This window comes from Chiloscyllium plagiosum, unplaced genomic scaffold (assembly GCF_037043375.1).
Source record: "Chiloscyllium plagiosum isolate Xiang-an unplaced genomic scaffold, Cpla_swu_hap1 HiC_scaffold_3, whole genome shotgun sequence".
In the NCBI taxonomy this organism is placed as follows: Eukaryota; Metazoa; Chordata; class Chondrichthyes; order Orectolobiformes; family Hemiscylliidae; genus Chiloscyllium; species Chiloscyllium plagiosum.
In genome coordinates, this window is record NW_028270141.1 from 93,983,548 (window position 1) to 94,106,739 (window position 123,192).

General features: G+C 39.6%; 1 protein-coding gene across 2 annotated transcripts; it reads right to left on the minus strand.

Annotated features, from left to right (window-relative positions):
• Nucleotides 1-4,555: 4,555 nt before the first annotated feature.
• On the minus strand, nucleotides 4,556-115,359 carry fbxl4 (F-box and leucine-rich repeat protein 4). Of its 2 annotated transcripts, XM_087981537.1 has the most exons (9): nucleotides 115,225-115,359; nucleotides 107,591-108,184; nucleotides 98,827-99,154; nucleotides 39,356-39,600; nucleotides 36,967-37,180; nucleotides 22,104-22,175; nucleotides 18,317-18,629; nucleotides 8,863-8,910; nucleotides 4,556-6,820 (listed from the first exon to the last, which is right to left on the minus strand). In XM_087981537.1, exons 2-9 carry the CDS (start codon nucleotides 108,091-108,093, stop codon nucleotides 6,801-6,803), a joined length of 1,743 nt encoding a protein of 580 aa, XP_087837663.1. In that variant the 5' UTR covers nucleotides 108,094-108,184; nucleotides 115,225-115,359; the 3' UTR covers nucleotides 4,556-6,800. The 2 variants fall into 2 exon arrangements, with proteins under 2 accessions (XP_087837663.1, XP_043541414.1); XM_043685479.2 differs by having other exon boundaries at nucleotides 4,556-8,910.
• Nucleotides 115,360-123,192: the final 7,833 nt, after the last annotated feature.

A 123,192-nucleotide genomic window follows, 5' to 3' on the forward strand; every position in this document is an offset into this window, starting at 1 on the left:
TTGAGGAAAAAAATCAATTAACACAGGATATACAAAAGGCCAAGAAGTTACTACTCATTCCTTAAATTGAGGTTTTAAGAGAGCAAAGTGGAAGAGCTAATATGAAAACAAAGTGTGCTGCAAACACCCAGCAGACCTGGCAACATCTGGGGAGAGAAAGAAAAATGGAGTTAATGGATTGAATTTAATGCCCACCACCATGGACAAACTTGGTGGTGAGGGGCATTTAATTGAGCAGGTAGTTGCAGTACCAGCAGCATCCACCAGCCCTGGGTAGCGTTCCATACATCTGAACTGCTGCCAGTAGTTAAACGTCACAACAGAGAGGGCAGAATAAGCATACCCATATTCAATCACATTATACCCATTCTACGTTTCAGCAGCAAACAACTCAACTTGGTCCCTCTTGATTGTGCCATTGCCTTTCAAGAGCAGATCTCTTAGTCTCAATCCTTACCTATTTTCTGTAGCATGACAACTGATATTGTTTTAAGATCTTATTCAATTCTCTTTTGATAGCCCCAGTTAAATTTACTTTCATCATAAACTCTTAACAATACATTTCAAAATGCCTTTCCATTTACTGTACAAGACTCACCTCAAGTTGCCTTTAGTTCATTTGCTTTCACCTTATATCAGTGTCCACTGGCTTGTGACCCTTTCTGTCAAAGATTTTCCTTTTTCCCTTTCACGCAATCTGGTCGCTTATTTTTTTGAACACCTCTACCAAAGTTCCTCTCATCCTTTTCTTCAAAGACAATTCCAGATTCTCCAAATTTTTCACATAAATGAAGTCCCTCATCCCAGGAATCTGGTAAATTCTTTCTGAATACTAAAGACTTCATGTCTTTCCTGAAGTCTGGTGCCCAGAATTGCCCTCCAGTTGAGGATAAACCAGTTACTTATAAAAGCACACTATGTTTTTCTTACTTGTGTACTCTATATCCCTGTTTACAGAGCCCAGGAGTCTAATATTTCCTACCTACTCATACAATCTGCCCTACCCATTTTTTACATTCCTGCAATCACTTCAGAATTACATCCTTCAACGTTGCATTGCCTCTTTGCTCTTCCTGTTAAACTGTATTACAATTCTCTGCACAAATGTTCATCAACCACATATTAACACATTTAATCATCCTATATCCTCCTGGTGTGTATCACAATCCTCTTTGTAGTTCACAAAGCTTCCAAATTTTGTGTCATCTGCGAATTTTGAATTTGTTCCTTATACACACACATTTATGTCATTCATCTAGATCAAGGAGTCACATGGGGAACTTCATTACGTACCTACCCAAACCCATTACATAGCACTTTATCAAATGCCATGTGGAAGTCACTGTGCGCCACATTATCTTTATCAACCCTGTTACCTCATCAAGACTCTCAATCAAATTAGTTAAATATACTTTGTTTTTAACAAATTGGCTTTCTCTATTTGATTCTCACATGACGAAATATCCATCAATTGTGTCCTGAGTTATTGCTTTCCCATCATTGAGATAAATAGACTGGACTATAGTTGATAAGATGATCATTCACTCTTTTTGATCAAAGGTATGAACTTACAATTCTCCAATCCTTTGCAAACATCCCAATATCTACAAAGCAAAGTTCCAGCCTCCACAATTTCTTCCCTTACTTCCGTTAGTAACCTTGGATACATTTCCTCTGGCTTCCATTGGTTTTGATGACTTATCAATTTTAATTTCAGCTAGCCTTTCTAACACCCTATTGTTTTTAGCCCATATCATCAACTACTTCCACTATAATTATGATTTTAGTACCATTTTCTTTCTTAGTAAAGACATAAAATATGCACTTTATGCCTCAACCATGTTCTTTTCCGCCATGCATATTTCTTTTTCAATTCTTAATCAGCCTACCTCTCCCTTTTCTACACTTTGTCATTGATATGCCTGAAAAGAAAGTTAGATTCCCTTTGATATTAGCTACTGGGCATTTTTCAGTCTTGTTGCCTCTCTAATTTTCATTTTATATCTGCACTCTGAATTTCCTATATTCAGCATCGTTCGTACTCATTTTCAAACTGATATCTCTCATGTGTGTGTTATCACTGCTCCATCATCCAGGGAGCTCTGGAACTGATTGTCTATCTTTCAATCTCAAGGAAATGCACCTTGACTGTACCTTAGCTCTATCTAAAAACAATCTGTTGTTCAATGTTTGATTCTAATGACTTGGATCAGACCTCTTCGCACACTACTGAAATTGCTCTTCCACCAATCAAGTATTTTTAATTTAGATTGGCTCTTGTCACTTCTAACCTAAACGTTATGATACTATGGCCAGCACTATTACATAAATGTTCCCACTTGTTACTGATCCATTTTAACCAGCTCATTCCCAGAACCAGATTCTGTAATGCTATTTCCTCACTGAGCCAGAATATATTAATCATAAACATTTTCCCAGGCATCCTTGAAAAACTCTTGCCTCTCTGCCCTTTATATATTACCATTCCAATGTATTTTATGACATTAAGATCTCAATATTTTTGGACCAAATGTTTGCATGCCACCACCAACTAAAGACAAATAGTTTTAGGGTATAAAATACAGTTAACACATCTGTGCTGGAGTTTGATTGTTTCATTTTCCCCAACAGGAAATTGTATGAAATAAAAACAGAAAATTCTAGAAATACTCAGTTTGTCTGGCTCTTCACAAATGTGAAGAGAAACACATTTCACTTTTCAGCTCAATAACCTTTCACCAGGTCAGTTTCAATAACAGAAAGCATAAGCTCTCTTCACAAACACTGTCTGATCTGCTGAGCATTTCCAGCTTTTAGATTTCCATCATCCACAGTATTTCACTATTATAATAGTGTGCTGTACCTGACTGAAGATGCATACAGACTAAGCTGTAGAAAATTTTAAAGTGTCAATGTTCCTGACTTTTTTTCTCTAAGAAACACCAGGGTAGAAAATCTCTTGCTTTGGGTCTTTGCCACTTTTATGAAGTTGTAGACTTTCCCCCAAAAGAGGCTTGGAATTGGAAGCAGAACATGGCTCTTAGTTAAATTAGGAAGAGGCATTTCTGACTTCTTTTGTCTGGAGCTATGGTTAGGATGCACCTCAGAAGTTGGTTGAAGGGCTTGGCAGGGTAAGGTAACATGCTAACGGCTCCCACTGCCTCACCCACCCCATCTCCAAGTTATGCTTAAAATATTAACATAAACATTTCCAATGGATCTGCATATCTTCTAGTTGTTATTGCTCGATAAAGATGATAGTATCAGAAACCAGAGCAGGAACAAAGGCCAGCCAGAGGAAAATCAATGCAGGAAAGCACAAGTGTTTGACTTTGGACAGGGAAAAAAGATAAGTGTGGACATGGACACAGTATACTATGGATGTACTGATCCTTCCCAGTGCTGAGGCAGAAAAAATATCCTTAATGTTTCAGAATGAGAACAGAAATAGATATGTTTTCATAACATTAAAAATATATTTTAGCAAGCTAAGAAAGAGACCAGTTGATCCAATGGACTGTCTGACCAATTTTAGTGCCCAGCTTCCCATTTTACTGCCATAATACCTTGAACCGAGTTATGATTCCACTTTTGAGGCAGTGAGGTCACTGTTTGACCAGCCTTTGGAGACAGGCTGAGACGTGGTAAAATAGCTGCAGAGGGCACCAAAGGAAGCCCAATGTGTTCACACTTTCAGAAAAATATCACCCAAGGTGGGAACACAACCCAATAGGAGGAGGTTGGCCAATTCATCGGGCTGTTAACGGCAACTCTACAAGCCTCAGTTTCAATGAGGAGCTTCATGAGGAGTGGATTCTTTTTCAAAGGTTCTGCGGTCGTACAGCAGTTTAGATGTTGCCTGAGGGTTCTCCCCTCTCAGTATCAAGGCCAGTCTGCCGGGCACCTGAACATCTATTTTCCACTTATTAACCCTTCATGGGCACTTCAAGCGAAAGTGCACTGTCCTCTTTGCAGCTTCCACAGAGGCTCACCAGAATGTTGGCACTGCCAAGAGTGCAAGGCTGCCGGCCATCTGACTGTACTGGCAGCTCAAAGGGGTGGACCACTGTCCTTAATTAATGTCTTGCTGGCATCCCCTTAAAGTATTGGCAGCCTCTGCCAGCAAAATTGCCCCTACGGTCTCTCCATCCATCTGTGCAGGCTCAGGAATTGCTTTGGTCCCGACATTGGGAGCCAAGGTATGCCAGTATGTTTGAAATTTATTTGCGTTGACAGCAGAGAATTAACTGCAGTATTGTATGCCTATAATTTTAAACCTACTTTAAAGCTTCCGATCATGGCAGTTGTCAACTTCTGAATGAGTCCTTTGTCATTCATTCAGAAGTAAACAATCTTGGTAACTATTTTTCCAATATCTATCTGCCATTATTGATCAAAGTACCTCCATTTAATGAGGTACACTGACTGCATTTAATATCAGGCAGCATGAAGCTTCACAATCAAGGTCACAATTAGTAATTACAACTGCAAAGCAGTGAGTGGAAAAGTGTGAAGCTTCACCCCTGGAATAATAAATAGCACCCATATAATTAGATTATAGCATTGAAAAATTTTATTAACACAAGAAATGTTTATAAAAATAATTACTTTTCAAAGCATCAAACACAAGCATTCTTTTACGTCAAAAATTAGAGGGATGGTTCTACATTATCTCAAGCCTTCAAAAATACAATTCATCAAAACCAGATTTGTTAACATGTGGCACAAGTTATTGTGTCAAAAAATCAATTGTCTGTTGCTACAAAATGCATACACTCATGTAATGTAATCTAATGTAAACTAAAATTCAAGAAAACATTGCACTTTAATTTTAGAAATGCTTAAAAATGCAGCTTTTGTGACAACTCATCTTCCTTTTTTTCATTTTTCTCCACTTTTATGAATTGTTTCTCTAGCTGGGAGGGTAAGAAAACTTTTGTATGATTTCCAACAACCCTGTAACTTTGTGGCTCATCCAACCAAAGGCAGATGGTCAGGTCGTTGAGATGGACAGCCAGCAGGTTTTCTGTTGAAAAGCACCCCACGGCCCTGTTAACATGTGTTACACTGACTTTCCTGCAGAGTGTCAGTCACCTTGCGAAAGTTTAGATTACAACACCATGAAGAAAATGTCTTAATTTCATCATTTATTACCAAGTTGTGCTGGTGAATCAGAACATTAACGAGGAACTGCCCAAAGTTTTGGAATTCTGACAACAAATAAAACCCTACAATGTCTAAATCTGCAGTACATTTGAAGTCTTCTGTTAATTTTTAATCTTTTTGCAGTTTTGACTTCTTTGCAATCTGAACATGAAACCCCTATGCTCAAACAGTCTAGGAGATACCTCTCACTATATCCCCTTCAATCTCCCAAATTCCCAACAGATTTACTTCCTTTCAGTTAATTAGGAAAAGCTAATTTGTCAACTTCAAACCTTCAGATCCGGAGCTCATTGACCATTGCTGTACATAAGCAGGCACCACAAAATACAAACACCATACATGTATTTGACAAAATTTATCTTCTCTCTTGCTTTCATGTGAATCACTTCACTGGTTCATACATAAAGCTGAACAAACAACAAAAATGTGAAGTCAAAGAGACAACTCTAGAGTAGTTTACTGTCTGTTATTTGACAAAAAAAAGAATCTAAATGACAGCATTTAAGGTCAACATTAAGATTCTCTAATTATGAATGTAAAGTTTTTTTTAAACAGGATCCAATGAAGTGCTAGAATTAAAAATGATTTATCTTACAGACTTTTACCTTACAAATTTTAAAAAGAGCTTTCTCCAAAATATTTCTTTAATGCAGCAGTGATTTCCAAGGTTGGACAAAGGAATAATATTTTCATAACATCTCTTTCTACCAATACATTAGAAAACGTGTTCATTTCAATGTCATAGGGTGCTTAAGCATTTGTAGGATTAAACTCAGCATCCTGATTATTATAGATTCTTTATTTTGTCACCTACACACTGTAAACTTTGCACATGAGGGTTGGGGGAGGGGGACTTATTGATCTGAGAAAACAAATAAATTAATGCTAATTATTTGTTTCAAATCCAACAGTAGAAACTTGTTTTTTACTTTTGTTAATGCAAAATGAAGGTCTGGCAAAGTCCTAGCTGTCAACAACACATACTGCCTTGGCTTAGAGAATAGACTTAGTCCAATATTTTGCACAAACGAAACAGATTTCCAAAATAAATTGTTTAACATTCAAATAACTTTACAAAGTATTTCAAATCATACTTTATGCAAAATGGATGCAGAAGACTCTTGTTTAAATATCCATATCCTTCATTTCCATTGACAGCATGGTTAGTACAGACAGATGCATATTATTTTGGTAACAAAGCATGGATCTTCTACAATTCTTCATTCCTATTATTTTTTAAAAGCAAGTTATAATCATTTTGGTGGCAATATCTTATTAGCATTGTGAACAAATATTTACTCATTAATAGTACAGGAAGGTTTTTCACAGTTCAATGTTTTTAATCATTATATACATATTTGAACCTGCTTTGAGAGTTTAAGGTCAAGCAATTTAAAAATATTGTATAAATCCCAACATTTACTTTTATCACTACTTTTAAAGCCATTATAACGTGACTTTGGTGAGTCATCTAAATACCAATACACTTTTATTTTGAATTTCTCAGAAATCAATTTCAGTTTATTTCTTCATAAACCTGCTGTTGCATGATTGCAGTCTTAATTCACTTGTGTGAGCACTTTCAGACACTAAGTACACAGGAACAATATTATCATTCACAGTGACAACAGATGTCAGACTAGAAGAAGCCTACCTGAAAAAAAAACAACAGGGATTGTAAACAGAAAGGTTATCATGAGCTGATCTGAAATTGGATTATTATTTTCTTTTCATTCAGAGGTATCCTTGAATTTGAGGATTCTATGCAAATTTAGAAGATTTACACAGAAGAAAGTTGACCGAACATATATTATAAAATATTTAAAGTTTATCTAATTTATTGTGCAAATAAGCACATATTCAATGAAAACCTGTTTTTTTAAACTAAATATACATTCATGTAAATCTGATAAATAATCCCTAATCTAAGCTTGAATAAAAACAGCACATGCTTTAAAATGCAGCCAGCAGCATCTGTGGAAACAGAAACTCGTTTTCATGACCTTTCATTATTGATCTGAAACGCAACTCTGTTTCTCTCTCCACAAAATGATGCTTGACTTTCTAAGTAATTCAAGCACTTTTCTGCTTTTAGTTCAGATTTCCAGCATCCACAGTAAATGGCTCCTGACTTAACCTTTCTTTTAAAATCCATATTAGTCTTGTTTTAACAAGTGCTAGTATAACTATAATTTTGTATAGCAGTCAGATTCGAAGAACTCTTATCTACTGCAAAGCATATTTTCACTAATCATCAAAATGAAATGTAGGAAATCAAAATAGAAACATTTTAAATAGTACATTTCAGCTTGCTTTAAGGTCATATCTTTAACTTAAACGCCTTGTAGTTTAATCCTACATTGTGTTTTACACCTACATTAAAGATAAAGAACATTAAACTTAATTACATTGAAGTACTAACAAAGAAAACTGTATCATGCATAAATTTATTTTCTAACAACATTCCATCTCACCACATAGCTTTTTGTACAAGGATATGTGAATTACTGTGACAGTAACATGAGAAACATCAAAATTCTAAAACTTTCTTCAAAAATAGGTTAAAAGTCAGACCATACCAATTTAATGCTCAAGTACACATTCCAGAGGAGAAAAAAGGGAAAGCTTCAAAGACACTCTTAAGGGAAGTGTGGCAGCATTGACCTTCATGACGGGGAGGGCTACAAATCACTCTGTAAGGAGATAACCTGTCCGTCAAGCCACGTCAGGCTTCAAGTTCCAAGACTTTAATGACAAGGCAGAATGGCAGCAGAGAACGGAGCAAATCGAAACAAGTCCTGCACTCTGGATCTTACTGCCCCTCGGACGTCCTGTCCCATGAGCCCAAAGATCCGTCAAAACCAGCCAGCTCAGTCACATACAGACCCATGGGAGAAACTCATGACCCTGAGTAGACTTCATCCTCAATTTGAGGGACAGTTGGTGATACATCAAATATTTCACCTTCAGCACAATAACGTGCAATGTGTTTTGTAGCAAGAATACAATTCTTTGATATACGCTGCTCAGTGAACAAAGTAAATATCAAAATGCAAAACAGAGTCTCAATTCAAGCTTCCAAACAATACACCTACTTCTGTCTAATCACCTTGATATCAGTTCTACTCTGAACCATTCCACTAAGTTGAGCTTCTGTAAACAGCGTGATATAATCTTGCACATTCAAAAATATATGTTTGGGAGAAAAAAATAGGTTTCTTAGTTATCTTTTAATTTTACTCATTTATTAAAGCAATTATCATAGGAACACAGTTAAGGATAATCTATTTACCTTGCATTACCTTGATGTACTTATTGACTTATTAGAAAGACACATGTTTGGCTCTTTGTAAACCTCTACTTTAACTCATTGTCATCATTAATTTAGTTCAGAGAGCCCAGATCAACTCTAAATGATTGCAATAATCACACCTTTTGGCACCTTCCCAGGACAAAGGACTCTGATGTAGGAATGGTGCCAAATAGTGAAGGAATTCAGCTTAAGATTCATTTTGTTAAACCCCAAAAACCAAAACAGGACTAGAGAGCTGATTAATCATTTGGGATACAGTAAGGTTGGTCACTGGGTGTAACTCTTCTTAATTGACACATTTGGGAAGTTGGCACTGAGCTCTTGAACCACCCGACTATCAATCTGAGAACAGAAGGAAATGTCTAGAAGACAGAGCTCCTTACAGAATTGAAGCAGCTTTCGTAAGGCCGCAGGGCTCACCATTCGTGTACCTATAGTAAAATAAAGAAAATAAGTCATATGTTAAATAATCAGGAATTACTTGATGTGCAAAAAAAAAGGCCAATCAGCAAGTGGAATCTGTAATAATATTGCTTCTGTAATATTGAAGGAAATACAAAGTTTGCTGAAGCTTTTAGTCTTGCCAAACTTATAGCAGAAAACCACTGGAATCCCGAGATGTACACTGACAATTGAAGGCATGTTTGCAGTAGCAGAAAAGCCCTGGTCAATTTCTCAATGTGGAAATTGAGGAATGTGAGCTGATTTGACTTCCATTTCAATTATCAAGTGGTGCATTATCCTTCATAATGCCTCTACCAGTCAGAGTCCACTTGTCAACCAATCAGCATTCTCCTCCAGTATAAATGTTGGTGTCCCACTTAAATTGGCATTCTTGAGCATTGTTCTGATGAGTGTAAGACAAAAAGACAGGAAACCAAGTAAGAAAGTACAATCTTCAGGTATAATTTGATTAGAAGCAGCAGATTAATTGGATCAGGGCATGAAGACATTTTGCAGCCCCCATTTAAAGTCTTTTTTTTTCTTATTTTTCTATTTCAACTGTAGATTCCAATGAGCATATTTATATGGGAACAACCTAACTAAACTGACTATAATTTAATGACACTATCCCAGCAGTGATACTGCAGCAGCAACTTCACTGGGTTAGGTGGAAAAAGTTGACAACAAGCAAATGCATATATAACTTCTTAGTGTATCACAGATATCAGTCAAGATTAGAGTGGTGCTGGAAACGCACAGCAGGTCAGGCAGCATCTGAGCAGGAAAACTGATATTTCGGGCAGCAGCCCTTCATCAGGGATCATTCCTGATGAAGGGCTCCTGCCCGAAACGTCGATTTTTCTGCTCCTCGGATGCTGCCTGAGCTGATGTGCATTTCCAATACCACTCTAATCTTGACTCTAATCTCGAGCATCTGCAGTCCTCACTTTCGCCTCTTATCAGAGATATCAGTTGATTTGGTCTTGGCAGAGAAGTAAAGAAACACAGAACGCTACTGACTGTAGTGTTCCTTCATAAGAAAAAGCAATCTACAAGTGAAATAGGAAAATAAGCATTAAACATATTGTTTTCAAATGAGGACTGCAGTCTGGCTTCATGCCCCAATCCAGATCTCCGGATGCTTATTCAGCAAAGCCCCATTGGAGGATGTGGGCAATGAAGGAAGGACAGAATCAGGTTGGTTATAATGCTCCTCACAATAAAGTTGTTCACACATGAAGAACAGGGAGAGGTAGTGAAGTGTGACTTTTACTGTGGAACTGAATGCCAGCAACAGATGATAGGAGGGAGAGGAATGATACGAAATCCATGAGAACTGCACACATTGCTTCTGTGTTTCCAACCAAAGAATCAAAGCATGTGTGCCAGCCCAAAACATTTTGTTTTAAAAGTTACTTTTGATTATAGGTTCAAAAACAGTGCTGGTTTAGTTGTTGTATTTGGTGGCACCTTAACAGTGTCTGCTTACAGGATGGCACATACCCAGATCTAAGATGCTTGCAGGATTTTTTTTGAAACTTCATTTAAAAAGAAGTGTCTGACAAATTTAAATTTGGCAGTATTTATTTTCAGTTTTCCAATTGAATAGATGTTTCCTCGTGAGTACATTTTCCCCATATCTACCATATTCTTCTGTCCTCTCTCGTTGCTATCTGGTTCCACTGATGCCTGGAGCCTTTCGGGGATGTTGCCCAAGTGGCTTATCTTCATGGTTATATCAACAGTCAACTCTGATCAACATGTTTTCCAGCGGGAGTCACTAGATAGTGACGAGGACCAGGAACAATCTTAACTTTCTCTTGTTTTAGTCCAGAGTTAGTAAGGACATATGTACAGCACCAAAGGTCAACTGATTTAAGAGAGACAAAGAATGGATCTAGAATTTTATGACTTGCAAACTCAGCATGACTAAGTGAGTTGCTTTTCTCACCCGATCACTCGGGGACCAAGTACACACTTACAACTGACATGTTCCACAATTGTTGAGCTCAGTTCAAATGAACCATAACACCAGGTGTGAGCACACTGGTTGATTATGAAGACCCCTGTCATCTTTCTGCAGAACAATATTTGCTTGACGTTCAGGTATGAAAGCTACACCAATCTTCAATTTCTCTGGGCAGGATAAGTAAATCGGTAAGATTCCTTGCTAACATGATGGCGGAGAAGCAGGACTCCTCAGCTGGAGCTCATCTGCTCTATCTGTTTCTGTTTTTCTCCTCTTTTCATGTTTTTTTTCCCTCCTTTCTTTTTACGTCCTGAGCTTGAGCCTCGAGCGAAGTCATCAAGGTCTCTCAGCCTCAGCATGGACTCCCGGCCTCGAGGTGAATGCAGAGCGGAGTCCTGACCTCGAGGTGAGTCCGGAGGTGAGGGCTGCTGTGGTCTGGAGGTGAGGGCTGGCTTGGCCTGGAGGTGAGGGCTGGCTTGGCCTGGAGGTAAGGGCTGGCCTGGCCTGGAGGTGAGGGAAAATGTGGACTGGAGGCGAGGATCAGCACAGACTGGGTTGGAAAGACTATTATTCTGAACTTTTTATTTCTTTGTTTTTCTAATTTATTCCTATGACTTTGTACTTTTGTACCTAAGGTGGACTGGCTTAGAAGGCCTATAAAGCTGGACATTCTATTTCTTTATTTTTCTAATTTTTCCCAAGAATTTGTACTGAGGAATCTGTACCTAGGTACCTTTCTACCTAGGATCGTATTGTAAGTGGCAACTTGTTTATTTTTCACTGCACTCATGAGAGTATATGTGACAATAAACCTAATTCTGATTCTAAAATTGTCAAACTGTATCACTTTGACTGCGAGAGTTTAGACAATGTTCTGACTGTATATCCAAGAAAAACAACAACATTTCTTTCCAATGCCAAATTTAACAAGGAATCACTTCTAAGAGTCTTTATTAAAATACAACATTAAGAAACAAGGTAACTCTAGTTACCTCAGAAATATTTTCAATTAGAAATTCACAAGATGTAGGTTAAATGTAGTTTCTTTGTAAAATACTGAATTGTAAACTGTGAAGATGGAAGAAATGCTGCACTAAAAGTTATAAAAATTAATTAGATAAGGATATCAGAAGTAAACTGATGCCAAGCTGGATTTTTTTTTCTTGTTTTCTATTTTATTGAAAAGTTACGCTGTTTGACAATTTTGGTAATGCTTGAATGCTCTAGATTATTGTTTAAAAGGAACATAAAAGGAGTAATGTTTACAAAGAACAGTAAAAGCCCAGATCACAAGTAAAATTGGGAACAAAATAGATGAAATAACTGCGGAAATAGTTACACGAATAGCTTTGACAGTCCAAAAGTTTGTAGGGGAAAGGTTAGCTGATGTATCAATCTTACAGATCCTGAGCCTCCAACAGGTGCTGCAAATCTTTTCAGAAGGTGATGTCATAGAGAGAAGAGGAAGAAGACAGAAGAGAAGGGTGAGGAAACCCCTTTGAAATTAATTGAAAAATAGATTTAATTTTCAGGGGAGAACTACAAATGGAGAAGTTTCTATTACGGAATATTTTGTAAACTTAATGACTTTTGATTAATGCCTTCTAAAATGTACAAATGAAAGGATTCAATATCATAAAATGAAAAAAAAAACATATTTCTTCACAATGAAACATGGAGTCTTAACAAGATGAATACAATGATCCAAGTGAAGACTGTGGAATCACCAGTAAGGATTGGACAATCTACATCAGCACATCACAAATAACCTTTCAGTTTCCCTACAATGAAATATGTACTTGTCTTTGGATACAGCATCAATATCTGTTGAATAGAATCTTGCATTTAGATTACTGACAAGATAGTGCACAAGATGAAGATGTTGGTCAACACATACAAAATGCAATGTTTTCAAATGATTTACTTTATAACTTTTCAAAATATGTGATCATTTTAGTTTGGCAGTTCCATGAAATTATGTTAAGCCTGAAATTTTGAATTAATTGCTTTTGCATCCTGATGTAAATAAATTCTTGGAATTTGTAAAATGGAAATAAAAACATTCTATTTGCAGCAAAATCAGAAATTCAAAGGCTCAAAAATTATTCACATATTTACCACTTGAAAGTAGTGCTATCTAGACTACATCGAATTTCCAGAGAAAGAAAGCACCCTGGCCACTACCCACGTGACCTCTGCAGTGTTCCTCACGAACATCATTGTAGAAAGCAACTTTGAAGCACCCGAGGCAAACAAATGTTACAGCCCACTTATTTTTATTCATCCATCGCCTCCGACAGTTTTCTAGAAATCTTTTCCAGGATTCCCTCTTTTGCCACATAGATATTGAAAGAAAGAGTTAAATACTAGAACTATAGACTTTTGTTGATCATATAAAAATATTTATAAAATCATTTCTTGGTTGAAAATGATCAACACAATTAAAATTTCACAAATTATTCATAATTTTGAACGATGAGTATGTAAGCAATTCAAATTATTTCCAGCTAATGTAGCTTAGAGTTTAAGCTTTTCATAAGGTTTGTAATCTGCTTTATTTTCAAAATTATGAGGGGACGGGAGAGTATTTGGAAGAAAGTGTTCCCACTTGAAAAAAGAATCAGGAATTAGAGTGCACAGATTGAAAGTGATTTGCAAAGGAAGCAAATGTGAGGTGAGAGAAAAAAAATGTCCACACTGTAAGTTGTTCATGTATGGAATGCACTGCCCAGAAGTGTGACGGAGTCAGAGTCAATTGAGACATTTAGGACAGTATTGGATGACGCTTAAAATAGAAGAAATGTGCAATGGTATGGCAAAAGGCACTTAGTTATGAAGCTCATTTAGAGAGCTAGTGTTAATTCAATGCAACTGATGCTCAGTGATTTGTTAATTTTGAAACTGGTAGCTTTTTGTTGACCAAAGATATGAAAGTGATATTAAGTATGAACATGAATGATGTGAGGAATTTATATGCTCATGCTGCATATGTTGTGAGCAGGGGGTACACACAATAGATCAGGTGGCTAGCCCACCATCTTCCCATTCAGCCTTCCTCCTTGCCCTATATCCCAGCACTCAGCTTTCTGGAGTCTCCTTACGACTTCTTTCTGCTGTCCTGGTGGCACCCACCATTGAATTCTCAGACTTACGGAATTTGTGGCCAGTTACAACGACTTGCAGCTCTCAATCTGGGGGCCTATTTGCACCAAAGGGCAGAAGTCACACTCTCAAACACTTTCGTCCACTCACAGCATGATACTTCTGCAGAGCATGCTTGCAAAGTGTGAGTCAGCTTCCAGTCATCTTTCCTTCCAAATCCAGCTCATGGCCTCAGGTTACAGTTCAGCCATGATTTTATTGAGTGGCAGAACAGACTCAAGGAGCATAATAGACTATGTCTGTTCCTGTACACTTTCACACAATTCATAATGCTCCACATGAACCTGCCCCCATATTCCTTAACTTAACTTGACTGACAAGTGCTTTTATCTCTCTGCTCATCATGCACTTGCATTCAAATATATCCACAGTATTTACATTAATTCCTTATTGTAGTAGCAACTTCTTCATTCTTACCATTCTTCGCGCATGTCTCTCCTGAATTGTGAAAGGGATTTATTGGTTACTATCTCATATTTATGGTCTAAGGATTTGATTTCCCCATTTGTGGAAACATTTCTACATCCATTTCATTAAAGCCCTGCAAAATATATGGATCTCAGACACTGATTTTCTGGATTTAGGTGTGTGGAAATCAAGGAAGTATACATTAAAAACTATATGGTTATTGTTGGAGATTTTGATGAGCACAAACTAAGAGAATCAGAACATTTCAAGTAGGAAAGACAATTAACTTGCTCCTAACTTCTACATTGTATTTAATTCAGTTTTCCAGAATATGTTTAGAACTAGCGCAGCAGGTCAGGCAGCATCCAAGGAACAGGAGAATCGACGTTTCGGGCATAAGCCCTTCCATTCCTGAAGAAGGGCTTATGCCCGAAACGTCGATTATCCTGTTCCTTGGATGCTGCCTGACCTGCTGCGCTTTTCCAACAACACATTTTCAGCTCTGATTTCCAGCATCTGCAGTCCTCACTTTCTCCTATGTTTAGAACTAACAGAGTAACTAATAATTCAGGGTTTAGTGAATACTTAATAATGAAGAATCAAGAAGAATCTTGCAAAGATTGATCACTGAATCACTGAATTTCATAAATTGCTTTAGATGGAAAGCTACAAACCCAAGTTTTAAATTTAAGAAAGTAAGCTTTGGACAGATGGAAAATAAATTAAGTGCAGCAAATTGGGCTTATGGTTTATGAATAAACTTAGAGGCAAGAGGTGGCAAGTTTCATATACCTTGTTCAATATGTAACCAATACATTCCCTAAAAGGCAACGTGAGCCATCTTGATAGTTAAAGGGCTAACTACAAAAAATGAGAAATAAAAAAAGTGTCAAGCTTTGAGAAAAGGTTTACAAAAATACATATTGGGAAATCCAGCAAATTAGAAGATCTATAAAAACCAAGAAAATAATACAAGGAACAAAATTGGAAATATGCAAAAAAAGGAGATTGCGAAGGATTTATAAGGAAGAGAATGGCAAAGAGGAAATTGAAAAGAACGGATGCAAGCAAAACTATAATGGATAATAAGGAGTGGTGGACTTGTTAAATGAGCACGCTGATTTGTGAAAAACCAAAGGAATTTCAATGCAGGTGTCCGCAAAACACTAAAGAACATTAACAATTATCAAAATAATGTGCTGAAATGTTGGTCTTTACCCCAACATAGTACTGCAGCTCAGATTTTTGTCGAATTTTTGCAATTGGTGTTGTAAGTCTCAATCCAGAGTTTATTCTCATTAGATGATACCTGCCAGAAACTCCATCCCTACATTATCCAGAATATAGTAGGATACCACTTGCCTTTCACCATAATGGGCTCCATTGGAGCTGCTCATTACTATTGGATTTGCTTTCTTCTGATAGTCTTAAGCGCTATTCCAATTGATGATAATGATGACAGCCCTCTCAACTGTATAATATTGCTGCTGCTTCTGTTATGCAGAATTCTTGCAATTTTATCCACGAGGGTCGGCACGGTGGCTCACAGCACCAGGGTCCCAGGTTCGATTCCAGCCTTGGGCAACTGTGTGTGTGGAGTTTCTCCCCGAATCTGCATGGGTTTCTTCCGGGTGCTCCGGTTTCCTCCCACAGTCCAAAGATGTGCCGGTCAGGTGAACTGGCCAGGCTAAATTGCCAATAGTGTTAGGTGCATTAGTCAGAGGGAAGTGGATCTGGGTGGGTTACTCTTCAGAGGGTCAGTGTGGACTGGTTGGGCCGAAGGGCCTGTTACCACACTGTAGGGAATTTAATCTAATCTTGTGCACCACTTTAGAAGGTAACTAAAAGTTTTAGAAGGCAACCAAAGGCACACCTAGAATAAAACATTTGCATGCTCTGCTTTCCTGATACCACATTACTAACAAATGCACAAAAACATTACACTACCTATGTGTACTATATGGAATTCAGGTATCAGGTTTGCATGCTCAAGGAACAACTCTATTAATCTTTTTCATTTATGGATCAGAATACACTTACAGTCATCTCGATTCACAAATAGCCACATATTACTAATGTCTAACGTATTGGACAACATTGCTCTAACCTTTATTGGTCAGAGTATTGAGTACAGGAGTTGGGAGGTCATGTTGCGGCTGTACAGGACATTGGTTAGGCCACCGCTGGAATACTGCGTGCAATTCTGGTCTCCTTCCTATCGGAAAGATGTTGTGGAACCTGAAAGGTTTCAGAAACGATTTACAAGGATATTGCCAGGTTTGGAGGATCTGAGCTATAGGGAGAGGCTGAATAGGCTGGGCTGTTTTGCCTGGAGTGTCGGAGGCTGAGGGGTGACCTTATAGAGGTTTACAAAATTATGAGGGGCATGGATAGGATAAATAGACAAAGTCTTTTCCCTGGGGTCGGGGAGTCCAGAACTAGAGGGCATAGGTTTAGGGTGAGAGGGGAAAGATATAAAAGAGACCTAAGGGGCAACTTTTTCACGCAGAGGGTGGTACGTATATGGAATGAGCTGCCAGAGGATGTGGTGGAGGCTGGTACAATTGCAACATTTAAGAGGCATTTGGATGGGTATATGAATAGGAAGGGTTTGGAGGGATATGGGCCAGGTGCTGGCAGGTGGGACTAGATTGGGCTGGGATATCTGGTCGGCATGGACAGGTTGGACCAAAGTGTCTGTTTCCGTGCTGTACATCTCTATGACTCTATGTGCTTAAGCTCTCTGACACACACCTCCACATTGTCTGAAATTTATTGATCTACAGTCAATTCATTATTTGTTTCTGTGGGCTACAGAATGAAACACTAAACAAGACTCAGTTTTATTCTTGGGACTGGGTTGATTTTGCTGGTTTTCTTTAAACTGAAGTTAAATTCAATCACAGCGGAATGGGGTACTTTTGAATGAATTGCTGCTTCAAATTATGACAAGGAAGTCAAGGAATACAAGGAATAGTAAGTTATCTTGCTACTGGATTGACTTTGATGAAGTTCAATAAAGCTTTGTACATGCAACAACACAGGTCAAGAAGTTAGCAGGCAAAATAGTTTAATGTTTAACATCTTAGTGTTTTTCACCCCTTTTTAGATGGAAGCCAGTTTTCTTGAATGGAGCATCTGTGAATATGCCTCATTTTTCTTATTTGGTGGAACTATGAATTATGCTGTGCGCTTCATAGGCTTTAAGTTAACAAGAAACAAAGGTTAGTCAGACTATTAGCAGTATCCACTCTGCCCTATTGGCACACAGCTGCTGCTTAGGGTGCTTGGAGGCAGGGGATTATCAGTTTTACTGATAACATTCATTTAATTAATAAGGGTATTTCCTTTAGTATAATAGGGATGGGGGAGAAGAGGATTATAACCATGAACTGCAATGCTTTAAAATAACATTGTAGTCTCTAAGCACAATTCAAAATGTCACAAACTGCAAAGAATACAAACCAGCTTAATTTTATTGTACAGAGATTAGGTATAAGATCAGGCTTAATGAATTCCTTGTTTCTTAATTCAGAGTACACAAAAATAGGCTGGAAGTTACTTTAGCAAAACAAACTTTCTTTCCAAAGTTGAAATCTCAGCTTTCCCTGGAAACCTGTTCACAGAATAAGAGTTTATCATCTGCCCAGATTCCATAGTGGAGTACACCTATTGGATGTTGAGTTTAGCACATAAACAAAGCACATTTACTGAAAAATTCCAGAAGTGTGACCATGAAACTATAAACTACAGATTACTGAGGAAGACATAGCTTGTAAATACTTTTTCTTTTGCTTTACAACCAAATGAATCTTACAAAGCATAAGTCTCATTCTATTAAACCATTTTCTTACCTAATATGTCCACATAGAACAGACGAGGGCAATTTTCAGCCAGCTCCTCGATATCTGTGTCACAAACAGATCTGTTGGCTGTCAAAAAGATCTTGCGCAAGTTGGGCAGTTTGCGAGCAAGCTTTATGAAGCATCCTGTGCTACTTTGTAACATTGGGCACCATCCGAGATCCAATTCTTCCAGGAGTCGGCAGCCCGATACTATAGCAGCTATGCCATTTTCTGTGATATTTTTACATCTCCACAAATCTAGGGATCGTAGCTTTTTACACTTAGCACCAATCACGCTAGCCACAACGTCATAGTCATCAACCTGGACAGCAGAAGGTCAACAATTAAAAATAATCCAAATCTCATCTCAATGATGTTCTTACAGAAAAAAATAAAGTTCTTCATTAAAAAAACAAGTTTGGAGATTTCTTCAAAGTGTATACACTAGAGAAGTAGTAAGCTCCAGTGAATCACATTGCAAACTGGAGGACAACTTCTCACCTTCCAACTAGGCATTTTACCAACCTTGTGGGCTCAATATTCAGTTCAACACATACAAATTGTGGACCCATTTCTTTCCTTTCTTTTAGCTTTATTTGTTAAATTCTCTGTCACTACGTCCTCTCTCCCCTTCCCCCACTCCACTGGGAGTGTCCGTCCTTTCAAGTCCGGCAGGAGACACACCATTGCTCTGCCATTCTCACAATCCGATCACTTAATCTGAACTAACAACACTCTTGGAGAAAATGAGGACTGCAGATGCAGGAGATCAGAGTCGAGAGTGTGGTTCTGGAAAAGCACAGCAGGTCAGGCAGCATCCAAGGACCAGGAGAATCAACATTTCAATCATAAGCCTTTAATCAGGAATGAAGCTTGTGAGCTGGGGGGGCTGATAGGTAAATGGAAGAGGGTTGGGTGGGGGCAGCTAAGAGTGCAATAGGTAGATGGAAGTGTTGGAGGTGGTGATAGGTCAGAGAGGAGGGTGGAGCGAATAGATGGGAAAGATGATGGATAGGTCAGGAGGGCGGTGTCAATTTGGAGGCTTGAGACTGGGATAAGGTGGGGGAGGGGAAATGAGGAAACTAGTGAAATCCACATTAATCCCATGTGGTTGCAGGGTCCTAAGGCAGAAGATGAGGTGCTTTTCCTCCAGGCGTCGGGCGGTTAGGGCTTGGCGATGGAGGATGCCCAGGACCTGCATGTCCTTGGAGGAGTGGGAGGGGGAGTTGAAGAGTTCAGCCATGGGGCGGTGGGGTTGGTTGGTGCAGGTGTCTCAGAGCCATTCTCTGAAAGGATCCGCAAATTGACGTCCTGTCTCCCCGATGCAGAGGAGAGCACATCGGGTGCAATGGATACAGTATATGACACAGAAACTGAGTTAAAAGTTTCAAGTCTAACATGACTCTTCTTTGAAACTCATAACAGACATTCACTTTTTCTCCCAAGTGAGAAACACATGAAGCATGTTAAGGAGGTATTAATCTCTCTCCACTGCCTTTTCTTTCACCTTCAAAAAGATAGAAGTTTCCATCATGCTATTGGCTATTTTGGTATGAAAGAATATCATTTTAGCTAATGTGTTATTGGACTTTTCAAATTATTTATAAAGGGGTTGTCCACAACATACAAATCTAATGCAATTCATTGCAAAGAAAATCTGCAGATCTACTTAAATTATTTGCACATACTTTTCTTAAACACATTTATCTTCTCACAATCAAATTATAAGATAGTTGAAAATCTTTGCTGTCTTCTACTGATCAAAAGAATCCTGCATGTCTCTTCTCAACAAACTGTAAATGACTTGATAACTGAGTTACATCACAAAAACCTCAGAATATTTAACCATTCTTAAAAAGCGCAGATACACATTAGTTGCATAAGTTGCAACTGTTTTCATAGTTATGGGAGTAATAGTTTACTAACCAATATATTTGAAATCAGACTGTGGAATACTAAAAACATTTTTTTTGCGTTTTCCTGAAATTCTTCTCTACTTGCTATTTAACAAGCTTGTTGAACATTTATTTTAAAAAACAGGTTAAAATCTCCATCAAACAGCAGAAACAGAAAGTTCAATCATGTTAAGTTCTCCCTACAAAACAATTTCAACATCAATGCCCTTTCATTTTATTCAAAGTGCTTATATTGATTTATTCACCAATGGTAGAGGTTAGTTTAATTCTTGTTGCAGGGATGAGGTAAGAATATCTTTTGTTTGAAAGAAAAACTCTTTAGTTCACAGCTCAAAAATCTAAACTTATTAGATGGCATTTTATTGAAAATTACAGTAAGGTGAATTGATGGTAGAATGCAAATCACATATTTTAGCCCAGGGAATTGCTGCTATTTCAAAATGCCTGAAAATAATATCTTACCCTAGTGAAAAGTAAAATAATTAAGTGTGAACTCATCAACCAGATAGTGTACACTTCTGATTTCATCCTGAGAGGATTTTAATCTCAAGGTCAACAATATTCACAGAATATGGCTGCAAGTACAGAATGTTCTGTTATTTTCGCCTCATGAGAAAAACCAAGATCATTCACCAACAACCATATTGCCTGAGCTAAGAGTCTTGCGTATTCCTAAAAGATCAGCAGGAACACATTAAATTTAATCCATAATATGGAGTCAAACCTTGTGAGAGCACACCCATCAAAACAAACCTTTCACTTGCTTTGGGTGAGTTCGACCATAGAAATTTAAAAAGCACAACTATGAAGAGAAGTGCATTTGTTAGAAGTATTGCTTTGCAAAATCTGTCATACAAAGTTTTGACGATAATTGTAAACACATTTCTACCAACTTTTAGGCCCGTTTTACAATCTTTTTCCCAAATACAACTGAAGTTTTTGAGCCTTGATATGTGTCTGAAAGCTAATTTTACATAATCACCATTGTTGAAAAGCTGATTGGGTTCAGTATAATACATTTCAAGAAACATCTTAATATGTTCTCACGGCAATACAGTGACTTGATTTATTAAAGTATAAATATATAAGTTTTGTTTAGAGAAGGAGTCACAAGATGGTACTAGTAGCAGAATAATAACAAAGTAAAGATATCTATAATTTTATAACTTTAAGTGTGAAAAGTAAAAACAATATTCACACTTACTTTTCACAATGATAAAAGATTTTTTCCTGTATCCTTTTCGAGAGATAGTTACTCCTATGTTTACAATTCAAATTATTGATAATGTACAAAGAAAAATATCAAATCCTTGTATGCAGATTGAGAAAAATCTAATGCTTAATAGCTGCAAATCTCTAGCAAGTTTCTGTCAGTTGTTATATCTATCTCTCATCTGCAAAGTTATGACTGACTTGTTAAAGTAAAAATCTTCCTATCTATTGCATATGATAGCTTTTCTTTGTATTTGGAGATTTTAGAATTTATTTGGTTCTAAAAATAATGGCAGATCAACTTTTTATTCAAACAGAAATTAAAAATCTAAATCTGGGAACAGGCAGCCTAAAAGTCTGCTCAATTAATTCAGTGGTGTTTTCTCATTAGGTATTAGACGAAAATGATAAATTATGAATTATTTAAGGCAAAAGTATAATTCATGACACTGTGCCCATACTAATGATTTCTTGAAAACTGCATTCTCTACAGGCAATTTTATTCCATAGTAAGTATTTGCCCAATTTTGTGTTTTTGATATACTTCCTTTTAAAAACATTATGAAATAATTTGGTATTTCAAAGACTTTATGCTATCAGTACTCTCAAATAAGACCATAGTTGACCTCAGAAGTAAATGATTAGTTCATGCAACTCCAAGTTCTTACCATGACACAGCTGCCAAGGCTGAGGTGCTGAAGTTCCAAGCAGAAGTTCAGAATGCTGAGCAGTGCTGTTTGCTGCCGTTATGGGACACATCAGAGGCAACGTGGATAGAGAAACAAAGGGAAAAGAGGTCAATTAGGCATTAAAGCCTGTCACTGCCTTTCTCAAAATACTGCTCTAAACTTAGGTTACATCTACCACAAATGCAGTTTAATGAGTCCCAAGGTATTCAGGCCATCGATTAGCTCATGGCCAAACAAATCATTACAGGCTCAAAATGCAGTTCCCTCTAGATGTGAATCTGCACAGATCGCAGTTACCAGGGGCTCTGTGCCTCTGAACACCTCTCCCTAAGGGAGGAATCTTGAAAATGCTGAGACCTTTTACTAACATGCAAGGCTGCTTGTGGCACCAGAATAGATCAGTGCTGTCCCAGAAATAAAGTGGCAACTGTGACATTCACAGATCAGACAACCTAAAGAAACTGTCAATAGCAAACCACCTAGAGTGGCAGAATCGAACAGTACTGACCACTGCCAACCAAAGGATTCCATAGTTAACTGGAATTTCTGCACACAAACCATATAGAGTAATGCATAGTATGAAAGTAATTATAAAGCTGCAAGTCAATTAAATAATGCTGATTACAGCAACAGAACACAGAGTTAGTCGCATCATTTCATCCTCTGTCCTGCACTGAGTTACACAAAACAGAATAAAATAAATGATACATAAATATATCATGTTGGTTGCTCAGCATCTAAATAAAGGATCGAGACTGGTAGCTGTCCAGAGCAATTGGTTAGATATTTAGCATATTAACATTCACGATAAATAAGAACAATGACTTGACAGTATTACTGCATATTATATGTTTCTAGCACAGAAATAGACCAATCAGCCCAGTAACTTCATACTGGAATTATGCTTCACATTAGCTTGTTTCACTCTTCTTCAGCTAACCCATCAACATATCTTTTTATTCCTTTACCTCTCATGCCCTTATTTTGTTTCCCTTGAAATGAATCGATGCCATTCACCTCAATAATCTTTTGTTTCTATGATATTTCCAGACCAGCAGGGATACTGAATTGGAGATGCAAAAGAAAATTGAAGACTGCAGAATAAATGAACCACTGGATCCTATTTACTTCTAAATTCTAAATCCAAGTTTTAGAACTTCTGCATCACTCAAAATGAGCCATAAATGAGTCACAGGCTGAAGAAATGCTGGTCATAAAATTAATCAGACATGTTGCTTTAGTAAAAACATAGCACAGATGTTACCTTATTTCTAGGTTATTGGAACATTTTGCTTGAAGTGTGTAATTCAGGGAAAAACACAGTAAGAAGCCCTCCCCAACATTTAAGGTAAAGTAAATTTTTAGTTTGTGAACATTGACATACACAACAATTAATGTAAAAAGTATCTCTCTCTTTCATCTTTCTCATTTTTTAAAAGCGTTCCAAGATATTTGCTCAAATGATCAGCTTCTACTCCACTGAAGCTGAAAGGTGTACACGCGCAGTCCTGGGTGGCTCCGCTTCTGGTTTTCCATCTATTCTCATGAGGAAATGCTCATGTCATGTTCACCAATTCTCCCCAGTTGGTTTGGTTGGGTTGGGTTGAGTTGGATTAGGTTAAGAAACTGACCAGATGTAGAGAATTTAAGCCACACAATTGCACCTCGTCACTCACTGGTACACCAAACCCCACTAAAAATACAGACTGGCATTGTCAGATTTCTGCAAAGGGTCAATAGTAACAAGGCAAATTCCAATAGCAAATTACAAAACAATAGGGATATTCACACAGAGAAAGACCATTACCACAATGATGACTAACACAGCCAGTAAGAGAAATAATGCTAGAAATTCCCACGGTTGATGAAAACACAAATTGCTACAAGATGGTCTCCTCAGAGGGTTGGTGGTTTTACACCTCAGTTTTACTGCACTCTACGTATAGTCTCCTTGGTTATTACAGTTATTTTTGCATTGATGTAAATTCAAAGTTGAGTCTATTCTAAGAATTCCACTGCATTCAATTTTCAATAGATGTGTCTAGCTTCAGGCCAGATAGTGCACAGTACTTTCTGTATTCACTTAAAATTTCATACACCATTCACACTCTCTTGGGTTCACACTGAACTCATTTATCTTCTTGTATCTCCTTAATAATAGGGAGGGACAGGGGAAAAGAGGATTGTTTTGATAATTTTCTTTTTCTGGCAGCAGAATAAACCAAAATCATTAGGATTTAATTTGGTTGTTCATCTCTTTCTTTTGGTGTCAGAGGCTGACTTGGATAAGCACATCACTGAATAGATAAAAACAACTCCCCTAATACTGAATACAGCTCTGGTTCCTTTTCCTGCTTTATTCAGTTAATCTGATGTAGATATCCTGCCACTTTATAAGGTATTCTCTTATGAAAAATCAAGCTACCAGAATTTGGGAAGATATGCCACAGTGTAAAATTACTGGGCAAAATAAAACAAATGAGTACATAAATCAAAGCTAGCTGCTGTGGAATAAAAAATGGAACAAGGTTTTATTTTGGAGTAGGCAATTCCAAGAGATAATGCAGCACAAGGAACTGCACACTCAAGTTTGCCATCTTATCTCATCAAATGGTTTTTGAAATAATAAAATGTATATCACCATGACAAAACTGAAAGAGTAGCTGCCTTATTCCACATATGCTGTTACACCATTTCAACATTATGATTGCCTTTCATCTCCCACTATAGCTTCCCTCTATTCCCCCTTTCTCACAAGACCTACTCATGACTTATTATTGACACTTATCTAACTCACACAGAATTTCAAAAAAATATTAACAGTAACAGAGTTCCACAAAGATATCATCACCCAGTCAATTAATTTGAACACTCCAAAATTTTATAAAAGCACACAGAAAAGGCTCCAAAAATCTACAAAATACAGATTAAACATACCAGTCATCTCTTATTAAATTAATCTTTAGCAAAACCACAAACTACAATTGAACCTAGTCCAATAATTCACTTAGAAAAATGCAAAATCTGAAGAAACTGTTATTGATCAGATTTGCCTCTACACTACCTTTTCCTCTTTGTTCATGTCTGTGCAATACAATTATTTTAGCACATTACAGTGCTGTTCTACCATCTTCTCTCCTCAACTGTCCTTCGTCTGCCCTTTGTGTCTCCTGCAAAGCAGCAATATCAATGCTGAAGTGCCTGAATTCATGTGCAACAAGGGATGATTGTTTTGCTTGTCATTGATGAGAGTTCATACATTCCAGATTCTGAGATTGAGCTTGACTTTGCTTTTCAGACAGTAGGTAGATGAGCCCACTGGAAATGGTTTTCTAGCCAGGTTGGTGACAGAACAGACTACTTTTAGGGCATCTTTTACCAACCTGGCTCAGATCAAGTTCTGGTCCATCTCTCCCAATACTACCTCTCATCTAAGGCTGACATCGATGAGGAGACTCAACGTAACATCTAATTTATGAGTGCCTTCTTTACACAACTAAAGATCTTCTCTGACAACTGGGACATCTATGCTGATACCAAGATCCTTGTGCATAAGGCAGTCATCCTACCAACTCTGCTGTAAGCTCCAAAACTTGGACTACATATACTTGCCACCTGGAGACCCTTGAGAAGTATCATCAAAACTATTTGAGACAAACTCTCCACATCAGCTGGGAGGACAGGCTTACTAGCATCAGCTTCCATGAGGCAGTCAATAGTAGCAATATTGAGGCCATGATCATCCAAAATCAATTCTGCTGGACTGGCCACGTGCTTAGGACGATTGAGTTCCAACTGCCAAAGCAAATCATCTTTACCCAGCTCAAGGAAGGCATGTAAATGTGAAGAGAGCAAAGGAAATGCTTCAATGACTTCCTGAAGGCTTCCCTTAAGAAATGCAATGTGGATTGCAACACATGGGAGACCCACATTCAGAACAAAATTGCTTAGAAGAAGCTGTATGAAAGGATGCAATTCTTTGGCAAAAGCAAGTCTGAAAAGGAACTACAGCAAGGAATACTAGAGATTTCCACCTCCTGCAAACACCCACCAAATGTGTGGTTGGAGATGGGGCTCTTGGATCTGACTGATCAGCCACAAGAGACCCACCCGTGACCAGTGACATTGAATTGCTTGGAGGACAATCACACGCATTAATGAGTGATTGCTGAAAACGAGTCCTGCACTGGATTCTAGCTTTTTTTTTTATAGTATTTGTTATTGTGTAGCTCAATAATCTTGAATTTTCAGTCTGAGTGGGGAGGTACACGATAAAATTGGGCCTGCTGTGTCAGAAGGAGAGTGGTCACGGGGGAGTCGAAGGCAGGCTGGTTAGAAGGTCTAGTTAGGTTCTCTGAGTCTTCGTCCCAGTAATTTTACAAGTTGTTAGGTTCATTGCCGACATCCATTGCACATCCCCACTTTCCTCTTCCCTCACCAGCCCTATAGGTGTCTCACACACTTCATGTAAAATCAATAGTAATCATGTCCCTACCTATTCCCTATGGTCCTCAAAGCTTCAACACAACCTCAGTCATCACTCACTCAGTAACTACCATGCTCAAAAGCCACATGGAAAAAAAAATCCTAAGGATCAAACAGAGTTCTGACACCTACATTCTTGATTGGGTAAAATAAACTTTCCCAATCAAAAAATTCAAAGCTTCTAAATTTCAAGTGATTAGCTTCTGCAAGGGTTTATTCAGATTCCTCATCAAAGACAGCTAATAATTTAATAGCTTCTTCACACCATTGACTGAATAATAAACTCAAAACACTCTGCTGAGATCACTGAAGATCTTGAAATTCAGCCACGTATTCAAAAAGACATAAGGATAGTCCATGGGGAATCAACAGCAAAGAGCTTTATTGAGACTGTTCTATCTGATGTTACTTTGTTTCTAACCTACAGCTGTTAATCAAAGTAGTCCATCAGAGCTTTACTTTAACTCTTATTGACACTTGAAGCTTAGGACATTGAAAAAGCTTCAGACCTTACTCAACAGAGCATTTCTGGGGACTTCATCAATTCAAGATTTCCACACTTCAGGTTAATATTCTTGCAACAGCCAAAATGGGGGTCTGTTTGAACTTCACACTGAGGTCAAATGTCCCTCCTGACTCTGCCTTTTCTTTCTATTTGATCCACACCCTGTCCCATTGCCCCGCAAGTAAAAACTTAATCTGTCAGAAATGGAGCAAAATGTCTGCAGCAAGGTCCCACTCACTCTTTTTAAATGTCAGTGGAGTTTACTCAGATCCATGTGAATCTGGCTATAATATGGAACACTCTCAGCTGTAACATCACAGAGGTGTTAGTAGTGCACAAGGAGGCCATCCAGTCCATCACACCTGCACCAGCTCGTTAAATGAGCGTCACCTTCCAGGGTCAATCTCTTACTTTTACCCCATATCCTTGTACATTATTTTTACCCAAACAATCAACCATCGAATGCCTCAATTGAAAATTTACATTGACCCCTTCTGACAATGAGGGGACATAAGGTAACATGGAAGTTGCATTTTCTCAAACTGTCTCGAGTTAACTCATTATATTAAAATTCAGTGTAGGAGTTAGAAGTACACTTTGCATGATTTTACATGTTTAAACATGCAAGTTAATTAAAATATTTCAAATTTTAGCTAGTTATATACAAGTATAAATATCCTTCTCTTGTTTAATTATATGGCTTTCTCATTGTTTTTATTCAATGGCCTTTTTTTTCTCTGTAACAAGTTACTAGACTGGAATCTATCCAAAAATTGCCAGGTAGGCCCTGTAAACAAAAAGAGGGATAACTCCAACCTGGCTATTTACAACCCCATCAGGCTATTCTCAATCATAGTAAAGTGATGGAAGGTGTCATCAACAGTGCTATCAAGCAGCACCTGCTCAGCAATAGTCTGCTCAGTGATGCTCTGTTTGGGTTTTGCCAGGACCAGTCAGCTCCTGAGCTCATTATAGCCTTGGTTCAAACATGGACAAAGAGTTGAATTCCAGAGGTCAGGTGAAAATGGCAGCCCTTGACATCAACGCCACATTCAACCTAGTGTGGCATTAAGGAGCCCTACTAAAACTGGAATCAAAAGATATCACAGGGCAAACTCTCTGCTGGTTGGAATCATACCTGACACATCGTAAGATAGTTTTCAGTTTTGGAGGTCAGTCATCTCAGCTTCAGGACATCTGAAGAAGTTCCTCAGGGCAGTGTTCTAGGATCAACCATCTTCAGCAGCTTCAACAATGGCCCTCCCTCTATCATAAGGTCAGATGTGGGGATGTTCACTGATAATTGCACAATGATCAGTACCATTCACAGCTCCTCAGGTACTGAAACAGTCCACATCCATATAGACAAGCATTTGGTGATATCCAAACTGGGCTGAGAAGTGGAAATAACATTTCCAACAAACAGATGTCAGGTAATGACCATTACCAATCAGAGACAATCTAACCACTGCCCCTCAACATCTAATGGTGTTAGTATCACCGAGTCTCCCATTGTCAACATCCTGGTTACTATTGACCAGAAACTCAAATGGATTCACCTTTTAATTGCAGGGGCTACAACAGCAGATCAGAGGCTAGGAATACGGCAGCAAGTAACTCACCTCCTGACTCCCCAAAGCATGCCCACCATCTACAAGGCACATGTCAGGAGTGTAATGGAACACTCCCCACTTGTCTAGATTGGTGCAGCTCCACAACACTCAAGAAGCTTGACAACATCCAGGACAAAGCAGTCCGCTTGATTGACACCACATCTACAAGCATCCACTCCCTCCACCTCCAGTGCTCAGTAGCAGTAGTGTGCACTATCTACAAGATGCTCTGCAGGAAACACAAAGGATCCGTAGACAGACCTTCCAAACCCACACCAACTTCCATCTAGAAGGACAAGAGCTGCAGATAGATGGGAATAACATCATCTGCAAAGTCTCCTCCAAACCACTCAATATCCTGACTTGGAAATATATCACCATTCCTTCACTGTCACTAGGCCAACATCCTGGAATTCCCTCCCTAAGGGCATTATGGTTCAATCTATAGCACATGAACTGCAGCAGTTCAAGAAGGCATCACCACCTTTTCAAGGACAATTAGGGATAGGCAATAAACGTTGGCCGACTAGCAATGCTCACGTCATCTGAGTGGCTCTTTAAACCTTCAGGAACACTGCTCCTTCAATTTAAACACTGAATGCATTACAAATTTCCTTTGTCACACCTTTGGAAGTATGCCTTCAGGGTTGAACCCCAGATTTCCAGACTTCCCTTCCCAAACCGCACTGTTGTTCCTCTTTTAAGCTGCTCTTGTAAACACACATTTTTCACCAAGCTTCTGGTTATCGTTCCTTGTATCCATCCATGTAACTCAAGGTTGACTGTTTTGACTGGATCTTTTAATGCAAATGGCCACAATTCATTCTTTTCTGAATAAACCTGATTTTTCTCTGCATTCCCATTTTTCTCTATATTTTTCCTTCAAACATCTGGCAGTTTGGGAAAACCCATAATGAAAAGGTATTAGAAAGGATTCTGAGGGATAGGATTTATGACCACCTGGAAGAGCATGGCTTGATTAAATGCAGTCAACACAGCTTTGTGAGGGGCAGGTCATGCCTCACAAACCTTATCGAGTTCTTTGAGGATGTGACTAGAAAAGTTGATGAGGGTCGAGCTGTGGATGAGGTGTATATGGACTTCAACAAGGCATTTGATTAAGGTTCCCCATGGTAGGCTTATTCAGAAGGTCAGGAGGAATGGGATACAGGGGAACTTAGCTGTCTGGATACAGAATTGGCTGGCCAACAGAAGACAGCGAGTGGTAGTAGATGGAAAATATTCTGCTTGGACGTCAGTGGTGAGTGGTGCTCCACAGGGCTCTGTCCTTGGGCCTCTACTGTTTGTAATTTTTATTAATGCCTTGGATGAGGGAATTGAAGGATGGGTCAGCAAGTTTGCAGACGACACAAAGGTTGGAGGTGTCGTTGACAGTATAGAGGGCTGTTATAGGCTGCAGCGGGACATTGACAGGATGCAGAGATGGGCTGAGAGGTGGCAGATGGTGTTCAACCTGGATAAATGCGAGGTGATGCATTTTGGAAGGTCGAATTTGAAAGCTGAGTACATGATTAAGGATAGGATTCTTGGCAGTCTGGAGGAACAGAGGGATCTTGGTGTGCAGGTACATAGATCCCTTAAAATGGCCACCCAAGTGGACAGGGTTGTTAAGAAAGCATATGGTGTTTTGGCTTTCCTTAACGGGGGGATTGAGTTTAAGAGTCGTGAGATCTTGTTGTAGCTCCATAAAAGCTTTGGTTATACCGCACTTGGAATACTGCGCCCAGTTCTGGTTGCCCTATTATAGGAAAGATGTGGATGCTTTGGAGAGGGTTCAGAGGAGGTTCACCAGGATCCAGCCTGGACTGGAGGGCTTATCTTATGAAGAGAGGTTGACTGAGCTCGGACTTCTTTCATTGGAGAAAAGGAGGAGGAAAGGGGACCTAATTGAGGTATAGAAGATAATGAAAGGCATAGATAGAGTCGATAGCCAGAGACTATTTCCCAGGGCAGAAATTGCTAACACGAGGGGTCATAGTTTTAAGCTGGTTGGAGGAAAGTACAGAGGGGATGTCAGAGGCGGGTTCTTTACACAGAGTTGTGAGAGCATGGAATGCGTTGCCAGCAGCAGTTGTGGAAGCAAAGTCACTGGGGACATTTAAGAGACTGCTGGACATGCATATGGTCACAGAAATTTAAGGATGCATACATGAGGATCAATGGTCGGCACAACATCGTGGGCTGAAGGGCCTGTTCTGTGCTGTACTGTTCTATGTTCTATGTTCTAAAACCATACATCCACCCCTGCAGAGGTTGGCTACCCCGTTTTTAATGGAAAACAAAAGCTGGCTTTCTCCTGCATGCCATTTTTGCCTGGAGATGGTAAGGCTTTGGAAGCCCATTAAAAACACGACAGATTTGAAAGTTCATGAAGAAAACGGAAAGCCTTGAAAAATGCCATTTCGTTCGTAAAATTGTCTGTGATAAGTTTACTGAGCAAAAAACTACCAAAAACAAATTGACAGCTGTCAGTGCACAACAATCCTTTAAAATATAAGAAAAACACATACATGACATGTGTATTTAAAACAAAGTAAATGCCAAGAGGTCACTTGAAGGCTTTAACGATTCTGAGAGCTATTATAACCAGTCGAGCTTCATTCTCATATTTTACCATGTCATCTAAATTTCACTATTCTTTTTCTTACTTATAATGATGCCTAGGTATCCATTAATTTCCATATAATAAGCACTGAATGTCAAATTCTTCAGTAACCCATTGCAGACCACCATGTAGTCAGTTTCTATTGTCAATCTCACTGTTCTCACAATACGCTTGAACACCATTAGAAGACACGAGATTCAAATGTCACAAACTCAATTAATACTTTCTGAACAGCTGATGAACAATAACAATGTGAAAATAATTTTTTTCACTTCATTTTTCACATATAATGGCAAAATATAGTATATTCAAGTTGCTAAAATACATAAAAATAAAAAATAGATGCAGTGGAGGGAACAAAATAATAATAGTATTCATCTGGTACTCATACATCAATTAACCTTTGCTCTTGTGGGTTTTGTTTTCATTGGTAAAGCACAGCTAAATTATCTATATAACTCTAACATCAATCATTGCATATAGAAGACTATAACATGCAACACTCATCCACTGTGAAGTAGATTATAGAAATATAGATTACTTAAACAGATAGTATCAGTTATCTCATATTCATCACCTGCCCCCTCAAATTCTTAACACTACATGTTCTGTCTCTTTATTTGCAAGCATGCTTTCAGCTACTTGGGGCCAAAACCCTCAATGGACAGCCTAATCCTCTGTCTTTCTTGATTTAAATCTATCCTTAAAACCTAGCATTTTGATCAAGCATTGTTTATCTTTTTTTTGACTAAACATCCATTTTTCCTTGCATCTCTGCCAAGTGCTTGGTAAAGTTTTGCAAGTGAAATGTGTTAAATTAATGCAAGTTCTTTTCTGCTTCATTCTTTGAATAGGAACGATGTCCACACACTTCTCTATGCTTGTCACTTTCGATTTTACAGAATACATACTTGGCACACAAAAGAAATGGTCCTCTATATCACTGCTGAAATGTAGTCTAATTTCATTCTCTTCAAAAACAGGATCGATGCTTGAACCTAGGTTGCATCGACTAACTTGCTGATATTTTCATAAAACTGGATCGCTTATCTTTCTTCAAGGCCTTTCGGGATAAGAGGATCAAGATGATTGCATAGTATGAATCTCTCTATCCACAGAATGAAGACTACTTTACCATTATCAATTATATAGTTCCTTCTTAAGATGGCAAAATTGTCTAACTAAAGGGAAGGAATAGTTGAAATGGAGTTTTAATATCAGCTGACAACATCTTGTTACCAAAAACATCAACAAGTGTAATGAGCAGTGCTCAAATTGATTGATGTAACATATTCTCATGTATCCCCTAAAGGATGGAAGACAGTATTTGAATCCAACTACAAGGTAGAATGATTCAGATGAAGTTTTAAAACTCTCACTGAAGAAAGATCTCTTCTGCAGAGAGTGTTAGTTGATAGTTATGTTAATGGAGCAACAACTCTGAGCTTACAAGACCAAGTTAGCACAATGGAATGCTGTGAAAATTAGTGTAATAAGCGAGGCTAGCACAGAAAAATGGCATTTGCAGGAAGGAATAAAAACAAAAAATGCTGGAAATATTCAGCGGAGAAATAAGTAGCTTTAACAGTTCAGGTCAAGGGAACTTTACTACACCTTTCTTCTGAAGAAAGGTTCTCTACCTAAACACTGGGTTGAATTTTCTCTCCTAAGTTGACAAAACAGTTTGGGTATAAAATACCCCGAACCTTTGGATTTTCATTCGGAGAGAGGGGGCAAACAGGAGCTGGTCCACCAATACCAGAATGAGTTCAAGAAGCCACAAAGGGTGTCAGGTGTCAAGGCAGGCTATTTTCATGTAGGCAATTGAATAAAGTGTGGTGAGAGGCATTGTGATAAATAAAAGTATTATGGAATATAACAAGGAATGCAAGCATACATTCAAAGATCCTTAGACAAATTGGAAAGGAGAAAGTAGAGTACCTAAAAATGGACTAGAATTTTCCTCCCATGGTGAGCAGGAAAACTCCTGGATGAGTGAGATTGGAAGTTAGGCTGGGAATCAATATTGGTTGTTTTCTTATACAATCCCTAGCTCTTGCTCCTATTCTCTGCCAGAACCTACTTGCCTCACATGATCCCTACCCATCCAGAGCCCCTATAGACCCCACACCGAACTTAGGAGCTCTTGCCTCCCTTCCCATGGACTACTTTTCCTCTACCTTCCACGCCAACTCATCTAATATCAACCACAGGTAAAACTCAGCAACCATGCTGAGATGAAATTTCAGAGTATTCATTTCAGAGTTTACTATATAAAATGTGCCATTCATAAAAAAATGCAATACATTTAAATTTCTTCAAGCATCTAATCCCAAGCAAGAATAAATATTTGTATTCATAAAGACATCTAATCCTTAAATAACCTCCTTGAACTTACAACGCCACTCTGGCCCTGCCAACTATAACTACAGGTTCTGGAAAGTATTAATAATGCTAATGATAGCACTTAGGGTCATGATATCAAATAGATGTTGAAACTACCAGAACATATTTATTTTCAGCTCTTACAGATCCAGATAGACATTTTTATTTCATTTTGTAGAGAGTTTGCCACTTAGATTACTTGACAGTTCCACGACCCACATGCAGCCCTGAGGAGCACTACAACCTCTCTAAAGATTTCTTATTTGTAAATTGCAAGATAAGGTACTTGCTTGCTGCAACAAAAATTAGATTTGGTTTTAGTTAGCACTGATTCAAATGATCCCACTGAGTTTGGCTCTCTTTTCATCACGGAGTCATGTCCTGCCAGCCATCAGTTGCTATGCAAAGTCTCTGTAACGTCACAATAATTCAGCTCTATACTTGAACATTCGTCACAGAGCAGGTGAGTGCCAGTGACTTGACATTGACAAATGCAATTCGAATGAGGGAAACAGAGTTATTCTAACATTTGATTGAATTTTGAGCCTTTAATTAAGGACTAAATGATTAAATATCTCAAGCATACGAAAATAATTAGAAGTAACCAGAATTCAGAAAGGAAGACTGCGCTTGATAAACTTGTTAAAGGTTCTTGATGAGATGACAGCTTTGCTGGATAGAAAAGTACATAGACGTAAGAACATGAGAAATAGGAGGAGGAGTAATCCTTAAGGCACCTTGAGCCTGCCCTACTATTCATTGGCTCAGTGGCTAGCACTGCTGCCGTGCAGCGCCAGTGACCCGGGTTCGTCTCCACCCATGGGCGACAGTCTGTGTGGAGTTTGCAAATGCTCCCCGTGTCTTTGTGGATTTCCTCTGAGTGCTCCAGTTTCCTTCAACAGTCCAAAGATGTGCAGGTTAGGTGGGATTGACAATGCTAAATTGCCCATTGTGTCCAGGGATATGTAGGCAAGGTGGATTAGTCATGGAAAATGCAGGGTTTCAGTGGTAGGGGAATGAGACTGGGTAGGATTCTCTTTGGAGGATTGGTATGGATTCGAAAAGCCAAATGACCTGCTCTCACATTGTCGGGATTCTATGATTCTGTTCTATTACATGGCCAATTCTTAACTCCACTTCCTTGCCTGCACTCCATAATCCTAGATTCGCAAAGAGATCTAAACTCTGTGTATCTCAGCCACAAATAGATACAAGACAACTCAGTGAATGATCCACAGCCCACTGGGAAAGAGAATGCCAAAGATTTCGAATCCTCCCAATGAAGACATTTTTCCTCATCTCCTTCATAATTTAATGAGTCCTTATCCTGAGACTGTGAATCTGCATTCCAGACTCCTTGACAGTGACACTCATATTTCTAAAATGTTAGATTTGTAGGGTGCTTGACAGGGTAGACGCTAAGAAGTTGTTTACCTTTGTGGGAGAGTCTAGAATGAGAGGGCATAATCTCAGCAGAAGGGGTCGCCCATACAAGACGGAGGTGAGCAGGAATTTCTTCTCTCAGTCGGTGCAGAATCTATGGAATTTTTCTACCGCAGAGGGCTGTCAAGGCTGGGTCATTCAAGGACGTTCAAGGTTGAGAGAGTCAGATTTTTAATTAGTAAAGGAATCAAGAGTTATGGGGAAAAGGCAGGCAAGTGGAGTTGAGAATTATCAGGTCAGCCGTGAGTCCATTGGTTGCTGCAGCAGACTCAGACTGAATAGCCTACTTCTGTCCTGACATCTTATGGTCTCATTTTAGTTGCTTCAGTTTCTCCAATACTTATTCTCTATTGACATTACTTAAAGTACATTTTTCATTCTTCCTGCTGCCTTGGATACCTTCTATTTCTGGCATGTAATTTGCATCTGATATTGTGAAGACAGTATTCACTAATTTTAAATTTTTCTACAATTGATTCCCCTGTCTCAGCCTAATTTTACTTCAACTACTCTCCTAAAATACATGTATACGTTCTTACAGTCCATTTTATACTTCTGTATATGGTGTGGATTGGCTGTCAGAAAGCTTTTGCAAAGGCATCATGCAGGAGATTGCAGGAGAGAGCCAAGGGTCTGCAATTCAGGCAGTAATAGTAAATGGGATTACATGAGGAAAGGGTTGTACTCAGAGTGGTTGAAGGTGGATTAGAGTATCCCACAGGCTTCTGTTTGGGAAAGTCTGTGGTTCCTGACAACTTCAATGATTTGAATATAGCCCTGAAAGAAATGGATCTAAATTTGCAGGTTATACTAAATGAGAAGGTGTAGTAAATAAATTTGAGAACACAAAAACTTGCAAGAAGATAGCACTAAGGTAATGTATCAGGCATGAAAAGTCACTAGGCATACAATGGTACAGTTTGGTAAAGAGAATGTTTTTTAAAATGTTCAATTTAAATGGGTATTGAATTAGTTAGATAGAAATCCAGGTAGATTAAAAAAAAAGTATATAGCTCTTATGATTTTCCCCATTTTGCAACAACAGATATTCTTCCCACATAACTAAAGGTAGTCGTGAACTTTTGTGAAGCTATGGAATCAGACAAATGATTGAGCTGACACCAACTTGAAGAAAATTGCAAAGCAGTTTCAAGTTGTGTTTAAAAACCTCCTGAGAGAATGTGTCATCATTTACAGTGCACTTTTTAGCTTTTTCACTTTTGTAAAATATTTATAATTTGGACTCATTACCATGTTCAAAAACTTGTAGAATTTCACCAAAAACTTGCAGAATTTTACTACGTACAAAGAGCTTCATAGATATAGTGAGAATGCAGATTTGCAGCCAGATAGTAATGTAACTCCCATACTCAAGATCACTCACTGTAGCTCAGAAAGAATAAATCACATCCCAATTATTTTCCTGCATCACTTGATCAAAAGTGTTTATGCAATAAGCATTTGTGAAGTCCGTATTTATTCTTAACTATTACCAACGATGCTTCTAAATCCCAAAAAGACAAATGAAATTGGCAGGATCTATCCCGATTCCAGGTGAGTTGTAACAACAGGGGCAAGTTCACACAAGTATGACTATTCAATCTTAAACATAAAATTATAAAGTAATGGAATCACTCAAAACAGAACTGTTTGTGAAATCCTTTCTAATATATATTCTGTTAAATTTGTTATACTATTCCTAAGACAAGCACTTCTTTCATTTAAAAAATAAACAAGCACGTTAAGCAATTCGCTGTCAGTGCCAATCACCACAGGAGCTCCTACCTCAATTTTTGTGCGGTAAACGACCAGACGTCGGAGACCTGAGATCTTAGCAATATGGCAGAAAGCCTGAGTGTTTAGTTTATCACAGGATGAAAGGTTCAGCTCCTGGAGGTTTGGGCACATCTGAGCAATAACCTCGAGGCAACTTTCATTCAGGAAGTGGCAGCAGGCCAACTCCAGACGCACCAGCTCATATCCACACACTTGCATGAATCTGCACAGGAAGCACAGCAATCATAGGGTTAAATCCTGTCAAAGTAGTAGGCGTCAAGCTGTGAGCGTATGCGCCAGACATCACATAAAGAGGCAACGTCAAGAATAAGCTATAGAAAAACAGCAGATGTTACACTGGAAGTGAAAAGGTGCAAAGTTCTGAATTAATATATGGAACAGATCTGAAAATGGGTTACTGCTTACAGATTTATTCATCCAATAGGTAAACTGACACCTTAATTAAAGCAGTCAAGTACTGCTGCTTTTTATTTTAGAAAATGATCTAACCTGTCAATTTGAAAATTCGTTTCATTTAAGAAATAAAACAAGGGTGTATAAGCAAATGCCATAATATGAAGGATGGTCCAGCAACGTTATCCCATCCTTCAGATACTTACGTGCCTATTATGCATTTTGGGTATTTCTTCTTTTTATTTCACAAAACACAGAACATAAAACTTTATATTCCTTGTAGTTAAATTAAAAATGGAGAAAAAAAACAAACTACAAAGTCTCTGTCGTCATCATTCAGTAACAACATAGTCAAGAACAATTGAGGTGAGCTGCAAAGTATAAGATAACAAAGAGGAACAGACAAAAATTAGTTTTTACTTTGGGAAGATCCCTACATATGACACATCTAATAAATATTTGATTACCCGCAAAATACTGAGAAAAGGAATGTTATTTGTTAAAGATGTAAGAAAGGAAAGTGAGTCACTAGTCAATTTCTTGAAAATTCTAGAAAATCAACACATTATTTTGAAAAATGTTTGTTGCAGAAAGTTAGAAACTCATTTTGGTCAAATGTTTGTCATCTAATTCTTCTAAAACTGCAATATGTTTCTCCTCAATAAATCAATTCTTACATTTTTGCCACATTAGAAAATGTTGAATTTTGTAGACATTGCATCAATGCTTTGCCATTATAGCTTGTGTGCTTTTAATTAAGTAGGAAGAAAAGAGCTGGTAATTAAAAATATTTATAAACAATTGTAATTAGCCTGGGAGGACAACATCTTCCAAAATGGGTGCATCATAGAATAGAGTTAGTAGAGAATATGAGGAGGAATCCCCTGACTGCAACATTCAGATAGACTGTTTGTACTTTTCAAGCAGATAGTGCAATACCAACTTTAGTCAATGTCTCTTGGCAAGTCTTCCAACCTGACTACTTTGTCACAAGGGACAGGCTGACTGGTAAGGCTTGTTTAGAAGAATGAGAATGGAGGGGGAATGAAAGGGATACCATACTCTAAATTAAAAACTAAAGGAAAATTTTAAAAGGGAGAGGTGCTGAATTAAATTAAATTAAATTTCAAATATGTCTAGTGCTTAAGCTAACCGAATATTCACCTCTGCTTCCAAAAAGTAAGGCATCACCAGATGTAACGCAAAAAAAACCCTGTTTTACATGTAAAGGGTTTCTAAAACAACAACCACTGACAGTCAGGTTTTTAAATAAAGGAAACATTATACCTTACAAAAGAAAACTCATAGATGGCCTGACACGAAGTCTCGGTTTTCGAAACACCTGGACCTCATACTATCAGGCACATAGAGAGCTGAAGCCTATTACACTCTGATTAGTGTTATACATTTCCATTTGTTAAACTAGTGTGGAGTGAAATAATGGCCAGCATAAAAACTGTGCACTGGGCTTGTTAAAGTTAATTCTTCGGTGTTGCTCCCATAATGTAGTGTCACTGCTTCAGCAGTGCTTCAGAGCCCCAGTGCTTGTTTAGAATAGGTATTTTAGGAGATGTCAGTCAAAAAAAAATCACATTTTCCTCCTGTGTGGCCTTCCCTTCTCAATATGGTCAAATCACCTCCCTCTGCTGCACTTATTTGATCTTTAAAGACTCAAGGGGTCATCGACCAGTAAACCGATACGCTGTCAAAAAAACATGCTGCAAGATCCTTTAGTGCTCCTTCAATAGCCAATGGTACTTGCCATTCTCAGTGTGCAATCAATATGCACAAGGAACACCAAAACATCTTTAAATGAGGTGTCTTGCATCATTGGATGAGTTCAACTCCACGATCACAGGCCAAGTTTACCAGGCCCATATTATCAGCTCAACAATGTCTGCTGACTAATGACAAACTTGAATATTTAATATTCTTTGGTGTCTGCAGTAAATTAATTTGATTCAAGAATTACATTAACACTGACCTGTGAAAGCCTTGTGTGGAAATGGATCCCCTATTCCCAGTCCAAGACAGATTTAAAAACTGCACAAGAGCACAGCGTGACTGCAGGTGCTCCAGAGAGCCATCATTCAGGCCTGCCCAATAAGGCTGCAAACTGAGCTGGACATACTGGAGAGGATCATAGCAATGTTGGTACAATAATTTGCAGGTCTGTGCCAACTGGCAAAGGTCTGGCACTGTCAGGTGACTGAGGATCAGCTGGATTAACTGTGGAAAAAGAAAATAAAGAGCAGAATTAAAAAAAAACAGGTCCAGCTTTATTATGCTCTACCTCATACATAGGGACACATGAGAAGACAGCAGCTACCATCAAATAAGATATGACTTTAGAATTTCAGTTTTTTTGGGGGGAAATCAGAACAATTGGAGAGATTTTGTTCATATTCAACAGAGATTGCTTTGGACTGATTGCACCGTCAGCTGTTACCCACAAGGTCGACTTAGTTTGTGTAGCTTTCAAATACATGATGCGAACAATTCTTCCTTGTCATTTTCCTCACTGCTTTACTCCTCTTCTAAAAGCTCTGATTCCTTTGAGGATAGCTTTTAGGTGTTCAATAAGTCACCCAAGTAGTTGTCACTGTTGTGAAAGGTTAGTAGGGTTCATAAGTCCATCTGCTATTGCTGATTATTACTGACTTATACATTTAGGTCTTTACTGGTGTGAGAATGAGAGCTGATTTTTCATTTCTCAGTAAAATGGCAGAGAGAACATAAGAAAGAGGAACGGGATTAGGCCACTCAGCCCCTCAAGTCTGTCCCACCATTCAGCAAGATCATGGCCCCAGGCCTCAACTCTTCTTATCATGCCAGCTCCACAGAGTCCTTAATTCCTTGATATTTCAAAAATCTATCTACCTTCTCTTTAAACACTTTCAGTTATCTATCCTCCACAACTATCTGGGGTAGAGAATTCCAGACTATCAATTCTGCTTTGAGCTTCTCCAATGCCAGTGTATTTTTGTTTAAATACAGGAACCAAAACTGTATACAGTACTCCAGGTGTGGCCTCACCAACACACTGTACAGCTATAACAAGCCTTCCCTATTTTTAAACTCTAACTCCCTAGCAATAACAACCAAAATTTCACTTGCCTTCTTAATTATGTACTGCCTTGACATGCTAACCCTTTGTTTCAAGCACAAAAACACACATTTCCCTCTGTGTTGCACGTATTGAAGCTTCTCTCCAGTTAAATAATAGACCCTGCCACAATGCACAAACTTTTACTTTCCCATATTAAAACCTCTTGTCCACACACTCAACCTATCTATTTTCCTTTGTAGATTCCTTATGTCCTCATCACATCTTGGCCTCCCACTTAATTCTGCACCATCAGCAAATGTGGATACATTACACTCTGCCTCCTTCTCAAAGTCCATCATATAGATAGTAAACAATTGACGCCCTTCAACTGATTCTTGCAGCATTCGATTTGTTACACAATTCCAAAATGGAAAGACTCACTTATTCTGAGTCTTTTTTCGCCCTGTGTGTTAACCACTCCTCAATCAATATTGATACACGACCTAAATACTGTGAGCTCCTATCTTGTGCAACATCTACACCTTTATGTGACCCCCATCGACTGCCTTCTCTATACCCAACAGCTATTGGCTCCCCTTTTTAAACTCTGCTTGCTCTATCCTCAAGGAACTCTAAGAGGTTTATCAAACAGATTATCCATTTCACAAAGCTCGGTTGATTCTGGTAATATGAAGCTTTTCTAAATGCCCTGCAATTTCTTCCTTATTAATGGAGTCTACCTGGCCTATAATTTCCTGCTTTCAGTCTTCAATTCTTCTTAAACAGGTATGTCACAATGATGATTTTTTACTCTGTTGGATCCTTGCAGAGTTCAATGAACTCTGGAATATTTTGACAAATACATCCACTATCTCTGCAGCTACTTCCTTTAAAATACTAGGAAGCAGGCCATCTGGTCCAGGTGACTTGTCTGTCTTCAGTCCCCTTAGTTTGTCAAATACTCTGTCCCGCATGATAGACACTGTTCGAAGATCTTTCCTCCCATTAGTACTTCGGGTCAGTTATAATGTTCTCCATCATGATGATCAATATAAAATATTGCTTTATATCATCTGCCATATCTCTTTTATCCATTATTAATTCCCTAGTTTCATCCTCCAAAGGTCCAACACCCACTTTAGCTACTCTCTTTTTATATACTTGCAGTTGCTTTTGTTGTTTGGTTTTATATTTATTGTCAATTGATTTACATAACCAACTCAATCTCTTTTCATTAGCCATTTACTGCTGGTTCCAAAGAATCCTCAGGCCTACCCCCAATGCTGTCACTTTGGATTCTTAGGTTTTGACTAGAAAATCTTTTTGACCATTTATCTTAACCATGGGTAGTTCATCCTTCTCACTGTGTCGCTCTTTTTGACTGGAATGAACTTTTGCTGAGTATTATGAAATATCTAGTTAAATATCTTCCACTGCTCTCTACCGACCTTTGCCTTCGTCTATTTTCTTCAAACTTCTGTAACTGCCTTCATTTAAGTTGAGGGCATTTGCTACACATGTTGCTCTCCTTCAAAATGTATTTGGAATTTATGATCACTAGAGAACTGTGGATGACTCGTATCAGTACCTTCTTTCCCTTGCTATTCATTATCTGCATGTACATTACATAAAATAAAAAGAAAATGCTGTGGTTGCTGGAAATATGAAATAGAAACAGCACTCCAACATTTTCTGATTGTATATCATGATGTACAGCACCCGTACTGCAATGTAGCACTTTGCTGATGCCTTCTTTTATTAACAAAGCTACTCCACATTCTTTTCCTTTCTGCCTGTTTTTATGGATTGTCAAAAATCCTGAAACATCGAGCTTCTAGCCATGGTCACACTGTAACCATGTCTCTGTAATGACTATCAAGTGAGATGCATTTATTTTTATTTGTGCCATCAACTCATCTATGCTGTTACAAATACTGCATACATTCAAATAAAGAGCTTCAAGTTTTGACATTTTACCTCTACTACTTACTTTGGTTCTAATTTCTACGGCCATTTTCTGTCCCTTCCTGTCACACTCTGGTAGTTTTCACTTCATCCCAAAATTGTACTTCCACTCTCTTGTTTCTTTTTGATTTTCAAACTTCCCTTCAATTAAAACTTCCTGCAACTAATTAATTTCAATCTCTATCCATGTCCCTGGATATGTGATTTACCAGGACACTGGTCCCATCACAGTTCAAATGAACCCCAATCCAATGGAAGAGCTTTCTTTCTCCAGTTCCGGAGCCATCAGCTCAAGATCAGAACCCATTTCTCCCAAACCAATCTTTGAGCCATGCATTTACCTCTCTAATCTCATTTATCCTAAGTTAATTTGCTATTTGCACAATTGGTCAGGTAACAATCCTGAGATCATGACCTTGGTAGTCCTGTTTTAGAATGTGGCCTCAAGTTTAGATTCGATTCCCCTACAGGCCCTTTGGCTCAACAAGTCCGATGAGTAACCCACCCAGACCCATTTCCCTCTGACTAATACACCTAACACTATGGGCAATTTAACATGGCCTATTCACCTGAACTGCACATCTTATGACTGTGGGAGGAAACCGGAGCACCCGGAGGAAACCCACGCAGACACAGGGAGAATGTGCAAACTCCACAGAGGCAGTCACCTGAGGCTGGAATTGAACCTGGGACCCTGGTGCTGTGAGGCAGCAGTGCTAACCACTGAGCCACCGTGCCACCCAAGTTGCTTTCTAATTCCTCAGCAGAGCCTCTATCCTAGCCCTAGCATTATTTATGATATTCTAATGGACAATTGGATCCTTCCCCTCTCACTCTAAATTGCTCTCCAGCCCAGAAGAGATGTTGTGCACCTTGGTACAAGGTAGGCAACATGGCCATCAGGATTCTATGTCTTTGTTGCAGAGAATAGTACTTATTCCCCTAAATTTCCTATTGCAGTAGTCCTCATACCCACAGGGATACGTTCCAAGACCTACCGTGGAAGCCCGAGACCATGGATAGTAGCGAACTCATTCATTTAAATTGGAAATTTACCTTGCCAGCAGCCCCCAGGTCCCTGCTTCTGGAAAGTTCCATGCAATATGTTCGGTCCGCAGTAAACCGCAGGTAACTGAAACCGTGGTAACCGGGCCTGCGGATACGGTGATGACCCTGTATACTTTTTCCCTCTCTCTCCCCATTTGAATGATGCACCGTACTGTGGTGTTTTGGTTAATTCGCTCATCCTGCCTACAGTCTATGCTCTCGTCCACACCAGAAACAAGGACCTCACAGCAATTAGACAAGGTTAGACCAAATTTGACATAATTAATCTCAGAGGTATGACTGCATCCTGAAACACAGTATCCAGGCACCTCTCCCCTTCTTTGATGTGTCCTCAGTTCATCAACTCTGAGCCAAGGTGCCTCAAGCAGCAACACACTTGCATCTACTGGTTGCCACACACTGCAGCTGCAACATATCAGGTGCCTAATCATCCATTTTGTTAATTCATTTGGATGTTAAATAATTTAAAAATAAATTTCCCAATTGGGTCTGGGTGGGTTGCTCTTCAGAGAGTCGGTGTGGATTTGTTGGGCCCAATGGCCTGTTTCCGCACTGTAGGAATCTAATATAATTGAACTCTTCAGCTACAATGTTGTCTCCTGATTTAAATCAATTGATTAAACAAGAGTGACATAGAATAAATACTCAGTAACCACTGACCTGTTTTTCTGTAACATCACACTGTGGCTCTATAGGTAGAAATAGGCTGACAGGTCTCTCTGTCATTGCTTCTGTTCTAGTACATGTCTGCTCTCTTTATTCACTCACATTGAAGCTGACATGCTGCACTTTCCTCCCAATCTGAAAAGTAAGTGATATTATTCCCTCCACTAATGCTTCGGTTTATATTAGTGAATCCAAAAAGACTAGGGATCAAACCTGGCAATGTTTAAGCCTGTGCTGCTTGCCAACTCATTGAATAAATTGAGTTATCATAGGAACTCTGCAGAAATATGTAATGTTTTAAAAAAATAGACCCGCAGAGTAGACAAAGTTAACATCGGCAGCGTAGGGGTGAGGGGTGAGGAAGAAGAGGTTGTGCAGATAATCAAGATAGGCCTTTTCTACACAGGCTGCATGTGGAGAACTACTTCAAGTGAAATACTAGTAACTGGAAATGTAATTCCCCATTTCCCAATAATTCTGCTTATCTTACCATCCCTCTTTCAGGAACCATCACAGTGTTAGCCAATGCAAATTTAAAACAACCACAAAATTAAAGATTATAACTAAACGCAGTACATGCAACCTTCAACAAATTACCTGCCGAGCCCTGCCATGCTCCTGGGGCAGCTCTTCAGCAATATGTTAGGACCTGAAGCCACTTTGGACAGCAATGATGGCAGCAGTCTGTGCTTGCAAGACAGCAAGATGAAACCATCTGATTTCAATCCAAGCTTCGCCTGCAGCACTTGGACACAGAGTGGAAAGTGCTTGGAAGCTGAGATTTCAGCTGTCACTCACTGCATCCTGGATGGGTTCACGTGTGCTAATGGAGTTGGTTGCCACTTCCATGTTGAAAAGAATGGGAAAAAACTCTTTGCCAATTGATGCCAGATTCCTCCATGCTTCTAGACATTTCTGGCTCCTGGCAATGTATCAAGACGTGCGCATACCCATCAGAGGCCATTTGTGCACTGCCCCATTAATATGCTTATCTTCTCTGCAGCCAAAATCACTTACCCAGCAATTGCTGTTCCACTAACAATCAGCATAATTTCCTCTGTGGGGGTTAGTACCTCTTTAGTTCACTGTTACTACCTGTGGCCATGTGCTACCTTGTGCTACAAGAGAAGGGAGTTGAGTGTAATGTAATGTGTTTGGGTGGCCTGTTGGCATGGATAAACAGTTGACAGCAGACGCATTCTTTGAGTTGTTGGGGTAGGTGAGCAGCAGTGATAAGCATGCAAACATAAGATAAAACAAGATAAATGCCTGATTTGAGTTCTGACTAATGGAGATGTTGATTGATGAGTGATTGGGGAATACTAAAATGGAGGAGTGTCTAAGTCTGCAGATAGTGGGATGAGGGATTTTAAGATGCTTTCACAGACCTTGACAATTCATGGGAGTTCATTGAGCTTCTTGCAAACAGATCCTTGGACTTTGACTCCTAGCACTAACTCCTCGCACTGCCTTCTGAACAGTTGACTGGGGAGGGTCTTCTAACTTCTTGCAAACAAATACTATCTTTTTTAATTTCCACTTCCTTCACCAAGACTTCCACTGTAATGTCCTCAAACCTTGGAGCATGCACTCTCCCAATTTATTCCTTTCTCACAATGCTCCAGATCAGATTCACGTCCTGCACCGTTAGCAGTACCTATTCTGACAACTTCGCCTTTAAGAAGTGTACACCAGATTTAAGAAATGCATGGAACTTGAGAACTAATGTGAAACAACGCTTCTTGTTGCGGTTTTCGTGTTGCACTCATCAGGATAATTTGCCAACTGATCAGCATGCAATAAAAATGCCGTTTTCCCCTTTATCGGTATTCTTCCAAGTTGACCTAATGAGTACAAAACGAAAAGCTTAGACAAAATAAGCCTTTTATCAGCAATGCTCAAATACTGTACTAAATTTACTTAATTTACCCCCTCTCCTGCTCTTTCGGTGAGTAGAAGGCGAGGGAGAGGGCATTAGACTAAAGGAACCTTGTTGAATGCCTTACTGAAGTCTATACAGATCATATCCACTGCTCTGCCCTCATCATTCCTCTTTGTTACTTCTTCAAAAAACTCAATCAAGTTTGTGAGACATGATTTCCCACGCACAAAGCCATGTTGACCAACCCTAATCAGTTCTTGCCTTTCCAAATACATCTACATCCTGTCCCTCAGGATTCCCTCCAACAACTTGCCCACCACCGACATCAGGCTCACTGGTCTATAGTTCCCTGACTTGTCCTTACCACCCTTCAGATTTCCAGCACCTCACCTGTGACTGTCAACAACAGTGATTTTCAGACCACCTTCACCTCCCCTCTAATTCCTTTTACAATCTACTTTAAATCTGTATCAGCTAGTCACTGACCTTTTGCTTCGAGAAATAAGTCCTTACCCTGGGTCATTATAAATATTCAACATGTGGAGGTGCCAGTATTGGACTGGGGTGGACAAAGCTAAAAATCACAATACTGGGTTACAGTCCAACAGACTTATTTTGAAGTACAAGCTTTTCAGGTGCTGCTACTTTGTCAGGTAGTTAGTGGGACAGGATCATAGGACATTTGACTTTTACTATAAATTCTGTGTCCTATGATCCTGCCCCACTAGCTACCTGACAAAGTAGCAGCGCTCTGAAAACTTGGACTTCCAAATAAACCTGTTGGACTAGAACCTGGTGTTCTGTGATTTTTAACATTTTTGCAAGGCTGAGATAGATTTTTAATCAGGAGGAGAATCACTGGTCAAGACGGAAGTGTAGTTGAAGATGATCAGATCAGTCATGATTTCATTGAACGCTGGAGCAGACACGATGCAGTGAATGGCTGACTTCTGCTCCTATACCTTACGGCCATATTAGTAAAATAGTATATAGGTACCTCAATCCCCTCTATTGTAAAGTAAACAACCTCAAACCATCCAATCTTTCTTTGTGGCTGCAGTTTTCCCTCTCTTGTACAGTTACATCATTTGTTCATATACAATTTCAGAGAACATTGTTCTTTTGAAGAGCAGAAAATAAAAACGTGCATGAATATGTCATCCTCACAGGGCGCAATTGCCCCGACAATAACATATGCAAAGTGTACTGTGGCTGTGCTTGCCCTGGTACTGAAACTGTGGAACAGCTGCTTAGTTTCAGAAGGCATGCACACCATGCCAGTGCAAGCCTGTTATCACACATGCAACATAGCAAGGATCCAGCATCTGTTCCGCAATTTGATTTATCAAAGGACTTTCTTTTATTATCTCAAAAATACATTTGCTCTCACCTGTAGCAGTCAACAGTCCTTTTCAGATGCCTTCTAAATGTGCTCACTCTTACACACCAGCATTGTCTTCATTGGCACTTGAAGACTATCCAAATGCATTAAGGTCGACAGTAAAACTGAAACCACTCATGTGAAAAAAAAAACCCGTGAGATTTTTTTCATAAATTGGCTTATGGGTTCGCTCTTCTGGTTCACAGCTGTTGCCTTTCCCTGCAGTAACTTTACCTTGATCAATCCCCAGGCAGAGTCCTCCAGTGATTCATGCCCCATTTGTTCTACAGCTGAACCCCAACCAAATCCCCACCCCACCTCCATGCATCATACCATGTCTATTCTCCCACGAAAATCAGACGACAGTCCAGGTTTCCTGTAGTATTAGTGATCCTTTATTTCTATGTGCAAAATCAAACATCAGTGGTCAAAACTGCCTTAATTTACTTCATAATCCAACATTACTGTTAGTTTGTAGGTCATTGTGTACTTCAATGCAAAGATCTGAGAAAATATACAGTTGAGCTAACCAGAAAACATATACAGGCATAGAACAAAAATACAAAGCATGGGATCCTACCAACAAGTCAGGTAATGTATGTATGGTAAGAACAAACAAATGGATGTTTCAGCACAACACTTCAGCAGAACCCTTGTCTGGAATGTTAACCTGACAACTTACTCAGAAACTTGAAAATTGTTCTTTTTCCCAACAACTTCAATGGTCAAACTTCAAATCCAAAGCTGCTGGTTTATATCTAATGTCATTTAGACAGACCTTGTACAACCACACATTATTATATAATAAATAAACACTCTCCAAAGAAGAACCTGCTCCCCTCTCAACATCCACCACTCTCCCGTTTGTCCAAGTTACTGTGACAGCAATGACAGGCTTAACACACGATCTTACAATTCTGCACTGAAAGGGCCAGCATTGAGAATCCATTCGGACTTGAGTCAGGAAATCCCATTTTCTGAACATTAATCAAATTTTGTTTTAACTTAGTTATCAATTTAGCAGAGTACTGATTATAGATCAACTTCTGTGACCGGTAATGGCTACTAAGAAGATGACATTTCTTCATGCAATACTGCACATTGCCTGTGAAGTAAAAGCATCTTTATGCAACTAAAATCAAACAATACAAACAAAAACACAACTCACTGACTTCACCTTTAAAAGGTATCGTTGTATGCACTAGAGTAATAGTCAATCTCTGGGTTGTGTTTTTCTGGCAGCAGCCATGATACCTTCCATAGGGTTCCCCACACCAATGCAGACGCCTCCTGCCTCCTACTGGCTGGGGTTCCAGTTTCCTGCAGACCGCTTGTTTGACACAAGGTCCAGCTGACCTTTCTTAGGAAATGCAGCAAGGCTGTTATTCAGCCAACACCTTGGGCATCAAACTTGTCGTTTACCTGACTATGTACATTAAAGTGTCTGACATTAATGCAGCCTTTAATTAGGAAACCTAGTGTGCAGCACAGACAGCAGTTCCTAAACCAATTAGGATTCTTTTTCCACAAGGATTTTGCAGGGTTGACGAGGCTATATGTGCTGTTGTCCATTTTGCTGCCTTGATTGATGCCTGGTGGTCCATCTGGTTTCACTCCTTTTATAATACTTTTGCAGTTTGATACAACTGTGATTTACCAGGCCATTTCAGAAGACATGTAAAAGTTATCTATGTTGCTGTGGACCTGGAGTCACATACAAGCCAAACCAAGATATGGTGTGGCAGATTTTCTTCCCAAAAGGATAGCATGATCTAAATAGCTACAAAGTAAACTTTCTTTAAAAGACCTAATAAGAGTGCTCTCACTCTTCATTTGTGCAAAACAACCCATTTGGCAGCCTATAAGGGACAACACAAGGAACAATGCTCATTTAAACAATATAGTCAAAACATCATCATTACATCGGGAAAAGTATATATTGTTTTATCTTATTTTAAAATCAACTGGAATCAAGGCATCAAAGGGTTCTACATGCTCTGCATGTAAATATGCTGATCACAGTCTGTAGACAGTCCATAAATATTCAGTCAACTAATTCACAGCAGACGACCAGAACCTGCAGCCATGTTTCTTTGTTGACTAACTCACACCAGCCGATCAATAAATGATTATAATTAGTCATAACAACAATCTGCTGAAAGACTTATCAGGGTGGACTGGCAATCCAGAGGCGTACACAAATGCTTTGGAAACATGGCTACAAATCCCACTGGTGGAATTTAAATGCAATGACTAAATCTGGAATATAAATCCAGTCTTCAGCAATGTCGTTAAAGCTCTTCTGGTTCACTAATGCCCACTAGGGAAGGAAATCTGTCATCCCTTACCTGGTCTGGCCTACATGTAACTCCAGGCCTACACCAATATGGTGGACTCTTCTCTGTCCTGTCAAATAGCCTTAGAGAGACAATCAGCTCAAGACCAACTTGGGGATGGCCAACAATGTCTGGCCTCTCCTGTAATGTCCAAATCCCATGATAGTCAGAAGAAAAAAAATTTTAAGCCAGAAGACTTTACTATTAGCTCCAAACCTTTCTTCATACTTTTATTGTTAAGTTTTTGCCTTTGTCAAGAGGAAACTCACATCCTTGTTAACCTCTACGCATATTCAATCTGCAATAGTCAAAGTGCAAGAAACTAAAGCAAGCATTGCGTAACATAGGGTACAGGAGCAAAATCAGACCATTCAGCCCCTCAGACCATTTCTGCTATTCTTTTACATTCTACTGATTGGGTGTGTTGCATTCAAGAAGGAGATGCCATGTTGGTGCTAAAGGAGGAGGACATGCAGGAACTCTAGCTCCTTATGTGGGTTTGGGGCCTGCACGTGGGTGTTTACAAATCCTTCCTAAACACATTGCACTGAAGACAGTCCTCTCTACTTCACTGTGGAGTCCAACCCTTGGGCACAGGAATATGAGGCCCAGGTTTCTGGCAAAGCGCAATAAGGACATTTGCCCTGGGTCTGACAGGGGCCCTGGTAGCCCTCGCTCCTGCAGTGCTATTGTTCCCAGGTACTGCTTTGCAATTCCTCACCCAATCGCCCACGCACTGTATGGACCAGGACCGAGGTGGCTTACTTGGAGCCAACTCAGCTGAACTTTGCTGCTGGAGCTGTTCAATAATTCTGGTAAATGCAGCATGCCTGTACAGCACATTAGATTAGATTAGATTAGATTACATTACAGTGTGGAAACAGGCCCTTCGGCCCAACAAGTCCACACCGACCCGCCGAAGCGAAACCCACCCATACCCCTACATTTACCCCTTACCTCACACTACGGGCAATTTAGCATGGCCAATTCACCTGACCTGCACATCTTTGGACTGTGGGAGGAAACCGGAGCACCCGGAGGAAACCCACGCAGACACGGGGAGAACGTGCAAACTCCACACAGTCAGTCACCTGAGTCGGGAATTGAACCCGGGTCTCCAGCGCTGTGAGGCAGCAGTGCTAACCACTGTGCCACCGTGCCGCCCCAGGCATGTCAACACCAAGACAATGTTGTCGAAGACAGTAAGGGTGCGTGTGTTTGTATTCCTCGGCAAACACAGCAGGGCCTGCTCTCCATTCATCTGGACATCCTTGCTACTGGAGCAAGACCTCAAGGCTGACCTGTACCACAATGTTATTTATCCATCTTTGCTCTTGATAAAACCTACTAAGCAAAGAAAAATATTTAAAAATACCTTGAAAATTACAGTTGATCAGGGTGCAGAGTCTCCAGCCTTCCTACTGACCAATCACAATAACCCCTTCCTGCATCCACCTATCACCATCACACCAACCCTTCCCCCAGCCCCCTCCTGGGCTCCCTCCATCTCCCAGTCCTAGTGAAGGGTGTCGGCCTGAAATGTTGACTTTCCTGCTCCTTCATGCTGTCTGACCCGCTGTGCTTTTCCAGTTTCACATGTATTGACTCTGGCTTCCAGTATCTGCAGTGTTTACTGTCTCCAAATCTCTGAATAGCTCACAGGTGAAGAAGGTTTCAAATCTTGAGCTGCCTCAGATAGTTCGATTCAAGGTGGGAAGGGGTAGGAGTTGTGTGGACCACTGGGAAAGAAGAACAAAGATGTTCTTATGCCAGATCGAATACAACAACTTTTACTAGGAGGCTGCTGTGTGCGATGTGTGAACTGGGCTTTGCAATTAAATCACAAAGACCTATTAGTGGCCTCCACATTCATGACCCCTGACATTTACAGCCTAAAAATTCATCCTTTCACAAAGTGTGAAAATCCAAAACAACACAATTAACAACAGAAAACATCACACTTCAACCGAAGGTAACAGACAAGATCAGGCAGCCACAGAAATTCAAAAATCACTCTAAGATGAGGCAGACATAGAATAACATAGTTCTGAACAATCATATCAGACTTGAAATGTAAACTCAGCTTCTCTCTCCACAGATGCTGCAAGACCTTCTGAATTTCACCAACACTACGTTTTTTATTCCACATTTCCAGCATCAGCAGTATTTTGCTTTAATATAACCTGGTGTTTGTGATATTCAACTGTAACCCAGAAGCTGTAACAATAGCAAAATAATTACAGTAACTGCAGTAAATACAGTCCTGACGAAGGGTCCTGTCCGAAATGTCAGCTCTCCTGCTCCCATGATGCTGCAAGACCTGCTGTGCTTTTTCCAACTCCACATTTTATTAACTCTTGACTTTCCAGCATCTGCAGTCCTCACTATCTCCACAGTACACCTGTTAACACTTACCAAATTCTTGGAACAATCAGGCACATTTTTGTGCCAGCGCTGTCCATATTCTGAAAACAAAAAAACGACTGAATGGTTTTGGGAACAGAGCTTCCAGAATCCAGCTGCCATAACCATCGATATGGGACAAACACTCTCCTGGCTACAGACAACTGTGTCATAAGACATCCACCTCAGGTATGTGAGATCTCTATGAAATCGAGGGTTCAGGGTCTTTGGAACTTTTTGCCACAGAGAGCTGTGGGAGCAGAATCTGCATGTATATTTAAGGCTGAGATAGATAAATTATTATATAATCAAACAAAGGACTGTGGATTCTGGAGAAGTGAACCAAAAATAGAAATTGCTGGCGAAACTCAGCAGGTCTGTGGGAGGAAAGCAGAACTAACATTTTGAGTCCATTGACTCTTCATCAGTAAGTAGCTGTGAGAAAGTGGTACTTTAGCTGAAGACAAGGTTGGGGGAGGTGAGGGCATGGGGGGTGGGGGCAAGGTGAGCAGATAGATGGAGATGGAGCCCAGAGAGAGAGAGAGAGAGAGAGAGAGAGAGAGAGAGAGAGAGAGAGAGAGAGAGATAAATGAAAGGGGTAGATAAGCAAGGGGATTATGGATAGCAGGTCAACACAGAAGAAAAGCTGAACAATTAATAATAAAAGTTATCAGTAGGAGGGAATGGGTGAGCTGTACTGAAAACAACCTACAATGTAATAATAGGCTGAGCAATAGGTAAGATTGGGTAACTGTCCTAAAAGCAAACCATGTCAAAACAGGACTGGGCATGGGGTGGATGAAAAACACGGAAGGGTGGAATCAGGCTGTAAAGTTATTGAACTTAACATTGAGTCCCAGGCATTGCAGGATCCTCAAGTGGAAAATGAGATGTTATTTTTTAAGTTTGCACTGAGCCTCAGTGAAACACTGCAGCAGGCCTGCAAAAATAAATTTTGGCATGGGGACATGGTGGTGTGTTGAAGTGGCAGGCAACTGGAAGCTCAGGATCATTTTTGCAAACTGAATAAGGTGTTCTGCAAAGCAAATCAGCCAGGCTGCCTTTCATTTCCCCAATGTAGAAGAGACCACATTGAGAGCGGCACACACATCAAACTGGATTGAGTGAAGATCAGGTAAATTGCTGCTTCACCTGAAAGATGTGCCTGGGGCCTTGTATAGGGAGGAGGGAGGAGGTAAATGTGCAGGTATTCCCCTCCTGCGAATGCATAGGAAGGTGCCATGGGGGTGTAGGGAGATGCTGCGAATGGACAAGGAGTGGATCAGGTGTCCTGGAAGGAACAGTCCCTGTGGAAGGCTGACAAAGTAGAGGAGGGGAATATGAACGTGCTGAGGAGTCCAGGCATTGACCCTGCTTTCCTCCTGCAGATACTGCTAGACCTGCTCAGTTTCTACAGCAATTTCTGTTTTGGTTGGAGGGAAACACGTGTTGGGTCATAGCATGCTTTTGGAGATGGCGAAACGGGTAGCTAAAGGTCTTTTGGATGCGAAGGCTGGTGGGGTGATAAGTGAGGACTCGGGGAACTTTATCGCTGTTGTCTGAAAGAAAGAAGTAGTGAGGGCAGAAGAGTAGGAGATGGGTTGAACATGGCTAAGTGCCCTGTTGACCGCAATGGCGGGAATCTTTCATTAAGGAAAAAGGCCTCACTGTGGAAGGCAGCATCGTCAGAACAGATCCAACAAAGATAGAGAAACTGGGAGAATTGGATGGAGCCCTTAGAGGAAACAGGGTGTAAGGATGTAGAGTCAAGTCACTGGTAATGGTTTGTAGTTGTATGTTTGTAAAGGATACTGGTGGCTAGCCTATCCTCAGAATTGGAAACAATGATATCAAGGGAGGAGTCAGAAATGGATCAGGTGAAGGTGAGGGCAATATAGAAATTGGAAGTGAAATTGATAAAAATTCCCAATTCCAGACAAGAGAGGGAAGCAGCACCAATGATGTTATTGATGTAGCGGAGAAAGAGTCATGGGAAGGGACCAGAGTAAGATTGAGACAAGAAATGTTCCATTTAACCCACAAAGAGACAGATATAACTGGGCCCATGTGGGTACCCAGTTACCTTTGACCTGAAGAAAGTGAGAGGAGTAAAAGGAGAAGTTGTTCGAAGTGAGGGCGCATGGCAGCATGTAGAGAGCTTGGAGCAGAGACTGCAAGCCAGATGTTAGTTAGAGTACATGTGCCAACCAACACTGTGAATTCCAATGATGTAGGCGGCATGGTGGCACAATGGTCAGCACTGCTGCCTCGCAGCGCCAGAGATCCGGGTTCAATTCCCACCTCAGGCGACTGACTGTGTGGAGTTTGCACATTCTCCCCGTGTCTGCGTGGGTTTCCTCCGGGTGCTCCGGTTTCCTCCCACAGCCCAAATAATGTGCAGGTTAGGTGAATTGGCCAGGCTAAATTGCCTGTAGTGTTAGGTGCAGGGGTAATGTAGGGGAATGGATCTGGGTGGGTGCGCTTCGGCGGATCGGTGTGGACTTGTTGGGCCGAAGGGCCTGTTTCCACACTGTAAGTAATCTAGATGTCACTGAGAGACAGCAGAGAACTGCTGTTGTCATCGTGATGGTAAGGTCTGGATACCTCAGGGAGAATACTGGCATCGATCCCTCTTCCTTGATTAGTCTATAGGCGTTCTAGAAATTCATGATTAAGGATGTGTACTTAGTACCTTAGGTACCCAGGTAAGGCTTATGACATAGTAGTAATCATATGCAAGGCTACTGTTGGTCACATGAATCCAAGAGAACGTAACTGTCTCTAACTTCATTTGCCCAGAACTGCCCTGAATGCTAACCAAACCATCCCAACTGTCTGAAGGTCCATTCAATCATTATGTCATATCTATTGCAGTAGGTGGAGCTTCAGGTTTGTCTAGATTAATCCTTTCATACCCATGACTTCATACAACACCCAGTGCAAGTGATTTGTTGGCTAAAACAAATTAGATAGGAAAGTATAACTAGGTAGGCACATTTCCACTCAGCCGGACAACAGTGGAAGAAACATGGGGATTAACAAACAGGTAAATTAGAACTTTTTTGGTTCCAAGCATTTATGCGATAAAGGAATAAATTTAACTGCAAGAAGCTGATAAACGAAGATCGAATGGACTGTTGCATTCTGAAAGTTCCACTGCCTCCAAATACATTGTTATGTTGAATATCTACAAATATGTCACAGTACAAACATTTTGTTTCATTTTCTAAAAGTATGACGAGAATATCATTTGTTCTCCTTCACACAAGTTTTTACACTGACCTTAAACAGAGATAGCACCAACTTAAACTTGTGAAATTCACTGCACAAACCGCTTATAACAAACACAATATATTTCTTATGTCAGTTATGTGTCCTTCCCCATATGACTGGAACAGTTAATCTCCAATCTGCTGAATAGAAAATTCATATACAATTAAGACTCCAATTGCTGTGTCTCGTATTTTAAAGTGTTCGAAATTGAGTCATTAACTCCAGACATGGACAACGTGGTGAACATTATGATGGAATCAATGGAAGGTTCATCAAACACAATACATAATATAGATTACATAATAATTAGTTCTGACAACTACTCCATTATTCCTGATTCCAGTTGATTAGAAAATGCTGATTTATCAGCAGAAGGGTGAAATAGTTGGATAGAATCTGTGAGGCCTATTTTGCAAAATTGCGCAATATTTCCAATTGTGTAAAAGAAAATCCATACAAAATGACTGTAGCTCATGAAAAATGGTTATTCTTCATTTGTGAGCCAGGACAGCAAGCACTGATATTGCTTGACTGCTCTGGGTAAGAGTGCAGTAGTGAAGCACTTTCCAACACCGGTTGAGGAATAATAATCTCGAATTGGAACTTTGTTTCATTCTTCCCTACCTAGCCTAGGAACGTTAAAGCCACATTTGGAGCCCTATTCTTCCCCCACCTCAGGCTAGATGAAAAATCATCTGACTGAACAAACCAGACATGAAACTAAGAGTGTGCTTGCCTGTATACCTCAGTGCACTTCCACATAGAGCTACTGAAATGCCATGAGTTGATTCTCACTGAGTGCTTGTTTTCAAACAGTATTTCCTGAGGCTTATCTGTATCAGCAAATGAGCTGTATCCCAATGAATTTCTTTTAACTTAATTTAAAACCAAATAAACAATACTTCATTCCAATTCAGTTTGGATGAGCAAAGTTATTTTTTTTCCACAGTCAATTCTTTAGATTTTATGCAGTCTATGGTTAAATACTTATTCTGACAGGGGCAATGCCTCATCAGCCCTTATCCTCGAGCAACTGTTGTATCAGAGCATCAATATCTCAGTCTTCTTAAAAGGACACACTTGAAGTTTTTGAATGTGGACTGCAAATTCAGAAATATTGCTTCCCTGGACTGCCTCAGATCTTAGGATAAGGGGTAGCAAATTTAAAACAGAGTTGAGGAGAAACTACTTTGCCCAAAGGGTTGTGAATCTGTGGTATTCGCTATCATAAAGCGCAGTGGATGCTGAGTCAGTGAGTAAATTTAAGGAGGAGTTACATGGGGACATGTAAAATATGCCTGGTAGATAACCCAGCCAACCCTGAGCCTACCACCATAATACTTGAGGAGGATGGGCACCAAGACTGACAGGTTATCCAACAGACATTAATAAATAATTAAGTGTCAATTGTTAAAAGCTCACAATATGTTACCATTTCAGAATATAGCTGATGGGGGCAGTCAGACAGGAGTCGGGAATGCTGTTTTTAAATACCTGCATGGACAAAGGCAGGAAGCGGAGTAGTTCATTTTGATTGGGAGGTACTGCCCTCAAAATGCCTGCCCAACCTTTCTTTCACTCTGCCTATCCAGCAGAACCTGGCACCCTATCCACTCTGGGAGCTGTATGATTCATCCCCAATCTGAAACCCCATAAACTCCACGTCTCTGCCAAGAAAATGCTTATTTCGACGTAGGCGGTTTTGTTTGTTCCACATGGTCTGTTGAACTTGTCTCAATCTGTGGTTACAGTCAAGAAGTATGGCGCTGGAAAAACACAGCTGGTCAGGCAGCCTCCGAGGAGCAGGAGAGTCAACGTTTCAGGCATAAACCCTACCTCCTGATGCTGCTTGACCAAATGTGCTTTTCCAGCACCACAGTTTTCGACATTGACTCTCCAGCAACTGCAGTCCTCAATTTCTCCTCAATCTGTGGTTAGATGATCACAGCAGCCATTTAAGGGCAGTATCCATCCTTTTTTACAAATCATTTTCGTCTATGAAAGGTCTCAGAGCACAACAAAGCATAGCAGTTAAAATTTAATAATCTATAGTTACGACTATTGTGACAAAACGTGTTGGCATAGTGGGTAGAAATACAAGTTGGGCTTTGTACATGATCATTGCTCTTCCATCAATGCATCCTGAGCTGCAATAAGCTTATGAAAGAAGCAGCACTGGTTTCTGGATCGTTGAAACAAAATTATTTATAAAAATCATATCTTATTCCAATTACTATATAAACATTGAAAACACTTAGCCTCAAAATAAACCTTTCATGTAAGCAGTAAGAGGACATCTTTCGATGCAGTGAGTAGTATCCTTGGCCTCTGAGCCAGAAGCTCCGAGTTCAAGTTCCATCCCAGGATTTGATGGTGAGTTTATAATGCAGCTGAACAGGTTTTTTTCATTATTCAGTTGTGGGATGTGGATATAATATCGGCGGAGCCACATTTGTTGTCCATTCCTAGTTGCCCAGAGGACATTTAAGGGAGGTGATGACTTAGACTATTGCTAGACTATTAATCCCAGAGACCCAAGTAATGCTTTGAGGACTGGGGTTCAAATCGCACCATTGCAGATGATAGAAATTGAATTCAATAAAAGACCTAAAATTAATGCTGACCATGAAACCATTGTCGGATGCTGAAAAAAACCATCTGGTTCACTAATGTCCTTTAGGAAAGGAAACTGTTGGCCTACATGTGACTCCAGGCCCACATCAATGTGGCTGTCTCTTCACTGTTCTCTGGGCAATTACAGATGGGCAAGAAATGCTGGCCTCGCCAGTGTCACCCACATCTCACAAGCATCAGATGGTATTTTCTGCAACAGTGATTGGTCAACGTTTTTTTAAGTTAAATGCAATTTTCATCATCTTCCATCGTCGGATTTGAACCCTTGTCACCAGGACATTAGCTTAAGTGTCTGGATTCATAGTCCAGTGACATTCCCATCATGCCACGTCCCCAACGATCCTTCCAAATTATGCCAATGGCAGATGGTAAAAGCAGGAGCGATTCTTGGTCAGTCATTTGTTGGAGCATCTAGCAACGCCATCAATAGTTTCAGGTTACGACAAACATATATAAATACAAATTGTCACAGAAACTCAGATTCCTTGGCTCATGGGTGGGGTCAATTGGCTCAGTTAGTTGGATGGTCAGTGTGGATCAGATTGATGCCAATAGAACATGACTCAATCCCCCTTTCTAACTGGCGCTGCTTCCTTGCCCTAACTGTGATGGAGGTTGTGGTGCTGTGGGTCAGGCCTACATTTGGCCAGCAAACTCAAAAAGATGATGTTCCACTATAAGACAGACCTGGCTTGATGCAGCAAAATATCATGTTCTTTAGAAATGTCTCAAAGTGAACAGTGTACAATAAATTACTTGGAAGTTGTCATGTGGATCAATATGGCAATCATTTTGTACGCAGCAAGGTCACACAAACAGCAAAGAGATTAATGATTTGGTTACCTGATTTAGTGTTATTAGATGAGGGAGAGGTGTTAGTCAGGACAGGAGAACTTCATGCATTTCTGCAAATGGAATCACTAACATCTCCTAAATCACCAGAAAAGGTGCACAGGGCCTTACTTTAGTTGAAGCTCTAAACGATCATCAATAATGGAGCACTCTTTCAAGTATTGCACTAGAGCAGCAATCTTAGTGGATTATACAGTGCAATTCTCAAATAGGAACTCATAGCAACCGTATCAGAAACAAATATACCCACCACAAGCAATTATACCATAAAATATTTCAATATTATTAGATTCAAACTGAAGCTGGCTAGCTGGAGATGCTGGTTTCTATTTATACTTCACAAGGGAATCCTGACTTTTAATACTTTCTTACAATAATCATTGCTGTTTATGATCATTCTTAAAACAACAATTTCATAGCAAGTATCTCTAACTGTAAGCATGCGCTTCAATTGTGAAATATTGTAAATGTCATTCATGGTTAGCACAGTTAAGCAATTCACCCATATTATTTAGAAAAAAAGTTCAGAAATCATCAAAAATTGACCAAATTTGTAAACTTCATAATGGTGATGAGTTTTCAAGGTTCTATGCTGGATGCAACTGCTGAATATTAGTAGCAAACAGACTGATTAAAAAGCAAGGCTTAAACTATGGTTTTATTAAGTTCTACATTTGACAAAAAAAACTTAATTTGAGTACTTTGGCCCAATTCTCCCTCAGATAAAATAAGAAAAAAGACCCAATTTTATATAACAGCTTTCATGGTCTCACAATCTCCAAAGCACTTCAGAGAAAATTATCTACTTTTGAAAACTTATCACCCTCATAGTGCAGGATACACTGTAGTCAAATTTGTGTACAGCAAACTTCCAGAAACAGCAATGGGATAATGACTAGATTAATTGTCTTTGTGGTGTTGTTTGAAGGATCAATATCATCAGCTCACCAGGGATAAATCCTCTACTCTCCTTCAAAAGATTGCTATTGTACCTTTTACATCAATCACAAAGGCAGAATAACATTTCATCCAAAAATGTCCAATAAACTAACATTCCCTGAGTACCACTCAGGACTGTCAGCTTAGATTTTTATGCTTCAGTTCTTCAGTGCGACATGAACCCACAATGCTCTGACACAGTGGTAAGAGTGTTACCAAGCCAAAGCTGACAGAGAGGTTATGATTTATGCCGTAGTGCACTGCTATACTTTGTAATTCTGGCAATACTCCAATGCTTCATGACTTTACCATTCTGCATATTGTCACGGCCAGAGGGCATAAAAAGAAATAACGAAGAAATCTGTATTCCCTTCTATATTTTCATGTTCAAATTCTGTTTCTTTTAAAAATGGAAAACTTTTCTGGACTCATAGAATAGTTGAGGCTGATCTCATTTTCATATTTCCAGAAGCTGCTGAACTCCCTGCATTGTATCGACATTCCAACGAAAGCTGACACAAAGGATGTGGAGAAGGTTGGCCTGTTTCTATCCAGCTTTGAACAAAGGGTCACATCTAGACCCATTACAGGCACAAATGCTTTTTGTAGATACCTCATCATCTTGCACAGGAAATTCAGACAAGGGGAGATAAAGCTACACTTAATGATCTTCCAATTAACCCATTGCGATTGACCATCAGCACCCCGAAATGCCTGACCATGTCATATGACTGAAATCAGAGTGTATTGAATTGCTAACATGCACGATTCTGGAAGACTACGTCATCTGCAGTTTGTTCTCCAGAGGGACAGCAGGACTCCAGATTGAGTTGACAGCTTCATTTAGACGTTCCATCTAACTCCAAGTTGCTGGCTGGAAAGAAGATTACAATTTGCTGAAATGAAACAAAATTCCTGGGCCTAGTTAGCCACAAAAACTATTGTTGCATACTGATCACCAGGACGTTATAACTCATACGAGCTGATTTTTAATGCCTCTGGATTTACCAAAGCTTGCAATCAATAGCCTATCTCCTCTACTGCCCTGCCTTCCTTAATGTCCTGAGTATTTGTATGTGTTGGTGGAGTAGTGAAGCAATTATCCTGTGTTTTGAAAGCCGGTCCTTCTTTGACTTTCCTGTGGGTTTATATCAACAATTGGAATCCAGATACCAGGGTTTGAAGAACACCCTTCGGTCTACCTCAGTAAGAGACGGGGGTAAAAGGGATGGAGTAAATCAAACCATAGTATACTGTCTCTGGCTTAAGAAGGGAAATCCTATCATGATTTATTCTCACCCCCACCCCCACAACATGTAAACCCCAACTCACCACCACTACACCACATCACCACCTCTACCCCTGCCCCAACCCAGCATCACCCACCAGCTGTGACAATATACAAACCTAGACAGCTAGTTTCAGCAAAAAATCAATTTGTAAAAGGGAATGCAGGATCAACAAGATCTCATTTATTCCCTGCTCAATTAAATTATATAAATTACAATGGATACAAGAGTGATAACATAACTGCAATTTTGCAAATTGTAAAGTGAAACTGAAGCAGTTTACAGCCCTAACATGAGATTACAGCCTTAAAGTCATTTGGAGATCACCTTGCAAGGTTTGTTTGGGTCCCAATGTCTATAGAAGCCCAGCTGAACTCTGTAATTCTCCTAATGAATCTGTACTAGGATCCGCATAAATATGGCATTGGTTAAGACTAAATAAATACCTACATGTACTAAATTTTCTATTAATTCATAATCAGCAAGAAAAAAAGTTAGCTCTGACTTCTGCAAATTGTTCTCTTGAACAAAGATTTTCCAAATATAAACTGAGAACACAATAATATAAATCTTGATTGACTATAGCACATTGGGAATTCGGAGTCCTCATGCGTAAATCACAAAAAGCTAGCATACAGGTTCAGCAGGTAAAAGGGAAGACAAATGCAAATTTTTATAGGGAATGGAGTATAAAAATAGGGAACTCTTGCTAAAGCTTTACAAGGAAAGAGTTATACCACCTCTGGAATACTGTGAACAGCTTTAGTCCCATTATCTAAGAAAGCTATACTCGCATTGGAGGCAGACCATTGAAGGTTCACTAGTTTGATCATGGTATGAAGGGAATGTCTTGTGACCGAGGTTGGGCTTGTACTCATTGGAATTTAAAAGAATGAGGTGACCTTATCGAAACATACAAGATGCTTTCTGCAATATAGGGGAGATGCAGACAGGTTTCATCCCTATGTTGAAGTCATATTTGACAAGGTCAGGCATTTCAGGTGCTGATGGCCCATTGCAATGGGTTAATTGAAAGATCATTAAGTGTAGCTTTATCTCCCCTTATCTGAATTTCCTGTGCAAGATGATGTACCTACAAATAAAATATTTGCGCCTGTAATGGGTATGGATGTGACCCTTTGTCCAGAGCTGGATAGAAACAGGCCAACCTTCTCCATATCCTTTGTGTCAGCTTTCATTGGAATGTCTATACAATGCAGGGAGTTCAGCAGCTTCTGGAAATATGAAAATGAGATCAGCCTCATCTATTCTATGAGTCCAGAAAAGTTTTCCACCTTCTAAAAGAAACAGAATTTGAACATGAAAATATAGAAGGGAATACAGATTTCTTCATTATTTCTCTTTATGCCCTCTGGCCATGACAATATGCAGAATGGTAAAGTCATGAAACATTGGAGTGCTGCCAGAATTACAAAGTATAGCAGTGCACTACAGCATAAATCATAACCTCTCTGTCAGCTTTGGCTTGGCAACATTCTTACCACTGTGTGGGTACCAGAGCATTGTGGGTTCATATTCTAAGACATTGTCTCAGAATAAGGAGTCACCCATTCAAAACAGAGATGGGGAATGGAATTCTTTACCACAGAAAACTGTTTAGGTTCAGTCATTAACTGTATTTAAGGCTGAGATAGACAGATTTTTAATCAGTAAGGGAATCAAAGGTTATGGGAAAAGAGCAGAAAAGTGCAGTTGAAGATTATCAGATCAACGGGGATCTCACTGAATTGCAGACCAGCCTCGATGGATTGAATGGCCTACGCCTACGTCGTATAATAACCTGGGAGATGGGGAAAGCAGCTCCAGTAAAGGATGGTCCCAGAAAACCTGGGACAACTGGTCAACCTGGTTTGCAGCCAGACTCTCGATTGCTTTGTTCTTGTCAAGTAAAAACTGCAGTCCCGCTCACCAGCAGAGCAGTCTCATGACTCAAAAACAGTGCCAGTGTCTCTGGTGGTGTGAGCCCATTCTATATCTCACAAATATACTGCCCACTTTGCCCATCGCAATGCTCTCACTAGCAAAACAAAGCCATAGACATGTAAAACAACAGAAACCAACCACTTCAGAAAATTACTAAAAACAAAAAATGCCTCAAATCACAGCGAGTCAGACAGCATCCACGGAGTTCAGGTGATTCTTCATCAGAGCTCATCTAGACTCGAAATATTAGCTTGCTTTCTCTTTCAACGCTGCCTGACCACTGTACTTCCAGCAATTTTTGTTTTTCGTACAGATGGAATAGTGTAGGTGGGATGGGCTTCAGATTGGTATGACAGGGAGGTGCAACATCGAGGGCTGAAGGGCCTGTACTGCGCTGTAATGTTCTATGTTCTATTCCAGCATCTGCAGTAATTTGCTCCTACTTCAGAAAATTAATTGTACAGAAAAACCTGTATTTACATTATACATTTCACCACTTCAGAATATCCTAAATCAGCAGCCAGCGCAATTTAGAACAGCCAGGTGAAATTATGTCAATAAAAGTTGCTTCGGCTCTGCACTTATTGCTTGTGACCATTTCAAGACAATGGTGTGCCAATTCCTTGGAACACACAGCAGATTTCATGATAGGCTGCATGTCTCAGACTGCCACTGTACTACCACTTTCACCATGATGTTAAGTGTTATTGGATGAACATCAACACAGAAGTGGCAGTACAACTTGTGACTTGGGCAGTGATCCAAGTTTTGAGCACATGAAAGCCGGAGATGAGAGATATCCTGAGCTTTGCCTGGAGTGTGGCGTAACTTCAGCCTGATGCAAAGCCAACTTGAAAAACTGGCCAGGAAATCAACTGGACCTTTGGGGAATATTTCATACTTAGTTAAAAATCTTTTTCATGTTACAAGAGAAGTAAGTGTTCTGTCAAATTGTCTCAGCAAAATTGTACGCGCAGAGAGCTCTCTGGGCTTGTGTGATTGTGATGTACAGTGAGGTTGACCCAACAGAATCCATAGTAAAACAGCAGCCTCAGGGCAAGTGGAACTCTTTTAAAAAAATTCTCCTTTGTTCTATTTTAAAACTTTCAGGTGCATGGAATACAGAGAACCTGAACATTTGAATGCCATCTTGCAATTGTAAGGAATATCACCACAGGGGTCAGAGATTCCAATAACAAACAACATTGTCAACACCTGAGAGGTGAACACATATGGATTGCTGTGAATTAGACCTTCTGGAATCAAAGCCCAGCTGCTGCCGAATAAGATCTAAGGCTGTGAAGCTTTGTTACAGCACAATAGCAATGACTTTTCATTCACACTTACAACGATAAAGCAAATTGGCACTGAATAGATGGGAGAAGAGTCCAACTGGAGATGATTATAAAACTGAATATTGCAAAATTTCACTTAAGTATTCATAATACATTTCCAGAAGGACAAAAGCAAGAAAAATGTGGAAATAATTAGTCAAGCAGTCCAAAATAAAAAAATAGCAACAGCAATTGTAAACTTAAAATTCAATTCTAAAATTAGATTTCAGAACATACAGTAACAGGCTCTTCTGTTTGGGTTCGTGTTTTACCTGTGATTTTATCACATAATTCTGTGAAGTGTTGTAAAATACCTCAACAGACAAGAACAGTATGATTTTAAAGAAAATCATAAAAACAAGCTGAAAGGTTATAAGTACAGTGACAGTCACTTCTATCAATACTGATACATAACTGGCAGTGTATAGCTTCAGGTGTGACTGTGCTTTGTGGAAGTTAGCTCATATTGCACAGACTTGGCAGTGTGATATGAATCAGGTTTGAAAAGTGCTCAGGCAGTCTACTGAATGATTTTTTCATTTTTGAAAAGCTGCTGATTATTTTTTAATGCTTAGTAAAGACTTCCTATCTGTGTTCTTGTTGCACTGGAATTACAGATTATGTTTAAAAATAAATGTCAAGGACTTATGAGGCTTAAAGGCAAGATCATGACTATCTATTAGTCCTCTGTTTCTTAACTACAAACCTACTAGCATCCTGCGTTCACGTTTTGGATATTACAAGTCATTATAATGTCTCCTAATCTAAATCCAAACACTGGATTTTCAAAATAAAAACTGAAAAAATACGGATGCTGGAAATCAGAAACAAAAATATAAAGTGCTGGAAAAGCTCAGCAGGTTTGGCAGCATCTGTGGAGAAATCAGGATTGATGTTTCGGGTTGAGTGACCCCTCCTCAGAGGGGTCAAAGTTCTGAGGAAGGGTCACTCCACCCAAAACGTTAACTGTAATTTCTCACCACAGATGCTGCCAGACCTGCTGAGCTTTTCCAGCATTTTCTGTTTTTACACTGGATTTTCTAATCTTTTACGCTCTTTTGGTTCTTCCTTACTTTCTGAGCTCTACAGCGCATTGAAACCTTACCATTGCATCACTTTGCATTAGTGGTGTCCTGTACTTCGGCTGAAAAAAAATTTAAAACATTTCCTTTGTGGTGTGGCCAGGCACACAAAACAAAACTCACATCTTCAAATTAGATACGACAAGCATAGAATCTGAATCATGGTCCATTTGCAGTCATGTACAAGAATTTGAAGTCTGGTTTTGAGAGCAACCAGTGTCACAGTATGGGTGTGGGAATGAGGAGTAAAGAGGATGAAATATATTTAAATGTGAAAATTCCCATTGCTAGCTTATAGATAGCATTTTTTTCCAACTGTTTCACGCCTGTAATTAAGAACGACAAGACAGGAGTGAAAAAAACCCAAAGTAATACATCATAAATAATCTTAAAGTTTCATTTTTGTATATTTTGCTCTGTACCCAGAAGTACCCCAAGGTGAGAACATCAATTATATCGGAACAGGCAGAAGTAAAGGATTCTCAGCATATATTCACCTCAGTGCATTGACTGAAACATTCTCAAAATAAAGTAATCAAATATGAAGATAACATTAATAGTGACCTTGTTCATTTAAAACAGTGCACCAAAATCCATTACATGGGCACAAAGTCCACATTCACACAAATGAAGCCACTCTGGCCTTACTGACAGATTCTTTTTCCATTTCAAACTCCCATTCCTGTAATGCATTCTGAATTTAACTCATTTCATCACTTTAACAGCACTGCAGTTTCACATATCAGTGACACTGAGAAGTGACGTTCTGCAAGTAACTAAAGTGTCAAACTGAGCTCCCAGAGGCTAAGCCTTTTCACACTGGGGTGATCTGTTAGCACTAACAGCTTGTATTAGACCTAGGCAAAGGGCAAACCTCAAGGGGGCACTAAAAATATGCACAAGCCTATAAGACAATCTGACAGCTTGACTTGTCAAGCTCTTTTCCTCAGCTCACTGAAAACAAAATATTGTGCTGGATGTTGGAGAGCCACAGATTAAGCAGAAGCAGAATACCCACGCAAGTATGGATTTCAAAAATCTTTGTAAATACTGAATAATTGGTAATCACAGCAGTTACATTTTCAACCAATGCATCTTAAAGAAAACAGAAGACAGGAGTCGAACTGCATTTCTGATATTTCATCTTAAATCAGCATTTCAGTGGACTCCTTTAAACTGCCTCCAGAAAAACTGTGCAAAAGTGCTTTACCCAAAAATCTTAAACCATCTCAAATTACTACTTAAGTAATAAATTAACAAAGCCCAATATCAAACTAGCTCTCATTGTGCAAATTAATTTCTTATTTATAATTCTCAATTAGATTAGATTATGTGAAAGTTCTTCTCACAAAGCTTTGAAAGACCATCCATTAAATATGGTGGCAGCCTTGTTTAAGTTCAAGCACATGAACTTCGGAACAGCAATAGATGGAAGTAGGCAGAGAAAAGTCCATGGCATGGTGAAAAAATATATATAGCAAAGAGATCAAATGAAATACAATAAACAAATACCTGCCATATACAATAGTTTCAAAACTATATTCAGTCAGATTTTTTTGATCAATGAAAGGAGTACCTCTGTTGTTCAAAACGTAATACAATAGGATACCATATGTTCAGCTTCTGCAACTTCATCCGACCCACCACAGCCTCATGTCTCCAGGGAATCTCATCTCTTTTGGCCAGAGTTTCAAAAGTGAAATTAAAAATACTCGCACCAAAATGTAAATGTGTTTTGAGTCTATCCCTGATTCTGATTAATCTACACAACAGATTAATCAGATGTGACTATGTAATATAGATGCCTTACCCAGACACCTAAAGAAAAATTGGGGTATTTTTCACCTCATCACACTTGCCATAAAACAGTTTTAAAAATTCTACTTTAAAACATTCAGTATCGACTGAATACAGCCCCAATTAGCAGTGCAATCTGATAAATATCTTCACTCAGGAGGATGATCATAACTCACTTGCAAATTTGTCACTCATGAGTTATCTGGTCAGCCTTATTTGTAGAGATATTTATCAGATTTCACTGCTGGCCTGTGACATATCCTTGTATTTATGCAATATTGTGTGCTCCAGACTTATACACTCGGGTCATTGGTTATTCATTTCCTTCACATATTTTATAAACTGGTTAGTGATTTATAAAGTGGATTATGTTAAATTAACTACAGCATTTTTTTATTGAAGATGGCTGATTAATTTGAGTTCTAAACTTCCTCACAGTATGGTAATCTATACATGCTGGATCACAGTAATACCACTGTGTAAGATACTCATATTTCACAATCAATATTTCAGAAATGAGAAAATACAATATTAACCAAGAAGATTGTACAACTTTTCCACAAATCAAATGATTAATCTTAATAAAAAGCAAGAATTCTTGTTCTACCTGACCAGCCTTTCCCTATTGGTAGTCAAGTAATATTTCTCTTAGGTTCAAATCTTCATGAATTATTAGAGCAGGATGCAAGTCACAATAAAACAAGGCATGCAAAATGCTTATAAAGTCTCTAAAGGTAGTGAATTTCCTTTCCTCACTACTAGCAATGGGTTACAGGCTTACCATAGAACCACAGCAAACAGAGAACAGCCAGGGAATTCCTAGAGGCATGGCACTCATCCACATATTCAATCAATAAGCACATCGACCTGGACCCAATATACCGACCACTGCAGCGGACAGCTGGAACTGACAACCGGAAGCAGCAAATTCAAACCACTATAAATGTCGGAGGAAACATCACAGAGGTGCTTCACAGGAGGCTCCCAAGCACTGAGGATGTCACCTAGACAGGGGACGAAACGTCTGCAACACAAAGTCCCAGTTCGGTGAACAGAACCACAACAACGAGCACCCGAGCTACAAATCTTCTCACAAACTTTGAACCACAAGCAAGCTAAATAATGTCACTGACATTTTGTGTGCAACAAGTTTATTTGCTGGGACATCAGTTTATATATCTGCGAAATAACTGAAATGAGCAACATTCCTACAAACACTGCTAAAGATGTTGATCATCACATTCCAGTGCAGTATCTTCACACTAACCATGTAAACTGAAGTTGTGTTGATTTTCTGATGTACACAAAATGGCACAAAATCATACATAAAAGTTTAAACTAACACTATAGCTTACACTATATTTCTCATCACCATTGTTTCAAACCCATTGTCTTCCGCTCTTGTATAACACTGGGTGGCTATACGACAGAACCTAAAGAAAGATTTTCTGCAATATAAAGTCAAACATTTCTTACCAGATTAATTTGTTATTGTGTCCTCTGGAACATGGATTAAAATGTATGGGATGGAAATGTATTGAACAACGTTTTAACAATGAAAGTTTGAAAAATGTAGTGATGTCTGTAATAGACACTTATAAATGTATTTTTACTTCATCTTAGCGTGCCTGCTGATATCTGCCTATGGTGGATAGAGGCATAAAATCATAGAATCATACAGCATAGAACAGGCCCTTTGGCCCACCATGTATATGCCCATCAACAAACACTAAACTACACTAATCCCATTTACCTGCACTTGGTCCATAGTCTTCAATATCATGGCATTTTAAATACTCATCCAGTTGCTTCTTAAATGTGGTAAGAGTACCTGCCTCCATCACCCTCTCAGGCAGCACATTCCACATTTCTACCATCCTCTAGGTGGAAAAACTTTTTTTCTCAGATCTCCTTTAACTGCTTTGCACCTTAAACATATGCTCTCTGGTCTCAAAAATCTCTTCCCTACAGCAAACATGTCGAACATCTACTCTGTGTAAGCCTCTCATAATTTTGTATACCTCAATCAGATTCCCCAACACCTTCAGGGATCTAGTTCCTTTGTTCCTCAGTACTGCCTAGAGACCAACCGTTCATCTTGTTTGCCCTTACCTTATTAGACCTCCCAAAATGCATCAGTTTTCACTTATCAGGATTCAATTCCATCTGGCATTGCTCTGCCCCAATTTATCAACCGGGCCATATCAGATTATGTCGCCTAAGACCATCCCCTTCACTATCAACAACACCCTCAAATGTAATGTCATCTGTAAACTTACCAATTATTCATCTACATTCACATCCAAGTCATTAATGTAAATAACAAACAGCAAGGGTCCTAGCACTGAACTTTGTGGTGTACGGTCCGTTATAGGCTTTCAGTTGCAAAAACAAAGACTGCAGCCTCACAGCACCAGGGATCCGAGTTCGATTCCAGACTCGGGCGACTGTCTGTGTGGAGTTTGCATGTTCTCCCCATGTCTGCGTGGGTTTCCTCCGGGTGCTCTGGCTTCTTGCCACAGTCCAAAGATGTGCAGGTCAGGTGAATTGGCCATACTAAATTGCTCATAGTATGGGGCACATTAGTCAGAGGGAAATGGATCTGGGTGGGTTACTCTTCAGGGGATCGGTATGGACTTGTTGGACAAAATGGCCTGTTTCCACACTGTAGGGAATCTAATATAATCTAATCTATCACTCAACAGAAAAAAAATCAAAGAATTACTGATGCTGGAAATAGCAAACAAAAATAGAAACTGCTGGGAAAACTCAGCAGGTCTGTCAGCAACTGTGGACAAAAAACAGAGTTGACATTATGGATCAGTGACCCTTTTTCAAAGGGGCCACAGAGAGTGGATGGAGGGTATGAGGAGCTATGGGGATCATTACTGGGGAAAAGGCTAAGATGGAGGGAAGAGGGGCAGTGAGAATGAAGATGTGAGATTGCATGGATGGGGAATGGTACGTCACTGGTGGAGGGGAATGGGGGCTGGGGTGACAAATAAGGGCTACATGACCAAACTATCTCACTACTGTGGGAAGAAACACAGTCTCAGGCTGCAGAGGCGGGCCTTCTGAACAGCCTGCCGTGGCACTTGGCAGCTCCTGTGGCTATCTGCGTACTGTTTTTGTGGGTAACAAGTCCAAGTCCAACCTGCTCACCAACTCTCCCGTCCCACTGCAGCAAAAATTCAGGTGTTCAAGGAGATTTCTTTTCCTCAAGGCCAGCGCACCAAACTGTGAATTTTGCCGACTATTACACCCACATTGGGATTGAAAATCCAGTCCATGGTTCCTTGGGTAACAAAAAATGTCTCAAGGTACTTAAGCAGAGCCAACCGAAGGAAAATCAATGGTGAGCCAAAGTTATTGACTGAAAAGCTGGTAATTGAAATGGGATTTTAAGGCGGGTTTGAAAGAGAGAGAGAGAATGGAGAGGAGATAAGGGTTTAGAGGGAATTCTAGAGCCCAGGATCTGCAACTGAAGACTTGTTGTCATTGTTGGTGAGCAAGGGGCTGAAAAGGACCAAAATCAGAGAGAAAGGTAGTGCACTGAGGACTGCGGGGGTGGGGGGGGGGGGGGGGGGGGGGGATGGTTATTAAGATGATAAGTGATACCATGAAGTATTTAAGATTGATAATGTAAAACCTAAGGGTCTGGGGAAGGCATGACACAATGCATTACAGCAAGGAGAGAGAGGTGATTGGTAAGGAGGACTTGGTGCATGATAACATGTCCCAGGCCCAACCAATAAATGAGGCCATAAGAGTACAATTCAAAATATTCACAACTTACAGACATTAATTACAGCAAATTTGCCACTAACCTTGATTAATGGACATGACATTACGTAGGATTTTCTAACAACGTGGCTAACTATGATAACCAGTAAATTGGGTCACACTCTTCCACTGGGATCAAAGATAATTTGTTTCTGCTCTGATTCAATTCATTTTTGGAGGCCTGTTAAGTTCAATATGCAATCTGCCACATGTGGGGCAACAATGCAATAAAGGTTACAGTGACAAGCTGTGGAAAGTTTCTGTGTTCTCTCTGATGCCTCAACTTTCCTTCTACATGTTCCCAACAAAGTATCTCATTGTGTTCAATGTCTTTCTGAATTAAACATTTCTATTTGGATTGGTATACAAGCCAGGCAGATTCCATGGTTTGGCAGGGATGTCCAACATCTTCATGGATGCTTTGAGGACATTCCTGAAGAACTTCCAGTGCCTTCCTGGGAGTTTCTTCTCACAACTGAGCTCTGAGCATTTGCTCCAGGAGTCTGCCATCAGCTACACAAAACACGTGTCCTGCCCAGTGGAGCTGGTTCTAAGTGATTAGCGCTTTGATGTTGGTCACATTGGTTTGGGAGAGGACTCTGCCATTAGATTGCCTTTCTTGCAATCAGATTTGGACGACCTTGTGAAGTAACTACTGGAGCTGGCGGCATTCCTCCTGCTTTGAGGTCCCCGCTGTAGGCTGTCTGAGCCTCCAAAGCAGATAGGAACGCAGCAATCACTGCGACAGGAAACCTTAGGCTTGGGTTTGAGAACTTGGTCCTCAACTACTCTTTTCCTCAGGAAGCATTACACTATATTATGTAAATTAACTATCCCAACTCATCCTATTTTGACAGCGAGTCTGACATTTCAAAAATAAATAAAGATCTGAGCTAGATACCCTTCAACTTAAACACTTTTAAGTGCAACAAACCAGAATTCGATGATGATTGCAAGGTGGATGAATATTTAAAGGAAAACACTTCCATCTATATTTACAATTGAACAGTAAAGTCCATTTGTCAGGTGTACACAGCTTCTGAGCTCATTAACAGCTAAGGCCATAGGCCAAATAATTTAATTAAAATGAGGGAGCCACTTATTACCATGGATACTGATAGCAAACTAAGGCTATTACAGTGACACTGCTGTATATTTTAGGAAATTAAAATATTTAGCTTGATATTATCAGAGGAATCTAAACAAGTTTAAAATTAAAAGGAAATGTCTTGCCAAGACAGAATTGTCTGCAAATGAATTATTTTAATGTTGGAATTGTACTGCAGCAATCTGCCAAAACATGTAAAAAACTTATTTTAAAGCCTTGCTGATTATTTCCACGGTAGCAACTACGTCAGAGTGGGGACCTGCAGTTTCATGTTGTCAATTTCCCACAGCCTTAGCACTATTGTTTCTGAAGTTGGAAAGTCATTGGTTCAAGCTCCACTCCAAGATTTAAGCACGTAATCTAGTCTGACACTTCAGAGCACTGCTGAGTACTGCAGTGCTCGAGGTGCCATCTTCAAATCAAATGTAAAAATGTGAGGCCCCATGCGCCTGCTTTAATAGTTTAAATTGGCAATAAATATTCCATGTGAGTAAGTGAAAATTACAGAGTTCTCCAAGCCAACAGTTCTCTGTGAACCACCATCACCAAAAGCAGATTAAGTGGTTCCTGATGGCACTGTAGTTTGTGAAATCTTGTACACAAATAGTTGTTGTGTGTTTGCTTTTATAACAGCTTTGCACTCCAAGTAATTCATTGTATGTGAAGTGTTTTACAATGTTGATAAATGTAATTATAAGGTTTATAAGCAGTATCTTTCTTGAACCAGTAATTGATTTGATATCATCATTTCAATTGTTATTGCTCACTGTTTTCCCTGTGTGTATTATATGTAAATTGTAATCCCGTTTACTACTGTAGCTGGCCCGGGATTGGATAAACAACTTCTGTAGCAATTTTCCACTGAACTTAGATCATTCAACAGTCGAAAAGGGTGGAAAAGCACAGCAGGTCAGGCAGCATCCAAGGAGCAGGAGAGTCAATGTTTCGTGTATAAGCCCTTCATCAGGAATGGGAGATCATCCAGCAGGAATAAAATTGGATGGACCAAGTTCTCCTGATTAATATCTGGGAGGCTTTTGCCAAAATGAAGAGAGTTTTCTCCCAGATTAGTCAAGTAACAGCCTGACATAGTCATTGTCAACAAACTATACTTACTGACATGGTCCCAGATACCACCATCACCATCCTTGCCCCACTAAACAAACAGACCCACCAGAAGTGGCCACACAGTGGTGCACAGTCAGAGGGGAGTTGCCCGGGGAGTCGTTAACATTGATTCCATTCCATGAAGTTACATGACATCAGGTTAAACAGAAGCAAGGAATCCTCTGGCTACCCCTTTCCCTTCTGTTGATGAATCAGTACTCCTCCATCCTGAATGCGAACTGAGAGAGGCTCGGAGGGTGAAAAGTACACGATGTGGAGAACTTCAAGGTCTCTAATCAAGAGTGGCTGAGTACATCATGACCAACCAAGCTGCTCAATCCTGCTAAAGTGGGCCTGCAGCAGGTGATGGCGAATCAATAGGAGGAAACAAGACCTACTTGAACTTGCCCTCATAAATCTACTTGTCAAAGGTGCATCTGTCCATGACAGTTTCAGGAGAAGTGATCACTACAATCATCCTGTTGATAAAACCCTGCCCTCACACTGAAGATTTCCTCCATATGTTGCGTGGCACTACCACAGTGCTGACTAAGACAGTCTTCAAACTGATCTTGCAACTCAAAACTGGGCATCCGAGAGGCATTGTGGGATGTCAGCAACCACAAAATTGTATTTAGGCACAATCTGCAACCTCATTTCACCCACAGTCCACCATTACTATCAATCTGGCACATCAATCTTGATTCAATGAAGAATGCAGGGGGGCTAGGAATGCCAGGAGCAGCACCAGCACTACCTAAAATTGAGGTGGCAACCCAATGAAACCACAACACAGAACTAGTCTTTGTCAACAGTGAAGCACCATGCAATAGGCAGGGTTAAGCAAATCCAGAACCAACAGACCAAGATTAAGCTCTACAGTCCTGCTACATCCAGTCATGATTGTGGTAGACAATGTTACATATTATAGCTGGGCTATGTTACTTTGGGACAGACTCCCTTTAAGAGGTGAGTCACACGAACACTGTTGAGTCATGTTGGTGAGCTATCTACTAGGTTCATGGGCTGTTCAGACTTCTTTTGAGGTTCTTATAGAATGCACAATTTTGGAATAAAGCCTATCTGTTGGGGTTGCAGCAAAGAACGAGTTTGTATGTTCCTAAGTTCTGACTGGAGCCTAATAAAATACAGATCGACCAGTGATGAGGATGAAATTCAGCTGCCACTCACATCTGCAGGACCATCTTTGTGAATTTTTGAACACTGCCAGGCCACTGAAGAGATCTTCAATCAAGGACGATGGATATTTATCTGCATCTAGTGCTAGATTAACAGTAACTTTGAAGTTGCCACAGATTCAGATCAATCCATCATGTTTTAAATGGATATGATCGGGATTACTCAAATACTGATCATTACTGGTTTGAGAATGTTGGTGTCCACCAGTCTCATTAATTCTGCCAGTACATATGCCAGTATACTGGCATATGAAACAGTGCATGGCGGCAAACCTTCGTGCTGGCCATCTGATTTCAAATAGAGCTTAGACTGGACTCCTTTCATTTCTCCAAATGTGGTTTCAAACACACTGTGGTACTTACTTAAGATGTCTAGCCAATTTGTTTCAGAGTTGACAGCCCAAATAAAGCCTGGATAATTGTCTTTTACAATGGCCCTGCATGTCTACTATCGCCATTCCACATCTTTTAACAGCACTGCCTGCTGTGTGGATGTCTCGAGGATGATGTTCGAATGCTCTGTGGCAAGTGTCTTAGCTTTTGGTTGTAAATCGTTTCATGAATAAGTGAAACTGTTGTGCTCGCTCCTGTCTCCATTTTGATGGGTTGCCAAATCAATTTAGGCACAAATCAAAATCTATGTATATCACCTTGGATTGCTAGGATGTTCAATTTAGATTCCTCGACAGAGATGTTTGATTCCCTAGTGACATCCACATCTTCCTTATGGCCTACAGCAAGGACCTTCACCTTTGGGGATTGAACTGATTTATCTTTGGCAGGGGTTTTTCCTGACCAGACTCACTTCCTAATCTTGCACTGGCCCTTTCTGCAATAGTAGAGTGTCCAGATCTGCCATACTTGTGGCACTCTCACTGCTACATAAGTTTCTTTTATGTGGCCATCGTTCTAGGTGGTTGAGTGCTGGGTTCCAGCTGTGCAGCTTTTTTGGCCGCTAACTCCATAGACGTCACAATGTCCAAAGCACTTTTAACACATTAAAAAACACAAGGGCATTTCTAGAGAGTTTGTGAAAAGGTGTGGATTCCTAGTCAGATCTCCAAAGAATAATGCAGCGTTCTTCTGATGGTATTTCAAAGGAAATGTATACATTTCGAAATGTGTAACTCACCATTGTACGTATTCTGCAAGAAGGTTCAATTTAAAAATGTTGAGCCAGTCTATTACGTTAGAACTCACAGGCCTTCAGTCCAAAATCATCTGTAGGTGGAATGACTGCCAATATCTCCTCAAAGCTATCTTCCTTCTCTCTCTTGAAACTTCATTCTCTCTTCCTCAGAATTCTCTCTTTCCCATTTCGCAGGTGTCGTTTCAGGGTTTAATATTCATTTAACTTACTGGATTTCCACTATGGGGGCAGGTTACTTGACTTGGGAAACTTAAAATCCCCACTTACCTTAATTTTTGATTCAGGAAGGTGGGAACAGGATTGAGTTGGGCTGACTGACTGTCGACGTATTTCCTAGGCAGTTAAACAATGGGTCCATTTTGGTTCTCGGAGACTTGGTCCTAATTGTTTTTGATGTTGTCAGGTCCTCACCCCTTCATCCATCCCATATAGCCCCTCTTCATTTCATGCCAGCTCCATGTCAACTCATGAGTCTAACCCTAACACAACCTAAAGAGCCACCCATTCAGTATCCATGGGCAAACCTGAGGACACATGTTAAGAGCTGAGGATGAATGTGTCCTCCATTCCCATGACCCAAAGGCTTTCATTGTCTGCCCTTGCATTTCTAAAGTGTTCGTATTTCACACAGAGATGAGATTAAGATTTCCATTTCTGCTATATATGATCTGCCACCAAAAATACTGATAAAACTGAACGTTTAGGTAGGCTGGCATTTCAAATATTCCAGCAGCTGCTAAGAATCAGGTTATCATTAGTACAGGTTTCACACACTCAAAAACTATGCCAACCACCAAAACAAGATCAAATTTGCAAGTACCTTCTTTTAAAATTCATTCACGGGATATGGGCGGCACCAGCATCTATTGCTGTTCTGAACTGCCCCAGAGAGGCAGAATAACAGAGTGAAAAGTCCACCAAATTGCTGCGGGTCTGGAGTCACATGAAGGCCAGACCAGTTAAGAACCACACAGTTACCTTCCTTCAAAGGACAGTCGTGAACCTGTGGGCTTTTTAAACAATAGTCATTGTTAGACTCGTACAGGTTTTTTTTTACCAAATTCAAATTCCACTATCAACCATGACAGAAAGCAGACCTGGGTTCCTTCAACAGTACCTGGGTGTCTGAATTAATCACTTAGCTATAATACCACTTCGCCATCACCTCCACTCCATATGTCTCCTTGTATCTATGGATCCACTATTCTTGCAGCTCCCGGTTATCTCTATTGCCATACCACTTACAATCCAGAATGCTTGTCTGGGAGATTTTGTCAAGTTAGGTAGAGTTCTTAGTGCTAAAGAGATCAAAGGGAAGAAACCATGGATAGGGTGCTGAGTTGGATGATCAGGCCGAATGGGCTACTCCTGCTCCTACTTTCTATATTTCTATGTAAAAGAGACAGGTTTAATCAATATTAGAAATAGAGTGAATTTCAGCATTTAATATATAGAAATACAAAATAGAATTTACAAATTGGCTGTTTATCTCATAGCTGGCATTGTCATTATGACATGCTCTGATCACATTTACCATCTTGTTCCCACATTCCTATATCCTTTGCTTTCACCCAACAATCAAGTCTAAACCCACCTTCTCTTTCTAATCTATAATCTCTGTAGTTTAATCTTGCATGAATGGTCCCTCATTCTAAAAGTACATCCTGGAAACAGAGATTTGGCAAATTAACTCAAATAATTCAATATTGGTCCTCCTGACTTTCAGTTTAGTTTGGCACTCAGACTAATGAACTGTTTATCTCTGCACTGTTAATAGCTGTTATGAAATGCAGGTGGAAAATTCACTTCGAAGCAGGGTTTAATTAAGTTCAGAATATAAAGAGCAAAAACAACAATTGATGCTATGAACCAGCTGCTACAGGAATACCTGGTGTATAAAATACAATCAGGTACAAAAGGATTTGGGCTGTGTTCACATTTGATTTCCATTAGTTCTAACCAACACCAGCCTCTAAAATAATTTCACATAAACTCATGTTTTTAACACATCTGTGTCACTTTAAGTTTCCACTGCAATGCTTGAATTACATATTTGTATGAAAAGGGAGCATAGGAAATAGTACCAAAAATAACACTAACTGCCTGCATTCATATAGTGTCACTAAATCTTACAGGGCATTGGAATGTAATCAGTGAAAAACACAAAGTGATAAAACCATATTAATTACTAAGCATGTCAGAAGACAGCAACAGCAATGAAATATACATTGTGCAGACCTCACTGATTCAATTACACCACTCGAATGATCATGACACAGAAATAAAGGAAATACAGAAGTTCAGTCATATTTATCCAAAATCATTTCCACCTATTTCTATCTTTCTAAAAGGTTTGTGCACATAGATTATTGAACTGGAATTTTAAAAATCTTTAAGATTTTCAGTGTACTTGACTGTGGTTTCTTTGAATGTTAGCTGTGTAAGTATGAATTCGATTACTTAAATAAGGAATTTAATTTGCCTATGTAGAACAAAATGTGAAAATTATGTGATGACAGCAGCTTTTAACCATAAATTGGCTCATTCAATTCCTATAGATGAAGGCAGAAATGAATAATTAGCTTTGCTGCAATGATGAAATGTTGCAAGGTCATAGGCAGGATCTAAAAAGGAACACACTGCCCTCTGCCTTTGATCTGTTATGTGACATATTTTACTGCACTTTGCAAGGAAGTTTCTACGCTTGAAATACTTCCATTTATTGCGTAAACAAAGACGAGATATCCTTATAGGCATTATATATTTTTTTAAAATAAGGCACTGATCATTTCCTCTCCAGTTTGAGAAATACCATATTAGGTCTTTGTAAAAAAGGCTTAAATCCATCAAGCAATTTTTGTGTGTCACACTGTAAGTAAAAACCACCCCAGAACATTTGCAGACTGCACTATTTTCTTTTCACAAACCAGTAAACCTTCACTGCAAACCTCCAGCACTACTGTCATTTCAAGTCTTTAGACGCACTTGGTCAGAATGACTTCTCTTCATCACACCTCAATTTATGGCAGCATTTTGTACCCCTGTCTGATTGGTAAAAGGTTACTTATACACTAACTAAGTCACAGAAATGATGTACTGCAAACTACAAAGTAAACACAATTACTATGTAGGTTAAGCAAATTTAGCCAAACTTGATTTTAAATAGAAACAAAGACAGAAGTTGCTGGAAAAGCTCAGCAGGTCTGGCAGCATCTATGAAGAGAAATCAGAGTTAACATTTCGACCTGCTGAGCTTTTCAGCAACTTCTGTTTTTGTATCTGATTTACATCATCTGCAGTTTTTTTGGTTATGATTTTAAACAGGATACATACCATCCACAATAATATTGTACCACTGTAAAGTGGATGCAATACCCATCCGTAAACACTAAATAAAGATGTATGAGCTGCTGTTTAAAAACATTTAACATTTGTTCGTTGACATAGGATTTAGAAAGTCTATCAACACTTATGGAAGTTCAGAAAATGTGTGTGTGTGTGTGTGCGAGAGAGAGAGAGAGAGAGAGAGAACGAGAGAGCGCACACATGCACAAGAGAGAGTGTGGACATGAGGGAGAGGGAGCCAGCGAGAGAGAAAGGAGTGAGAGAAAGAGTGACAGAGTGAGAGAAGGAGTGAGAGAGAGAGGGAGCACCAGACAGAGGGAGAGTGAGAGAGAGAATGAGACAGGGAGCGAGAGAGAGAGAGAGAGAGAATTTGAAGGGGTGATGGTGGAAATCAGCAAAAAGGACAAACCTTTCCAATGTTCATATATGCTGCCACCTTCTACTCTTTCTAGAATATAACCATGAAGTTTTTGAAGAGGAAAAAGAAACCTGAAATCTATTTCACAAGTGCTGCCCCTACCCAACTTCAATTCTGAATAAAGGGATTACCAAACAAGCCACAATACAGTGCAGCACAAAATAATGCACAAATTGAGAGATTAGAACATGTGTTTGGGGAGGGGAGGTGTGACGGGGGAAGCAAGAAGATCTAATACATTTAGTATTTTAAGGCACCCATACCTGTTTCCAACATAATGGAAACTGACAGAACTGCAAATGCTGTAAATCACAAACAGAAACAGAAATCTCCTCAGATGCTGCCAGACCGCTGAACTTTTTCAGCAATTACTGTTTCTGTTTTCAACATAATGGAGCTTTCACCAGTATTAGCACAAAAACATTTAGTTTAATGTTGGCAGCCTCCAGCGTTTAGGTCACATTCACTCAGTTTCTGCCAAATTTAGAAGTGGGGTAGCTACAATTGGTGTACTCAAGAACCTGAAGCAGCTTCAGGCATGCGCCTTAAATACTCGCAGGACACAAACTTCCAATTTTACACCAGGCACACCACCTGAGATCAATTGTTATTTTCCCTAAGGCACCTTTTGAGATTTATCAAGGGCTCTATTTTGGTGTTTGGGCCTACGTTTTAGTTTTCGGGGGCTCCTTTTCCATTTGCAGTAACCCTTCGTTAGGTGAGGCACTCATGTACAGTACTAAAATGCCTCTGTATTTTGGTTAATGTAATGGGGTATTTAGACTCTCAGAAGTAGAATTACAAGAATTAATTGAAATCCCAGTAATCATCATTATCCCATTAAACATAAAGCACACACACAAGAGATGCATCAGTTTCCTAAACATCACAGTATTTAAAATAGTACAAGACAATAGGCATAAAGTTAGCAATAAATGTTTATTTTCAGAAATATCTGACACACACTTCTACATCCAAAAACCCATCTCCATAAACATGTGTTCTACAGACTGGTGAGGTCACAGCTATACAGTTGCACAATTGTCTCTAATATAATCAGAGCACCTCAGATAGTTCCCAGAATGTGGGCCACTTCAAGATGTGGTAACACCTAAATGCAAATCTTTATGAAATAAAAATATCAGTATTGAACTGTACCAATTGAATACAGTATTCATTACAGCATTCACTATTCCTTTGTTTAAAGGCTGAAAACCACTCTACACTTTATAGCTCCTCTACCCCATTTTCAACCTTACACTCCCCTTTGGAGTTCTTGACTCCCTACTGCAGCCTCACATTCCTCCCCGAGATTTGCTACCTCACTCCACTTCCCATCACTACCCTACCATGGCCTGAGCCCCCTCCGCCTCAAGCCTTTTTCCTGTCCCATTTATGTTGAGTGAGAGAAAGCCTGACTGAAATGGGAGGAGCAGCTTCTTACAGATTCTCACCATTCTATTTGGACTAGTGAGTAACGTTTTCTCCAACTAGTCAACCTGTTATTAAATTTTAGTGGGCATTTTCTGGAGTGAGTTCATCCACCTCTGCTGCGTATTTGAGCACTGTCCGCAGTAAATGTGTGATCAAGCACAGGTTACTCTGGTCCAAAGTTCAAATAGCTATTTAGCTTTCAGAAACTGGGTGGAGCAAAGGCTAATTTCTCTCCTGGCACAATCTCTCAAATCTGCAAACTGCAGAAAATATAACCAGTTTGTAGGTGCATTGCAATACTGCCACCAAAAAAATTCATAAAAGTCATACACAGCCATCAAAACAAGACAATAAAATAGTTAACACCAAATGCCATGGTTACATGATCTCAAATGCAGCCAATTCCTGCTGTCATTCTGTCACGATGTTGACAGAATACAACATTCTCTTAAAATTTCATATGACAAAAACAAAGGTTATGTGAACCTTTGTGATATCTGCTTTACAAAGAAAGTTATTTCCTACATTTGCGCCTGCCTTTCATAAATGACCATGCTCCTGTTGTTGAAAAGACTCACAAATGAAAGTCTCTCGCGTTCATGAGCTCGTTAATAAAATTTTGTTCTGCAGTGGCAAGAAATGCTCAATGAAAACCAGTTATTTTAAGCCATAAGTAATCAATATCATTTTTGAGATGTATTACTTTATACAGCAATCCAGAAACATTTTCAGGGGAGTAATTTGATGATTTTTTATTCTGGATTTCCAACATTGAGGTATGTACAAACAGAAATGTTCATGTACTCTTTTAATGCATACTTAAAAATACCCATCTGATAACAGGATTGTAAAGATACTCTCATCTTATATACATTATTACATCTGAGTTCACATATACATTTTCATTTTGCAGTTGTCAATAAACAGAATGTTTATTACAAATTGCATCAACATTGTTACATGCGCAAAGGAGAGTTGAGATAAGAAAACCAAGGTTTGTAAGATTAGGAGACTTTGTGCAGGCTACAGTGAAGGAAGTGCACATTCTAATCAAGGTGTCATTGCAAATCATCTTCCACCTCAATGGTACATCTTGTAATTTGTGCAACACAGCTTCATTCTGGCTAGGGCAGCAACAGAACGTTGGCTGCAACCGATCTGTACGTGAAATGACAGTAATGCTTCCAGCTCATCACAAATATATGACCAGAAGTAAAATCAAACTTCATTCCTGTTAAGATAAAATGGGATTCCAGTGTTTTGCCTTCCTCCACAATTTATAACAAAAGTATAAGCTGTACCTGAAGAAAAACATGACAAGCTTTGAATTCATAAAGCTGAAGAGTTGCATATCACTTTTACACTGACAAATATCATCCTAGATTTTATTAATATTCTGTATAAAATGATGGTTCAAAATGCAAAGAACCTAAAAAAAGACACAACATGTTCCTCCAGGCTGAAATGTGATTGATATTTGAGCTCAGAGTTTACAACGATGCAATACTTGCCAATCATCACTGCTATGTTCCTAAATTGGACTATTTTGACAGCTGTGATGACAAGTACAAAGCAGGAAAACAACTTTTTTTATTGGTGTGATATCCTTCACAGAGACATTTGTTGTTGCAGCATCACTGGAACAAGTAAATTACAGCATAAATACAAAATGCCTTCGCATTGTAATAATTAACAATTGAATTTTACTCTCCAAACTAGTTTGTAAAAATAAATTATTCTATGCTTTTATGTCATCAGAAAAAAAAAGAATCCAAGACGACTGATCCTCTGTACAGGATCAAAGGGTACAAAACAGTCTCAAACCTAGATGCAGAATGTAAGCAGCAATTCTTATGTGCACAGAATGCCAATTCAATGATACCAACTTTTCAGATATTGTCAGTGTGAAGATAATCATTGGATGCTAAAGATTTGTTTCATAACTCTCATATTGATAATAAAAGAAAAACTCTGTATTTTTTTAAAAATTCACAATTTTGTTCCTGTGTGCAATGTTTTGCCTTCCTCCACAATTTATAACAAAAGTATAAACCAGACCTGAAGAAAAACATCTCAGCAGAAGTGGATACTGCAGATGCTGGAGATTAGAGTCAAGGTTCGAGTGGTGCTGGAAAAGCACAGCAGGCCAGGCAGCATCTGAAGAGCAGGAAAATCGACGTTTGGGCCCATGACAAGCTTTGAATTCATAAAGCTCAAGAGTTGCATATAACTTTACCTTTACACTGACAAATAGCGTGCTAAATCATGCTAGATTTTACTAATATTCTGTATAAACCTTTGCGCTCTCACCCTCTCACAAACACTGTGAAGCTGTCTGGCTATTTCAAGCCATCAATCCCAGTGCCATCAATAAGCAATAGAGCAGAATAATGGGACAGGAATCCTGTGCTCTCGCCAATTGAGCTGGCTGTTAAGAGGTGTAAGTGTTGAATGTTTTCATTTTTTGAATGGCAATGATTAGTCACAAGGCAGAGATCCAGTCATCGCTGCTCCAGGGTATTATAATGACCCTATGAGAGGGTTAGTGGGGCAGAGGGAGACTGGGCACTTAGTAAGGCAGTCCTCCATTTTGCTGCACAAGTGGCGAAAAGTGGTACTAAACACCAGGGCTATGAATCTGGTTGGCAAACTCCTTGCATTGCATGAATAAGTTAAATGTAAAGTCACCACAGTCCTTCCACACCATACGGTTGCTCTCTCATTAGAGTGTGAGAGAGAGTGTGTGTGAGAGAGAGTGTGAGAGAGAAAGTGTGTGAGAGAGAGCATGAGAGAGAGTGAGAGAGAGCGTGAGAGACAGAGAGACACAGAGAGAGAGCGTGTGAGAGAGAGAATGTGCGAGAGTGTGCGAGAGTGAGTGTGAGAGAGAGTGTGTGAGAGTGAGTGAGTTTGACAGAGAGTGAGAGAGAGTGAGAGAGTGTGAGTGAGAGAGAGTGAGAGAGGGAGGGTGTGAGAGAGAGGGTGTGAGTGTGTGAGAGAGACAGAGAGTCTGTGTGAGAGAGAGTGTGAGAGACAGAGAGAGAGTGTGTGTGTGAGAGTGTGTGAGAGAGAGACAGAGAGAGAGTGTGAGAGAGAGAGAGTGTGTGAGAGAGAGACAGAGAGAGACTGTGAGAGAGAGTGTGAGAGAGAGAGAGAGTGAGAGAGAGGGAGAGAGAGGGAGAGAGAGTGTGAGAGACGATTGGTGATGGTTTAACCAGAAGGTCATTACACCTCAGGGGAGAGATTGAGACATAACCTTCATGGTTACTTCAGCCAGTGTTGGAACGGAACTCTTGCTGTTGGCATCACTCTGCTTCACAAATCAGCCATCCAGTCAACTGAGCCTCACCTGATTAGTAAAGTAGGAGAGAAGGTTTGTCAGGGTTGGACAGTGTGTGGGAGAGAGTGTGTGCGAGAGAGAGAGAGAGATTGTGCGAGAGACACACACAACCTTACAATGGTGGAAGATCCAGGGTTTCACTACCATTCACTGGATTAGCCCAGAGGCACAGCATTGTCATTTATAATCATGTGACCATCAAGATATCACATGTGTGCAAGAATTCTTTCCATTGACAGTCCATTCTGCCTCAGATCCTCAGTCCAACTTCCAAAGTGCATGGATGGATCCAAGAGGATAGCAAAGTCCCTCAAGCATATGGCTATTGACCTGTCAATCTGCAGGCCATAGACAGAGACACATAAAAACATTCAGAGATTCTATTTCCAATACCTTTTCAGAAAGAGTTCCTAAGACTCGCAATACACAGAGAGAGACCAGAAGTGTTTCATCTATTTTAAATGGATAACCCCTTATTTTTAACCAGTGACTCCTAGTACTTACATCTTTTTCACTTCCATCCTGTCAAGAATACTCAGCATCTTACAGATTTCAATCAAGTCACCTCTTAATCTCATAAATTCCAGTGGATTCAAGTCCCTTCCTGTCCAATCTCTCCTCATAGCTGGTCCAATTCAGTTTGTGTACAGTCGTAACCCGCAGGAAGTTAACATTAAGATACTCAACTATAGTAATATTTGCCAGTGAATGTCAAGGGACAATGTTTAATGATTCTCTCAGGTTGGGTATGGTTATAGCCTGAGACTTAGTTAATGCAAATTTTACTTGCCGTAAAACAAGAAAAGCCTGGATGTTTTTACGTTTTGCTGCATTTGATCATGGGCTGCTTCAGTATCTGAGGTATTGCAAATGGTACTGAATGTAGTGTGACCATCAGTGAACATTCCTATTTCTGACCTCATGATGGAGGGAAGGTCATTACAAAACAGCTGAAGATGGTTGGGCCAAGGCTATTATCTTACAGAGATGTCCTACAATTGAATTAACTGATCTCCAACATCTGCAAACATTTTCCTTTGTGCCAGTTATGATTCGAACTTGTGGAGAGCTTTCCCAACAATTCCGACTGACTCCAGTTTTGCTAAAGCTCCTTAATGCCGCACTTGGTCAAATGTGGCCTTGATGTGAAGTTCAGTCACTCCTACCTAACCGCTGGAGTTCACCTTTTTGGCCCATGTTTCGAACAACTTTGTAATGAGATCAGGAGCCAAGAGGAATTGAGAAAAGGTTTTCCATTCACAAGTGTCACTTGATAGCATTGTCAACAACCTTCCATCACTCATATGGCAGTAACTAACTGGGTTAGATTTGACCTGCTATTTGCGTGTTGAACATACTTGGGCAATTTTCTATATTGTCTGATAGACGCCAGCTATACGGGAACAGCTTGGCTACAGTTTCCACTAATTCTACAGAACAAGTCTTCAGGACTAATGCCAGAAAAGTTTCAGTGCAGTAACCTTTGCAGTATCCAATGATGTTAGCCGTTTCTTGACATCACTTGGAGTGAATCGAATTGCGTGAAGACTGGCATCTATGATGCTGGGAAGAGAAGTCTATTTTGTCTCCTCCACCAGTCAATGAGATCATGGCTAATCTGACCTCACCACCTCTTTCCTGCTTTTTCCCTATAACCCTTGTTTCCCTTACTGATTAAAAATCTATCTCAGCCTTGGATATACTGAATGAGCCAGCCTCAACAGCTCTCTGTGGTAAAGAATTCCATAGGTTCACAACACTGCAATGGATGAAATTCCTCCTCATCTCTGTCTTAAATGAGAGACCCATTATTCGATGACTAAGCTCTCTGCTAGTAGACTCTCCTACATAGGGAGATAATCTCTCAGCTTCTACCCTGTTAAGACCCCTAAGAATCTTATATGTTTCAATAATGTCACTTCTCATTCTTCTAAACACCAATAAGTACAGACCCTCTCTGGACTGCCTTTAATGCCACCGCATCTTACCTTAGATGACGGACCTAAAACAGCTCACAGCATTCTAGCTGTGGTCTGACTAGTGCCCAGTACAGGTTGTAGCAAAACCTCCCTATTTTTATATTCCATTCCCTTTGAAATAAAAGAAAACCCAAACTGGAATATTGCATGCTTATGTTTTAGAAGAGACTACCTTCTCAAATCTCAAACGAAAATATGATCCATTAAACCAGATTTCAGTCTGGGATCTGACTTGTTAAGTAGTATATACAAAATACCAGATGTAGCATAAACAGCATTTTATGCAAATGTGTTCCAATAATTTTTTTTACCACCTGATTTATTTGCCATGCAAGCTTCAGTAACCTTAGTACACATAGTTCAACTCAGAGGGAAAGACAAATTATTTTTAAAATTCATTTTGTAAATGAATGTATTGGTTGCATTGGAGCTCCACTTTGGTCGAACTCATCTTGTAAACTTCAATGTGTTTCTTTTGCCAGTTTTACTAGCTTTTCCTTTTGGAAGGGTCTCTCAAGTCCTCCAGCTTTCTTAATATCCTCCAATTTATTGTGTATTCCATTACTCTATTTGCCCTATTCAAATGCATTGCCTCATACTTCTCTAGATTGTATTCCATTTGCCACTTTTCTACTCACTCAACCCCCTACTGATATCATCCAGTGAACAGCTATCCTCTACACCACCAACTGCACAGCCAAGTTTTTGCATCATCTGCAAACTCCTCATTTCTCCCACATTTACATCCAAAGCATCACTATCTATACATGCACAACAAACAGCAAGGAACATAACACTGAGTCTGTGGAATGCTAGGGGAAGCTGTTTTACATTTACAAAAACATCCATCAAAGTGCAGAGGAAGGTGCAAGATGGGTGGGTGAGTTTGAGGTAGCTGTTGGAAGTGGGAAGCAAGGCTGGCAGGCTATGGATGAGGTTGGTGTAATTGTTTATCAGAGAAGTTTGATTTTGGGGTGAAATTATGCAAAGCAAATACTGAAAGGTAGAATGAGAAGAAAAACAAAAAAGAAAAGGAAGAAGAGCTTTATTCCAGGTTAAAAACTGTCTTGCACATGTCTTGGAGATACAACAATATCAATACTAATACCAAAGTTAAGTATCTGGATTAAAAAAAATACAAATAACCTGGTAGCACAGAACTTGCTCACTGCTGAAAAGAGATATGCTTTGCTAAAGTCTTTTGTCTTGCAGTCATCAGGACAGTTTGCCAGAATGCTGATCTAAAGGGGAATAGTATTTTATTACTATATGACAGCAGAGTACTAACGTTGGCAAGTGGACTCTGATTAGTATGAGTGCTGCTATGGAAAATGCACTAACTAGGTGACGACTGATATAAACTGCCAAGATTTGTTTAAATTCAAACCAGACAAGCTGAGTCTGATTAGTCAAGGCATCGCTCTGAGTAATGAACCTGTCGTTTATGTTGTTGAGTTGAAACAAGCTCAGTGTGTGTTTATTTTCTTTCTGTCTGAAAAGAACAGGACCTTGTATATTAACATATGTAGCTTCCAGTACACAAAAGTATGCCATATTGTGGCAATCTTACATTGGTCCTTTGCACACTCAGGATTTTTTCGCAAGTATTATCCAATCACAGAATCATATCCAATGCTGGGCACTGTGCCTACGGGCAGTTCCTTGCCTGTTGCAAATGATCAACATGTCAAACTGTTTGATACGATCCACCAGTCTTTGAGATGCTTGGCTTACATACTTTGCATCACATCAGCACTGAAATTCAAATCCCACATCAATCATTTGTATGATACTTGATGGCAACATGCTGTTAGTGATAAATACCACTTGTGTTCCTACTGTATAGTCATAGCTAACTTCACCTGTTGCTCAAAAGTTTTGAAATATGTTACTGTTTCAGAATAATGTGACTGGGCATTTTTCAGGACAAAATCTAAAAATCAAAGGCCTGTTCAAGAGTTTGTGCAATGCACAGCAAGAAATTCTCTGATCAGGATAGTGAGTAGCGCATAGCCAGGATGGCTTGATCATGACCTACTTTAGCATCAAGCTGCACAGGCAAAAAAATTCCTTGGGTCTTGTTTACGAAGTTGCCAATAAGGCTAATCTTATATGATATGAAACTGAAGGCTTCCCTCAGTACACTCATTGCCCAGTAAATGTAGGCCTCTGGTAGAAAGTAGTAAGGAAGCCTCTGGTAGATTACTCAGTTAGAACGTCAAATGAAAGGAAGCATGTTTGACAGCCCCACTTCAAAGATGCATTTGAGAGCAAATGGAGCCCATTACGCTGTGCAAGGAAGTTTCTACATGCAGCTATGGATCAAACTACAGGAGAATGGGCTCTGTTCTGGAGTCCGTACGCAAGTTGAATTTTATGCAAATAGGAACACAATGCAAGACAACAGAAAGCAGCCATTTGTAAATTAGGAGATGTTTGCATGTTGGCTCTTTAAAATTGAATCACTTGTGGGATTACATTCAAAGTACAAGTACTTGTAAGTTAGGCATTTGTAATCACTTCATATTGGACATATGTAGCAATACTCAAGAAAGAATACCCTGAAATGCTATGCCCACATGGTCATTTTCTATATATGATTGTTGTTGTTTCGTTTATATATCTAAATTACTTATCTAAGCAACCACTAACTGCCAAGGTAACACCTTTTAAAAATAATAGTGGCTGATGACTCATTATATATTTTAATTCTAGTCAAAAGGTAAAGATTTTGCACTTCAAATTATAACATTTTTATTGGAAATTGTTCCTATTTTCCAGATTATGTAAATTTACATATTATAACAGGAAGATGATACTGTTTTGTTATTGAGAAAGGCTGAGTAGAGAAGTACAAGCTTTTCATATTTAATCTTGCTTTCTTCAGAATATTATAACATCCCCTGATATCACAGTTGATTACTGTTTAAATCCTCTTCAGGAAAACCTCAATGATTTCCAAATGACAGGATAGACCTTCTTAGTTTATACTTTTGTGTCTTTCACCTCTATTCTTTTCTATTTCTGCTTGCTTCCTCTCAAACATTTTATTTAATGATCACTTCCACTTACCTCATCCTCACTCTACAAGTCACAATTCTCCAACTGCATAAATGCCTTGGGCTTCTTTGCCAATGACAATGGGCAAAAAAAAAGATACTTAGCAATTTCAAGGATTCAAGCAATACAGCAATCTATTTCAGCACACCTTGCAGCGATTGCAGAAGGAGGGATGCTGTGAAATATGCCGGGCCAGTTAAGAAATTTGGTAATGGTGTAACAAGAGCAAAAATTGGACTAACCCATTGAAGTCAATAAAAATAAAAATTGAGAGAGAGGTTGAGAGGGGCACAGGACTGGCTGCTCAACATTCCAGGGTTTTGTTGTTTTCATCAAGATGAAAGGAAGGTATAAGAGGTTGAGGAGTTGCATTAATAATCAGGAAGAATGTCACATCTGCATTCAGAGTGGACATAATGGAGGGGTTATCAACTGAGCCAATATGGGTACAGCTCAGAAGTAAGATGAATGTGATTACTCTAGTCGGATTATACTGTACAGCCCAACAGCTACCAAGATATTGAGGAACAAATGGGCAGATTATAGAAAGATGCAATAACAACAGGGTTGTCACAGTGGGTGACTTTAACTTCCTCAGTATTGACTGGGACTAAGCAAGAGGCTTAGAGGGGCAGGATTTCTTTAAGTGTATCCAAGACAATTTCTTGAAATAGTGTGTGGGTAGTGCAATGAGAGGAGGGGACATACTGGACTAAGTAATTGCTAATGAGCCTGGCCAGGTGTCTAACCATTCATTTGGAGAGCATTTTGGAAACAGTGATCACAACTCCTTACATTTTAAAAGAGCTATGAATAAGGATAAGTCAGGATCTTTCAGGAGGATATTAAATTGGGGAGGAATAAACTACTTCAGTATCAGGCAGGAGCTAGAGAGTATTAATTGGGTGGAGCGGTTATTGGGCATGTCCACATTTGACATGTGGGAATTGTTTAAGGGCTTACTGATCAGAGTTCAGGACATGCATGTTCCAGTGAGGAGGAAGGACAAGATGGTAAGGTAAGCTTCTCTTGGATATGAAGGGAGATTGTGAATTTCGTCAAAAGGGAAAATTAAGTATATATAAGGTTTAGGAAGCTAAAATCAGACAAAGGTCATGAGGAATTTAAAGAAAGCTGAAAAGAATTCAAACAGAGAATTAAGAGAGCAAGAAGGGGCCATGAAATGACCTTGGCAAATAGAGTTAAAGAAAATCCCAAGGCATTCTATACATGCATTAAAACAAGAGGATAACTAGGGTAAAGATATAGCAACTCAAGGATAAATGAGTGAACTTATGCATGGAGACAGAGGATTTGGGTGAGATCCTAAATGAGTATTTACCTAGGAGAAGGATATGGAGGTAGTGAGATTAGTGTGGAGCATGCTAATATGCTAGGGCATTCTGAGATCAAGAAAGAAGTGGCATTGGGTCTCATGAAGAGCATAAGGTGGATGTCCTCAGGGCCTGATGTTATCTACCTCAGGCTTATTGGGAGAGGCACGAGAGGAAATAGATGGAGCCTTGATCAGCATCTTTATATCCTCGCTAACCACTGGAGAGGTCCCGGAGGACTGGCGAGTATCTAATATTTCTCCTCTAATCAAAAGGGGAATAGGGATAATCCAGGAAACAAAAGATTGCTGAGTCTCATATCAGTGGTTGGAATGGGATTGGAGAGAATTGCAAGGGATAGGATTTACATGCATTTGGAAAATGGAAAAGCATGGCCTAATTAAGGGCAGTCAGCATGGCTTTGTGCAGGGCAGGTCATCTTACTAACTTGATTGAATTTTTCAAAGAGGTGATAGTAGAGCAGTGGATGTTGTCGACATGGATTTCAGAAAGGCTTTCAACAAGGTCCGTCATGATAGGCTCATCCAGAAGATGAAAACATTTGGGATCCATGGTAACTTGACTGCTTGGATTCAGAATTGGCTTGCCCACAAAAGGCAGAGGATAGTGGTGGAAGGGCATCTTTCTGTCTGGAGGTCCATGCCTAGTGGTGTTCTGCAGGGATCCGTACTGGGACCTCTCCCTTTTGTGATATATTTTGGATGAAAATGTAGATGGTGGATTAATATGTTTGCAGATGTCACAAAGATCCGTTGAGTTGTAGATAGTACAGAAGGTTGTCAAAAGATAGAGTGGGATATAGGTCAGCTGCAGATACGGGTGGAGAAATGGCAGATTGAAGTTTAATCCAGCTAAGTGTGAGGTGCTGCACTTTGGGAGATCAAATGCTAAGAAAAAGTACACAGTTAATAGCAGGACCTTCAACAGTATTAACGTAAAGAGGGATCTTGGGGTTCAAGTCTAATGCTCCTTGAAAGTGGCCACACAAGTAGATAGGATTGTAAAGAAGGCATAGGGCATTTTTGCCTTTATTAGTCGGGAAATTGAGTACAAGAGTCAGCATGTCATGTTACAGCTTGATAAGACTTTGTTCAAGTACTGCATTCAATTCTGGTCATCACATTACAGAAAGGGTGTGCAGGCTTTGGAGGGGGTGCAGAAGAGGTTTACTAGGATGCTGCCTGGATTAGAGGGCATGGGCTATAAGGAGAAGCTAGAAAAACTCAGGTTGCTTTCTCTTGAGCAGCAGACGCTGAGAGGAGACCTGATAGAAGTCTATAAAATTATAACAGGCACAGATAGGGTTGACAGTCAGAATCTTCTTCCAGAAGTTGAAATGTCTAATACTAGTGGACATGCATTTAAGGTGAGAGGAGAAAGTTCAAAGGAAATGTGAGGGGCAGGTTTATTTTTATATAGGAAGTGGTAGGAATCTGGAACACACTGCTAGGGATAGTGGTGGAGGCAGATATGATAGGGGTGTTTAAGGGACTTCTAGGCAGATATGATAGGGGTGTTTAAGGGACTTTTAGATAAGCACATGATTATACAAGGATTGGAGGGATATGGACCAAGGGCAGGCAGAAAGGATTAGTTTAATTTGATGTCATGTTCAGCACAATATCATGGGCCGAAGTCATGTGCTGTCCTGTTCTATGTCCTATTTACTAAGAGAGATGTATAAGAAGGACTGGTACAGTGCCACCCACTTAACACAGAGGCCTAAAGTTGAAAATTATTTCTGTACAGTTGTACGCACCTTCCATTTGAGCTCTTATCTAATATTTTCATCAAGAAAATCAGGATAAAATTATTAACTTTAGTGTTTACAACAATTATTAAACTTGCAAGAACAAAGAGCGTATGTCCAAATCAATGTATCAGTAAATAGATACAACAAAACAGCAATAAGTAGCAGGGTTGAAAGCTAACATTATGACACAAACAAATGTTACAGGAAAAACCATGATTCCCAGTATACTCCAGAGTTAAAATTTGAATCAGAATTAGATTTATTGTCACTTGTACTCAAGTACAGAAGTACAGGAATCCAGTGAAAAGTTTACAATGTCGCCACACATGGCACCACCTTAGGTACAAAGTACCTCGGTATAAATCTTAGATACAAAATGGAGAAATAAAGAAAAAAAAGTTACGTTACTTTAGAGTTATTCATAGTATGAGTTAGAAAAATAAGAAATAAAGTTAAGATAAACATTACAGTCTTTCTAAAAAAGGGCCTGCAGTAGATCGATGCTGAGGGCTTCCACACACGGTGTGACTGGGCCCACAAGCTGCTGATTGCCCACACCAGTCCCTCATGCATTAACAGTCCCTGCTCCGCTCTGAGCATGCTGACTGTCCGGCTCCACTCGGGCCTCCAGCTAAGAAGTGGTGCAAACATTTCCAGGTGTCAGGCATTAAAAAAAATCTAACTTTTATGTTAAAAACATCTGCTTATCCCATATACTAGAAAACCGCAAGAAGGGGCTGAAATCTAACTGAACTAAAGATGTTAATTAGCCAAGATAAAACAGGAAAACATCTGTCAAGGCAATTGTCAAGAATTAAACTAAAGAATGGCTCCACAACAAGTTAAAATACACAAACTTTGTATCTCCTCCCATAACCTTAGCACGAGGCTAATGTCAGATATGACCACTTTTCAGATTTCTCAAAGTTACAGTGGGAACTTCTGAGAACCCGCCATACAAACCCAAGGTATAATATCAAATATATACCACAGTGAGTCAGTACACAATGAATTAAAAATTTGTAGCAAGCTCCATTAAAATACTGTGAAGCATTTCAATATGAAGGAGATGGTAATTACCATTAACAGGCACAATTACAAATTCACATACAGTTCCCAGCATGCTCTTTTTCGAAATCTTTCTAAAATCTCGCAGAGCTCCCCCTATGAGATCTGATTAAATTATTACCATTCAGCAGTTTCTAACAATTGTTTGGTCATGTGGTTCAGCAGCACTGTAAAACAAAATGCCTACTTTTAGTAGTAATTCTATTACCTTCTTCAGAGACAAATATTTTGCATACTTCATTCCACAAAATGACTGACAGTTACAAAAGTAAACACTCAAGACTTGTGTCTGATCTTGTGGCATCCACTGACACCATAAATTGGGGAGACCAGCTTGTTGACTGGTACAACCTCTTTGGTTTACAACCAAACCTTACAGGAACACATTTACAATAATCAGCAAATAAACCTGTTTATGTTTTTCATTCAACATAAATAAAACTACATTTTGACAAACTTCTAAAAGAAACAGGTGTCAATTCACCACCAGGGCTGCATAAAATTGTGGAGTCATCGGATTTAAAATAAAGGAAACAACTTTTAAAGGCTATGCAAGTAGAATGGCTTTCGTGATTAACTCAATTTAATTGACAAATTGTTTAACATCAACCGTTCAAACAAGTGAGTACATCAAAGTTCTGGTGAAAGATCACAGAAATATCTACTCAGTTTCTCATTTCACAGTTTCTGAACATTGTATGATGTTGCACAATTTCAGCATTGACAGTATTTTGATTTTGGTCATCAAGTTACAGTAGAAGCCCATTTGGATGCTGGGGTCCAAAATTTGAGACTGCACTGTAACTGAACTTTATTAGTCAGAAAACGTTTATCTTCTCACATTTTTAACTTACAAATGAAAATATAAATAAAGATTTCCCTCTTTTGGAAACCACAAAGCCTCCACATTATAAATGAATTTTTGGTATCTTGAACTACCAGAACAAACTTCCATTGTACTACAACTATTGAAGGTGCAATTCTGTGAAGCTCTATCTTTAGCCTGAAGCACAAATCCACCCCAGGTTACTGCCTCTGACAGATTAAGTTGTGCATTGAGATTAATTTAGACTGTCAAAACTTTATTCTGCAATTAAATTGAACTGGATCCTGGGGATGTTTGATGCCAAAGGATAACCCCTCCTCATACTAGGTCAATTACCCTTCGGACAGTCCGAGGGAATCTTTTGTGCTATTTTTGATGAGATTTTTCTGTTTTGATTGGCAGAGGTTATTGCAGATGAGTGGAAGAGCTCTTTTGGAAATTCAACACATCCACGTCAAACACTTGTACAAACTACTGCAAATCCTGGTTAGCTGAAATAAAATCAGAAGATGCTGAGAAACTTAAAACATCTGGCAGCACTACAGTTGAGTCCATCTGCGTTCCGAAGAAAAGTCATATTGAACCCGAAATATTATCTCTATTATTCTCTCTCTACAGATGCAGCCAGACCTTCCGAGATTCTCTAGCACTTTCAGTTTTTATTTCAAACACTTGTGGATCGGGCATATCATCTCAACCAGTCATGGGTTAATGTTGGGAAAGTTGATTACGTGCCCTTTACTTCAGTCAAGAAATCACCTGAAGAGTAGACTCAAATGACGCATATAAAAGCAACGTGAATTGATTTTTCCTCATTATTCATAGCCAATTTAATCTAATTCCAAATTCCCCATTTCTATTTGCATGCAAGTCTTTACCAGTTTCTTTTCATTATCAAAATGCAATATGAATTACGATGTACAAACCAGACTTGAAAACATATTCATAACATGACACACATTTTCCCTGGGTTTAGATGACTGAAATGTCCATGCAAGCAGATTCACAAAGCCTGGGATTGGAAGCATTCAGACCAAGTGTTTTCCCCTAAGATTTAGATTTTACTTGCTTCTTCCCTATGAATGCAATCTACTAATTTTTAGCTTTGTGACGCAAAGGTAAAGTTTCACAATATCAATATATTGGTCACCTCAATATTCATTACGCAGTCTCACACCTCAATCAGAAAGTTGCAGGTTTAGGCTCTACTTAGAGGCATGAATTCTTAACCTAGGCTGGTACTTCTGCACAGTACAAATATACTATTGAAGGTACTGGCTTTTGAATAAGATATTAAATTGTGGCCCTCTCGGGTGAACTTCAAACATTCCATGCCACTATTTAGGAAAATTTCCTAATGTTCGATACGCAGATTAAAATTGCTTTGGTCAGATATTTCACAGCTACTTGTGGAAGCATGCTATGCGAATATTAGATGCCACATTTCCTCCTTTACAAATGGTGACAACTGCTGTAAATCGTTTTGGTGCCACATAAATGCAAGTCCTTCTATTTCAATTAAACAGTGCTGCTTTTGGGATGTGAACAATACTGAGAAAGCACTATCAAAAATCCAAATGGATCAGATTAAAATCTTCTATTCTATGAGCTAAGTCCACGGTTTTAGGACTTTGGTAAAATGTCCAACCTGTCCATGCCAACCAGATATCCCAACCCAATCTAGTCCCACCTCCAGCACCCGGCCCAAATCCCTCCAAACCCTTCCTATTCATATACCCATCCAAATGCCTCTTAAATGTTGCAATTGTACCAGCGTCCACCACATCCTCTGGCAGCTCATTCCATACACGCACCACCCTCTGTGTAAAAAAGTTGCCCCTTCGGTCTCTTTTATATCTTTCCCCTCTCACCCTCAACCTATGCCCTCTAGTTCTGGACTCCCCGACCTCAGGGAAAAGACATTGCCTATTTACCCTATCCATGCCCCTCATAATTTTGTAAACCTCTATAAGGTCACCCCTCAGCCTCCGATGCTCCAGGGAAAACAGCGCCAGCCTGTTCAGCCTCTCCTTATAGCTCAAATCCTCCAACCCTGGCAACATACTTGTAAAGGAGAAAGTGAGGTCTGCAGATGCTGGAGATCAGAGCTGAAAATGTGTTGCTGGAAAAGCGCAGCAGGTCAGGCAGCATCCAGGGAACAGAAGAATCAAAGTGATTCCTGAAGAAGGGCTTATGCCCGAAACGTCGATTCTCCTGTTCCCTGGATGATGCCTGACCTGCTGCGCTTTTCCAGCAACACATTTTCAACATACTTGTAAATCTTTTCTGAACCCTTTCAAGTTTCACACATCTTTCTGATAGGAAGGAGACCAGAATTACACGCAATATTCCAACAGTGGCCTAACCAATGTCTTGAACAGCCGCAACATGACCTCCCAACTCCGTACTCAATACTCTGACCAATAAAGGAAAGCATACCAAACGCCTTCTTCACTATCCTACCTACCTGCGACTCCACTTTCAAGGAGCTGTGAACCTGCACTCCAAGGTCTCTTTGTTCAGCAACACTCCCTAGGACCTTACCATTAAGTGTATAAGTCCTGCTAAGATTTGCTTTCCCAAAATGCAGCATCTCGCATTTATTTGAATTAAACTCCATCTGCCACTTCTCAACCCATTGGCCCATCTGGTCAAGATCCTGTTGTAATCTGAGGTAACCCTCTTTGCTGTCCACTACATCTCCAATTTTGGTGTAATCTGCAAACTTACAACTGTACCTCTTATGCTCGCATCCAAATCATTTATGTAAATGACAAAAAGTAGAGGACCCAGCACCGATCCTTGTGGCACTCAATTGGTCACAGACCTCCAGTCTGAAAAACAACCCTCCACCACCACCCTCTGTCTTCTACCTTTGAGCCAGTTCTGTATCCAAATGGCTAGTTCTCCCTGTATTCCGTGAGATCTAACCTTGCTAATCAGTCTCCCATAGGGAACCTTGTCGAACGCCTTACTGAAGTCCATATAGATCACATCAACAGCTCTGCCCTCATCAATTCTCTTTGTTACTTCCTCAAAAAACTCAATCAAGTTTGTGAGACATGATTTCCCACGCACAAAGCCATGTTGACTATCCCTGATCAGTCCTTGCCTTTCCAAATACATGTACTTCCTGTCCCTCAGGATTCCCACCAACAACTTGCCAACCACCAACGTCAGGCTCACTGGTCTATAGTTCTCTGGCTTGTTCTTATCACCCTCCTTAAACAGTGGTATCTTGTGTGGTATCGGGGCGAGCTGGCAAGATGGGTACAGAACTGACTTGGTCATAGGGGACAGAGGTTAGCAGTGGAGGGATACTTTTCAGATTGGTTACTAGTGGTATTCTGAGGGGGAATCCTCTGTTCGTGATCTACACAAATTAGGTTTGGTGATGGTGGAGTTGCGGATAGTGAGGCGGATTGACATAGGATACAGTAGGGTATAGATGATTTGGAGGCATGGGCAGAAAAATGACAGATGGAGTTTTATCTGGATAAATGTGTGGTGATGCATTTTGGAAGGTCTAGTGCAGGTGGAAACTATAGAGTCAATGGCAGAATCTTTAGGAGTATTGATATGCAGAGGTATCTGTGTGTGCAGGTCCACAGATCACTGAAGGTGGCAGTGCAGATAGATAGGATAGTATAAAAGGCTTATGGCATGCTTACCTTCACTGGAAGGGGCAGTGAGTAGAAGGATAGACAAGGAGGAGAAAAAGGACTGCAAATGCTGGAGATCAGAGTCGAGAGTGTGGTGCTAGAAAAACAAGGCAGGTCAGGCAGCATCCGAGGAGCAGGAGAATTGATGTTTTGAGCATAAGCTCTTCATCAGGAATTCCTCTGATGTTGTCTGACCGGCTGTGCCTTTCCATAAGGATAGACAAGTTATGCTGCAGCATTTTAGAACTTTAGTTAGGCCACACTTAGAATATTGCTCATAGATGTGGTCACCACACTACCAGAAAGATGTGATTGCTTCAGAGAGGGTACAGAAAAGATTTATCATGATGTTGCTGAGTCAAAAGAAAGTTTAGATAGATTGGGTTTGTTTTCACTGCAGGTGATTGAGGGGTAATCTGATAGGAGTTTATAAGATTGTGAATAATGTTGGTAGACTGGTAAATATGAGGCTTTTTCCCAGGGTGGGGAGTCAATTACCAGGGGACAGAGGTTCAAAGTGCCAGGGGGAAGTTTAAAAGAGACGTGCGAGGCAAGTTTTTCACACAAAGGGTGGTAAGCACCTGGAACACATTGCTAGAGGAGGTGGTAGAAGCAGACACAATACTTTTTCCAAATCATGAAGAAACTACCATGATGAAATCTCTACTTGTCAAAATGAAACTGGTTAAACATCATAAGAGTAGAGTAACAGTTTTGTTCTGTGAACTGAAACCATTTTGGCGCTGAAGGCTAATTCTCATTTAAATGAGCTAAAATGTGCATTAAACCACCCTAGATGCAGATTGATGGCTAAACAACAGCACATATCCACAACATTCATGAAGGTCAGAGCTCAAAGCATTATACAGAAAAATTGTTAAAGACGTGGAAGTAGGTCACTTCTTCATTCCCATTACAAAGTATGACATTAATTCTGTTCCCCAAACATTCTGTATGCATTTGAATGAAACTCTTACCTCATAAGGCAGTTTTTCAAAATAACCATTCTTGGTGTATTCAGGCAAGGGTATTCCAGTGATTTGCCCATTGAAGAACTCTAAACTGTGGTCATCCTTGTCGTCTTCTTCCAGATCTAGCATTGATGGTTTGTGAACAGAAAGAAGCCGGTCCTTAACACCATGTAACAGGACAGCATCCAACTCCGTGTAGTAATCTAGGAAAGAACTGTTCAGTTCCAGGCGAATCAAGTTTGTCATGAAGTCAAGTTGTTTAATGCACGGAGTAAATTGGCGAGCCTGCAAGATATTCACTTTCTCAGGTTCACCTGCCCATAAGGTCTCCCATCTGTAGGCACATAAAACATTAAGCTTGGCAGGATGAAATCAGCTTCAATCTATTAGCTGAAATTATTCATTCATACGATATATTATACAAATTGAAATTTGAAAATAACTCACTGAAATTGTGCCAAAAGATCCTTTAATGTAGAATTTTACAAAATTGTGTAACAAACACTATGTAATTTCCTAACTCAGCAATCTATGTGACTGGTGTTGTTCAGATACTACAGGCCATGACAGGACAAATCTGGTTTTATGAAATAACAAGTAGTTTTGAATAAAAGTGCATTAACACTGCATCTTAGCTAAATAGTCTTGTAGATCTTCTTAAAAAACAGTTTTCCCATTTGACCCTAAATGCACATATTATTATTTTTGTTTCTTTTAACATCACATATGAAACAAGGTACTCAGAAAGTACAAAAGACTCACTCAAAAGTTAGTAAATTATATTTCTTTGATTCACTCCCTTCTACATGCTACACAAATATACTTTGGGATGAGGGACTATTACAATAGTGTATTTCATTAACATTGATCAACAAGAAATAGACTTCTCATCAGCAGGGTCAACAAACCACAAAGAGTTACAACTCTATTCTGTTGATTCCTGGATCTTGCCTCGAATTGTAAGGCTCTGGGTTTCAAGTCTCATTCTATGGCTTCAGCACAAAGGTCATGGCTGACACTCCTAGTGCATTGTGGAGGGAGGAGATGTCTTTCTGATGTAAAAAGATCCTGTAGCACTAATTTGAAGTAGAACAAGGATGTTGTCCCTGCTGGCCTGGCCAATATTTATCCATCAATTAACGAACAAAAACAAATCACAGAATCATAGAATCCCTACGTTATGGAAACAGGCCCTTCGGCCCAACAAGTCCACACAACCCTCCGAAGAGTATCGCACCCAAACCCATTCCTCTACCCTATTACTCTACATTTGCTCCTAACACACTTAATCTACTCATCCCTGAACACTATGGGCAATTTAACACAGCCAATTCACCTAATCTGCACATCTTTGGATTGTGGAAGGAAATCGGAGAACACAGGCACGGGGAGAATGTGCAAACTCCACACAGTCATCAGAGGCTGGAATCGAACCTGGGTCCCTGGCACTGAGAGCCTCTGAGCCACTGTGCCACCACAAATCTGGAGCTTAAGTGCTCAAATTGATTGCCACCTTCTTTCTAAAGCAGTAACAACAGGAAAATACTTTTTCAGACATTCCATAGAACCAAAGAAATAATACAGCACAGAAGGGATCCATTCAGCCCTTCTTGACCAAGCTGATCCAAAGACACCCAGATGCCATTTCTAATCCCATTTTCCTGCACCCGGCCTCTCGTCCTGCAGCTTACAGCACTTAAGGTGCAGATCCAGTCCTTGTTAGAAGAGTTGGGCATCTCTGCTGACTATCCATGACTTGCATATACCTTTCTCGGTGACAGTTTATCCAATCTCTCATGATTGATTCTAACAATTTGCCCACCGCCAAAGTAAGGGTAACCAGCCTATAATTGGCATTTCTTTTGTACCCTTTATAAATAATAGAACCACATTTGCAGTCCTGCAGGCCTCTGACACCTCACCTGTGTCGAGTGAAGATTGAAAAATAATCCTGAGAGCATCAGTTTTTTTCCTCCTTGATCTCCTTCAACATTCTTGGGAATAATCCATCTAGCCCTGGTAACTTAACCACTTTCAAGGATTCCAACTCTTCTAATACTTCCTCTGATTACTTTGTCCAATATTTTACACTGCTCCTCTCAGAGTACAGTATCCGCATCATCCCTTTCCATTGTGAATATGGAGACAAAAGAATTCATTTAAACTTCTTCCTATATCCTCTGCATCTTCACATTCCTTTATTCATCTCTGTTAGGTTCCTCTTTTTTTCTTTTGCTTTTTATATACTGGTAAAACATCTTTGGATTTTTCTTTATCTGGCTTCGTAATATATTTTCATGTCCTCTCTTTAATTTCCATTTTTTTATTTGTTACTTTTTTACTTCTCCTTCTTACCACATTCAGTAAAAAGTAAAGGTAAGCGTTTCTATCTTTTTAATAGCACACATGAGAAAAGGGTAAATGATTAGTGTTTGATTGATTTAGCATATTATCGATATGCTATGAAAAAATTATAATTACATATATTTTGTGTGATCCTTTATGTTCATCAGCACAATTTGCTACCACAGTAACAAATGGTATGATGATGCATCTGAACAAACTGAATCTTTTGTAGTGAGCTTACTCCAATAACTTCCTTTGTAGTTATTGTTTTAATTCAAGGCATCACAATAGTAAGCTAGTAGGTCAATACCACAAATCCGTGGCAAAAGGTATTGTCATTCAGCAATAAAGAGAGAAGGCTGCTTTAAGTAATTAAGTTTAAGGACATTACCTCTGTGTTTGAGTTGATTCTGTTTTATCTGTCTGGAAAAGGGAAGATGAGCAGGGAGGCAGAGACATATTTAGTTGAAGAATCTCATGAAAAATCCAAAGTGCTGAACCAAAAACCTAGTCCTAACAATTTTGTGCTTTCATTATCAGCCAAAGGAGAAGTATAGGAAATTATGGAAGATCATTCAATTCCATGCCATTTTCCCAACAATCTTTAGCATCCTTTAATCTTTTTCTGTCTTGAACATGTTGAATAATTAAGCTTCAACAGCTCTCTGGGGCAGAGTATTCCAAAGATTCACCACTCTCTGAGAGTGTGGGTGGCACGGTGGCACAGTGGTTAGCACTGCTGCCTCACAGCGCCGGAGACCTGGGTTCAATTCCCGCCTCAGGCGACTAACTGTGTGGAGTTTGCACGTTCTCCCCGTGTCTGCGTGGGTTTCCTCCGGGTGTTCCGGTTTCCTCCCACAGTCCAAAGATGTGCAGGTCAGGTGAATTGGCCATGCTAAATTGCCCGTAGTGTTAGGTAAGGGGTAAATGTAGGGGTATGGGTGGGTTGCACTTCGGCGAATCGGTGTGGACTTGTTGGGCCGAAGGGCCTGTTTCCACACTGTAATGTAATCTAATCTGAAAAAGAAGAAATTCCTGTCCAACTGAGTCTTAAATGGATGGCCCTTATTCGAGACCGTGTTGCCTGATTCTAAACTCACCAGCCAGAGGAAAGATCCGATATACATCATTTATGTCTTGTAACGGTTTTGCAAGTTTCAATGAGATTACCACTAATCCTCCAAAGCACTGAAAATACAGGCCCAGTTTCCTGAATCTCCCCTCATACATCATCACGGGGATTATCCTGGTGAACATCTGCTGCACATTTTCTATGGCAAGTACATCCTTCCTTAGATAAGGAAACCAAAATTGTACAAAAAGTTTGAGATGCAGTCTCACCAAGACTCTAAACAACTACAGCAAGGCAAGTTCATTTCTGTCCTCAGATTTCTTTGCAACAAATGGCAACAGACCATTTGTCTTCTTAATTGCTTTCTGCAGTGACAAATGTTTAATGTTTTCATATCAATGCATTTGTTTCTTATCAAAGCCTTTCAGTTTAAATGCTTCATATAAAATAGTCAAGGCAGGAATTTCAAGTGTATTTCAGCAATGTAATTTCAGATGGAACTTGCACATAACTGCTAGGGATAGTTCAAAGTTAGAATTATAGAGTTCTAGAAATAGACAGCATGAAAGTAGACCCTTCAGTCCAACTCATCCATGCTGACCAGATGTCTTAAATTAATGCAGTCCGATTTGCAGTGACATGCTAGCATTCCATACTCACAAACAAGGCCCCACTGGGATCTTTTGGACACCAATGCTTCCCAATCTCTCAACATTTAAGAATAAGCCTGCCTTTCTATTTTCTATTCCTTTCTAAATGGATAACCTCACACTCATTTACATTATATTCTCTCTGTTCTTGCCCATTCACTTAGCCTATCAACAATAATGTTTTTTCAGCATATCTTATATACATGACAAATATAGAAATTGTATCTATAAGTAAATGAAACCTGGCTCCACCAAGTTTACGTCCATTAGCCTAGAAGCTCTCGTGCAAGGAGCTCGCTACTTCAATTAAAATGCTGAAGGCTGATGACTCTTTTCACAAACTTGTTGTCAAATAAGGGTAAGATATGGACGGCTGGAGAGAAAAGTGAGTCATCAAATGACAGGCACACTTGAAGACCACTGTGCATGAGGTTAGCCCAAAAGGAAACTCTCAAATGGATAACTTGGTCTCCCTGCTGTAGCAAAAATGTTGTGAAACTTGAAAGGGTTCAGAAAGAATTTATAAGAATGGCACCAGGGTTGGAAATTTGAGCGAGAGGGAGAGGCTGAAAAGGCTGGGGCCATTTTCCCTGTAGCGTCAGATGCGAGGGGTGACCTGATAAAGGTTTATAAAATCATGAGAGGCATGGATAGTGTGAATAGCCAAGGTCTTTTCCCTGAGGTAGGGAAGTCCACAACAAGAGGGAGTAGGTTTAAGATGAGAGGGGCAAGACTTAAAAAGGGACCTAAAGGGCAACTTTTTCATGCAGAGGATGGCATGTGTGTGGAATGAGCTGCCAGAGGGATTGATGGAGGCTGGTACAATTACAATATGTAAAAGGCATCTGGATGTGAATAGGAAGGGTTTAGAGGGATATAGGCCAAATGCTGACAAAGGGGATTAGATTAATTTGGGATGAGTTGAACTGAAGTCTATTTTTGTGTAGCACATGTTTACTTTGATGAACTATACCTTGGAGCAATGTGCACGTTCCATCTGAAATTACGTTGCAGAAACACATTTGAGAGTCCTGCCTTGACTATTTTATATAAAGCATTTAAACTAAAAGGAATTGATAAGAAACAAATTAATTTCATGCAAAAACATTAAACATTTCTACAGTGAGGACCCAACAGCGTAAGTGCAGTGTATCATCTGTGATCTGCAACACTCATGCTCTTTAATAGGTTGTCTAGATGAGTGCAGATGATGTCTCTCTGAAGAACTAGTTGAGATTTCTTTAAAGTTTGATAGAAACAACTAGTAATACATTTTCAGTCATCCCCTAATCTATTCCAGTATCCTTCTTTCCTTTTTGTCAAATTAGCAAAGGCTAGAGGTCTAGATGGAATTATTATACATTTTTTAAAAATAGTATCACACAATCAAATTGTAGAATCCTAATCTCTCAAGTAGCTGCAATGAATCCAATGAAAATAGTTTAGTCCCATTGTCCACAACACTGATTACTATTATGGACCATCATCTGTGACAAGGATAGCTTTACAAAATGTATCATATGATCTTTCGGACTGGACGGGTACGATGGAAATTTTAACTGACTGCATCTATTTGTTTTTATGCATAAGGCAAATACTTGGTACAAAGCAAGGGGAATATTTCTATTTTACTCTTTGGTCAACATGAGGGCATGTACACATACAACAAAAAGCAGAAAGGAAAAGTGTAATAAGAAAAGCACAGATCGATTAAACATATTTTACCAAATATTTCAGCAAGGTTGAAATGTAATAATGTTCAAGGTTACTGCAGATTAAAAAAAGGTGAGGCGTAGGCAGAATCGGTACACATACAGAAAATATTCAGATCAAACAAAAATCATAACATGGGGTAGGAAAGTTATTAAAACCTACTGACAAGCAGATCATCTAACTGATACCATACTGCTTAAAACAGTCCAAAGGTATCAAAATCAGGCCTGATCCTATCCTGATCCAATGTCCTTCACCGTATTCGTTATGGATGGTTGAATGTCAGGGCACAAATTCTGATTATTTTGTTTTCCCCTCCCTAAGCTAGGCTACAAAGGCTAAATGAATCACCCTTTGGCTTGTTAAGATCAGGTAATTCAGTACAGTGTGCTGCTAAAGTCTGCAAACGTTCTCATCTGTATAGCTCCCAATTGTTATGGAATGTTTACAGGATATACTCTAAGAATGATTCATCCAAACTTTTTTATTTGTGACCGACACCAAGAACATTGGGAGCAGGGACATAATCTTTCCCTCATTATCGTTAGTAAGTAGACTTTTTTTTCTTCTCGTCACTTCTGGGACATGGGCACTGCTAGCTGGGCCAGCATTTATTACCTGTCCCTTGTTGCCCTTGTAAAGTATAAGCGAGCTGCCTTCTTGAATCACTGCACTCCATACACTGTATATCGACCCACAATACCATCAGGGAGGGAATTCCAGGATATTAACACCGTCAGTGAAGGAATATGATATATTTCCAAGTCTGGATGGCAAGTGGCTTAGAGGGGAACTTGTGTTGTTCCCTTGTCCTTCTGGATGGTAGTGGTTGGGGGCATTGAAGGTACAGTATAAGGATCTTCAGTGAATCTCTGCAGTGCATCTTGCAGATAGTACACACTGGTGTCAGTGGCAGCGTGTTAAAGTTAAATAATAATAAATTATGTATTAATACAATTTTGTTTCAACAGATGGGGTGACAACTCTTCGTGATCATTGAGATTATATCACTGGCACCAATTTACACACATACTGAGGTGCACTGATGGGCCTAAGTGTTTGTTGACATTCCTTCTGTGTATTTATAATCCACAAAGCTCTCTATAGGAATAAAGATAAAAATGCTGGATATACCCAGCAGGTCAGCCAGCATCTGTGGAGAGAGAGAGGAAACGTTTCAATTCTGTAGCCTTTCAGTGAGATGAAGTGACTTGAAATATTAAATCTGTTTGTCTCTCCACTGAAGTGACCTGATTTGCTGTGCATTTTCTTTTTTATTTCAGATTTTCAATATCTACGACATTGTTCCTTTGTATCAGCCATTTTCAGATAGTTGCCATCACACTGAAGCCCACGAAACAGCACTTTTTCTCCCCACCCGAATTTCTGATTCTCTTCACAATCTCATCTTACCTCATTTTGATTAAATAGATGCAAATCCTGCAACTTCTAATTTTTTTGAAGATAAATGAACAGTTACCTTTAAAGCACAACATTCTTTAATTAACTTTTTTTTAGGACAGAATCTTTACATCACTTTGGATCTGTTATTTCCATAAACCCTATACCCCTAATGGTGTGGAATTATTTCCCATGTACAAGAAATGAATTTTAGCCTCTCACAGACTCACTTGCTGCCACCATCAAGTATAATGGAGAACTGGGTTCATGTGGTAAAAGCTTATAGATAAATCTTCAAAATATTTCTTACAAAGTAAGCAATTGTATTCAGGTGAATCCCACTGAATTCATGTTAACATAAGAAGTTTAACTTCTCTTTACTGTACTCTTACGGCTAGGTCTTCCTACATTAAAAACTTAATCTCAAGGGGAAAGTTCTAGAAACAACTGTAGCTTTTCAACAGCCAGTAAAATGTCACTATGTTAAATCCCAATTCACAGAGAAACCCTATAGTACATTCATTGCTGGATTTCAAACTGTTGATTCAAGGCTACATGCCACTAATCTTCTTAACATTTTTTTTAAACTTAACCCAGTAATTGATACCCACTTGGTCACAGCATGAGGTAAAACACAGAGTGGAACGCTGTAAAAGCCTAAGGCTCCTTAATTTGATAGGATTTGGAAAATATCATATTCGGACTCACCCATTATCCACTATTAACCAAAGTTAGGGGGTCTAAATTTTAGCTGCAGAACGAGTGTGGGGAAAAACGCCTCACACAAAAATGAAAGGCAAGACAAAAATATACATCTGTAAACACAAGTATGCAACAAACAAGATTACTTAATACATTTCATTTATGTTTAATACAGTAAGTTTTACTTATTGTAATAAGTTATATTGTGTAAATAGTCTTAAAAATAATGCACAGACTGGCTTTCATCAATGTTATTTGTAACTGAAATGTTTCAATTTACTGTTGTGATTGCAGTAGCTATCATAATACTGTTCTCAGACTTTGTACTTGAAAACACACACAAGTCAAAATAATAACATTAAACATCATAGGCAATTACAAACAATCCAGGTAGATAAACTATAAATTTGTTTTTGTGCACAGTTTAACTAGAAGGCTGAAGATCCCCTTGATTTTAAAGTAATTATTTATAATCTAATCAATCTATTTTAATATTGTTATAAAGGACAATTATTTCTTAACGGAATGCAATGCAATGGAATGAGCAGACAGAATTCTGGGGTTTAAAGTACAGGAATGTTTGAACAGAGTTACTGCAATAGAACTGGTCATGGAGATTTGATTCTGAAGATATTAACATAAAGTGTATTACCTACACACATAACATTTGTTATCTAAGTTGTCATGCAGCACAGTAAGTGCTTATCATCAACAGAAACATTCAGTGAAAGCACACAGACAGAATCTACTTTCACTGGGTTCCCTTGGCTGATTCTGTATGTGTTCTTAGTCTCTCAAGAGAGAAACAGTTGTGGGAAAATACTAAACACTGCGAAAGCAAGCAATAATTTAAACGAGTAGTCACAACTTTTGAAGTTACCTTTACCTAATTTCTGATGGAGGAGTCTGGGAATAAGGATTTGCTGAGCAAGCTAAGATCCTAACGATGGCTCCAGGATGATAGGTTTCCAGTACATCAATAGCTGTTGGGTACACAGCCTCCTCAAACGCTAATTCAACATATTCTTGGCTATGAAAACTTCGGGGAGTCCTTCTGAATGGTGGAGGTGAACTCGGACAGCTTTCCCACCACCTCCCGTAGGTCCGGAACACAGCAGTCTGTGTGAAATCACCGGAACTTGGGTAAACATTTGGCAGTCCAGACAAATTCCACATAGTATAGGACAAGCTGTTTTCACTGCCATACTGAGAACTAAAATCCACCACTTCTTTGGCATACTGCACCACTTCGACGCTGAGAGGTAGGATGCGGTTGCTCGACTCAATAGCTCGCCGACTGTTCATTATTTCTCCTCTTGTACCTGATCTGGCTCTACGACGTAGGCAAATGTAGTAAAACATGCTCAAAAATGTTAACATGGGATACATTGAGGTTTGTCTATGTTCTTCCCACACGGCAGATGCTTTATTTTGCCCCTGGCTTTATTTATTTCTTCATTCCCATTAACACAGCACAGACCTGTATGAATGAAACCAAAAGGACACCATGGTGATTTATTTAAGAATAATCATAAAAATTGTCAAAACTGATTCTTTAACTAAATACAACACTCAGAATATCGCAATAAGATAACTCATTTTTAACCGGAACCACTGACCATGCATCCTGTCCTGTTTAAATTCTAAACATTATCATGGAAAAATAACACCCCAGAAATTTAAAGAATCAACAGTGGGAAAAACAGAGGTCATGGAGTAGCATTTCACTTTGTTTAAAATCAGCAAAGTACACACAAAATTATTCTACTTTTCTGAAGTGAGTTTATGTGAAGTGAGTATCTGAACTGAGTGAAGTTCAAACTTCCATCCAAATTCACATTTATAATCAGAAACAGACAGAAATAAGTGCCTTCATGCACAGATTTGTACCTTCAAGACAACAGCCCAGAGACTCTCCATCATCAACAAGAATTGGGAGGGGTCATCAATCATGCTACCAATCAGTAATTGTTCAGCAATAACCAGTTCACTGATATTCAGTACGGGTTCTCTGAGGCCATTCAGTTCCTGACCTCATTACCATCTGGGTCTAAACACAGACAAAAATATTGGGCACCACAGGTGGGACAAGAGTGATTGTCTCTGACTGAGTGTGGCTATAAGGAGCAAAAAGCATTAGCAAAACTGGAGTCAATGGGAATCAGGGAAAACTCTCCTCTGATTGAAATTTTATCAGATGCAAAGGAAAATGGTTGAGATTGTCAATGACTTCACTTGTAGGATGTCACTGCCAGAGATGCTAACGTTAATGACCTAAGCCCAACCATCTTTGACTGCTTCATTAATTACTTTCCCTTCTCCATAAGACCAGAAATGGGGATATGCACTGATGATGTTCAGCACTAATCACCACTTCACATATATTGAACCAACATGTGTTCAAATGTAGAAAACTATAGACAACATCCAGGTTTGAACTTATATGTAGTAAGCAACATATGCACCACACCATTTCCAAACACAGAGAATCTAACCATCGCTTTTCAGCATTCAATGGCATTACTATTGCTGAAATTCCCATTATCAACTTCCTGGGCTTATTACTGACCAGAAACTGAACTGGAATAGTCACATAAATATAGTGGCTAAAAGACTGTTCAGAAGGTTGGAATTCTGCAGTGAGTAATTCACCAGCAGTTCAAGAAGGTAGTTCACTGCTACATTTTCCAAGGCAATTAGAGATGGGCAAAAATAATGGCCTCCTTTGCAGTGCCTGTATCCTGTGACTGAAAACTGAAAAAGTATGTTTTATCCCTGACATTTTTACGTGCCTTAAGAGCTGGTCCCTGTCTTTGAGCTGCAGTACAGAGTTAGGAGGTAACAGCAGCATTATTTCCATAAATATATCATAATCAGCAACAACAACAAAATCAGTAGCTGTAAAACACTGTACAGTGACAATACTTGTTTTTCCTTCTCCTGGAGTCCAGAAGATTCTGAACATCTGTTTTAGTAATTGCTTAATCCTTGCAATGCAACATGAGGGTCACATAAACTATTATAAATGCTAACTGTAACTAAATGCAATTCAAAAGCTCCAGACACATGTTGGTATATAAATATACACACTATATTTAGACCAATCTCCGGAAGCCACTGAATTTCATAAAAGATTTCTGTGAACTGCAATAAATTCAAGAACAACCAATAAAAATTTCCTGAGTAAAACAAAGAACTGGATGTTGAAGATCTGAAACAAACACAGAAATTGTGGAAAAGCTCAGCAGGTTTGGCTGCATCTGTGGAGAGAAAGCAGTTTACGTTTTGAGTCCGGTCACCTTTCTTCATTCTTTAGAACAGATTCTGAGAAACAGACTTGAAACATTAATTCTGCTTTCTCTACACAGATGCTGTCAGACTTGCTGAGTTTCTTCAGTATTTTCCATTTTGAATAAAATCGCTTAAATTGTTCAAACAGGACTGGCCAATTAATCACTGAACAATTTGTTAACTTTTGCACAATTTTCCAGGATGTAAGTTTCTCTGATTACACAGAGAGAAAAAACTCAAGCCATTTGTTACCAAATCGAAAGTGTCAATGTAACTGATATTGTTTTCTACTTCATTTACTTTGTTAAAAAACAGATGTATTGCCAACGGTTTTCCACATTAGAAGGTAAAACTTTAACATGAGGGCAATAGTTATTTGAATTTTTTTTTTACTCACCAATAAATCATGAGATTCGGAAATATTAGAGACAGATTGATAACGGCGTAAATTTTTGACAACCTTCACTGAAGCTCCTTCAAAAGCATTTTCCAAATCTGCAACCTCTACCAGCCAGAAGGCCAAGGGCAGTGGATTTGTGGAAACACCACCATCATCCACAAACCCCACTCCCAGCTACACATTATCCTGCACTTGGAACTATATCGCCATTCCTTCATCGTTGCACAGTCAGATTTCTGGAACTCCCTTCATGACAGACTATACCCAACACTCCACTGAGCAGCAGCTCACCACCAGCTTCTCAGGCCCAATTAGCAATGGTCAATAAATGATGGTCTAACCAGCGTATCCCAATGAGTAAAACAAAATCAACACTGTCGCATTCACTATGGATGACATTTCATCATTGCTAAAGATGGAACTTTTAAATGGAAGAATATTGCTTTGAACCATAGGAATTCCCACTGATCTGCAGAAAGTGATATAATCAGAATTCCAATACTCATCAAGGATTATCTCTTGAATTGATATATATGCTTAAAATTCCCACTGATCTGCAGAAAGTGATATAATCAGAATTCCAATACTCATCAAGGATTATCTCTTGAATTGATATATATGCTTAAAATTCCCCTTTGCACATCATGTCAGAAACTGCATTTTGTTTTATCCTTCCAAGTGAAACATAACACCGGGGAGACACAGAACACTCCAGCCTCACTATCCCTTCTTAATCCTTCACAAAATGTAATAATAATAAATCAAAAGAAGAGTATGTTTCTTTGGAATCATAATCCTCCAATGTCCAAAAAAAACAAAATAAAGGAGAGTCTCTGATCTGATTTTGCCATAGTAAATATTTTAATATAATGCAAACAAATCTAAAATAATAATATACCCAAGTATGCCTTTTACAATTATTGAAGAACCATGTTTCAGCAATTATTTCTTGCCTTAACACCTGTTGCTTCATAAGTGCTTGTACAAGGGAACCCCAATTCTAATCTGACTAACATTACGGGCAGCACGGTGGCACAGTGGTTAGCACTGCTGCCTCACAGCGCCAGAGACCCGGGTTCAATTCCCGCCTCAAGCGACTAACTGTGTGGAGTTTGCACGTTCTCCCCGTGTCTGCGTGGGTTTCCTCCGGGTGCTCCGGTTTCCTCCCACAGTCCAAAGATGTGCAGGTCTGGTGAATTGGCCATGCTAAATTGCCCGTAGTGTTAGGTAAGGGGTAAACGTAAGGGTATGGGTGGGTTGCGCTTCGGCGGGTCGGTGTGGACTTGTTGGGCCAAAGGGCCTGTTTCCACACTGTAAGTAATCTAATCTAATCTAATTACCTGTTTGCAAAGGTAGTTTTTTTAAAATCAAATAGCAACAGTATATTTTAAGTGTACTAAAATGCACTTTAACAATACTTATTATAGATATCCTGTAGCCTTGCAGTAATGGTATTAATTCAGCAACTGCAATCAAGTTAAAAAAAAACACAATAACAAGCGATGAATTTAATTACAGTATATCTGGTCATTTTTCGTCTGACACGAGGAAAATAATTTCAATAATTCTTTAACAGAAGAAAGCCTGATGCCTGCACCTAGTTTGCTTATATGTGACTTTACCAGCACTCTGTGATTGGCATTTGATATTCTAGTAATTTGGAGATTACACCAATGCCTGGCTGGTATTGCCCACATCCCAAGATAACATTTTTAAAAATTCAATACAACATACACAAAGTCCAAGGACACTACCATGAACCATTATAAGACTTGAATTTGGCCTTAACTGCAGCATTTTCTCTAATTCTGGACACTACACTTTAGGAAGGAATGTGAAAGTTTTAGAGAAGCTGCAGAAATGATTTCCAATAATGCTTCCAGGAACAAGAAACTCCTGTTACACAAATAAATCAGAAAGTTAGAATTGTTGTCCTCAAAGAGGAGACAATTCAGAGTAAATTTGGTAAAATTATGAATAGTCTAGACAGGATAGACAGACAGAAACTTCCCATTTGTTGAAGGATTGACAAACAGAAAGCACCAATTTCAGGTGAATGACATAAGAGCCAACAGTGACATGGGGAAAGATGTTTCAGGCAGTGAGTGATTAGGATTTGGAATGTACTACCTGGGAACATGGTGGAAGCTGACTCAATCTGTGCTTTCAAAATGGAACTGTGTAAGCACCTGAAGACGCAAGGCAAGAGAGAAAGGGTGGGGGAACTGCCTTCCAGAGAGTTGCTATAGTCACAAGCCAAATGGCCTTCCTCTGTGTTGTAATGATACCATTGTTCCACAACGTCAGTTCGGAATTATATATATTTAGATTTTAAAATTACCATACCATTGAAAACATGCAATTCTGTAGGCCTCAGGGGTGAGGAGGGCAGAATATTTGTTGCATAGGCAGAAGTGGGTACTCCAGATGCTGGCGATTAGAGTGGTGCTGGAAAAGTACAGCAGGTCAGGCAGCATCTGAGGAGCAGGAAAATCGATGTTTCGGCAAAAACCCATCTCTACTTCGGTAACATTATCTCAAGTTAGCTTACCTACTGCTGCAAAAACCCTCATTCATGCCTTTGTTACTGCTCCCTCAACAATTCCAATGTTCTCCTGGCTGCACTCCTATATTCTTATCTTCCACAGACTTGAGGTCATTCAAAACTCTGCAGCCTGTATCATCATTTCAACACCTATCATCTCTTCGCCTATCACCTCTCTGTCCACTGACTAGTACAGATTCCCAGTCAAGCAACATATAGGTTTTAAAAATCTCATCCTTGTTTCCATATGTATCCATCTTACGCTTTCCTATTTCTGTTATCTCCTATAACCCCACAACCCTCCAAACTATCTGTGCTCATCTAATTTTACCACTTGAGCATCACCAGATTTAATCAGTTCACAGTGAGGGCAATTCCTTCAATTTTAGATTAGATTACATTACTTACAGTGGGAAAACAAGCCCTTCGGCCCAACAAGCCTACCCAGACCCATTCCCCTACATCTAACACTATGGGCAATTTAGCATGGCCAATTCACCTAGCCTGCACATTTTTGGACTGTGGGAGGAAACCGGAGCACCCGGAGGAAACCCATGCAGACACGGGGAGAATGTGCGAACTAATTATCTGGTCCTTTGGATTTCACCCCCACCCCAAATCTCTCTGCTTCCTCAATTTCCTCCTTTACTAAACTGTTTAAAGCCTAATGTTCTGATTAAGCTAATTTCCTGGTGTGGTGTCATAGGTTGTTTATCATATTACACTGAAGCATACTGGGATATTTTATTTTAAGGTCACTAGATAAATAAATATATTGTTATGATGAAAAACACACTGAAATAAAACAGGACATTTGGTGTACAATAAATTGGAACCCACCAAATATTCAGAAGGACACATCTCAAACACCTCCTCTGAAGGGAGACTAACATTGAATGGATCAGCCACCCAATAATTCAAATTGAGAGGAAACAACACTTTAAGTTATAAAAACTGAAAAACAGGTAATACAAAATTTGCCAGCCGTCAAATAAACCCACAAACACCAGGTACTCTAAAACATGAAGCTACTTCTCCAAACCATCCTGAATTTGAAAGTTAAACAAAACCTCACATTTATGTAACATTTTTTAATGACCATAAGAGGTCTCAAAGCACTTCACCACCAATGAAGTACAGTACTTTGTTGAAGTGTACTTACTGTTGAATGCAAGAAACACAATAATCATTATACACACAGCAAGCTCCCAGAAACAGTAACGTGGTAACGACTAAATTATCTTTTATTTTTGGTATTTCTTTCAGGGATAAGAATACCTGGGATAAGTCCCCTTCTAGTCTTCACAATGATGCTTTAGGATTTTTTTGCATCCACCAAAGCTGGAAGTTGAGACTTGTCTTATACCTGATCTGAAAGACACCATCTCCTAAAAGGGTAATAATCTCAGTCTGCAACAAGTAGTACAGGAATGTGAGTCTTTATCGTGCTTAAATCCTGATGTGGGAACCTGAACATATAACTTTGCGATTCAAGAGTTGAGCGTGCTATTAAGCCACGACTGGCCCACACCATGTATTCACTTATGATATATAGTCTATTTTCTAGATTGACAGCATTCCCCACCTTGTACCTAGAACGCAAACGCGCTTAATAAACGGAGAGCAGGAGAAATAAGAAAAAGCTTTTTTAAACCACCTGAATTGCATCGTAACTATGCTTGTGACGATCATTTGTTGAAATGAAACTTGGACTTTCATCCCACAACAGTCGGTCATTTTCTACCACGTTTGAATTGATGTGAAAGCCAAAACTCGTCGCATCATCGCAAACGCGGCAGTATAAACTGGGACCATTTGTAAAGGACATTAAAAACTGACGATTTTTACTTTGATTAGTTGTCGCACATCAACGAGATTCCTTGGGGGGGAGGAACATATTTACAAAAGGTGGTGGTGATTTTTTTTTAATTTGGTGTATGGATTGCAGCGGATGGTAGGTCAATTTGGTGGACACGGGTGCGGAAGTGCCGCTTTTGGAACGTTGAGATAATGAGGACATTCTATCTGTGGAACGTCGGCCTCGCTCTTTGATACTTGGCCATTGTGACCAACGTTCTGGAACTGGAAGGCGGAGTTGCAAACTCCAGTCACAGACAGTACCCTGTCTGTCAGCTCCACCAACGCTGGAACTTCAGCTCACATACACCCTTCTCCGTAAAGCTGCCAAGCTATAGGGGCCTTTGGGGTGCACTACAAACACAACGCATATTATCACCCCTCCCCTCCCCTCCCCCCCAAAAAAATAAATGTACATTATTTGTACCTGTCGCTCAGCATTTACAGACGCTGTATTACTGCGTGCAGAACAGATGATTTGTTTATTAAGCATGTTTTATTCAATCACAAGACATGCTGTTTTGTTTTAAGTCTGTCTTTCTGCTCCCTCCGTAAATGTAAACATGTCACCTACAGCCGGGAACTCCGAGCATACAACGGCGGAGGTTGCCGGGAGTTGTAGTTTCGGTCGTGACTAAAGTGAAAGCACTCCAGCCTGCGAGAGGCCGTTCCTGATGAAACATCGATTTTACTGCTCCTCGGATGCTGCCTGAACTGCTGTGATCTTCCAGCACCACTAATCCAGAATCTGGTTTCCAGCATCTGCAGTCATTGTTTTTACCATTGTTTTCTCTTGAATATGCATATCAACAAAGTCATTTTGCAAATATCAGTCTTTGAGCACACTTTTTGATTAGGACTCTGGAGTTGCCTTGGCAATGGATATGATGACTAGGAAGTTGATTGGTGTTTGTCATAAATAGTAAAAAAAAATGCACATTTTGTCTCTTTTTTACCAAAACATATGTACTCAAATAGTTACAATTTTTCTAACTACCCGATTGCAGACCAAGGAATCTACTGTCTCATGGGTTATGTCAAATTTTTTAAAAGCACATCAAAACGTCAAAGTTTCTATCAAAGCCTTGAATGAACAGAAAACAACAAGGGTTGCCAACTCCTTATTTTCAACCCCGTCCCCTTAGCCTCACTTTTCCACTCTCTGTAAATTCCTTCGACCTAAAATCCCCTGGGATATCGGCATTTGCCTCTTGCGCATCTATAATTTTAAATACTCCACCATTTATGACCTTGCTTTTAGATACCCAAGACGAAGGCACCCTGCAATATCCTCTCCAGACCTCAGCCTCGCAACTTCACTTTCTTCCTTTAAGAAATTTTTCTGATCGTGGTGTGGGCATCTGCCTCCTGTGGTTTGCTGGACTATTGTAAATTTTAATGCTTGACACGTTTTATTATACTTTTATGTAAAATAAAAGGTATGATTAGAAGCATTCTATTATGGGACATTTGTTATTTCATTTAACTTATGTTGTTTGGGTCCCCTGTATTGACGAATCTTTGCTCACAAAATATTTTGACGCGAGCAATTTACAAGGCTTAGAAGATCAACTACAGGGATAAAACAAAAATGATGGGGAAGAAGGGAACTGAAGGTGGGAAACAATTTACAGCAGGGGATCGTGAGTTGGAAGGAATGTTAATTATCACCCTATTATTACAACAGTTCTTATTGTCAAGATATTGGAATCTTTAATTGACAGAGAACTTTGAGCGATTGTCAAGATATATTTGTAAGGGGTATGTGCTTAGCAAGCCTAATTGAATCTTTTGAGAAATTAATTAGAGTAGTAGATGGAGGAATGTCTATGTATGCAGTTTATATGATCTCCCAGGAGCTTTGCATAAGATATTGCTGACTCAAATTGAAGCTGCTGCAATTGGTGATAAAATCTTGACTTGCTTAGGTGCTTCTTTAGGCAGTGGAACATAGAGAGTATGAATAATGGGTCAATATGGTTTGTCAATGGAACAAACTTGAAGGAACTAAGTGGTGGTGTTTCACAAGGTTGCTGGGATCTCAACTACTTACTAATTTATTGATAACTTAGATAACACAATAGAGAGTCTTACATGTAACTTTACAAATGATCCAAGAATAGATGGAATGGCAAGTAATGTAGACAAGAGCATGACATTGCAAAGATATACTGATAGTTTGAGGGAGCAGACAACATCATTCCTGATGGATTCCAACAATGGTAGGTTGAGGTCATACATTTTTGACCCATAAAAGATCCAAGTAATTTTAAAATCATGAAATATTAGAAATATTGGAGATCCAAAGAGATTGAATGGGTCGGTGTACACAGATCAATGAAATATAGTGCATTGTCAAGGAAAACATGAGTAAATTCTAATTGGATGTCAGCCATTTTTTTGGAGTAGACTGGGATATAAGTGGAGGAAATTTTGCTACAGCTATTAAAAGCAAAGGTTAAAGCATATCATTCACCACCATGTTCACTACTCCTGAGAATACATTGGTTTTGCACTCACCAGTGGTTAAATTAAAAGGATAATTGTTGAAACTACTCATATTCCCAGGAAGGTTATCATTGAGAGAAAAACTAAATTTATGATTTTCAAAGGAAATAATAGAAAAACCTTTATTCTAGTAGGGAGTCCATGATAAGGTGACATGGAGTTACATGTTGCTGTAAATTGTGATCCTGTATCTGTGCCTCCTGATCTATAGATAGGACGCTACCACTGTGGCACATGCGCCCCAGATACCCACATTTATGATTAATCCGTAAACTAAGCCAGTACATTGGAGACTGTAGGGAGGTACCTAGTGACCAGGCAGAGGTTGTCTTGACAGCATTCACCACTAAATGTGTTCTGTGCCCTCATTTGCTGTTCCGTATATGTGTAATGCAACTGGAAAATGATTGGGGCACCAGCCAGGATGGGTGGTGTTAGTGTCATTTTGATCGGCAAAAGCATGTGATCTATGTCTGCTGGACATTAGGACATTGAAAAGGCAAATACAGGAAGCATCTGATTGCAAACTCCAGCTCTATTTCAATTGCAAGCACTTCTTTGCTGGGGGAAACAATGGCTGAGGTGGTATTATTGCTAGACTATTAATCCAGAAATTTAGGTAATATTCTGGAAACCCAGGTTTGAATCCCACCACAGCAATAGTGGAATTTGAATTCAATAAATATCTGTAATTAAGGATCAAATAATGACCATGAAATCATTGTTGATTGTCAGAAAAACGCATCTAATTCACTAATGTCCTTCAGGGAAGGATATATTCCATTATTACCTGGTCTGGCCTATATGTGTCTCCAGACTCACAGCAATATGGTTGACTCTTAACTGCCCTCTGAAATGGTCTAGCAAGTGCTCAGGTGTAATAATCACTACAAAGTCTCAAAAGACAAATGAAACGGTCAGACAACAAGGCATCAACCGAGACACCAGAAATTACAGCAGTAAAAACAGCTTGCAATTTTTGTGCATATTTTGTGTAGCTCAGGTTGTAAGTTTGCTCACTGAGCTGGCAGGTTTGTTCTCAGATGTTTCTTCACCATGCTAGGTAACCTCATCAGTGAGCCTCTGTTGAAGCACTGTATTCTGCTCCACTTTCTATTTATGTGTCTTGGTCTGTTGTGGTGGGGATATCACTTCCGGTTCTTTTTCTGCGAGGTTGGTAAATGGGGTCCTAATCGATGTGTTTGTTGTTGGAGTTCTGGTTTGAATGCTAGGCCTCCAGAAATGTCCATGTGTATCTTTGTTTCGCCTGTCCCAGGGTGGATGCATTGTCCCAGTCGAACTGGTGTCCCTTGTTGTCTGTGTGTAAGGATACTAGTGTTAATTGGCATGTCTGTTGGTGGCTAGTTGGTGCTCATGTATCCTGGTGGCTAGTTTCCTGCCAGTCTGTCTGATGTAATGTTTGTTGCAGTCCTTTCAGGGTATTTTGTATATGATGTTAGTTCTGCTAGTTGTTGGTACAGGGTCCTTGAGATTCATCAAGAGTTGTTTCAGTGTGTTGGTAGGTTTGTGGGCTACCATGATGCCAAGGGGCCGGAGTAGACTAGTCATCATCTCCAAGATGTCATTAATGTATGGTAGTGTGGGTAGAGTCTCTAGACATGTTGTGTCTTCTTGTTAAGAATTGTTGTATAAGAATCAGCAAACAAGTGCTTATCGGTTCTTGAATGTGTTATATAAGTATTTTTCTTCACCATCTCGTAATTCCTGGATGTTGCTGTGTGTTGTGGCTCATTTAAATAATGTCCTGATGATTGCTCCAGTAGTTGAGCATCTGGTCTGTGTGTCACTTTCCTGGAGACGCTGGTCTGCAGCTCTGCATTGGCTTTTCGTTCCACTGTGACATCTAGGAAGGGGAGTCTGTTGTTCTCTTCTTCTTTGGTGAATCTTATACCAGTAAGGAAGTTGTTTATGTGTTTGTGGGTTTCTTCTAATTTGTTCTATTTCATGTTGACAAAGGTGTCATCCACATAGTGGATCCAAAGCTTGGGCTGGATCGTGGGGAGGGCTGCTCATTCCAACCTCTGCATAACTGCTTCTGCCAAGAATCCTGATATTGGTGATCCCATGGGTGTCCCGTTGATTTGTTTAGAGGTCTTGTCATTGAAGGTGAAGTGGGTTGTGAGGCACAGGTCAACTAGCTTGTGCATGCTGTCCTTGCTAATGGAGTTGGTGCTGTCTGGTGTTTGTGTCCTTGGTTCGTCTAGTAGTGCGGCCAGTGTTTCTTTGGCCAGGGTGATGTGTATTGATGTGACTAGTGTCGTCACATCGAAAGAAACCATACCTTGTTGTCTTCTACCTTGGTGTCTTTGATGATGTTCAGGAATTCCTGGGTGGAGTGGATGGAGTGGAGTGAATTTTCTACGAGGTATTTCAGTTTGCGTTGAAGTTCCTTTGCTAGTTTATATGAGACTATGGGTCTGAGGGCAGCCCCTGGATTGTGTACTTCTGGTAATCCGTAGAAATGGAGTGTGTTGGATCCTTCAGGTTTCATTCTTTGGCTGTCTGTTTTGTTCATTTCACCTGTCTTGTGGAGTTTCTTCGGTGATATTGTAATCCAGATTTCTAGTTATGGAGTCAGGGCCATCACCACCTGTCTTGTTGGATGTTAATTGAAAGAGTTCAGAAAAGATTTACAAGGATGTTGCCAGGGTTGATGGGTTTGAGCTATAGGGAGAGGCTGAATAGGGTGTGGCTATTTTCACTGAAGCTTTGGAGGCTGAGGAGTGACCTTATAAAGGTTTATAAAATCATGAGGGACATGGATAGGATAAATAGACAAGGTCTTTTCCTCGGGATGGGGGAGTCCAAAACTAGAGGGCATAGGTTTAAGGTGAGAGGGGAACGATTTAAAAGGGACTAAGGGGCAACTTTTTCACACAGAGGGTAGTATGTGTATGGAATGTGCTGCCAGAGGACGTTGTGGAGGCTGGTACAAATAAAAGGGATCTGGATGATTATATGAATAGGAAGGGTTTGCAGGAATATGGGCCAAATGCTGGCAAGTGGGACTACATTAATTTAGAATATCTGATCAGCATGGATTAGTTGGGTCAAATGGTCTGTTTCTGTGCTGTATATCTCAGTGACTTTGTGACCTGCAAAGTCCTCACATCCACAAACATTCTGTCACTCCACCATTAACATTCACTAGCAGCATAGAGTCATAGAGATGTACAGCATGGAAACAGACCCTTCAGTCCAACCCGTCCATGCCGACCAGATATCCCAACCCAATCTAGTCCTACCTGCCAGCACACGGCCCATAACCCTCCAAACCCTTCCTATTCATATACCCATCCAAATGCCTCTTAAATGTTGCAATTGTACCAGCCTCCACCACATCCTCTGGTAGCTCATTCCATACACACAGTATGTACCATCGAAGAGATGCACTGCATAAGTTTGCCAAAGATCCTTAGACAGGACTTTTCCAACTCACAATCACTTCCATCTAAACAAACAAGGACACCAGTTACATGGGAACACCATCACCTGTGAGTTGCCCTCCATCACCATCACCAAACTACTCACCATCCTGACTTGGAAATATATCACTGTTCCTTCATTGTCACTGGGTCAAAGCCCTGGCATTTCTTCCCTAATGGCATTGTAGATCCAACTACAGCGATTCAAGAAGACAGCTCACCCCATCTTCTCAAGGCAACTAGGGACAGCCATAAATGATGGTCCACCCAACAACATGTAAATTCCATGATGTAATAAAACAAATAATTCAATGAAAATATGCAATGCATGCAGAGTAAACCTGTTTATGCGGCAAATTTTGGTCAATGGCAGATTGCAACATGTCATTGGTACTGGCTAAACTTACATTGGCATTCAGTAATGCAGAAGATAGCAGCAATACCTTAAAAGGAGAAAGCTGACCAAAAGCATTCCATAACTTTGAAACTTCCAAGGGTTCTCTGGGACAAGAGGCACACCACTGTGTCACACGTCATGTTAATAGGACATTGAATTCAATGATGCATGAAATGGTTGACGCGGCTGTGGGATCAGAAGTGTATCAGAGCACAGCCACCATTCTGTTTTGATGTGTTGGTTGTTCAGCCAGCACAGGACCTTCACCAAGTTGGTGAACATTCTGCAGCTGACGCCATGGTGAAGCAGATGAAGGAACTACTGATGGTGAATTTCCACAGTTTAGTCCACACAGAATGTGCCACACAATCCTGCTGAGCTGTGCTCAGCACAGTTGCAGCAGGCAATGTAGTGATGTGATAGATGCTAAGGAACTGGTAACATGGTGCAATCATCCGAGAAGAAAGATGAAACTCTCCTTGTAGGTGATAGAGCTGAAAGTGATTGATGCTCAATTCTATTCGATGCAAGCTGGGTGTAGAAAACCATCACTGATTGTCAGGGCCATGATGCCAGCATGTAGTTCACTTTATATTCCTTTCTGGTGGCTCTCAAGAGGAGCTCATTTTTGGTCTTGTCCGGATACTTGCCTATCCATGATATTCCTCTATTCCACAATGACAAGATGCAGATTAACAGTGGGCTTTGGAGAAAGAATAATAATGATTTAGAGAAGGTATTTAGGTGGAACACGGCTAAGAACATGTAAACTGTGCAAGGGTGTGTCTGGCATAATGGCTATGTGCTGTAGGTCACTGTGTTTTTATATTGCAAGACTGACAATATTTGTCCAGGTGCTCAGTGACCTTTGAAAAATGGTGCAGGTGGAAGGGATGGCATATACCCAGTCAGTTGCTCTGTGAATGCCACATTTGGTACAATGGGGATAGAAGCAGACATGAGGGACACCATGAGGTGAGATGGTTAGTTTATAATGTGAGTTGTGTAGGTTAGGGCAATAAATCTCATTAGGTTTCACAGAGAGAATCGCTCCAAAAACTTGACGCAACTTGCACGTGATCTAAAAACATAAAATTTGACCTGAGGTGTCTGGACAGAGAAGGTAGGGAAACATTGTTCCTCTTTAGTAGAATGGTGGATAATCAATGAATTTGAAGTAGAAGTTTTTGTAGCAGCAAGTCAGAAATTCACAATGCATGAGGATGATGGATATGGAAATCATGGGCACTTAAAGAAAAGAAAATAAAGACTATGGTGACTATTGTGTCAATCTGTTATGAATGCAATAGCGAGGGAGCCATTCCATTTGTCCAATCATTAGTATTGTTTCCTATCACTAAGGTCTTGATTTATTGGACACTGGAGGCTAATTCTTGCATGTTGTTTTAACCAAACTCAATGCACTTCTCGAATCATCACAATAAGTCTGTTTATTGAATCTTGTACACCTGTCCACTGGGAAAAGCACTTGTGATCAGCCTATGTTATCTAAAATGATTGCTAATATAGTAGAACTATACAGCTACAGACACTGTACAGTAAATTCTCTTCTTTATTTTAACAATCAACCTATAAAAATCAGTACTACTCATTATACAAAACGTTATGCAGATTTTCATATTCAATTGATTTAACTAGATCTAATTTTCAATTGTAAGACATGTTATATTTTAACATACTGTAGATTAGCAAAATGGCTGTAGAAGTGAACAATTTAACATAGCCAAATTCAAAGGTTGTTAGGAATCAAGTGATTCATTCATCAATGAGCTGCTTTGTTATTTTTAGCAAATATAAAAGATGAACTTATTCATTTATTTGAAGTTGTAAAGAATTCAAAGCACTATACACTAACACAGTGCAGCCTCTAATTTCTTAAGATATCACTGGCAGTGTGATGGCTACGGATGACAGCTGACCGAAGGCCATTCAAACTAAAACAATGCAAGCCTTTTACAGTACGACAATTGTCTCCTAACAATAATCCTTTCTCATTTTTGAATGTCAGCAATTCAGAATCTCA

What these genes read in the sequence shown, in the direction of transcription:
- fbxl4 (XM_043685479.2), bottom strand. Translation starts at nt 108,093, where the DNA reads ATGTATCCCATGTTAACATTTTTGAGCATGTTTTACTACATTTGCCTA. An exon ending in ACTCCTCCATCAGAAATTAG is followed by an intron (nt 99,155 to 107,590) that starts GTAAAGGTAACT and finishes ATGTGCCTACAG; the next exon opens with ATGGGAGACCTTATGGGCAG. An exon ending in TTGAAAAACTGCCTTATGAG is followed by an intron (nt 39,601 to 98,826) that starts GTAAGAGTTTCA and finishes CTTTTTCCACAG; the next exon opens with TTAATCCAGCTGATCCTCAG.